Raw genomic sequence first — 144,179 nt, 5'->3', positions numbered from 1 at the left:
GTGGTGATTGCCATAATTAGTGCTGTTTTGTACCGTGATTTCGTCAGTGAATGGGGAGCATATGGGTCTGGCCGCTCAGCTATATAACCAAGAACCGCAGTAGCAGCTGTTTGTGTCCTGTTTGCTTGTGTTTTGTTCATGTTCCCAACAGTGTTTGCCAGCACAAAGCAGAAATGAAAGCGCTTTTCATAGCAACAGGGTCTGAATGGTGATGTAAGCTGGGCATTCACTGGGCCTGCTATAGTGCATGCTCTGATAGCACATCACAGCTGCCACAGTCAACTCTATTAAATCTGGATCAAACATGAGCCAAACTATGGGCCTAGTTACAATGAATCATAGCTTACCAGCAACACTAAACATGAATGAACATGGAATTATTGCATTTTACATTTTATCTTATTTTTCCATGAAAATGTTTGCACTTTTAAATCAGAAAAAATGTATTTAGTATTAATACCTGTTTCGTATGCATAATTATATTGATTGAATAGAATGTGCATTATTCTGACCTGGTAAAATATATAAATTAATTCAATGTGATAAATAATAAATCATTGTAAGTACATAGGGCAGTATAATTACCCAAATATAAGGCATCTACTGGTATTGATTTGAAGTGTCCAATAGCAAAACGGATATCTCCAGTTTGAAAAATGGTCAAAAAGACTTTTTTGTTACCATCTTCTAGTTATTAGCAATAATGACAAGAATGTACAGTGGATTTTATCCACTACCAATATTGAGCTGAACAATACCAAACTCTAGTAGGATTTGTGTAATGCTCATGTGTCTTTGCTTTTAGGTATGGTAAGATTCAGTCGGCAAAGGCGATCCTGGACAAGACAACCAACAAATGTAAAGGTCTGTGAATTACCATGTCAAATTCCCTGTTTCACTCCGTGATTATGTAGCTTACTGAGAAAATAGAGAATCTAATTACCAAATACACTCAAGACAAGAATATGCTCTAATATGATGGAGCAATCAGGAGTCTTGTTTCATTTTATACTTGAGGAACTTCCATTTCCTACTTGGAGTGATTACAATTTGTTTAATGGTTTTAATCGTACCTTCCTGTACACTATTAGACTTACTCATATTTAAGTTTTGTTTTACATGATATTGAGCCATGTGTACCTCTTTTTGTTGGTCCCCAGCTTGGAAAAATTATAAAGGGAATTGTATATCTGAGGACTGTCTTTTACTTATAGTGTTCCCCTTGTTTTTTAGGTTATGGTTTTGTGGACTTCGACAGCCCAGCCGCTGCTCTGAAGGCAGTGCACGCGCTCAAAACCAGTGGCATCCAGGCACAGATGGCAAAGGTGAGTTTGTATAAAAACATGTGCTTTTACATCTTAATGGTCTGTGTAGTGCTTTCTTTCTTTCAATAATCCATGCACATATGTATTCTGTGACATTAGGCTGGTCACATGACTTGACAAGCTGTTCTCCTCGTGACCCCATTTACGTTACTGTAGAAACAGATATCACTTCTCACTTTGCCAAATAACCAGTCGGCTTTGGACCAGCACCTCCTCACAGTTCCACAGATCAGCTCAGGAGGCTGCCATAATGCGTTATCACACCATTATTACAGGTTAACACTATGGCTACAGACACCTCCCACCTATAATCCATTCTTACAGCAGCACGCTGCTTTTACACTTTTCTTCATATTTTTAGATGCAGTTCCTCTCCCACAGCTGGCATTTGCCTCACAGTGGGAAGTGGAAATTGTGTAGATCATCAGATATCTCCAGCTCTGCCACTGTTCATATTCATAGGAGAGGGTTCATTTATGAGTGCTTGTTCTCTGGAGAAATGCATGAGGCTGCTTGTTGGGAACAGACAACACAGAGCGCAGGGCAAGTGTGGCGGTAGCTAGGCTACAGCACTCTCCTGCTGTTTCCAGGAGCATCTGTAGAGGCTCTGTACAGAGGGGCAGGGTGTTTGGCCTTCCTTTATACACATAAGAGGAACTGCGCCATAGTACTTACACATTAATACTTTCACTTACAAGACTAAAAATAAATACTGAAGTAACTCTAAGAAACCATGGAGTTTGTAATACAGATTTTTGGAAATGTATAAAACATCCTTAAATTCATATTCTTGAAACATGAATAAAGTTCTAAAACAACAAAAGAAATATAAGAAAACAGTCATATTTTAATATTTATATTTGTGCAGAAACTAAAAAATGCTTCACAATTTTGTACATTATTTATTCACTCAGAAAAACAATGGTAAGATGCTTGTCTAGTTTCTGTAGATGGCCTGGGGCTGCCTTTTTGCACCTGTGGCCTCAAACATCGCATAAACACATCCACACAGGCAGGGAAGGTGAAATATTTTGCCCAAGAGGAGATTTCACAACTGTACATTTCTGGCTTTATCACGCCCACTCAACTTCCTTAATCATCATCAAGCCTTTTATGACTCACTTTTCATTAGCATAGATATTGTATTTGGAGGGTGAATACAACACCCCCAAACTCTCCATTAAATCCAAGTTATATTTACTCACATTGTGTTAGTATTACAATTCTGCCTTATTGTGTTTCACATTTGTTACTTTTGTTTTCCAGCAACAGGAGCAGGACCCCACAAACCTGTACCTGTCTAATCTGCCTGTGTCAGTGGATGAGAAGGAGCTGGAGAACATACTGCAGCCATTTGGGGTCGTTGTCTCCACTCGCATCCTCCGGGACTATTGCGGGAACAGTCGGGGAGTGGGCTTCGCCAGGTCTGTAACACAAATTACATTTTACATTAAAAACATTTATAAGTTATAATATAGTTTACATTGACAGTAGCTTTGATGTAAATAAATAGTTGGCAGCAACGATATCCTTAGATTTAGATTACTGCGAATTTATTTTAAAGTACAATGCATTATAATACATACAGTGTAAATGTGCCAGAATTAGCCCACTGAGTCCTTCTTTTACTTGCGAGTGAGGGTTAACTTAAGTGTAGAGGTAACAGTACAAGTAAATGTGACTCTTGGTACACCTGTATATAGAAAAAGTGACAGTGACAGTAAAAGTAATTTTACACCTTGATTGTAGTTTTATTACTAAAACTAGCACAACAACAGTAATTGGGAGAACTGCAAAAACGCCATATATAGGGGACGGTGACACTGGTTTGGTTCCAGTTGTAGACTTTCTTTGGTCCTCCTGCACTCCTGATCCAGTGGTTTAGTCTGCGTCTAGTTACGGTTGAGTTCTAGGTCTTAGTCCCAATTTTTATGTGACGTGGGTACAAGTGTGAGTCGCCCTTAAATTATATTTTTTTATTTATTTACAGAAAATATTTAGCTTATAACTTTTGTTCTACTTTCTTTCTATTACTTAATTTACATAGAAGAGGAAAAAGTTAAACTCATTTGGAAATATGCAGTATCTACCATGTTAATTGGTGTTGTCTGTGAATCTGTGAAAAATATAAGGAAGTGATACAAATTGCTGTGGTTATTTTATCAGAACAAAATAAGAAAGAAGTCCAAATTACCCCCCATATGTCAAAAATCTTGACCATCTGATTATTGCTAAAAAGTTACATATTTTGAAGATATTATTTTTAGACCATGTACCTGCTTACAAACTCATTGTAACAGTATCTCTCCATGGCAATATTTACCCACTACACTGAATGTGAACTTAAACCCCAGACAGTCATCTTCGATTTGACCACGAAAAGTCAAAGGTCAGTTAGTGCTGTTTGCATGGAGCCTGTTACAAAGAGTTTTTGTGCTAAGTCAAGCTGTAGAGGGTATACAATGAGTCACGCCTCATCTCCTCTCTTTAGGATGGATACCACAGAGCAGTGCAATGCAGTCATCACCCACTTCAATGGCAAATTTATCAAGATTGGCTCCGGAGGGCTTGGTAAGAAAGACAGAGCTGTACCTTCTCAATCTAAATATAGTGTTACAGAATGAAGTGGTTGTCTTTAAATGATGCTTTAGTCACTGCTGTTACTCTTGTGTATTGCAGCTCCATCACAGCCACTGCTGTGTAAGTTCGCAGACAGCCAAAGAAAGAAACACGGGCACAGCGGGTTTGTTCCCAATGGACAGACAGGAGACTTGAGACTAGTAAGTGTATTGATACAGAACAACTAATTAGTCTACAGCAGGTGTAGCAACGTATTGTGAAAATAGTTTTAATAACTTCGGGACAGTGGTAGAAGGAGTACTCAATTTAAGTAAAAATATAGATACCAGAGAAAAAAATACTTTTGATAAAAGTAAAAGTATCACATGAAAAAAAAACGACTTATATTAAAGTACCCCTTTAAAAATGTATGCAGAGAGTAAAAAGTAAAGGTATTTCTCACAGATTTTGAGATCTTATGTGGCTTCAAATGTATTGATTTTCATAAAGATTTGTGCTGAATTTTGTTCAATAAAAACAATTAAATCAATCATTTTTTTCCTATCTGTTTTTATTTGTATATTTTTGTTTGTTCAAACCAAAAAAAAACAAAAAACAGACATTTCAGCAGGTCTCAAACAGTAATAATAAATATAAAACAATGTTCAGTCCTGTTCACAAATGTAGTGGAGTAAAAGTAAGAAGAAGCCATTTAAGATGTACTTAAGTGAAGGACAGATACCTAAAATTTAGACTTAGTACTTTATTTACATATAGTACTTTACTACTTTTACTTAATTACATTCCGCCCCTGCTTCAGGATACTATTCTAAACCAAGATATAAATACATAAAAGGGTAATTCTATCTTAATAGTGTTAATAATTATACAAGTTGATAATAAAAACTTCAGAGAACAATTCATGTTTTTTGTATTATTATTATTATTTTCCATTGGTTAAATAAATCACATTTTTAACTTAATATTTGTTATTGTGTATAACTCATAATGACAAATCACTGACCATAAATTCTGAGGACAAATTTAAAACAAATTCTTATTTACAATTTTGCCACAATTTTTAAAAGTCCTGCAACTTTTTTTTTTTTTTTTCAGTTCATAACAAATCAGTTTTAAATGCCTTTTTTTGTAGGGTACAATGACTCTGACCTATGACCCCTCAACGGCGGCTCTACAGAATGGGTAGAATTTACTAACAATAGAAACACATATACAGAAAATCACTACTGAGCTCCACTGATTTGTATTGTGTATTGTTCCCAGGTATTACTCCTCTCCGTATCCAGTCACCAACAGGATAATGACAGTGCAGCCAACCATGTCACCATATATGTCTCCAGTTTCTGCTTATCAGGTACAGAGTCCCCCATAGACAGACTATATATGAAACTGAAAAGCCCTGATACTGGGTCAGATATTGGTTCGTCAGTTATGCATTAGTTAATTAAGATATAAATTGACTATTTGATGTCAGCTGTGGATGCCACAGTGTTTAGTCTTTCCCAACCAGGGAGCACAAAGAGTATGATTTCATAGTTTAAAAGAGGAACAGGAAATTGGATTGCATGTGAATGTAACATTTGAGTTTTTAAGGATGATTTAGGACACAATATAACCAAAACAAGAAAATATATTGGCAATAATTGACTATATGCTAGTAAACATATATACTTACTAAAGAAGATGAGATAAAGCTTAAGGAGTACTCAAAAAATAATAATCTATGTACTGGCCACTGTTGATGGTAAATCTGTCGCAAAATTAAAATTTTGTTTATACAATTTTATTGCAGAGACTCTTCAAATACCTTATCGGATCAGATAGTATTTTCACATGTTTTGAATTATAGTCTCTACTCCACTCTACTCAAAAAACAAGTGTCATTTTGGAACTTGTTACCCTAAAAATCACTAATACACATACATAGTTGAGAAATAAAATGGCTGGTGGAGGAAGATAGCTGTAGCCAGTTAACTGTGTGTCTACAATTAATAAATAGAAGTGCTATGGCTAAAGCTTGCATAATCTTTAAATGCCCTTATTTGATTTTAGAGGATTAAATTATTGTCCTAAAGAGATAAACACTAGTGGCTACAATGGAGTCATGCTATACTTCCTGAACTTCCCTCCAAATATGGTTAGAAAGCTCCTGTATTTAAAGAGTCAGTGTATGTTTTTATATCTTTAATTCAGATGCAAAGAGGAGCAAATACATTTTAACTATGCTTATGCATGAATCCATATTGCTCATGGCTCTGTTCTTGAATGCAAACAGTCATTTGACAATACATGATACATCATGATAAGTGGTTTTCCTTTACACAAGGATGTGATTTTCTTGTTTAGTATTTTAGCAGTACAAAAAAACAATGTCAGTAGATGTTTCCAATATATGGGAAATGTATCTTCCAAAGAAACTATGATTCAAGGTTTCGTATTAAGTTCAGTGATTCCAGTTAGTGAGATTTATATAGGCCAATTCTGACAAAAATGGCAGTTTGTAGTTTCTCTGCCCCGTTCTTCTCATCTTTACTATAGTAGTTGTTGCCTATGTTATATTGTTCATAATATTTATCTATATATTTTAGAATGTAAGGCACCTTTCGAAAAACTCCAATATGACATACGGCTATCAGACTACCAGTACTTGCATTGTTGTACTTAAGTAGATTATTGGGTAACTGCACTTTTTATCTTTGAATTTTTAGACATATTTGTAATTAAGGAAAAGTCAATTTACTCAAAATTGTCACTGCACTGCTATCTCACCACTGTCTGTATTCCTTTCTCTCTCTAAAAATGAAATCACATGATTTTACACAACATAATTCAGCTTTAAATGGTTTATTTCTAAAATCTAAAATGATAGTAACACGCATTCTCCTCATGCACCTATGAATCTAATAACTACTTTCACAGCAGTTCTTCTTGTTGAGAAAAAAATTACCTACTTGCTGGGTTTTTAATAATCGAGAAATTGCAAAATTGTAAAATCAAGGATTATTATGAAACAAGTTTACTCCTGACTTTCTTCCTTAAGCAGGGTTATTATGCAATTACAATTAGATGTCTATACACATGTAATTTAAGACAATTTCTGAAATAATAGCATATGATAAGGATGAAAATGTAAAGAGCTACTGCTGTGGAAAAGATGAGCAGTCCCTGCTATGACTTTTATTAAAATTGATTAATTTTGTAATCGTCCAGTGTGTGCAAAAAAAAAAATTAGATTTTATTTTTTTGACCATATTGCCCAGTCCTTGTATCTATGGTAAGTTCAATTCCATCACTGCAAACAACATGTAATATATAACATAACTTGGTTGATACCAGTTTATAATGTTTAAAAATAGACACAAGATGGCTGCTGCTACTGTAACCATACCAGTAAAACCTGTAGTGTCGTTTTCTAACAAAAGAGTAATGGGACAAACTTTGTATTGGCTCTGTCCTCATCTCTCCAGAAGGCAGGATCAGCACTTTTACCAGCCACAGTCAAAAGCACAGCTCACACCAACTTGGGATGTCATTGAGTCAAAAAGAGGCACATTACAACCCCCAAAAATGAAAAAAGAGAGTGTGAGAGAGAACAGAGAGAGAGAGAGAGAAATATCCAGAGGACGGGCACTTCTCGGCAGATGAGGTCAGTGTTTAAAGCCCTGCTGCCATGGCAACACGGGTGGACCGATTTGGCCCCAAAGGAGTTGGATAATTTTGTCAGTGGCCAGACGGCATATGTCCCGAAATCTTTCATAGTGAATGGCAGGAGCAGAGGGGATAACAGGCAATTAGAAAAGTACTTTCAGATTATATAAAAATAAAATGACCGAAATAGCCTTATCTAATAATGTTGTACAAGTTTTAAAAAACTGAGCCATGCTATAAACAGCATGTCCTCAAGTGTACTGTTGTAAATAGAAGCATATATAGTCACATAATGGTTTGAATGAGGTTTGTCATTGGTCATGTAATGGTTAGTACGCTTACGGTCATGGGACTAAAGTTATTAAAATTATTTCAAAATGTGTCTTACCTAACATGGAGGCCTGGCATGATAACAAATTTTGAACCGCGATATAATGCTACAGATTGTAATAAACAATAAAACTGAAACTATTTTATGCCACTGATACAAAAGGATCAGGATAATCCCAGTAAACCATTTTAAGTAGACAGTATCGTTTAAAGGCAGAATGAATCAATAATTAGCCATTAAAGTCACTTATTCAACCTTTTACAGCTCAAATCGTATAGTATTACAACAAAAATACCCCAAATCTCCTCATAAATTGTGCATGCCATAATTACTGAGCCACAACTCATATAATGAGCTTTCCAGCATTGACCGATAAATCAATATAGTAATTATCATTACAAGCCTACCACCATGTGAAGATAAACATACTTAGTAAAGTTGTGAATTGTGATCTATGTTTTAGCTTTTAACAAATACATTTAAAATACTGAATACATTATGCATATAGGGCTGCCAGAGAAAACCATCTTCCCTCCTTTAATGCAGTGTTTACATATTGAATTATTATTGAACAGATGCCCTCCCAGACACAATCTTCCTTCCATTTATCAACAGATAAGAATACAATTATATATATGTTTATTAAATGAAATGTATTTTGCTTTGTTACAGGTACAGAGTCATTCCTGGATGGCACATCAGCCCTACATTGTGCAACATCCAGTGAGTTATTAATCATGTTATAACTCTATATATTGTTAAAAGGTAAATAGGTAAATTAAGGATACTGTAATTGAGCCAAAACAAATGTTGAAATAGTAAATAATCACCTATAACTCTTGGATTTAAAGAGGGTGTATTATGCAAAATCAAATTTATTTAGCTTTCTACCATGTTCCCTCATCAAAAACATGCCTGAAGAGGTTTTAGATATCATCCATGCATGTTTGAATAATTTAGTGATCTCTCCCAAGTCCCATTCGAACCCTGCTTACGGTTAGCTGTAAAATTTGTCCAATGCTTCACCCACAAGCCTACGTCACCCATGCTCCCACACGGAAATTCTCCATAAATATACAAAGGAGTATACAGGAGTGCCTTTTGAGTCAGTGAAAGTGAAACTTCTAAAACAAACAATTAATATGTTGTTTTTGGCTCATTTTTAAAAAGATAAAAAGACACCATGATGATCTAAATATGTTTTGCGTCATCCATGCTTGTCTCCACAAATATACAAAGGAGTAAAGAGGAGAGACTTCTGTAAAATGTAAAATACCCCCTATTTAAACAAACATTTTTATCACATTAAAAATACACATAATTTCCAATGCCTTTCTTTCTATAACCCCAGTAGGTACACTCCACTGTTCCCCCTTTAAACCAAATTGCAATATACGTTTTCTGTCATGTGTATTCAGTCTCTATATTTTAAAACATTATCCTTGACATGACCTGCTGACAGGGTGAACTTCCCCTTTATAAACACAGACCTAAAGAGCTTGTGTCTTTTGTGTGTGTGCGTTTGAGTGTGTCTGGAGAGAAAAAGGTCCCAAAGACCCAAAAGTGCAATTTCTGCCCCCCTCCTCCCACTCCCTCCTCTTCTCCCTCCTCCCCTCCTGTTCAGATCCAAGAGGAAATGCCTGCAGCAGAGACAGTCTTGTGACTCTTTGACTCGTCCAACAGATGGTTTCCAGTAGAACAAGTGTCTACGCTCATCTGCCCCCTCCCCCTTCGCATTTCACCCCAAGGCTTCCGATTTGAAAGACTCAAAGAAATTTATCATTAACTAAACATCACAACATAAGGGGCATAAATCAAGATAATGTGCTTTTAAGATTTACATTTTGTCCACCTGTAAATAATCCACCCACTAAAATAAGATGCATATTGATTTTGCATATGGTTTAATGCCACATGTCACTCTTAATTTATCGTAGTTTGGGACTGGAAGAAAAAGTACACTTATTTGTGATCTCTACATGGCTAAAAATATAGGGCTGTGCAATTAATTGAAATTTGAATCGTGGTTTTCATTATTACTAAATTTAAATAAAAACAAAAATGTTGTAAACTAATATAATAATTCAAATATAATCCTACATTTTTAAATAATTCACTTGTTAACCTGTGCAAAAATGATGTGTGCACCTTTTCTGCCGCTTAAAACCTGGAGCAAAGCCACTTTTCTAAAAAAGTGTCCCAAAACATAACTATATTAGCCACTTATATTTTGAAATTGACTATGAGACAATTTATCATGATAATGATTTTTGCCATAACTTAGCAGGCCTAGCTAAAAGTTGGTCTATGACTGGGAGACATTTTCTTCTTAATTGTGGAGCATCTCAACTTATCAAATGAAAAATTAAGCAATGTCTTTTGATAGGTAGTACTAAATACACTGAGATAGAGCTTACGTTTTGAACATGAAGGCAATTTAATTAATAAAGACATTTAAATGGGCAAGTTGTTTTCAATACATTTTGTATGTGTGGTATTGGGGACACAATGTACACTTCCGCACCCAATGCCACAAATAAATGCCATGACAAAGAAATCATTTGCTTTATTTATGTAACATGTATGAAATAATATTGCTATGTTAGATCAATGTATGCATTCAATTTGATCACCCACCTTACATTCTCCTGTTGTATTGCCTTTTCCACTGCAGACAGCTGTGATGTCACCCTCTGTAGACCCATCCATGTCACTGCACCCATCGTCCCTCCTCACTCAGCAGATGGGACAGCTGTCGTTGGGAAACCCAGGACCGGTCAGTTGATGCAAAGCCTGCACAAATCATTTACTATAATATAATCATCTAATCAGCCAAATCCCCATTATAATTAAGTCTTTTATAACCTCATTTTGGTTATAAACAGATGACAGCATAAATCCACTTTTTCCACTTACAAGCAAGATGTAGTTCTGTTAATAGATAATTTGACAGTTAAAACCTGAATATAATGAAATATATGTAGTTTATAGTAGTACATGTAAAGTAAAGTAGTTGACTTAGCAAACAATAAGTACATTGTAGCTGCAGTTTTATTTCAACAAACAATATCAGGCTTATCTCTACTTAAGCATCTCCAAATACATCAACACAATACACAACAGAAACAGAAAATCCCACTCAAATTTCAAAGTCATAAAACCGTTAGTATAATTTAAATTGAAAGATGGATTAAGATACTTTTGGCCATTGCAACACGAAAAATGTGTTGTTGTAAGCACTTTCATAATTGAAGAAATAGCAAAAGAAAAATGTAATTCTGTCAGCTTGGCAAAAGTTTTCTATCTGTCTGAAGGGAGGAGCTAACTACACTGAATTATTACCACTACTGAAACATATTACTAATTTTACCTTACCTACCTCAAGGCTGCTGTGGCTAGTAGTATAAATATAGTTGTAAGTATAGTAGCTTGTGGATCAAATAATGCCATGTAAAGATTTTTAGGTATCTTAAAGGCACTATATAAATGTAATCCATCATTATTATTATTTATGTTTTTAGTATTCCACGCTGTGAATTAGTTATCATTATTCATAACATTTTATTTTTGTCTTTAACAGTACATAGCTGCAAACCCCGCTGTACAAGGAGCCTACATGCCTCAGTATCCTTCCATACAACAAGTACCGGTGAGTCCCTTTATATCTCTCATACTTAAAGTAAGTTGCTATTGTTTTCGATAATACATTTTTAAAGTAATTACTGTTTTATAAATTCACACTGGCCTCCACTTAAGAGCCTTTGAATTCCCATTGTCCATTAAAAGCATCAATTAACTCACTGTCACTCACTCACTGTGCAAACACAGTGTAGGTGGTTATTACAGAGTTTAAAGCTCAATATGTGGTTTTTACTTTTCAGGAAAATGGGACGCCACAGCAAGTGGACTCCTCCAACAATTCTTCACCATACAGTCAACTCAGCAAGTAATCTGAAGTAAGTTAAATCCAGTCAAACTTTATTTCTATAGCACATTTAAAAATAGCTGTGGTACAAAAAAGTGCTGAACAAGCAATAGTAAAACCACACTGTTATATGACCATTTAAATACCACCAAGAAATGTTTGATATATATATATATATATATATATATATATATATATATATATATATATATATATATATATATATATATATATATAGTTCAAAACAACAATAAACAGCTAAAAACAACATTAAAAGGAGGTCAGTTGCCAGAGTGTTTGCCCACTTATCCAAAGGTTGGTGGTTCAAATCCCGCTCTCGACAGAGGTTGCACAGCTCCCAGAGATGAATGCTGTTGTTGTGTTCTTGACAAGACACGTAACCCACCTCACCCCTAGTGTCTGCATACACTGGTGTATGAATGTGTGTGTGAATCAGTGAGTGGTTCCTTGAAGATGGAAAAGAGCTAAATAAAAATGTGACCGTTTACAGTTTACCGTATATGTTGATCAATAATGAAGCGCTTCTCAGTAAATTTAAAGCAGGGTTTTTGCTACACTGATTCGTGGACCTATACATACATGTAGTCATTCTCCATGTAATAATTTCTATATGTATCATGCACAAAGCTTTAGTCACTATTAGCCTAGTGTAAACTAATGTTCTCCTGATATTATAAGAACAGCTTTTCTTTCAGCCAGTTGCACAAATGGCCCGTGTCCAAAATACAGCCCCAATTTACTGCTTGTGGAAACTCATGATATTATTAAATATGTCTTTGTATGTACTATCTTACTTAGAAATACTTAGATATACTAGTGTATGTTAAAGATTCTCTGTGTCATTTTCCTGGTATTGGGTCTCTTGCCTGTTTGTTGTTGCAGGCTATGCTGCCTTGTCAAAATATTCCGCAGTATGGCATTAAAGTTACCTATCTCCATGGGTAGAACCAGGCCAAGTTATAGGTCCGAAACATGGAGAGCATGCTTATTGCTAAAATGTATGGGTTTTTATTATTATTTTATTATTTAAGTATTTATGAGCAATCTATTCAAGTTACAGTAGATAGGCTTAATGCCACATTGTGGAACATTCCAGGGAAAGGAATAACATCTCCCTGAGGACTGTATGTGCATCATTGTTTGGGTTATATTAATGCTAAATTGATGTCTTTTTTCCAAGTAATTTCAGGCTCTCTATGATCCAATGAGCTGTTGGAAATCGACTGATGACATCACAGAGAAAACAGCCACGGCCTTCTCTGATTGGACCACACAACTTGAACATTTTGCACAGCCCTGACTTTTGAGAAAAAGAGGATGGAGTAAGCAGACTTAAGCAGTTGGCTATAATCACTACGGGAAAAAAAGAAAGAAAAAAAAGACAATTTATTTTGATACAAAAAACATTCTACGCTTTCCTCTTTGTCATCGACTCTCACCTGACACCAAAAGACATTCTGCATTGCCCCTAGATGTTATAAAAAATGCATGAAGTAATAATGTCCCATACTTTTTTATAAACTGCACTCAACTTACAGGTAATTACATTCATCAATCACTATTGGAAACGGTGCCTTCCTTACATCATGCTTTTCAATATATGTTCATCGAACTTGATCAGGTAACATAATATAATCTGAGTGACAATGTGAGTGGGTGAAACTTGTTAACATTTCCAGGGAGTGCATGTTTCTATGCTATCTCGTCTCTGGTAGCAATAAAGTCAATCTTCTATGAGGGCAATACTGATAAAAGTAAAAGCAATTCTGAACAATCTCAGAGAAAATCAAATCTTTCTTTTACTCTCCTTCATTTAAAAAAAACACCCAATAATGCTAAAACAGAAGCCGTAGTTTTTGTGAAATGGCATGTTTTACTAGGCATATTTTAGGAGGATTTTGTCTTTTTTTCATGGTCCATGGTGACTGAAAATCTACCTCATGGTTCTGTGGGTGCTGTTAGGGTTTGCAGGTAAAGCCCTCCATCACTGACAGAGGAGAACTGAAGCCATGCTCAGGAGCTGGTGGCTACTTATAGGACTTCTGCTATTTCTACTTCCATTGCGTTTTTCCTTCTGGTTTGAAAAATTGCTTGCTTTATTCGTCATTGCTTCTTTTTGGTTGTTGTTTTTTACCCAAGAGTTGTTCAGTGGTGATGCCTCACACTTTTCCTTAAAACTAGTTTCTTCACATTGTGCAAAGCAGTTGACATGCAATCACATTGTGTTTTTTTGTTTTGCATTTTGCCATTTTGGACTTTTTTGAAACTTTGCTGTTTCTTTTTCCATCTTTATTTCAAACAACACATTCTAGGATTTCACTTCTTGAATGATCTACAATGAATTTTAATGTTTGATGGTGATCTACCAAGCAAAATGTGTGAAAAGCTAATCAAATCCTGCCTTGTTTAGATGCATTACATGAATACTTTTAGGGCAATTGCATTTCATTTCAAGTGGTCTATTAGTCATACAAAGAGAGACTGAAAACACAAGATGAGTTTTTATTACAAAATGAGAATTTCTATTATAAACTGAATTGTGGACCTCACTGATAAAAGATACAGTGTTGGATGCACTGCCATTTTGCTAAGAAACAAAATAACTACAAAAAATTTTAAAAAAACATTTCCTCTGTCCACAGATTGAAAAAAAATATATATATCTTGTCCTTGATCTTTCCTTTGAAACATTGGAATAAAGCAGTGCTCAATAAAATGCTCTTTCTCATACAACATTCTGCTCTGGTGTCTATTACATTCCCCAACTTCAAAATTACATAACCAACAAGATACAGGGCCGTCAAAGTGTTCCCTATGTGTTTTATGAAGGCAGATGGATAGCGTTTACATTTTAACATTGTCATATCAAAAGTGCTTGAAACTCACTTTTATATCAGCCCTAAAGTTGGATGATGTTGATTTTAGCATTTTTCTGTCACAAATCTACTTCAACACAAAAATAGCTTAATACACATATTTCAGATTTTTACATAACCTTATTAATAATCTTAAGAATATACAGTGTTTATCTATACAGTTACGAAAAGTAGTACTGCATTCCACATATGGTTTTGCATGGTTCAATTTTCCATTGGCCCTACATTGGATATATCTCTAAGACATGAATCCTGGAGGGGCAAATTCTGTGTGTGTGTGTGTGTGTGTGTATAGGCTGGTCATTGTAACAAATTTTGAAGTTTGATATATTCCTGAAATAAATATAGATGATAAACGATAATACTGAAACGAATTTATGCCACTGACACAGAAACACAAGAGCCGACAAAACCACAAAAGATTATTCATCATCATACATCTAAAAAAGAGTTTTAGCCCTTAGTTTGCATCTGTAATGAGTCACAGAAGTTCTTAATTCAACCTTTTATGGCTTAAATCTTATCATACAGTTAAAAAATAGTAGTGCAGTAGTGCAAAGAAAATGTACACATAATAAATACTGAGCCCAAAAATATATTCCATTGATCAGATATTGAACAATAAGTGGATATAGTAATTATCATGAGAGGTCTATTATGCCATTAACTAACGTATAAATAGATAACTATAAGTAACATCACTGAAATACAATTTTAGGAACCTGATTTGAACAACTCTTCTTATGCCCCACACCTGGACTGGATGGGTTAGCTGTCCTTAAGGTAAATGTTTTGTACAGTTAGTGATAATTGTGCTGTAATGACTTCCTGTAACACTGGAGGGCACTGTGTGAAATGTGCCCCAACTATGTTTAGGATCCCAAACATGTCTCAAATTTGTTTAGTGTTCCGTATCTCTCTCCTGTATGTAGGTTATGACATATCAAATGGGTAACAAGTGCAACATGTGTTTGTCATGCCTGGTCGCTTTTCCAGCACTATTTCTGGCACATACCACACTCTTTGTAGTTTCACTCTTAAACCAGAGCTCCCCACTTAAGCCCCGACTTATCGCAGCTGTGGCAGAGACATAAGGGCACCGGGCCTGTATTTCTTTACCAATTGTAGGATCAAAAACAGAACAGGGAGCAAGATTAGACCATCACACTCTTTCTTCACCCCTTTAATATGGAGCATGTATCCGGTCAATAGGCTCCAGGAATACTCCCAGAGGTTTCATCATGGATACACACATGTCAATCATGAGTCTTGAGCACTGCAAAATGAAGAAAATTTTCACATTTTTAGGGCAGTAATTTCACTTTTATTTATATATTTTTTGTTATGTTTTATTTTCAAGTTTAATATTGATAACGCATTGTGTTTTGTGTATTTAAGCAATAACCCAACATTGTTAGAATCTAGGGCATAGTCAACATGCAAATCAGTGCACACTATAAGAAAAACAACAGATAATTTAAAAAAAAACAAAAAACAAACAAACAAACAATTATTACTTTTATTATTTCATTATAATTAATATAAGATCATTTCACTTTAAGGCTTTGACAATTTGGTGAATGTCTTTCCTCACTATTCAACCTCTTGTTATGGTGCTTACTATCTACTCCAATCAAAAATCTTCCAAATATTCCAAAAAATCAATTACAAACCCAGATAACTGTGAAAGACTAGATCTGGAAGGTCATCTGGCATGAAAAACAATGCAAAATTAATATTCAAATGTTTATCAAATAACTTTCTGTTAAATAATACAAAACTGATAAGCTTTGCAATTTGATTTCACACAAGCCAGCAGAGGACTGTTAAACTTGTTTTTCATTTTGAAAAATACATACACAAAATTTCTTTAATATGAAGTGGGGAGGGAGGGGGCAGGTAAAAAATGAAATTTTCTGCACACTCAAGACTCAGAGGCAGGCCAATACAGCAAACAAGTATGAATCAATCAAAATACAACTCTGAGTAAACTAATGATAAGGGAACACACCAAATTATATTAAAATAGGTAAGGGTAAACATTGTTCAAAGTTTTTCTGCCGTGTTTATTTAACTGAAATTTAATAAATTAAATATTAATTTAATTAATGCATTTGGAAAACAATTTGTACAATGAGCCTTTGCTACATGTTACAGGCCAAATCTCTAATGTAATGTATACATATACATATCCTGGCCCGGCCCCTTTGTTAAATTTTAGAACTCATTGTGGCCCATGTGTCAAAATGTTTGCCCACTCCTGCCATAGACTGTATATATATATATATATATATCCATATATATATATATATATATATATATATATATATATATATATATATAAATGGATATAGCTAACCCACTAGCTACTATGTTCCAAATAGGAAATGGCGTGCTTCTGTCTCCATCGATGTGAAGGGGCGTTACCTTCAACAGCCTGACTCTGGGTTGGCTTTGGTCGCTATGATACTCGCAGTCAGAATTCAAAATAAGGTTGTAAATTCGCCACTATAACTGCTTGCCTTGATGAGCTTCATTTGACTGAATGTGAATGCCATGGGTGATGTCACATTCGCTTAGTCCACTTCTTTTTACAGTCTATGATAAAAGCTCATAAAAGTAGATTTTGCACATAATGTCCCTTTTAAAATATTGCATAGACAGACATCAATCTAAAATCTTCACCTCTGTCTTTGAACACTGGGGCAGTCCCACTATAGCAATTGTCACCATCGGCCTCCCCATTCGCTGTCTCTGGTTTAATTCTCCACAGCTGAAGGGACACATGGCAGTAATCCCCAGAGGAGCCCAAGGTCAGGCCTGGGGCACAGACATTAGCAAAGGAAGTCCTGGCGCAGTATCCAGTGTCATTCATTTAGTGTGATTAACCTCAACTATTCAACATATGGTGACTATAGATACAGACTGATCCTTATAAAGTTCAGTGTACATGTCTGCAGTGGTGATTATGGCCTAAAGCCTACAGTTGTTTTGCTGTCCTCTTTGTTATAAATATCAAAACAACCAAATTAATGTTAATATCAAAATACCTATAACACCAAAATTACTGTTCTGGTGATAAACAAAAGTAGAATATAATAACATCTATAAAAACTGATCAAACTTAAAATGGCTTTTGGATAGGAGCCGAAACATCTTGAGTGCAAAAACAGATGAGCAGATGACCACTTCTCTACAACTATTAACTAAGATTCTTCCAAGAGAGTTGATTTAAATAAAAGAAACCTGCAGTGTAATCTTTCAAATATATTAATATAATAATAAAGTGACATTTCTGTTATTTTGTGGTTAATTTACAACCTATTTTCCCCATTTTGTGCAATACAGGCAAACCAAAGTGCTTCACGTAAAAGTCAACAAAAAACGAATATAAAGATAACATGATCAAAGCATCAAAACAAAGTGTGCTTTTTATTTTTTGTCAATTTCTCCCAAACCCTATTTACTTTTATGTCTAAAGAATGAGAAAAAAACAGGTCAATATTAGTATTGGTGACCATATGACATTTAAGAGAAAAATACAACAGTTAAAATTAAATCAATAAGTCTTGAGTTTTGTATTAATATGTGTTAGAGTAGCTCCAAAATGTACTCAAAAAACATACAAACAAAATACTGTAGTGTTCTGGTGTGAGGAAAAACACCAAATTTCTTCTAGTTGTTTATTTCCTGAACACAAGGGCTACTGTAGGCTGTAATCCACGCCAAAACAAGAGCAAAACAGCAGCAGTCTCAACTCACTAGAGCCAGTCTCCAAAACAGGCCAGTGACTGAACCTTCACATCAACTTGTTGGCATAGCAACAAACCAAGTGTCACATACAAAAGCAGTTACTTTAACAACAACACATAAACAGTTACAAGAACAAAAGGTGTCAACTCTGAGCTAAACACAAAATATCAGATCATTACAAAACTATTAAAACCTTATAACAACCTTATTTCCTATCATATTTTACCAAAGTGCTTAATATAGAACTTTTGGCAGTTACAATTGTACCGTTAGCAAAAGACATGTTCAAACAAAGCTATTATCAGTGATTTCCCATGAGGCTAATTCCTACTGTCAGCTTTAGATCCTTATCAGAAAAGAAAACATGCCTTATATACACTCCACAGACGTGTCAGTGTTATAATATTATCTCTACCACATCACTGCAACCATAAGCTGTTCCAGTGACACTTAGGGTAAAAGAAATAGGTTAAATATATAAACACGTAATGCAAATAAACAGAGAATGGTAGTAACGTCTGTATTTGTCTATAATTAGGACTATGCAGCGCTGGAACAAATCTGGAACAAAATCTGAAAATCTGAAGACGCGAGCCAGGCATCTATTCTACAATACTTAAATTTAGGCTCAAAAACGTTCTGTTTAGCTGTGTTTATGACTGAAATGTTTTTATTCTGCACTCTTCTCTTTAATTTTACAATGATTATTTATATTTTGCTTTGTTTGTATTGTGATTTTAATACCTTTCTTATTCTGTAAAGCAATTTGAATTACTTTCTGTACAAACTGTGCTATAGAAATACCTTGCCTTGCCTGTCACGACAATTGCTAGGCCTATATCAATTTCTTGTTCAAGAAATAGAGCATTCACTTTTGAGGGTCAATATTTATTGTGGGATCTTTTTCTTAGTACTAATGTGGAATGTTTTTTGTTATTTTTCTGTAATAAATAAAAATGTGAGCTGTACAAGGTTGAAGAAATAACATAGGGCTATATGACTCATTACAGAGCTATAGAAATACCTTGCCTTGCCTGTCACGACAATTGCTAGGCCTATATCAATTTCTTGTTCAAGAAATAGAGCATTCACTTTTGAGGGTCAATATTTATTGTGGGATCTTTTTCTTAGTACTAATGTGGAATGTTTTTTGTTATTTTTCTGTAATAAATAAAAATGTGAGCTGTACAAGGTCGAAGAAATAACATAGGGCTATATGAGTCATTACAGATGCAAACTAATTACTTAAGTGTTTCATGTTTTGTTTTGTTTTTGTTTTTTTATTGATATTTGGAATTTAGAATAGTTTTTTGGAATGATCTGTGCTCTGTGCACAGCAGCATGCTAGCTAGCTCACTGTGTCTCAAAGCTAAGTTAGTCACTTTTACAAAAATCATAAACCATAAAATAAACATGCTATTCAAATTTAAATCAATTAAAATAAGTCTATCCAATTATTTTTATACGTATAATACTAAGCTTGTGATGTTGTTTTAATATTCATTATGCCTCAAAATTAGCATTGGGACACAAAAATCTCTTTCTAAACACAGAAGTGTCCTCTGGTGAACTATTTATTTTATTTGTGTTGTGTTTAATATGTTGTCAGTGACATCCACCCACAGCTCCCTGTCCACTGCCTTATCTTAAAATATTTATTTATTTTAGGTTGACTCGGCAAAAACCTCATAGAGATAAAATTGGACAGGAAGTAGTCACTCTAACAGTGAGGCTGCCATGCGCTGTTGAGCGCAGAGCCTATTAGTTTAAATGTTACCATTTACTGCCAATTTTCTCTTCAACAATCTATCACATTTCAAAAACTGATATCCTAACAAGCCTAACTGTAATTTCATTGCAAGTTGTGGAGATCACTTCTGTGTGGTACTGATTAACACTGATGAACATAATCCCTCCTGTCACAGAGCCTAGTCTTTGTGGAGATATGACACATTCAGTTCATCTGCACCAGATCTGTTTCTCCTGTGTTTGTCATTTAGTTTATTGCCTACAATATTCCTTTGACCATTTTTACTTGTCCACATGATTTATGCGCAGGTAGTACTTTTATGAACTAAACAGAAACAAAAGTCAAATTAAATGACTTAATACTGCATACTTGTACTGCTTTTATATACGACATGTGAAATTGATTAAGATTACAAGTTTGAGTTATTACTGATATTGGTGGCATAAAGCCAAGCTGAGACACTCCCTGCACTAAAAGTGTTTCTCAGCTCCTGAAAGACCTCACTGGATGTTCAGATAAGCTTATATAATTATAGACTCATTCTAGAAATAAACACAAGAAATACTGGATAACAGTATTATTTTTTGGTCCACCTTTTTGGTGATATCTGCTGGTGAAAACCTATATTACAATACACATCACACAACTAACATTTATGAATTAGACCTGTTGTGTAAAAATCATAGCTTTTAGCTGCAACTCTAATAAAATATGTGTTCTAGTTTGAGCTACAAGTCCAATCCCAAGCCACTGGAGTCATTTGCCCCACGCAAAAATAACACTGGTCAACACTAAATTTATTGTCTAAGATTTTTTAGCTGATTTAGGATCATTTTGATGTGCTGAATCCAAAAATCACATTGGTTTTGCTCAATCAGGTCAACGTTCTGAACTAAGCTACATATTTGTTTTTGGACGATTTTGTTTACATGTATGAGTATTTTCACGTCATATGGTGCAAAACTCTGTTATATTTCTCGCTATAAACAAATTCTAAAGATTTTGCATGTGCCAACTTATGACTAATTGTTTTTTTTATATATATATTACAAGTGAATGAAATGGCTTTGACTAGAAGATCTTGCAAAAATAAGCCTGACATATTCTGCTACATCTGCGGTGAATACACCAATGTTCCTAACAGGAATCAAGTCAGCCTCAAGTATCCTGACCGTGAATCAGCACGTCGTCCTGTAGCTCACTGTGATGAAATTCCAGTACCTGTCTTTGTAGAAGTTCCTGACATCAGTGACAAAGATTCCTCCAGTGTGGTTTTAATGATGATGCTCCACATCCTTTTTCCCAAAAGGAGCTAAATGTTCAGGTTTCCTGAGAATCTGGGATGACTGAGTGATGAGCAGGTGGAGAGATTCCATCAGGACATAAAAGAGATGGAGACCACGTATCAGCCACGCTGGGATGCAGTCATGATGGCTGATTACTGTTGGACTCTGAAGAGAGACATCCCTGCTGCTGAGCATTCAAGGGGTTCATAGAAACAGAAGTTCATGTCCTGAATTTTGCACAATGATAACGTAACGTTCCAATTTACATGTACTTACCTTTATCAATTAACATTTAATTAATACATTCTGTTAGAAAACTATTTTTTATCTCCTAAAACATTTTTTGGATGAGAAACATTAAAGAAAATCAACTGATAATGTCACAAAATTGTAATCAATTTAGTCAGAAGATCGGATTTTTCAAAATCAAATTAGCATAAAAACCTGACCTGACTGAGAAAAATGGATATCATTTTTGGATTCAGCGGTGCAAAATGGTCCTAATTCAGTTGAAAAAACACAGACAACTTTCAAAAATGTTTTTTTTTTTTTTTTTTTTTTTTGTAACCCAGTGTTAAGAGCAGTGTATCAGGAAGGGCATCTGTTAAAAAAAACAAAAAAAAAAAATTAAAAAAAAAGCATGCAAATCATAATGCATGAAAAAATACACACAAGACATAACATATCTAATAGTACCAATAGTGTTCAGTTTGTCTTTAACAGAAATTACCACTACACTAGTTTTTTTGGGAAGCTGAACTTAAACCACTTCTTCCTATCTCACCAAAACTGACCAAATACTTAAAGCTTTAAAATGTACTGGTTACTCAAATACAGGATTTATACTACCACCCCAGTGAGGTGTTTAAAATCTATATCCTGCCCCGCCTTATTGAGTTTCTTATTTGTTTATCTGCATTCCTACCATACCATTATTCAAAGGAGGCTGGATTATTACAGTGACTCTCCTCTCCTTGGCCAGCGATTACTCCAGGAACGAATTGAATTTGGACAAACTATTTAATTTGGAGAGTCTTTAATGCAATCTTATTACACCCCCTGTCACCTGAAATGAAATATTGGTTGACTGGTTTGGCTTTTATTTATTCAACATATTACCTGTATTAAATGTATAATTAATGCCTGATTGTATTTTGGGGATTTTAGTAAAATATGGTATATTAAAGGGAAGAAAGACAATGGGAAAAAGTCAGATTTTCTAAAGAAAAATACTGTGTTTAGTCCGGCAATTTTTAAAAGTGCACTATGTAATTTTTCTGATGCAGAGTGTGCCACCAGCTTGTCTCGGTGTACATTATTACATTACTTTGCCTGGCATGTTTCAGAGTGTGGGATTAAACTTATCTATCTCCATGGAGACAAGCAGATGACACCACTGGGCCAGATTAAAGGTCAGATCCGTGGAGAATGTTTTTAACCATGTTACTACACCTTTAAACATATTATAATGTTTTTTTTTTGTTTTTTTTTTAATAAAGAGATTTTTTATTCACTTTATGGATAATTCTTTGAAAAGACAATCTGAACATTTATCAACAATAAATGTGACAAAATGAACTGCACTTTCATTTGTTATCACTGTGAATCAACTGTGATATACAACTATAAATGACTTGCCTTAATAAACCATAACCCCATAAATAAGTCAGTACAACTCAAATCAAGATTAATAAAAACTTAATAAGCTTAATTACTGTATATATACTATATAAATGTATATATATATGTATATGTGTATACATATTGTAGTGCGGTGCCTGCCAAAGTGGTGGAGGTCTTCAAACCTCACAGTTGGCAGTTGTTACTGTCAGTCAGTATCAGAGAGAGAGAAAGAGAGAGAGAGAGAGAGAGAGAGAGAGAGAGAGAGAGACAAAGAGAGAGAGAGAGAGAGAGACAAAGAGAGAGAGAGAGAGAGAGAGAGAGAGAGAGAGAGAGAGAGAGCGAAACGGAGCTTGTGCTAACACCCACTCATGACCCCAGCAGGCAGGCAGCATGGGTAGAGGGGTCACCCAGAAGAGCCATGCTTCATAAAGCGATAGCGCTACAATAGGTTTACTGTTACCCATCATCTGGAGGGGGGGGGGGGGGGGGGGGGGGGGGGGGCACAATCAGAACGAATGTACTGGACCAAAAAGCAGCTTCTCTCCTCTCGCTTCTAACCATTTTCACTCTATGATGGTGGAGTCGCTCTGACGGCATGGGACAGCATGTTTTCAGAGGATGCCCCTGAAGGTGAGAGCGATTACTGCAGCAATAAGTGTTACATCTGGTATTTAACTGTTACACCTGGTGTTGTACTGTATTTATAAGTTGTACACTTTAGAAAATGTAAAATTATAATATAGAGATGTTTTTTTTGTTTTTTTTAATTTTGTCAAGAGGTTTGTTTGTTGTGATGTTGGCATAATCTGTTAAAAATGTGTTAACGTCAGGTTTTGAATGAATGAATCAAAAGCCTGACAGCTCATGAAATCAAAAGTGACAACCAGTTTTTTGTTTCATTTATAAATAAATTATTGGACAATTAAGTCAATAACATACAATAATGGTATTATTATGTACAACAGTATACAGATCTACAAAGATACCAATACACTGATATGACTATTACATATGGTGAATAGGGCATTACTGTGTTTAAATTGAATAATCTTGTATGTGTAATGTGATTGCAATATGAATTATATAACTGGGGTGATGGAAATTATCTGACATAAGGCATCACTGGAGTCTGTATTGATTAATATAAGTTGATTAGATAACATCAAGGTAATAGGCTATAGCAGCAGGGCCGTGAAATGAGTGAAGCTACACCAAAGGAAATCTCAGGTAAACCGGGCCAGACAAAATGACAGGAGTGAAGGGTAGAAATGAAAGAGGGGGCTGATTCATAAAAAGATGCTGGATTATAAACACAGAGTCCAGAGACATGGCATTTATCTCAAACATAACATGTATAAGGAGAGTGGGATGGTATGGCATGGTATGGTATGGGATGGTATGGGATGGTAGCAGAATGGGGTGACATGATATGGGATGGTATGGTAGCGGTATGGTGTGGAATGGAAGTGGGATGGTATGAAATTGTATGGGATGGTCGCAGATGGCCCTGTGCAGTGGGGGAATTTTGGGGTGACAGATGTGACTTACTCAGATCCTCTGGGGTGTGGTGCTGAATTATGAAATTCCTTTGAGTTGGGATGAGCACCTGTCAATGTGCAACATCTATGCGGCTCCCTCCTCGTCCCCCTCGTCACAGTCACAGAGACACTCACCCCTCATGTCTCCAGGGAACGCTGAAGTGAAAATATATTCCTGTATGACAATAACAATGATTCATCTCAGGCTAAATTCAGTGTTAAAGATTAACTCACTTTTATGGTGTCTGGAGATGTTTGCTCTTGGTGTGGCCTGTCTGTACTTTATTACTTTTCAACATCCACAGTTTAACTTGTTGGGTTTTTTTGTTTGTTTGTTTTTTTTAATACTCAAAATGACAAATTTACAAAAATGCATTCTTTCTCATTTGGGCCAGAGTACGTTTAATGTCTCAGAATAATAGGCTTACATTATTTAGGCTCTTAGCTGAAATAGTAAAATAAAAATACTGTCAACTGGACAAAAAGTAGGAATGAATACGTTTCGCTGCTCATCCAAGCCACTTTTTCTTTTTCTATGGATCATACCTGGACGACTGAGAGAGTAACAGACATGAAATGCATTTTGCTAGACGTTAGTGATATCTTAAATTTGCTAGAGGCTAATTGGTAAGGTCTGATTGTTTCGCTAGCCCACAATTTCACACTTCTAATTGAGTTGAATTTCCGTCAAATCTGAGTTGTTGACGCACTGCCCTCGCGCTTTTCACCTGAGCGGAAATGACCTTAAAAGGTAGTTGCTCAGGTAGAAAAGTCTCCGCCCACACGTAGCGCAGGTAGGACGGCAGCACGGCTCATTCCTCTGCACTCTGCTCCCGGGACACATGACACGGGACAGGAGGGTCGGCTACTCTCTTTGTAAATATGAGACAACGTGGAAAATCTGTGCCAATGCTGTGTGGTGTTTTGCAGTAACCTTACGGACTAATGGGGTTTCTTCTGCTGGCCCTGACTCTGAGCTACTGGAGTTATGGCGTGGAGGGTAAGAAAAAGTTATGTTTTATTCAACAGAATAATGATATTTGGTTGGATTTGAGAGTCAATGTGATAAAAACACAGCTTGCTGAATGTGTGTGTAACGTTATTTTATTATCTGCTTTCAAGGCTATTCATGCCTGGTTGCCTTTCCATTCCTTAAAGGAACATTGACCCACATTTATTTTATCAGGGCAATAGGCTAACATGAGTGAGATGCAGGTAGTATCGTTTTAACAGTTTGGAGAAGCAGTTAGCAGGCTCATTGTCAATAGCCTATACATGCAAAAATAAACAAACATATTCAAATTATTAATAGCTCAGTTGTGGAAATAGGAACAAGTTGACTTCCCAGACTTAAATAATTTAGTGTAATGTGTTTTTGCTCTACTGCTGTGCTGCTAGCAACCTAAAACATGTATCTCCCAATGTGTTATGAATGTATTATTGACTATTAGTGACTACTATATAATTAATTACCATATATAATTTCAAATGTCCTCTGCCCCCTTCTTTAACAGAGATGTGGTTGCATTAAAGAATCTTAAAACTTAAAGACTCTTGAAAAATGTGTTCTTTAATTATAGTTATATGGCTTAGATCTTGGTGTGTAATAATGCATACAATAAAACTAAAATTTGTTGATGCAGGATCATGTTCAGACGGCAGCTCAGTGACTTGTGATCAGTGTTTGCAGCTCAGTCCCTACTGTGCCTGGTGCAAGCAGGAGGTGAGTATAGCTAGCAATGATATTATATATGTCTGTACAGTAAAACAAATCTTCCAAGTTAGCTCTGGTACTGGATGGCAAACTTTACTCTCTTGTACGAAAGGGAAATAAGAGGTTATTGGTTATTTTTTCTTTTTCTTTTGTGCACTATAAAAGCTTGATTAAGTTTATATATTACACTACGCTATGTTACACGAGGTACTGTTTTACACAGTTCATTACATTCATCATTCGTAGGTGAAATGTGCTTTATACCGTCTTTAATTTAGCAAGATATTAGAAACAATTACTTCAAAAAGTACAACTCGGTTGTGCAGTATTTGTATTTTTTTTGTCAAACCTGCAGAACTTCACAGACTGGTTTTCTATGGGTGAAAGATGTGACACAGTGGATAAGTTATTGGAAAAGGGATGTGCGGAGAACAAGATGGAGTTTCCAGTCTCCAGTGGACAAATCCTGCAGGACCGGTCCCTCGGCAAGAAGTCCAATAACACCAACAGCACCCAGATCTCCCCACAAAAGATGAGTCTCAACCTCCGCCCTGGTACGTATCCAAATATACTTTCACTTAGGGCAAATCATAAGACAATGTATTTAACTGAAATGGAAGAATATCCAAGCTACTGTAAGGTGTGGTAGGATTAAATGTGGCTTGTGGATATTTTTAAAAATATCTAATTACACTGAACTGAGAAATAAAATAGAATAGATAGAATGAGAGTTTTTTGTTGTTGTTTTTTTAAACAATATGGCCATATTTTATTTAAATTTTGCCTAAACAACATAAACAAATAGAATAACATTCACAATAGTAAAACATTGTAATGTATTTGTTTAATAAGATGAGTTTATTATCATGTAGGTAGCCAGGCCACTTTCCAAGTTAAAGTGCAGCACACAGAGGACTATCCTGTGGATGTCTATTATCTTATGGACCTGTCCGCCTCCATGATCGACGATTTGGAGATGATTAAAGAACTGGGGTCTTCTTTGTCCAAAGAAATGGCTAAACTCACCAGTAATTTCCGAATGGGCTTTGGCTCTTTTGTGGAGAAACCCGTCCTACCTTTTATCAAGATCACCGAAGAAGAACTGGCCAACCCTTGCAGGTATCAAGTTTCTCAAAAGTCTTTTCTAAAACTGGATCCAAAAGTTCAGCATCTCAACTTTCACTTCCTTGTGTTGATAGTAGCGCTAGTTCACATTGCCTGCCAACATTTGGATATAAACACGTCCTTTCTCTGACGAGTAGCACCGACAAGTTCAATGAGATTGTAGCACAGCAACATGTCTCTGCAAACATCGATGTTCCAGAGTGTGGCTTTGATGCAGTCATGCAGGCAGCAGTCTGTGGGGTAAATTACACTTGTTGTATTGTTATACAGTTATAACTATTACCACATTTATTTGAATTACATTATGACATATAATGACTTGAGAAGTATATAATATATTGTGCAAATGTTTAAGGTAACAGAAATAGGATCTAACTGGTCACTATGTTGATGTACTGTGCCTGGGTGCAGGGAACTGTACCAGTATTCATACAATAAGAAATACTAGAGGGTAATTTATAGTCAGAAAAATCCACTGTGTAACTTTTCTAGTGAAGGATCAGTTACCTGTTTTGTCTCCATGGAGATATTATTTCTTTGTCTTGAATGTTCCACAGTACTGCATACATTTTGTATTGTTTTATTGCTCCAAAATACCTTGAACACCATGCATCCTTACAAAAAGGTAATTTTGATACCATACTGTGGAACATTTGGTAAAACGTCTAAAGAGATTAATAGTAATAGAAATTTAGCACTGAACCAAATGTGGAAAAGGACTATGCTATGCTCCCTCAATTGATTATTTTTCTGTGGATTTGGGTACATCTGTAAAGATCATTAATTTCAAAACTTACAAACCAATATACTTCTTATTTGATAACATTTTCTTTATAAATGAAGTTAAATGCATGGTGACATCTGGTTGGTGAAGTTTTGTCATAAGGACTTAAAAACTGTATTAAACTGAGCTGTCTAACGTGTTTTATCAGGAGAAGATTGGCTGGAGAAATGATTCAATGCGTCTGCTGGTGTTTGTGAGTGATGCAGACTCACATTTTGGGATGGACAGTAAAATGGCCGGTATCGTGGTCCCCAATGATGGACAGTGTCACCTGAACTCTGATAATGAATACTACATGTCCACAAAGCAGGTAAACGAGACATCACTTTTTTGTTTTTCAAAGAGCAGGCAACCTATTCAACTCTGACATTGTGTCGGTTTCATAGGAGTATCCAACTCTGGGTCAGCTGATTGATAAGGTTGTGGAGAATAACATCTTGCTAATATTTGCAGTAACACAAGAGCAGATAAAGATCTATAAGGTAAGTGTTTTTAAGCATTTCGTAAACTGACTGAGACCATTAACTTAAACAACAAAAGCTCACTTGTACTTCTGGATTGTTTTACTGTTTGTAATGATTTTCTAAATGGCACACTGCAATCATGTCATTGCATGTCAGTCTGCAATAAACCTAATTTAATCTAATATCGATGGTGGAAGAGGTACTCAATTTTGTTAAGTAAAAGTACATATACCAGAGCAAAAAAAAAAACTCAATTAAAAGTATAACATGGAAAAATATAAAATGTATTTAAAGAATAAAAAGTAAAAGTATTTAGCAGATTTTGAGAGCTAGTAATGCTTCAAAGGTACTTTACTTTAGGTATCTTTACTTTACTTACTTACAGTAAGTAAAGTACAGATACCTAACATTTGCACTTAAGTACTTTATGTTCCACCAATGCCTGATATAGTCAAAGCATTTTCTGAATTTTCTGAACAGCCTAAGGGGACAAAAACACAACTATGTCTACAGTTTGTATTTAGAAACTAATGTAATTGCACTTTCAACTACAAAATAGAGGTTCCCAGCCAAAGTAGGTTTTGGTTCACCTTATCATCTCTGTCAGAAACCTCATCAGTGCTGATGGTTGGTGGATTGTGTTGGCATATTTGTTCAATGAGCCACAAGCAACCTGTTACAACTAGCCCTTGCTTCTCCGCACATTTCTCTTGGTCCTGTCTGCCCACAAAAGTTACACTGACCTTGTTATTTATGTGTTTTTTCATATCCACAGAACTATGCAAACCTCATACCTGGTGCTACAGTGGGAGTTCTGGCCGAAGACTCAAGGAACATCTTGGAACTGATTGTAACAGCGTACAAAGTATGACTTTGTCTCTATGGTTACTACACTACGGTTAAATACACGTATTCTCAAACTGTACAGTGGGTACCATGCCATTAGTGGTGTGTTGACGTCTTCTTGTCCTATAATGTATTTTAAACTTAAAGACATATTTATCTGTATCCAGTTTGGGATTGCATTTTATTGAGATTGAGTTTATTATTGCATATTATCTTGGTTTGGTCCTAGACTTGGTTGTGTCTTACTTTTCATTTGTTTAATCCTTTTTAATTCCTCATTTATATCCCCTTTTGCCCTGGTTTAGTCTAGAGCTAGTCCTGGTTTAGTTCGATTGTGTATCATAGAATACATATTTATTTGAACTAACCTTATGCTGTTTTTATTCAGAGTTTATTTTTAGACTGTTGAAGCTTAAATAGCTTTTCTTTTGATATTTTAGACTCCTTTGTTTAAAATACACTATACTATGACGTAATAGCAGTGTTATATTTGACCAAACTTGTTTAAACCTTAAAACATTACAGGAACATATAGCCTTTGTGTTTATATGTATCTGTTTTTCATTAAGCTCAATTTAACTGAAGTTTGTCATCATCTTTCCGCTTTCTTTCTTTCTTTCTTCTATCACATTTTTTCTTTGTCACTGGTCCTCTGCATCAGCATGTTGGCAGCAAGTCTCATCTTGTCCCACTGCGCTGTTTGATCACAGTCCTCCAACTCCTGTTCTTTCTTATAGTGCACTCACGCTTAAAATATTCTGGTCTCTTGTAGATTTAAAACATCTTTAAAGGTGCACCATGTAACCTTTCTTGTGGGTGAGTCCGTCAAACTTCTCGTCTCCATAGAGATGTTTTTTCTGTGTCTGGAATGTTCCACAGTACGTCATTCAACTTCTCGATCTTGTATTCAATCTGTTGGTTTTTTTTTCTTGATCAAAAATACCTTGAAATAAGCATTATTTGTGGGTGAGTGGGGTCTCTTCTCCACTGATGACACTGACATGTATCTCACCTACTGCATTGTCTCCATGGAGATAGATCAATTTAATGCCATACTGTGGGACATTCCAGGGAGAAGTTACATTGCAGTGCAGCTTTAAAGCAAACTCAAAGACTATAGTAACAGTTGTTCAGAAGATCAGAATCAGAGTAACAAAATTAGTTTTATTCATCCTCAGTTTGCTTGTCTGTAGAGCAGTGGCAAGGGAGGAAAAAACCATGTACTTTTATTGTTGATATTTATCTCTGCTTCTGTGGTTGCGTTCTTATTAAGCCTGTTTAACCCTGATGCGGTCTTCATTTGGTCCTGTTGGAGTTCTTGTGTAGTCTCGGTCTAGTCCAGGTTTAACTTCTGGTTTAGTCCTATAATCCCAATTTGTATATGGTGAATGTACGAATGTGTTTTGGTAATATGTATGTATGTTTATAATTATTACATACATTTTTAGGAGTTGTTGAGTCACATTATTTTGGTCATCTACAAAACAATAATGCACTAATGGCTCAAAAAAAAAAAAAGTTCAACTGATTATTACATTTTGCTGATTTGGATTTAGTTTGAACCATAGACGGTATATATAAACGGACATAGCTAATCTGCAAGCCATCATGTTCCAAATAGAAAGTGAGCATGGGCGCACTTCTGGCTCCATTGACTCTGGCTCCAATTCACTTTACATTGTAAAACTGACAGACAAATCAAGCACCTTCTTTTCCTGAGGTCAGTCCTGCTAGCGTTAGCAACAGGTTATCTTCAACAGCCTTGGTCCAGACTGGCTCTTTGGTTGCTATGATACTCACGGTTGGAATTAGTAAAATATGCAAATTCGCCCCTATAACTGCCTGCTTCAGTGAACTTTCTTTCACTGGAGCCAAACGCTATGGGTGACATCACATTCCCACTTCTTTATACTGTCTATGGTTTGAACCTTCCTTGTCTCTGAACTATTATTTATTTAAATGCCACTGGCTCCCATTACCTCACATAGACTTGTGTTCTGCCTTAACCACATCAAAGACCCACTCTAGAGAGTCATAGAACAACTGAGTATTTACATCACGTATTGACTAATCTCTTTTATAGGGTGTATCGCAACAAGCTCTGCCTTGGCAGCAGTAAGGATGTGGTCGAATTTAAGCCTGAACAAAAACACCCAATTAGGTTTCTTTTAGCACCCAGACAGTCTGTCACAGAGTTCATTAGTCAGTCAAACACAGTCTTTACTTTAGTTAAGGTGAGCTGTCACTCTTTCCACAGGTAAAGACTGCACCTGGCACGTGACTCAAACTAGAAGAGGGATAAAAGTTCTCAGATTAATTCAATGAGTTTGAGGTCAATGCAGTGTCAATGGGTAATTTCATTTGAAGTGTTGTTTTATACACCATTAATCACAACAGATAAGATCATTGTTGAGTTTGTTAAAAGACATGGAATAAAACATGTGCTGGTTTGGATGTTGGGATATTGGGTTGGGCTTTTATGTTTAAACTGCATTAGCTACGCTTTGGTTTCATCACATGTTTTTAGATTTTATGTCATAATTCATAATGCAGAAAGCAAATGGTCAACATAGACCTTGTCAAGATGTTAAAATTAGATCAAATTAAACAGTCTACCCTTTATGACAAGAGATAAATCAAGGCAAGCTACGTCGCTTGGACCGGCGTTACTGGGGCCCCACCCTGGAGCCAGGCCTGGGGTGGGTGCTCGACAGCTCGACGGGTCCCCACGGGGCCCGGCCGGGCTCAGCCCGAAGGAGTGACGTGGGGCCGTCCTCATGTGGACCCACCACCCGCAAGAGGATCAGTAAGGGGCCGGTGCATGAAGATCTGGGCAGCAGTCGAAGGCGGGGGCCTCGATGACCGGATCTCTGGACATGGAGACTGGCTCTGGGGACATGGAATGTCACCTCGCTGGGGGTAAAGGAGCCGGAGCTTGTGCGGGAGGTTGAGCATTACCGACTAGATATAGTCGGCCTCGCCTCCACGCACATTTTGGGCTCTGGAACCCAACTTCTTGAGAGGGGCTGGACTCTCCATTTATCTGGCGTTGCCCGCGGGGAGAGGCGGCAAGCTGGTGTGGGCTTGCTCATTGCCCCACAGCTCAGCCGCTTCGTGTTGGGGTTCACTCCGGTGAACGAGAGGGTCGCGTCCTTGCGCCTTTGGGTCAGGGACACTGTTGTGCTGGCCTACGGGCCAAACAGCAGTGCAGAGTACCTGGCCTTCTTAGAGTCCCTGGGAGGGGTACTAGACAGTGCACCGACTGGGGACTCCGTTGTTCTCCTGGGGGACTTCAACGCCCATGTGGGTAACGACAGTGACACCTGGAGGGGCGTGATTAGGAAGAACGGCCTTCCTGATCTGAACTTGAGTGGTGTCTTGTTATTGGATTTCTGTGCTAGTCACAGTTTGTCCATAACGAACACCATGTTCGAGCACAAGGGTGTCCATCGGTGCACGTGGCACCAGGACACTCTAGGTCGGAGGTCGATGATCGACTTTGTTGTTGTGTCATCTGATCTCCGACCGACGTGTCTTGGACACTCGGGTGAAGAGAGGGGCTGAGCTGTCAACCAATCACCACCTGGTGGTGAGTTGGATCCACTGGCGGAGGAGGAAGCCGGACAGACCTGGCAGATCCAAGCGTATTGTAAGGGTCTGTTGGGAACGCCTGGCAGAGCCTTCTGTCAGAGGGGTCTTCAACTCACACCTCCGGGAGAATTTTTCCCTGATCCCGGGGGAGGTTGGAGACATGGACTCCGAGTGGGCCATGTTCTCCACCTCTATTGTCGATGCGGGCGCTCGTAGCTGTGGTCGTAAGGTCTGCGGTGCTTGTCGCGGCGGCAATCCCCGAACCCGGTGGTGGACACCGGAAGTAAGGGATGCCGTCAAGCTGAAGAAGGAGTCCTATCGAGCCTTGCTGGCTCGTGGGACTCCTGAGGCAGCCGATGAGTACAGGCGGGCCAAGCGTGCCGGTTGCAGAGGCAAAACCTCGGGGTTGGGAGGAGTTCGGGGAAGCCATGGAGGAGGACTATCGGACGGCCTCAAAGAAATTCTGGCAAACCGTCAGACGCCTCAGGAGGGGGAAGCAGTGCTTCACCAACACTGTTTACAGCGCGGGTAGAGAGCTGCTGACCTCGACTGGGGATGTTGTCAGGCGGTGGAAGGAATACTTTGAGGATCTCCTCAATCTCCCCGTCATGTCTTCCGAGGAGGAAGCAGAGACTGGGGACCCAGAGGCGGACTCGTCCATCACCCTGGCTGAAGTCACTGAGGTGGTTGGCAAGCTCCTCGGTGGCAAGGCTCCGGGGGTGGACGAGATCCGTCCTGAGTACCTCAAGTCTCTGGATGTTGTGGGACTGTCTTGGCTGACACATCTCTGCAACATCGGCGGTCGGGGACAGTACCACTGGAATGGCAGACCGGGGTGGTGGTCCCTCTGTATAAGAAGGGGAACCGGAGGATGTGTTCCAATTACAGGGGAATCACACTCCTCAGCCTTCCCGGTAAGGTCTACTCCAGGGTACTGGAGAGGAGAATCCGACCGATAGTCGAACCTCGGATTCAGGAGGAGCAGTGTGGTTTTCGTCCTGGTCGCGGAACACTGGACCAGCTTTATACTCTCCATCGGGTCCTCGAGGGTTCATGGGAGTATGCCCAACCAGTCCACATGTGTTTTGTGGATTTGGAGAAGGCATTCGACCGTGTGCCTTGTGGTGTCCTTTGGGGGGTGTTTCGGGAGTATGGGGTCCGGGGCCCTTTGCTAAGGGCTGTCCGGTCCCTGTATGACCGGAGCAGGAGCTGCGTTCGCATTGCCGGCAGTAAGTCAGACCTGTTCCTGGTGCATGTTGGACTCCGCCAGGGCTGCCCTTTGTCACCGGTTCTGTTCATTATATTTATGGACAGAATGTCTAGGCGCAGCCAGGGGCCGGAGGGGGTCTGGTTCGGGAGCCACAGGATTTCATCTCTGCTGTTTGTAGATGATGTTGTCCTGATGGCTTCTTCGAGCCAGGACCTGCAGCAGGCACTGGGGCGGTTTGCAGCCGAGTGTGAAGTGGCTGGGATGAAAATCAGCTCCTCCAAATCCGAGGCCATGGTTCTCGACCGGAAAAAGGTGGTTTGCCCTCCCCGGGTGGGTGGTGAGTCTCTGCCCCAAGTGGAGGAGTTCAAGTATCTCGGGGTCTTGTTCACGAGTGAGGGAAGGATGGAGCGTGAGATTGACAGGCGGATCGGTGCAGCGTCTGCAGTAATGTGGTTGCTGGATCGGTCCGTTGTGGTGAAGAAGGAGCTGAGCCGGAAGGCAAAGCTCTCGATTTACCGGTCAATCTACGTTCCTACCCTCACCTATGGTCATGAGCTCTGGGTAATGACCGAAAGGACAAGGTCGCGGATACAAGCGGCCAAGAGTGGCTGGGCACACCCTTAGGGATAGGGTGAGGAGCTCAGTCACATGGGAGGAGCTCGGAGTAGAGCGGCTGGTCCTACACGTTGAGAGGAGCCAGCTGAGGTGGCTCGGGCATCTGCTCAGGATGCCTCCTGGACGCCTCCCTAGGGAGGTGTTCTGGGCATGTCCCACCAGGAGGAGGCCCCGGGGAAGACCCAGGACATGCTGGAGGAACTATGTCTCTCGGCTGGCCTGGGAACGCCTTGGGATCCCACCGGAGGAGCTGGAGGACGTGTCTGGGGTGAGGGAAGTTTGGGAGTCCCTGCTTAGACTGCTGCTCCCGCGACTCGGCTCCGGATAAGCGGAAGAAAATGGATGGATGGATGGATGGATAAACAGTCTACTTTGATACATTTGAAGAATAATAAAATTTACTTTCAACCTAAACAGTGAAGTATTTTACATTTCCAATGTGAGTTTACATTATTTAAAAATCATCCTTAAATACGCACAATCCATAACTTTTGTGGTAGGGGTTTACCACCTGCTTGTCTCCATAGAAATGTTTTGCCCTGAATGTTCCTCAGTATGGTTTTAAACATATCTATCTCCATGAGAACAAGCAGGTGACACCACAATGTAACTGTTCAGGTGACCCTGTTCACAGGAGAATTCATGTTTTTACTGTATTTTCTTAGCAATAAAACAAAAAATTGAAATTGAATAAAATCAAGATAAATAAGTTTAAACTTCACATCACTGTGACACATTTCAGGTACTGCAGTAATATCTCCATGGAGGCAAGCAGGTGTCTGACCCTCAGCCAGAAAAGTTACATAGTGCCACTTTGCTGTGTGGTTTTCTATTGTCAATCATGGCTTTACTGTTGCCTATTTGAAAGCATAACTAGCCAGTATACTAACATACTGCTGATGTAAAACTGTTTTTTCCAGGAGCTGCGTTCAGAGATTGAGTTGGAAGTGCTCGGAGACACAGAGGATCTGCAGATGTCCTTCACAGCCATTTGCCCAAATGGAACAGTTACCACGGACATGAAAAAATGCTCCAATGTTAAGCCTGGAGAAACGGTTAGTTAAAGTGCATATGACAGACTCCTCATAACTAAAATGCAATTAAAATATTCATATTTAAGATGTTACTAAAAATATTGCGTAGTTTTTTTTCTTCATTATTTTAGTAAAGTTTATCATTTTACTTCCTGTTTGAGTTTTGCAGCACAGAATATAAGTAAAGGTAATTAAATAACTGTTACCTAACAACCATAATGTTAATAAGAGCCAAACTTGCCCGTGATTAGACTAATAAAATAAAATGACAGAGCCTCTATTTTGTTGAATGAATGTTTAATCAAGAAAAATACCTTCCTTGAGCAGAAACTCAGTTGGTAGCATGGTTGTCTTCTGATCCAAAGGTTTGGCAGGTCGATTCTCTCTTTCAATATAAACATTGATGGTAGAGCAGTCAGATCCACTGGTCCACAAATTGGAGGTGGGATTCTAGCTCCAACAGATGAATACTGTCGTTGTGTCCTTTGACAAGACATTTTACCCCAACTTGCCCCAATGTTTGCCTACCCTAGTGTGTGAATGGGTGAATAGTTAGTGGATGTGCTGTGATCATTTTGTGTATTGATGATATATATGGACTGATGCCTTTTTCTATCTCAGTGCTACTTTTAATTTTGAACTTTTCCTCCCAACTTTTCTTCACAAACTGCAGCTAGACTTGTGCAAAAAACATATATAATAAACAATACTTACTGAGTACTGGTATACCTATAAATGAACGAAGAAGCAAGTGATATGCTGATTACATTGATCGTGTTCCATGTTCCATCCATCCATCCATTTTCTTCCGCTTATCCGGGGCCGGGTCGCGGGGGCAGCAGTCTAAGCAGGGACTCCCAGACTTCCCTCACCCCGGACACGTCCTCCAGCTCCTCCGGTGGGACCCCAAGGCGTTCCCAGGCCAGCCGAGAGACATAGTCCCTCCAGCGTGTCCTGGGTCTTCCCCGGGGCCTCCTCCCGGTGGGACATGCCCAGAACACCTCCCTAGGGAGGCGTCCAGGAGGCATCCTGAGCAGATGCCCGAGCCACCTCAGCTGGTTCCTCTCAACGTGTAGGAGCAGCGGCTCTACTCCGAGCTCCTCCCGTGTGACCGAGCTCCTCACCCTATCCCTAAGGGTGCGCCCGGCCACTCTGCGGAGGAAGCCCATTTCAGCCGCTTGTATCCGCGATCTTGTCCTTTCGGTCATTACCCAAAGCTCATGACCATCGTGTTCCATGTTTTTGAGATAAAAGGAGAAAGCTGGTTCACTGAAGATGCATTTCCACACTTTGGTTTAATTAAAAGGACTTGCAGTGTGCTGCATGTCTCAAAAGCATCAGAAGGATTTCTGAGAAGTCACCACTTTCAAAACTCAACCACACCTTTATTAGTCAGCAAAAGCCATATCAGAATTAGCTGCACCTATGCAATGTTTTGATTGCATAAATAAACAACAAAACTAAAGACTTTATATTTCCCTTATAAGCTGTCAGGCTGTGGATACATTCAGTTTATTATTATTTCATCATTACATCACATTTTGGTCAGTCTTTTAGTTTGTTTATATTGTAGACCTGACATTTACTTCTCAAACTGCCTAACTCTATAAGCGAGTGTTATATGGATATTACTGCCTTATTTTGTCATTACAGTTCTATCCAGACTCAGATTCCTGCATCAATTTCCAGTCATTCCATCACAGACACGATACACATCAAAATTACAAGAAATTATCACACATTTGTTTACATAAGCCATATAGATTATTCACAATTACCAGTGGTGGAAGTACTGTACTTAAGTAGAATTTTTATATAAGCCTATCTATACTTTAGTTATGGGCCACCCTGCTGGTGTCCTCTGCAGGGTGACTGGGCGCTCACTTAGTGATAGGGTGAGGAGCTCGGTGACACCAGAGGAGCTTGGAGTAGAGCCGCTGCTCCTACACATCGAGAGGAGCCAGCTGAGGTGGCTCGAGCATCTGCTCAGGATGCCTCCTGGACGCCTCCCTAGGGAGCCCCTGCTTAGACTGCTGCCCCCACAACCCGGCCTCGGATAAGGAGAAGAAAATGGATGGATGGATGAAAAGTAAAAAGTACTTTTCATATGATTTGAGGGGTTATTTTTACCATGTTCGTGGTAACATCTTGACTAAAGTTCAAGATTTCAAGCTTTGGTTTTGAGCAAACAGAATAAATACACAAAATTCATGAGAAAAAATAAGAAATTGATTCATATTGCTACTGTTGAGCAAAATCTGTATAATTTTTAATCTGAGTACCTCAAGTCTCTGGATGTTGTGGGGCTGTCTTGGCTGACACGTCTCTGCAACATCGCGTGGCGGTCGGGGACAGTCCCTGTGGAATGGCAGACCGGGGTGGTGGTCCCTCTGTATAAGAAGGGGGACGGGAGGGTGTGTTTCAATTACAGGGGAATCACACTCCTCAGCCTTCCCGGTAAGGTCTATTCCAGGGTACTGGAGAGGAGAATCCGACCGATAGTCAAACTTCGGATTCAGGAGGAGCAGTGTGGTTTTCGTCCCGGTCGCGGAACACTGGACCAGCTTTATACTCTCCATCGGGTCCTCGAGGGTTCATGGGAGTTTGCCCAACCAGTCCACATGTGTTTTGTGGATCTGGAGAAGGCATTCGACCGTGTCCCTCGTGGTGTCCTTTGGGGGGTGCTCTGGGAGTATGGGGTCCGGGGCTCTTTGCTAAGGGCTGTTCGGTCCCTGTATGACCGGAGCAGGAGCTGTGTTCGCATTGCCGGCAGTAAGTCAGACCTGTTCCTGGTGCATGTTGGGCTGCCCTTTGTCACCGGTTCTGTTCATTATATTTATGGACAGAATTTCTAGGCGCAGCCAGGGGCCAGAGGGGGTATGGTTTGGGAACCACAGGATTTCATCTCTGCTGTTTGCAGATGATGTTGTCCTGATGGCTTCTTCGAGCCAGGACCTGCAGCAGGCATTGGGGCAGTTTGCAGCCGAGTATGAAGTGGCTGGGATGAAAATCAGCTCCTCCAAATCCGAGGTCATGGTTCTTGACCGGAAAAAGGTGGTTTGCCCTCTCCGGGTGGGTGGTGAGTCTCTGCCTCAAGTGGAGGAGTTCAAGTATCTCAGGGTCTTGTTCACGAGTGAGGGAAGGATGGAGCGTGAGATTGACAGGCGGATCGGTGCAGTGTCTGCAGTGATGCGGTCGCTGTATCGGTCTGTTGTGGTAAAGAAGGAGCTGAGCTGGAAGGCAAAGCTCTCGATTTACCGGTCAATCTACGTTCCTACCCTCACCTATGGTCATGAGCTCTGGGTAATGACCATAAGGACAAGGTCGCGGATACAAGCGGCTGAAATGGGTTTCCTCCGCAGGGTGGCCGGGCGCACCCTTAGGGATAGGGTGAGGAGCTCAGTCACATGGGAGGAGCTCGGAGTAGAGCCGCTGCTCCTACACGTTGAGAGGAGCCAGCTGAGGTGGCTCGGGTATCTGCTCAGGATGCCTCCTGGACGCCTCCCTAGGGAGGTGTTCTGGGCATGTCCCACCGGTAGGAGGCCCCGGGGAAGACCCAGGACACGCTGGAGGGACTATGTCTCTTGGCTGTCCTGGGAACGCCTTGGGGTCCCACCGTAGGAGCTGGAGGACGTGTCCGGGGTGAGGGAAGTCTGGGAGTCCCTGCTTAGACTGCTGCCCCCGCGACCCGGCCCCGGATAAGCGGAAGAAAATGGATGGATGGATGCTTAAATGCTTTTACTTAAGCAGATTTTTTCATGTGATACTTTTACTTGAGTAACTTTTTACCTCTGTATTTGTACTTTTACTTAAGTAACAAAATTGAATACTTCATCCACCAATGCCATTTACTGACATGATGAATTTAGCATGTTACCAGCTTCATGAAATCAAACTTTCTGGATTAAAGTTAACGTGACAAAAACAGAAGACAGCACTTTATATTCTAGCTTTGCCTTTTGACTTAGATTAAACTGAAATGACTTATTTTTGCTTCTAAATTTCTTTAAAACAAGGATTCTTTTCTCTTTCCTATGATTATATTTTGAATATAATAATCACAATTATTGATTAACTGAACAATTTTTGCATCCCTAATCCTGATTTAAACCAGCACATAGAAGTACAGCTGTAGTCGATTACAAAATTTCTTGGTAAACTAAAGACACTTCCATCGATCGATTAGCCAACTAAAAAGGGGGTGTGGCAAAATTTGTGTGTATCTGACCCAAAACTACACCCACTACAACTGCACAAGAGTGCAAAAATAACAATTTATGCAAAAAGTACCAGGAATGCATGTAAAATGTATTTGTATAAATGTAGATTAAACCTGTGAATCATAAATTTAATCTGTCTTTTTACATATAAATACCAAAACATACCAACTTTCACTCACTCGCTAACTTCTTATGTTATTTTCCCCATAAAAATCAATCTAAATGAAAATATTCCTCAACAAATCAAAATTTTGGTAATCATCAACTGATTAATCAATTTAATGACTAAACGACTAACAGCCCTAGAAAGAAGATATTTTTTTTGTTATTTTTCTAATCAAATACATGTAATTGTGTTGCTTTTCAGGTTGTATTGAATGTCACTGTGGAGCTGCCTGGCTGCCTCTCCTCTCCTCGTCACTTCTATCTCAAGCCAGTTGGACTTCAAGACACGCTGGACATCAAACTGGACTCCCTCTGCTCATGTAACTGTAGTCCACCCCCAGAGGGTAACAGCAGCCTGTGCACAGCAGGACATGGGGCTTTCCAGTGTGGCATTTGTGTATGTCAGCCCGGCTTCATGGGAGTCAACTGTGAATGCAATGAGGAAAGGGCTTTGTTGGGGGACTGTGTGGCCAGCGATGATGCAGAGATATGCAGCGGACAGGGCCAGTGCTACTGTGGAAAATGTGTGTGTCATACTTCCAACTTCGGACGCATCTACGGGCCCTTCTGCCAGTGTGACAATTACTCCTGTGTTCGATTCCGAGGAGAGCTGTGTGGAGGTAATGGGACTGGATGATATCTGATTCGTTAATGTCGGTGTGAAAGAGGCCAAACCACAGGAAATCTGATCTTATTGTGTCATATTTGCAGCACTTTGTCACAGTCCTGTCTGAATGTGGTTAGTAACACAGGCACAGACAAATCCCGGTTATGTCAGTTATGGCCATAGGCTGTTCTTTAGTTCTTTAGTTCAGGATACTATAGCATTAATAATACCATACTTACCTGTGGAAAATGTTGGTAAAGTCCACTGTTTTGAAGGTTGGCGGTTTGAATCCTGTCAATGATCATCTGGGGTCTTTTATCAAGAGGTCTACAGCTAATCCTCTGTCAGTAAAAGCATTTGGTTGGAGAAGTTTTTATATTTTTTGCAAACATTCTGTCTTGTTTATGTTTGTGAAATCAATTGTGAAACCCATTTACATTTGGTGTTCACCAAGCCCTAGGTCTGCATCTGACTTTTCATATTAAAAGGGATTTAGTTGGATATAGAATTAATACATCCAATCACATAGTTGAATGACCATAATGTGAATACTAAGTGTGATTCCCTGTCCATGGGCAAGACACTTCCTTGAAAGAGAACAATTGCCATATTTTCCATTGCAACTGTTGCTTCAAATGTTGCTCAAGAGCATCACTTCAATCAGATTTTAAACTTCCCAAAGAACACACTGGATATTAACCACGTTGTGCCTCTTTATTATTATTATTATTCTATGGGTATGTACGTATATATTCTAATGCTGATTTATGAAACATATCTCTCCAGGTCATGGCGTATGTGACTGTGGGGAGTGCCATTGTGACGCAGGTTGGACTGGGGAGTACTGTAACTGCAGCACCAGCACTGAGGCCTGTTTATCCAAGGACGGGACGATCTGCAGCGGACGGGGTAGCTGTGAGTGTGGCCAGTGTGTCTGCTCTGTCCCAGAAGCATCCGGGGACATGTGTGAGAAGTGTCCCACATGCGGAGACGCCTGTAGCTCTGCGAGGTGAGAACAGTTTCATTCCAAAATGACTTCAATAGTGGCGTAATGTAGATGTTTTTATCAGCTTGTTTCTTTACCTGCAATGTACAAAGACATTGGCCTTTTATGCTACTTGATCCGGCTGTTCTTTTCAGCACAAGAGTATCGCATTATGGTCCCCTTGTTCACAATTGTCTACACCTATAGAAGTGACATCAAAAGACAACTAATGTCTCCAACACTGGACTAAGAGATTTTCTTTCTATCCTTTAAAAGCAGCTGTCAGGGCAAGTGCTATTCGAAACCACTGTTCCGAAGTGGACGGTGGAGGAGAGTGAGGGAAGCCTTGGGAAAAGTCAGATAAGACCAGGATTTGTCTGGGGAAAGGATCAAAGCATCATTAAAAGGAACTGTTTCTGTTTTGTGCTTGTTTTACACCAGGGGCTGTGTAGAGTGCCACTTCCAAGCAGAAGAGGATGTGCAGCTGTGTGCCCAAAAGTGTAGCTTTCCCAAGATTTCTATAAACACTTCAACAGGTTGGGGATATTCTTGGCACTTTTTTAGAAAAAATCAAGATATGTTCCATCCATCCATTTTCTTCTGCTTATCCGGGGCCGGGTCACGGGGGCAGCAGTCTAAGCGGGGACTCCCAGACTTCCCTCACGCCAGACACGTCCTCCAGCTCCTCCCGTGGGACCCCAAGGCGTTCCCAGGCCAGCCGAGAGACATAGTCATAGAACACCTCCCGATGGAGGCTTATGTAAGCCTATCTATACTGAGCAGATGCCCAAGCACGGTTGACTCCTCTAGACATGTAGGAGCAGCGGCGCTAGTCCAAGCTCCTCCCATGTGACCTAGCTCATCACCCTATCTCTAAGGGAGCACCCAGCCACTCTGTGGAGGAAGCCCATTTTGGCTGCTTGTATCCGCAATCTTGTCCTTTCGGTCATTACCCAGAGTTCATGACCATAGGTGAGGATAGGAACGTAGATTGACTGGTAAATTGAGAGCTTTGTCTTTCGACTCAGTTCTTTCTTTACGACAACAGGCCAGTACAGTGCACTGCAGATGCTGCACCAATCCACCTGTCAATCTCATGCTCCATCCTTCCCTCACTCGTGAACAAGACCCCGAGATACTTGAACTCCTCCACTTGAGGCAAAGACTCACCACCCGGAGAGGGTGGTGAGTAAGCAGCCATGGCCTCGGATTTGGAGGAATTCATTCTCATCCCAGCCGCTTCACACTCAGCTGCAAACCTCCCCAGTGCCTGCTGCAGGTCCTGGCTCGATGAAGCCATCAGGACAACATCATCTGCAAACAGCAGAGATGAGATCCTGTGGTTCCCAAAACAGACCCCCTCTGGCCCCTGGCTGTGCCTAAAAATTACGTCCATAATATAAATAACAGAACCGGTGACAAAGGGCAGCCCTGGCAGAGTCCAATATGTACTGGGAACAGGTCTGACTTACTGCTGGCAATGCAAACACAGCTCCTGCTCCGGTCATACAGGGACCGGACAGTCCTTACCAAAGGGCCCCAGACCCCGTACTCCCGGAGCATCCCCCAAAGGACACCACAAGGGACATGGTCGAATGCCTTCTCCAGATCCACAAAACACATGTGGACTGGTTGGGCAAACTCCCATGAACCCTCGAGGACCCAATGGAGAGTATAGAGCTGCTCCAGAGTTCCACAACCAGGACGAAAAACGCACTGGTCCTCCTGAATCTGAGGTTCGACCATCGGTCGGATTCTTTTCTCTAGTACCCTGGAATAGACCTTACCGGGAAGGCTGAGGATTGTGATTCCCCTATAATTGGAACACACCCTCCAGTCCCTCTTCTTATACAGATGGACCCCCACCCCGGTCTGCCAGTCCAGCAGTACTGTCCCCAACCGCAACGTGATGTTGTAGAGACATGTCAACCACGACAGCCCCACAACATCCAGAGACTTGAGGTACTCAGGATGTATCTCATCCACCCCTGGAGCCTTGCCACCGAGGAGCTTGCGAACCACCTCAGTGACTTCAGCCAGGGTGATGGACGAGTCCACCCCTGGGTCCCCAGTCTTAGCTTCCTCCACGGAAGACGTGACAGTGGAATTGAGGAGATCCTCAAAGTATTTCTTCCACCGCCCGACAACATACCCAGTCGAGGTCAGCAGCTCTCCACCCACACTGCAAACAGTGTTGGTGAAGCACTGCTTCCCCCTCCTGAGGCATCGGATGGTTTGCCAGAATTTCTTTGAGGCCATTAGATAATAATCCTCCATGGCCTCCCCGAACTCCTCCCCCCCATCAAGGTATGTTTTTGTTTTCAAATCAACTACAACAGAAAAATAATAGAACAAAAATAATACAAAAATAAATAAAAAGAACAAAGTGTAAAACAAAACCAACGAAAAATAAATAAGAAACCCACCCACCCTGTCACCACATGGGTAGAATATTTACACCAGGTGCTGTATTTATTCACATGTAAATACCCTATAGCCTATTCTTTTTAAAGAGCTGGGTACAACTGTAGGAAACGGTCCCATGTCTTCTCAAATGCAATGATATTTTGTCTGAATGAAAGTCTAATTTTTTCTAGCTTTAGACAGGACATGACTACTTGTAACGACTGTCAATGTGAAGGAGGGTTAGCGTCCCTCCACCTGAATAAAATAGCTCGGTGTGCCATAAGTAATACAAGAGCCTAAGAATATTGTCTAGCATGACATTATAATATTTAGAGATAAGGCCTTTGAACATCTGAAAAGAGAATATTTCATCCACGGTACCTGCTTGTGTAGCAGTTTGCATATTGGACAGTTGTGTAATAAGAAAGTGTTGTGTCTCAAGCTGACAAAAAAGTCTGAATTTAAAAGGTGAAACTTCTTTTTCAACTGTGCAAATGATGCTATAGTGCCATCTGTTAAAAGATCTTTAAAAAATGTTCTCCCTCTCTACGCCTTTTCCCAAATCTTGCATCTATGATTGATGGCTTAAATAAATTGTTAAAAAGAATAGGGCTCCAGAGTGACAAACTGGCCAGGCAAAAGTGCTTCCTAAATTGCCCCAACCCTTCAAAGAGTGTTTGACAACTGATTTACCAAATAATGTAATGCAGGCTAAAGGAAGGACAGAGCCCACTGAGGCCAAGGGGGACAGATTCTGTGAAAAAAGTTCCAACGCAACCCAGTCAGGACAATCGGGCTGACCAACGCACCAAACATCTCAGGTGGGCCGCCCAATAATAAAAACAAAAATTAAAACTGCAAGCAGTGATAAAGGCTCTCGCCACCCCTTGTGACCGCGGGGTACAGGCCACAGTGAAGATCCTGCCTTTCGTTCCCGCTTACATCGCCCCTCCCCCCAAAATCAGCGTCTCAGTAATACTACTCCATTCATTCCAATTAGACCATTTATGACATTGTCATGCCTGCACGGTTGGAAATAGAGGTATGTCTTCATTGGCTTTTTTGTTCAGTATGATGAGAGGAATATGTGTACCAAATTTCAATGGTCTATGACAAAGTAATTATTTTTCATCCCAGTTAACCCAAACCCATGTATTTCAATGAGAAATGTCAGACGTTGCCATGGCAACACCTTTGAAAATAGAGGTATATTGTCATTGGCTTTTTTGTTCAGTATGTCAATAGGGATGTCCATGCCAAATTTCAAATGTTTGTGACAAAGTAATTTTTTGCATACCATTAAAAGGTTCAAGGGGGCGCTGTGGAGCAATATAATGTCTGACCTGTGTAAATTGTATATCTATGCGTTCAGATCAACATTTTGAAAAAAAAGTATATTCATGCCGGGAAATAGGACACTAACTGTGTGAGTTAGACGCAATTAAAAACTTTTAAAAATGGCTTTTTTCTTTGCAGACTGGCCACACCCACATTTTATAACTTTCCATAATTCCAAAAGAGTTGCTTATAATCTGACATGGGTCTAGTTCATTTTGACCAATTTGCAAGTTTCTTGAAAGAAAATCCGAGGCGTAAAAAAAATTCAAATGTGAGAGGTAAAATTTTGAAAAAATGGGGTTCCGCCCACAATGGCCGACTTCCTGTAAGGTTTAGGGTGGGGTCAAAATATAATTTTTTACTTGTCTTGGCATTTTCTATGTTTGTACCAAATTTCATTTGTCTACGATGAAAAAGGTCTCTATTTCAAATTTTGAGGTGGCGCTATTGAGTCATTTTGAAACATTAATTTTTTTGAACATTAAAATAATAAATTTTTCACCAACCTTGAATGTTGGGTCCAATAAAATTGACTTTTTGTTAACGTTCAGGGGGTCAAAAATGGCTTTTAAAAAATGTCCTAATAATAATGGAAACGCATTTTCCACCCATTATTTTTCTTCTAAACCATAACAGCTACAGTCATGTGACTTTCTCACATTGTGCCCCATCACAAATAAGGCCCCTGTGAATTTTTTCTGAAGTCCACAACAAATCGATTGTCTTCTATGAATCTTTGAAAATGAAATTTGAAGAGGGCGCTAGAGAGCCATTTTGTGAGAGCGTGCCTTGATTTGCATATCATTGTGTTCAGCTCACAAATGTGCATAAATGCTGTATTAGCGTTTTCCCAACAAAAAAATGTGTGAAAGAGAAATATTTTATTGAAATTTTCCAAAAATTGCAATTTTTTTTGAAAATTCACCCTGACCACATCCAAAGTCATATTCAAAATGTAATTGATAATCTTTAATCACACATGGGTTTAGTGGGATTTCGCCAAATTTGAAGTGATGAAAACTGTGCGAGAAAATGTCCTGAATGCGAGGGTGTGCACTTTTGTCATTCCCAGGTTTGATCCAATATGGCCGACTTCCTGTACATTTTAGGGTGGGGCCATAATGTAATTTTTGTCATGTCCTGACATGTTCTATTTTTTGATGTGAGTTTCAGATTTTTAGGTTGACTTTTTTTCCGAGTCGGGCTCCCATTGGCCCCATGAAAATCAAAGTTTGAGGTGGCGCTACCGAGTCGTCTTTCGTTATTTTTTCTTTTCTTTTGTGACAATTAGAGCTCATCGAGTTCTAATTTTTGACATCACTCACTGCCATGTCGGGGCGTGTTTACTACTTGATTTTTGCCATTTTCCATGCTCCGCACGCGGTCTTAATGAGTCCCTCGCCGGGACGTTATCCCAGGCTCGGGCCTAATTAGACAAAGCAAGCCCCCATGGAGTTTAGATTTTTGGAGATGGATCTTGCTTAACCGTGGACACCCTGCCAAATATAGGAAGTTATGAATGACTGCAACTGTTGGAAAAAGCATGAGGAATGAAAATGGGCAATGTTTGGAAAAAATATAAGAATTTCGGGAAAATTACAATTTTAACAGAGTTTACACGCCCCACTAGGTACATTAACAAGGGTGACCATTGAGACATCAATGGTCACCTGGCCTGACCTAGTTGAGTAGATCAGCAACATTTCTTTAAACAGGTCCCTGTGCCTTGTGACAATAACCCTAACAAACGAAAACTTGTCATATCCGACCTTAAAGTTTAAATGGGAAAGATCCAATATCCGTGCATTGTTATTGATCGGAAATAGCTCACTTTTGTTGATATTTAATTTGTAACCTGAAAGAGTGCCCAAATGATTGAGCAACACTAGAGCATTAGGAATAGATTCATTCAGATTGAACAAATTGCAGAAGTTTGTCGGTGTAAAGAGAGACCCTGTGCTCCACAGCCCCCCTCCAAATTTCAGATAATTCATTGCAGTTATGAAGTGCGATAGCAAGTAGTTCTATGGCCAAGTCAAAAAGCATGAGGCTTAAAGGACACCCTTGATAGGTGCCACGGTACAATCTGAAGGAGTACAAGATATTAAAAAGACATGTAATGTTAAAGTAGGACTGCTTGTTCCTAACAAAGCCAGTTTGGTCTTTGGATATAATGGTCGGGAGGATATTTTAACACTTAGTTAACACTTTTTCCAGGACCTTGGCGTCCGTATTAAGAAGAGATAGGGGTCTGTATGATGAACAGTTTGTCACGTGTTTTCCTTTCGTAGCTATGAGTGTAGTACACACCTCTGAAAAGGACTGGGGTAGATGACCCAGTTTGCAGGATTCTGAGAAAACAGAGCACAAAAAAGGTGAAAGTATTTTTTTTTTTTTTTTTTACAGAAACCTGTCTGGGCCAGGGCATTTTTTTGACTGCATTGTATTTATGGCTTTGATTATTTTCAGTTCAGAAATTGGCTTTTCTGGTGTTCTCGTAAAATTTGTTGAGAGTGTGTGAATATAAAATTTGTCAAGAAAAGTATGAATTAGAAAAGTATTGAGTATGAACTGAATTGTGAAGTATACAGTTGAGTATAGAACTCTTTAAAGACTGTCTTGATTTTTCTGAGGGATCTGTGGTGACCTGACCAGTACCCATTTGGATTTTTAAAATGTCCTGTTTGGATCTGAAACCCCTAAGTTGATTAGCTTACAATTTGTCTGACTTGTCTCTGTACGTATAAAACCTGGTTTTATTTTTCAGAAGCAGTTGTTCAACCCGGTAGGTAGTGAGCAGGTAAGCTTTCAAAGTATCCCATAAAGTAAGTTAGGAAATATCTAGATTAGTATTGCTGTCTATGAAAAAGGTTATTTTCTTCTTAATAGTCTTTACAAACTTGGCATCTGATAATAAGGTTGAATTAAAGTGCTATTGCCTTCATACAGGAAGAAGGCCAGGTAGCATTACCGAAAGACTAACAGGTATATGATCAGATATAACAATTGGTTGGTACTCACAGGAATGAAAGGTACAAGTTGATTATCTAAAGGAAATCTTATAGTATGAATGGTGCACTTGAGAGAAAAAAAGAAAATTCTTCATTTGGGTGCAAAAATTGCCAAACATCACAAACACTAAAATCCATAAGAAAATCATTAATTATTCACTGTGCCGGGATTCCCCGAGGACCTGTTCAGAATCGAGTCCAACCAACAGTTAAGGTTGCTGCCAAGGATGAGATGATATGTATTCAAATCTGGCAGTAGCAAAAACAAACGTTTGAAAAAGTCAGTGTCATCCACGCTCGAGGCATACACCTGAAATGTTGGCCTGAAATGTGGAATGAAAGGATTGCCCAGACAGTGCAGCAAAACGACTCAGGTCTGAGGTCTCACATGGATTTCTTGTAAAAAGATTAGCTTCGACTTGAAATGTTTCATATGAGAGAAAACCTTCTTCCGCTTCACAGGGTGTTTTAAACCCTTAATGTTCCAGCTCACTATGTTAAGAACATATACCACAGTGCATGTTTAGAAAGGTATAGAATTGTTCACAACAACCTAGTGACCAGCAGTAGGCAAAGTGACCAGCACTTCCTTCCAAAGATTTTAAGATTGCAGCATAGTTTGCGGTGACAGGTGCCAACCCCCTACCCCTCCCCAAGAAGACAGCTGCTATTAAAAAATGCAGCAAGCTCCATAAACTAAAAATCTTCAAACAGCCCATCCTCTGGATGATGCTTAACAACTGAACTACAAGAGCTCCATCATTTGACATCAAATTAAAATAACAGCCCCATAAGTAAATAAAATCAAATAGTAAACACATATTTTGATTAAGCATATTTTGACGGTACCCCAACAGAAGACAAAAGTACTATTTACAATGGCTACTACATTGTAATATAATAAACGTGTACCAAGTAGTAATATAGTTATCAAAATAAAATGGTAAGCAGGTTAGCTTAGACAGTCACCAAAGGCAAAATAGCAACAAATGATGGCTATTTGTATTGCCTATTGATTAAAAAGAACACTGGCAAGTAAACAGAGCACAGGTGCTTTTCTAGTAAGGCTGAAATAGCTTCTATGGACAAGTTAGTGCTAGCATTTGCTTCACACTTGGCAGTTCTTTGGCTCTTAGGCGGCATTATGAGAGAGATGTTCATGGTTTGGTCGATCGCATAGTAAGAATCTTCCCAAAAAGGCAAAAAATTCAAATTAAGATTATAGATATATTATAAATGAAAAAAGAAGAATTCTACAGGAGCACACTTGCACTGCGACTACTCTATCTAAGTTACCAACCAGAAGTCCTTGGCACTATTTTATCCACAAATGTTGAACTTGATTATCTAGATTCCTATTTTGAGCCTTTTATTTTTCCTCCAAAAGTATTTAGTAACAAAACAAAATAAAAATAAAAACTATTTGAAGGTTTTAGAACAACCTAAATGAGTACAAATAATAACATGTTGTCCCTGTTTACTGTGGGTTCTTTACGGCTAGCACCCTGTAAGGCCCATGCATTTTGGGATAGGTACTATGCAAACATCAATAGTTAAAATCTCTGTTAGATTAAATGATCTTTCACACATTATGATTGAAGGTTGTTGTATTCATAATAACATTCAATTTTCCCACATTGTACTGTTTGGAACATGCCCATATCGATGGCATTCACTTAACTGCTAGTGCTTTGATCAATTTATTATTAAATAACCTAAGAAAATAATGAGACTTTTTTGAAAGGTAAGACAGCAAGTCCGTGCAAGTGTTGTTCCTTACACCACTGCCATAAACAAAAGTCAGTTATAGCTCCAGGTGAAAACCTCATACATCATGTTTATTATTGCTAATAACTGACAGTTATTAGTAGTATTATTATAGACAGTTAGTATTGCTAAGAACTGAGAGTTGACTAAAACTACAGTTTTTGTAATATTTTCTGTACTACAATTAAGAAGACACAATTCTGTCTGCAATGAACGTGCATGAACCTGACCTCTTTCTGCAGCTAAGCTCAAAAACAGAAATACTCTCCACAATTAGGGGGTAGACTTGACCTTGCACTAGAGAATAGAGTATGTACAGTATATAGTTATGTGATACAAAATAATATCCATTACCAGTGGTGGAACATAACAAAGTAAAAGTAGTAAGGTATTATATATTATATACAAATTTTAGGCATCTGTACTTTACTTAAATACATTTTAAAGTGGATACTTTTAACTTTTACTTCAAAATATTTGAGAGAAGGTATCTATAATTTCTACTCTACTACATTTTTTAACTGAACTGAAAAGTATTTTTTTTAATTATTGTCTGATATTTTATTATTGTCTGTGATCTACTGAAAAGTCTGATTAGTTCATTGTTTTTATTGAACAAAATTCAGCACAAATCTTTTTCATAATCACTACATTTAAAGCTTTACAAGACCTCAAATTCTATGTGAAATACTTTTACTTCATAATTTTTAAGGACATGTTTAAATGGGTTCTTTAGTACTTTTTACTTAATTCTTTTTTGCTCCGGTATTTTTTCTTAAGTAACAGAATTGAGTACTTCTTCCACCACCATTGTCCATTACAATTACTTGTATAGAAATTAGACTAGGACACAGTTAAGTCATGCACAAGAGGACAATTCCCCAGTTCAGAATCAGAATCAGTTTTATTGTCATTCTCAGTGAACAAAATTCACAAACTATGAACTTGTGTCACCGTTTTGGTGCAACATTAAACAAAGAATAATAATAACATAAACTATGATAAAATAAAAATATTTTATCAACTTTTATCAAAGTCTAAAAAATAGACTTTGATATACAATACAAAATATACAATATGGGCAGAACTGTGCAGTAGGTTGATGACAGTGTAAAAACATAATTTTAATAGCAAATAAAATAAATAGTAAATTGTCACAATATTTTCAACCTTCCCAAAATATTAGGGCACCCTCTACACTACAATTTCATAATTTTATATTTGGAGCAGTATTAGAATTAGGGATGGGACAATAAGCAATAATATTGTTTATTGTGATAAAAAGTCCATCCATCCAATTTCTTCCACTTATCCGGAATCGGGTCGCGAAGGCAGCAGTCTAAGCACGGACTCCCACACATCCTTGACCACAGACACATCCTCCAGCTCCTCCGGTGAGACCCAAAGACATTCCCAGGCCAGCTGAGAAACATAGTCCCTCCAGCGTGTCCTGGTTCTCCCCCAGGACCTCCTTCCAGTGGAACACCTCCCCAGGGAGGCTTCCAGGGGGTATCCGGAACAGATGCATGAGCCACCTCAGCTGACCTCACATGAACGCCCTTCGAGACAACTGTTGTTGTGATTTTGGGCGTTACAAAAATTAAATGAATTGAATTGAGCTGACTCCTTTCGATGTAGAGGAGCAGCAGCTCTACTCTGAGCTCCTTCCGTGTAACCAAGCTCCTCACCCTATCTCTAAGGGGGAGCCCAGCCACCCTGAGGAGGAAACTCATTTCGGCCGCTTGTATCCGCAATCTTGTCCTTTCGGTCATTACCCAAAGCTCATGCCCATAGATGAGGGTAGGAATGCAGAATAACCGGTAAATCGAGAGCTTTACCTTTCATGGGACTTTTTATATAATCATGATAATCGCCAACAAAGATAACCAGAATGTGCAGAAAAACCTACTTATACATGGTGATCTCTTCTAGATCACGTTTTTCACTGATAACAAAGTAGGCAAGACAAGGCAAGTTTATTTAAAATTAATTCAAAGTGTGTTACAAATGCCAAATTTATTCACTCCAGACTGTACTGTACCAGTATCTGTATGTGTATCCTGTGCCCCTTTAGTGCACTAAGGCTGGATAATGGTGAACATATTATTTTCCATGTCGTACAGGGAGAGCTTTCATAGCACTTCTGAATAGCTAATAGGCCTCAACTTCCCTGTTTTATTTTAAACCTTCTCTCGATGTGCAAGCTGAGAGGTGTAGCTAATTATCTCAGAGGATTGTCAGGCTTCAGATGTAAAATACAATAGTGTGGGTAGATTCTTGGCTTTGATATGGAAATCAAACTAACGGGCCGGCACAGGCCTCCATATCCCTTTACATTCACAAGGCAAACAAGAAAGACAATCAAAGGATTCACGTTTTGTCCTATGTTCACTTCTCTTTCAGATTATGACCAGAACCACTCCATGAAATGCACATTGATGACAGACTCCGAGTGCTGGATCTCCTTTTATGTGATAGGAAGTGAGATAGGGACCAATGCCTTTGACCTTCAGATGTATGGTAAGATGTGCAACCATAAATGACCATATCAGCTTAAGAATGCACAATCCAATCTGATTTCTGAAGTTGAACAGGGTTGGACCTGAGTAGTATTGAGTTGGGATATTACTGGTAATACCAAGTGCCACAGTGGGGCGGCACTTTCCCTTACTGTTGTTGTGTCCTTGGGCAAGACACTTAACTTAGCTTCGGTATCAGTGTACGCTGTTGTATCAATGAGAGCAGATTCATAGGGGCAACTGCAGGGCAATGTATGGAAATTAGTCCATGGCAACAATCCGGCATTTTTACAGCATGTATATCATATATGTTAACGCATTAATATGTACTAACAAATAAACCAAATAATGATACTTTTTGATCATTTATGAACAGTAATAGAGGCAATTGCAAACCTGTTTAGATTCCCAGTTGTAGTTTGATTTAATCAGATTGCAAGCCACCAGTTTGTACTGCCGTGTTCAGAGTACGGTGTCAAAATAACATCACACGCCTCTAGTTGTGGCGCCTGTCCAGGGCAGATGCTTGAAACATGTTTACGTGGCACACATTTAGCTAGAAGTTCAGTCTTTTCAATTCTGGTATTTTAATCCTGGGGCTCAAGACATACTGCATCAAATACATGAAACGTTATGGAAATGTAGGACTAGCCTAAACGTGTGTCCCCCACAGACTGCATCTTAAGCCTGACATCAGCCCCAGGGCAGCTGCGGCTACAGCAGTAGCTTATTACCCTTGATTCTGTGTGAATGAATGATGGCCAACTGAAAAGATTAAAGAAGCTTCAAATTATGGCATTGCACTTTCAAGTAACCTGGTCTGCATCTGTCTAGTACACTACTGTAGTCTTTCTGTGTGACAGCTGTCAGTCATAGGTATTAACCCCATCCCACTCTCCCACCCTCTGATCCTATTCATCTTTCCAACCTTTTGAATGTTGGCAGAAAACAGACCTTAGCTAACAGGTTGAGTGACTCTTTAAACACTGGTATGAACTAAATATACAGTAAAGCTGCACTGTATTGGCCAGTAATGTTTGTCTCAATTTGTCTCTGAGGAGTACATACTATGGAGCCAAATAGCTGCATTAAGACAAAACAAGTCTTATGTTTCTGTATGATATATTTAGGTTAGTGGTTCTATTCTAGCTCGGCTGTATAAAGTATAAATATGGTGGTTGGTGTGGTGTTTGGAGTGGTAGTTGGCGAAGTTTGGCAGCGATATTTCTCTAAGTCAGTCCCAGGGCAGGTGTGACTACAGTAGTAGTCATTGAGTTTGGGAAGGTAATAGCTCAATGTAAAGAGTAAGAGCAAACAACAAAGTTAAATCTGTCAACTGAACAAATCTTGTAGGAGTGAAGATGTTTCGCTGCTCATCCAGTTCAGCTTCAGTTCTGGTCAGATTGCTGGGGGCCACTACCTTTAAATCTATCTGAGGGGAGGGGCTAACCACACTGAAACTGTAAACAGCTATTGTCTCCAGCTTCAGATGAGACTACCCTATTCAGCCCTTAACGACCCTGCTATTGTTCTCATTGTTATGGGTTTGAGGATTGTGTTATAGATGGGGGAGAGATTATGTCTCAGGCTCCCATTTCTGTTTAAGGAAGGATACTCTTTCCTAACAAAAATAGCTTCTTTAACTCCTCTCTCAAACCATTTCTTTTCTCTGGCTAAGATCTGAACTTCACTATCTTCAAAGGAGTGGTTAGTGGCTTTGAGATGGAGTTGCACAGCGGACTGGGGTCCAGAGGAACTCTCCTGCCGGTGTTGGTACATCCTCTTATGGAGTAGATGTTTAGTTTCTCCAATGCTCACTGCACTCTTCACTACACTGAATTTAGTAGACTACATTACTTTGTTTATGGCTCGGGGTTTTGTCCTTAGGGTGAACCAATTTTTGCCTTAAAGAGTTTGTGGGTTTGAAAAAGACAGGAATCTCATATTGTCTGAAGATTCTCTGAAGTTTTTCAGACACACCTGCAGTGTAAGGAATGGTAACACCTCTCCTTCTAGGTTCAGATTCCCTGTTGTCCTGTTTTTTAGCTCTCTTTGATCTATTGAAGGCCTATTTTGGATATCCACAAGCAGAGAGGGCTTTCACCACATGTTGCTCCTCCTTTACTTTTCCCTCTGTGTTTATAGGCACCACTTGAGCCACTTGTATTAGGCATATTACTAATAGTTCATTTTTGTGTGTTGCAGGCTGCCCAAATCCTCCTAAGATACCCATGATTATCCTAGGAGTGTCTTTGTCTGTAGTGTGCATTGGCCTGATCCTGCTGGCCGTGTGGAAGGTTCTGGTGTCTGTCCATGACCGGAAGGAAGTGGCAAAGTTTGAAGCTGAAAGAGCAAAAGCAAAATGGCAGACAGTGAGTTTTCCATGGCATAAACCTAGAAAAATGTATGTTTGTGTTTCTAGTCTTAAGCTGTAATGTTGGAGGGGGAGTTTGATGTAGAATCTTAATTCAGTTATTATCAATGTACCAAAATAGCATTTGATTTACTGCAGCAGACATTTATTTGCATTATCTACAATAGAATTGTATTTTATTTGCATTTTGACTAATAGTACAATATCTCCTCAAAATCACAATTTGGATTTGCCCAGTTTTAAATTGCAAGGGCTTCAGTTATGTAGTTATGTCTTTATCGACAAAAAAAATCCCTTTTTATGCTAAAAAAGTTAACCCTATTATTTAGAACTCTACAAACAAGTTCTGTAGTGCATAGAATAGTTTGGCAGTTTACTTGTCTGTTATCATGCTAAGTTTAAAATGAGAGTGTGTATTTTAGCAAAATGCTTCTGGGTGGGTTTAAAATGTGCACTGTGAACCTGTAATTACATAGCAAAATGGTAAATATGAGAAAACTGTATAACTTAAGTTGTATTTTATCTTTTTACAGGGGACCAATCCTCTATTTAAAAGCTCAACGTCTACCTTCCAAAATGTGACATACAAGAGCACAGCCAGAGAAAAGATGGAAAACTGCTAACAAAGATAATAAAAACCATATTTTGAATGCACTTAAAATGTGCGCGTGTGTGCGCGCATGTGTGTGCGTGTGAATGACAAAGACATGGTTTACATAGAAGTCTGTTTTAGCCTATACCTTGGGGATGTTTTAAACAGTTGACACACTGTGATTCACAGGCATTACATGGAGGTGCAATGCTTCTGCACTCTATCGCTGCACTTTCTGATTATTCATCTACTGTAAAACATGCAGCTGCATAAAGGGGGTGCCACTGAGTGATCTACTACTGAGCATACCTGTTTTATTAAATTACTGTTTATAAAAGCTGATTCTGATTTGTAAAATTCTGTGTTGTTTTTGTTTCAAAACTAGGCTAGGTCTTGGTGGGTTAATTTTATTGGCACTTAACTGAATAAAGTTAAACATTGTTGGTACTATAGTCCAAATTACATTCAGTATTTATTGAGTTGTTTTAAACTGAAGGCAGCATCTAAATACACGTCATTAAATCTGGGGTATATGGTGTTTACCTAGCAAACCAACTGACATTACAGCAAGAAAATCATTTTGGCTGGCTAGACAAGACAACCACAGACCTGGTGGTCGATATCGAAAATGCTTAATTTTATGTGACGTTTTTAAGTACCACCACCTAAATTCAGTAAATTATCAGGTCTACTCATTCTATGTTATATATGTAGAACAGGGGTGTTCATTACGTCGATCGCGATCTACCAGTCGAAGACATTTTGGGTAGATCACGTCCCCGTCATCCATCCAGTCACATGACTAATATACAGGACAACCAGTCAGATTACACCTGACCCTAGGTCACATCATGGGCGCTGCACACGCATAAACAAGCGCGAGTTAGTTTAACCCTATAGCGTCGGATCCTATCGTCGCCGATAGAGCGGGTTGCGGACTTTCCAGCAGCGTAACTCCGCGCCCAGTCGTGCTCTCATGCAAATTCAAACGGCGTCTCAAAGCGGAGACATGGGGCTATCTAAATATTTTACCGTCATTACGGTAATCTGCCTCTGTTGTCCCTCGAAGGTGACGAATGAGAGCGCGGGTGCTGCGGGGATTTTCCCAGTCATTTATTCGATGCGTAAAAGAAAAAAATACGGATGGATGTGTAAAATAGAAGTAGTTGTGTGGAAAAAATGCAGTAAATTCTGATACGTCGTTTAACATGATTTTTATGGCTATAAAAAAATGACAAAACCGTAATCAACATGATTAGCTCTGTTATCGCTTTCAAACGAAAAATGCAATTTTACTCCTGGCTGGCTGTCAGAAGCTACTGCCCGAACTATGTGTGACCGGTGGACTTCTGCGTTGTGTTGTAAGGGTGCTATGGAACCACAAGACACCGCGGGAACTTTTGAATCGCCTTTAATCTGTTCAATAAAAAGCATAAAACTTTATGAACACGTGCCGCTACACATCGGTCCAGCCCACACTCTTCCCAATACGGGTTTGCAAAGGGCTAACAACAACATACCTGTTCAATAAAAAGCATAAAACTTTATGAACACGTGCCGCTACACATCGGTCCAGCCCACACTATACAACAAAAGACAATAGAGAAAATCAACATCTTCCCGCACTTGCTCACATGAACAAACAAAAACAACGAAACGACACAGGAGATCAATATTAACTTAAATACAAATAAAATATAACCACAGATGTATACAAAGATAAAGACAATTAAAAGAGGACACTTGGGATTACAATGAATGACTGACCTCTTCCCAATACGGGTTTGCAAAGGGAAGAGGCGGGAGTCAAACCCCGAATTTATACCAGGAGCAAGGCGAGGGACACACGAAGAAGAAAGAAAAACAAAGAAGAAGCGGCTGGAGGACCAAGGCTGCACATAAAATCAAAACACCAGGTATGGACAAAACTGTGACAAACAAAAGCAGCATTTTGTGTAATTATACATTAATTATACATATATATGAACCGGTTACATTCACCCCCCTAGAATTACACAAAATACTAACAGCACATAACACGGGTTGCCAAAAAAAAGAAGACCAGTCACAGAAATCATAGGCCCAGTAGGCAAGAAAACCATCTATCCAAAGGTCAAGAGACAAAAAGTGGTGCCCTTTACACCACATAGAAACAACCATTCACAATGTGCATAAAATAGGAGGAACATAGACATAGGGTAGTGTAGCGACCATATGCCTGTGTCGCTTCGAGAGGAGTCCGGGTCCAGTACCTCGTTCTGACGCGCTATTATTTGGAAGAACTGAATGACTCACGAAGTGCGTTTTATGGTGTTTTAATCAGTTGGTTCCAGTGTCTAAGCAGGTTACACATACAAAGATGGTAAGTTGTAGGCCTACAGAAACTGGTATGGTAACAAGCAGAAAAATAAAGCGGTCAACGAAAAATACGGCTACCCGGCGTCTCCCCTCTCCACCTGTCAGACAGCAGGAAACCCGGTGCCTTTGTACCTCCCAGTACGTCACCCTTGCCCACGTGAACCCCGCCCCTTACGCATTGCCACGGCAACTAACATATCATATGGCTCCTACACAACCAGCCCCTTAATTATTACATAATAATTACCACAATTACAATCAATAATACAAATAGGAGACATAAACATGTAGAAACAACATTGATGATGCTCACACTTAAGTGTCCACTCTGAACAATGTTCATGTGAAAGTGTCCAAACCCATATGGCAAGTTCAGTCAAACTGATTTAAGTCCAAAGTCTTGAGTCCAAAGGCACAAAAAAGTAATCCACAAAAACCGAGCCATTTAAAAAGGGGGTCCAAAAAGGCAAGATCAAAGGATAAAAGAATACTACTGAAGCCAGCACGTCCTTAGCCAGCCTCAGCCTCCTGCAGCAAACAGAGTTTTGTGATGGGCCGGTCCAGACAGCTAGTCCTTGTTTTTATCTGCACCCGACGAACAAATCCTCGTTTGTCTGGAAAGGTCTGTATCACACGTCCTATGGGCCATGAAATTCGGGGGGCTGTGCTGTCCATAATGAGAACGAGATCTCCCACCGCCAAGTTTCTTTTTACGCCTATCCATCGTTGACGTTCTTGCAGCTGAGGCAAGTATTCCTTCACCCATCTTTTCCAGAATAAATCGGACATATATTGGACTTGCTTCCACCTTCTGTTAACATACATGTCCGTGGGCTCAAACACACCTGGTGGCAAGGATGGTGATGTCTTTAATAACAACAGGTGGTTAGGAGTCAACGCTTCTAGGTCGTTCACATCCAAGGAAGCCTTTGTGAGTGGTCTGCTGTTGATAATAGCCTCAGCCTCGCAAAGCACTGTGTGCAAGCCTTCTTCGTCCAGACTTTGCACTTTCAAGGTGGAATTAAGGACTTTGCGGACAGATCTTATGAGGCGCTCCCATGCTCCCCCATGATGTGAACCAGCTGGAGGATTGAAGCTCCATTTTATTCCTCGTTGCAGCATGACATCACTAATCTGCACCTGGTTCCACCGATCAATAGCAGTTCTCAACTCTCGTTCTGCTCCTGTGAAGTTGGTTCCATTGTCAGAACGAATCTCTTTGACTTGTCCTCTTCTGGCAATGAATCTTCTCAGTGCATTGATGAACGAGTCAGTTTCCAATGACTGTGCAACTTCAATATGAACTGCTCTGATAGCCAAACATGTGAAAATTACACCATATCTTTTCACCATACTCCTCCTGCTCTTAACTTCAAAAGGGCCGAAATAGTCAACACCCACACGAGTGAATGGCGGTTCATCAGGCACAATTCTATCATATGGCAAGTCTGCCATCTGTTGTTGAATTGGCATCGCATTCAGGCGGCGACAGACAACGCACTTGGACAGCACCTTTCTTATGGCAGTACTCACACCAGTTATCCAGTACCGTTCCCTCAGTCTGGACAACATATGGTTGCGACCACCATGCCCCACCTCCTGGTGAACATGTCGAAGAAGCAGCTCTGAAATGTGCAGATCTTTAGGCAGTATTATGGGATGTTTTACCTCTACAGGCATAGACGAATTACTGAGTCTACCTCCAACCCTCAGGACTCCATCTTGCAACTGTGGGCAAAGCTTGCGGAGATGACTGGACTTTTTTACTGCCTGCCCCTTTTCAAGACTAACCAGCTCCTCAGCGTAAGTCTTCAGCTGGCAGTATTTTACTATGGCAAGCTCAGCTTTGAGCAAATCCTCAACATCAAGACTGAAAGCCATCTTTGTCCTCTTGTATCCTTGCATTTCCACTTCCACTGTACATTCCTGCTGCTCCTTCGTGAGATTAGAATGTTCTAAGCTCAACTTTAACTCTCTCCTTTCCTTCATACAGGACCGAAGCCACTCTTTAAACTTTAGAATCCAGGCAACTGACTTCTTAAGGCGCGTCCAAGTAGAAAAATACTGAACCAGGCGGGACACTGGTTCCTCCTTTGTCTGTACAGCATTTACTGTGACAATCTTCTTCACCTCAGGATCTTCAGGGGAAAGCTGACCGATGTTCTGTGGACTGACAGGCCACTGACTCTCCGGCTGTAACAAGAAGTGAGGGCCTGACTGCCACGTAGGATGCTTAAGTAGTGTTTCAGCTTTCAAACCCCTAGAGGCTATGTCTGCAGGATTACTGTCAGTGACCACATATCTCCACTGTGCAGGACTGGATGCCTTAAGGATTTGTGAGACCCGGTTTGCCACAAATACTTTGTATCGTGAGGTTTCATTTCGAATGTATTTCAGCACTGACTCACTGTCTGTCCAGAATACTGAGTCCAGAAGATCCATCTGCAGCTCCCTTTTACAAAGCATATCCATACGGCTAGCCATAGTTGCGGCTATAAGCTCCATCCTTGGTATGGTCAAAGATTTGAGGGGAGCAACTCGTGACTTTCCCATCACAAATGCAGTGTGTTGCTCAGCATTCTTATTCTTTAACAGCAGGTAAGTTACGGTTCCATATCCACTCTCGCTGGCGTCACAGAAATGATGTAGCTGAGCTGTGGAGACTTCTCCAAAGTGTGGCGGCTTCAGACACCTACTCACTTTGTAATTTTCCAGCAGGTGGAGCTGTTCCATGAATTCTGACCACTGCTTCGAGATTGAATCGGGAATAGTGTCGTCCCATCCCACCTTTATTCTGCACAGGTCTCTCAGGATTTTCTTTGCCGTCAAAATCACAGGGCTCAGCATTCCCAGAGGATCGTAAATGGAGGCGATGATGGAAAGTATACCTCGTCTGGTACTTGGTCTATCCTTGAGCCTGACATTGAACTTGAATGAGTCCGATTTGATAGACCATTCCACTCCCAGCACTCTCTCCACAAACACAGAATCCAACTCCATGTTAAACAGTTCCATGCATTTTGCTTGGTGTTGCAAAGGAATGGCATCCATCACGGCAGGTCTGTTACTTCTCCACTTAGTAAGACAAAACCCTCCTTTAGAGCACAAGTCGACTAGTTCCTTGTATAACGAGAGTGCTTGTTCCTCTGTAGCCACCGAGACAAGGCAATCATCCACATAAAAACAGTCATACAGCGCGCTTACTGTATCCTGACTGTAGAGGTGCCCATAGTCCTCTGCACATTTCCTGAGGGCATAGTTTGCGCAGCTAGGTGACGATGTAGCCCCAAACAAGTGCACTTTCATCCGGTACACATCAGGTACTAGCTCCAGATCACCGTCCCGCCACCAGAGGAACCTCAGCAGGTCCAAATCGTCGGGAGTGACTCGCACTTGGTGGAACATAGACTCAATGTCAGCCATTATCACCACTGACTCCTTTCTGAAGCGGGTCACCACCCCGATCAAAGAGCTGGTCAGATCTGGACCTTGCAAGAGTTGAGCATTCAATGATTTTCCTTGGTAAGAAGCTCCACAATCAAACACGACTCTTAACTTTCCTTTGGTGGGATGGTAAACACCATGATGTGGGATGTACCACACTTTTCCATCTCCACGAATCAGCTCCTCTTCGGGTACCTTCTCAGCGTAACGTCTGTGCAGCAGCTCCTCCATAAACATTTTGTATTCACAGAAAAATGTTGGGTCTTTCTGCAGCTTTAGTTTGAGATGTTTTAAACGCTGCTCAACCATTTTCCTGTTATTTGGCATGCAAGTGGTGCTGCGCCGCAGTGGCAAACTGATCTGATAATGGCCATCCAGGTGTTTTACAGAAGTGGTGACGGATTCCATGAACTTTAAATCTTCTCTTGACATGGCAGGCTGCTCATCCAGACTGTTCTCTGGAAAGTCATTTATAAACTGCTGCTGCCATAACTCATCCAGCTGAACAACAGAAACACGATTAACAGTTATGTTTGGCTGCTCACTGTCCATCTCTTCACTGCCTCCGCCCAGTGGTTTATTTACTGTCCATCCCAGCATCGTTCTAGTGGCAAACGGTCCTCCATCCACACTACAAACCACCTCCAATGGCTCCAGAGCTCTTGGCACGTTGGTTCCTATCAAGAGCTCGATTCCTGCATTGATGTGTGGCAAATGAATATGTCTCAAGTGAGGCCATTGCTTAATATCCCTTTTTGTTGGGATATTTCCTTTACATACTGGCATGGACTCCTGCGTGTAGGCTTTGGGCAACCCGAGGAACTCTTCTCCATCTAATGCCGCAACCTCCAGTCCAGACACCATGTTGCTATTTACAACCTTCTCGTGGCCCATCGTCCGTAGAAGAATATGCCCTTTTCTTCCTGTTATGTTAAGTTTATGTAGCAGGCTCTCAGTGCAAAACACTGCAGTACTTCCTTGGTCCAAGAACGCATACGTGGTAATTATTCTGCTTCCCATTTTGGACTTAACTTGAACTGGAACGATAGGTAGTTTGCAGTCTTGGTCTCCAGCCCCTGTAAGGCCACTCGACACCAGAATGTTGCAAGCCTCCGTGCTGCGTTCACTCATTGCACCAGGCATTCTCTCTTTGTGGAGGACAGTGGGATGTCTCAGGCTGCACTTTGAACAGGACAACCTTTTACGGCAATGCTTGCTTATGTGCCCTGTGCACAAACAACTAAAGCAAATACCGTTCTCCTTCAGGAAGTCCATCCTTTTCTCATGTGCCATTTTTCCCAACTGTGCACAATTAGCCAATGTATGTCCTGCTCCACAACAGATGCAAGCATTACCTTCCGGTGTCTTTATTTCCTTTTCATTTCTTGAAGACCAAGGCTTGTTCCCTGCTGGACCGACGGTGGTAGCAAAGCTGGTACCTTTCGATCGAAGTTGTGGCTTAGGTTTGTTTAATTTATTTAATATGGGAGGATCTTGAATGTTTCCAAAGACTGGATCGGTGAGTATGCGCACTTGTTTTCCAATGAAATCAGCAATATCTCGAAATTGAGCTCTTCGTTTCTGCCGTTCCTGGAGCTCGCAGGCGTGGCTCCGCCACCTGTCTCTGAGCTTATAAGGCAGCTTCTTTATTATGCTTAACATGTTAGAAGGCATGTCCAAATCATGGAGATACTGTACATCCTCCATAGCATTACAGCATCCTCTAAGAAACAGGCTGTAGTCCTGCAGCATCTTTACATCTTCAGTTTTAATCGGAGGCCACGACAGAGCTTTGTCCATGTAACAAGACGCCACCTTTTGCTCATCACCGAACTGTTGCATTAATAAACTCTTAGCTTTTGTGTAGCCTTGTTCTGGATTCATGTATTGGCAACTCCTGACTAGTTCTTTTGCATGGCCTCTTGTATGCTGTTCCAGGAAGTACAAACGATCAGAATCATTTGACGTGTTCCTCTCAACTCCATTTTCAAATGCCTTTATAAATGTGTGGTATTTCAGAGGATTACCATCAAATACGGGGATCTCTCTTTTTGGCAGAGCTGCAAGGCATTGCTGTTGTATTAGCAAAGTTGTTATTTCATTTTGTCTTTCCATAATACCAAAAACATAGTTTTTATTGTCCATATTCAGTGCATTTGTGTCGATATCTGAGGTAAGTTGTCCGTGCTGTGAAATAACTGGCTCTGCACCGTACATTAAACATTGGGAGCCTTGTCTGTTAGTTGTAATTGTAGCATTTGCTATACCAGTCTGTTTTATTGAAGGCACTTTGTGCTTGTTTATTGTTGTACTTTGTTTTGCAGATGCTGGTGTGAAAATAGGTGCATTCACATTTAATGGCGGTTTCAGATAGGAATTCATTCCATCTGATACTCTTGAAGTTCCTTTTCCACTTGTTATGCTTTGAGTTCTGAGAATTTCCAGTTTTGCCATTTTTTCTGCCATTTCAGTTTCAAGTTGTAATTTTTCCTTCCTTTTTCGCAGCCGCTCTTCCTCTTCCTCTAGTGCATGTCTCTCATTGAGTAGCTGTTGTCTTGCAGCTAATGCAGCTAGCTCAGCTTCGGCCTTTAGGCGTGTAGAAGAGGCTGTAGAGAGCAGGGACTGTGAGGTTTTATTATTTCCAGCATTTGAAGCGCTGTCTCCTGGTTCTACGTCATCTTCTGTTAAAAACTTGTCAGACATTTTTACCACATTTGATTCAAAACATATAAATTCTTCATTTTCAGTAAAAACTTGTTCATGTGTACTTCGTTGTGGATTTTCCCTTGGTTCAGTGCATGTAATTTCATCCATTTCATTTAAACCTTGTTCATTTGAGTTTTGTTCAGTGTTCTCAATCCATTGTTTTGCATCATTTTGAAATGTTTCTGTATATTTCATTATGCTTGCAAACCATTCATTTTGTTTGACAACTTCATCTTGAGGCATTAAAGGCAAAAGTTCACTCTGAACAGTATTGGCACAGTCACACCATTTATTCAATGTCACCAGAGAATCCTTTACTTGATACACATTTTCCTTTTGTTTCATGAGAGCTTTTATGGCAGGTATCAAGCCTTTTATTTTATTCACGTGACCTTTGCGTTCATTTTGTAGTTTTTCCACCTTATACGTTAGTGCCTTTTCAGAGAGTTTGCGTTCACGCTTTCCAGGCTTCATTTCGGGCCGAGAGGCCGCACCATTAGTTTCGCTCATTTTATTGTTATTTTTCTTTCAATTTTATTTATTCATTTCTTTTCAGTGAAACGTTGCAATATACTCATAAAATATAAACACACAGTGTATGATTAATAACTTTCAATTTCAACAAATTGGCACAATCATCATTTCCATTGAAACTCCAGGGCATCGTATTATTTGATCCACGGCAACGTGACGTCACTCAGAGCGCGCGCCTTAACCACCAAAGCGCACAAACTTTCTTATCCAAGCATTTTCCTTTTCAAAGTCCATAAACAAACAAAGACACTTAGGTCTAGTATTTGATGGACGGATTCTCTGTCCACAGACAACGCAGCAGGTGAGCTTACCTGCTCTCCACAGAATGGCGTTTGGTTGCCCCGTTGCTGATTGGCACAGCTGTACTCACTTAGCGTCCTCCTGGCGCGTGTTCAATATTGCGAGCGCTGGCTTCCCTTTAGTTAAATGCCTTTTTCGTTGACAAAAGTGTGGCGACCATATGCCTGTGTCGCTTCGAGAGGAGTCCGGGTCCAGTACCTCGTTCTGACGCGCTATTATTTGGAAGAACTGAATGACTCACGAAGTGCGTTTTATGGTGTTTTAATCAGTTGGTTCCAGTGTCTAAGCAGGTTACACATACAAAGATGGTAAGTTGTAGGCCTACAGAAACTGGTATGGTAACAAGCAGAAAAATAAAGCGGTCAACGAAAAATACGGCTACCCGGCGTCTCCCCTCTCCACCTGTCAGACAGCAGGAAACCCGGTGCCTTTGTACCTCCCAGTACGTCACCCTTGCCCACGTGAACCCCGCCCCTTACGCATTGCCACGGCAACTAACATATCATATGGCTCCTACAGGTAGTAAGTGACCCAATAATCACAATTCGCCCCAGGTATGGACAAAACTGTGACAAACAAAAGCAGCATTTTGTGTAATTATACATTAATTATACATATATATGAACCGGTTACATATGCATCCCTCACTTATTCCATTCAGTGCAAGTCATCAGAGCAGCAATCATCATTCAAGTAATTATGAACATGTAGGAAGTTCAATTGTGTTGTGCAGTATTATCTCATGACGTTGTGCAAGGTCCATCAAAATGCACTGTACATGTAAGAATTCATAATACATTTACAAATAAATATATGTTTAAAACATTTTTATTAGGTGGTAGATCTTTCAGACACGATCATTTTAAAAGTAGCTCACATACTGAAAACGTCTGAGCACCCCTGATGTAGAAGATTTAAAACTTGCAGTAAAAAGTACTTCATGATAACCAAATTAGCTTCCATAGTTTGGGCAACAGTTTGCATGACACTGTAAAGGTCCCTGACTTTTGGTGTTTTTACACGAGATGCTCTCTCAATTCATTTTAAACTAATCAGCACACTAAGAGAACCCTGCTTTGAAATTGTGACCCCTTATGGCTGTATGTTAAAGAGGAAATTCATCTAGGCTATCCTAAAATGTTAAACTATTGATAATATTTGATTGCCTGCAAAATGTGCACGTAATATGCTAGAGAGGCGCTTCAGTTGTACAGTTGTAAATGATCTTCTGTATAATTTATTTTGACCCTGCGCTCCTGCAGGCTAATGTCTGTTGAACACACTGTAGCACAGCCCCTTCGATGTGATGCCCACAGCGCAGGACAGCTCCTCCTCTGGTCTCCCGCTGAAAAGACGCACAACTCGACCAAAGTTTGCCTGAGAGGAAAATATCGAGCTCAGTGTAATAAGCAAGACTCGGAATGTGCGAATCTTTTGCTTTACAGCTCCACAAACGGTAAAATGATGTTGAGACAGCCTCGGTGCACGGATTACGCGGGGTTTGTTTGCGTTGTTATGTTGTTGGCGAAAGGCTGCGTCTGTGGCACCGAAGTTCTGGACAAGAAGGAACTTGAGGAGTATTACAGTAAGTATGCAACCTCTGGATACTGTTTACATGGCTACAAGGCTAATGCAAACTTTTTAACATGGCCGTGTTGAAAAGATGCTCAAGTTGAACGATTGCTAAACAGCTTGATTTTTGGAATAGACAGGCAGAGAGCACATTCCACGTATTCCTGTCATGATGTTTACTAGCAGGAAAAGTGAAAGAAATGCCCAATTTAAACTTGGAAGCGGAGCGATTCTAGGCCTCCAAGTTTAGGGATGCTTAGTACCAAGGGGATAATATGCGTGGGTAGTGCTTACGCCAAATCTACCATATTATGTACCCTAACACTCTTTCTTACCCATCTCTCTCCATGCCGTTATATTAGTCCTTCTCTTTAGAGTTCAGTGGTTCCCAAACTATGGCATAGGTGTTTGAGTCAAGTCCTGCTTTGTAGCCTATGGCCTACTTTAATTTTGTCTTCCTCAGTCCTTCCTACAGGTTAACTGTACTAATACTACTGTATTAAACAATATACTATACTCTCTCTCTCTCTGTCTATCTGTGTCACCCTTCTGTCTCTCCCTCTATGTTTTCTTCTCTGTCCCTCTTCTGTCTCTCTATGTCTCTCTCAGTGTCTTTCTCTGTCCCTGTTTTCTCTCTCATTTCTCTGTCCCTCTTCTGTCTCTCTCTCTGTCCTTCTCTGTCTCTCTTCTCTCCCTTTGTGTTTCCTTCTCTATCCCTCTTCTGTCACTCTATCTCTCTCTCTGTGTCCTCTGGCTCTCTTCTGTCGCTCTCTCTCTGTCCCTCTTTACTCTCTCTCTCCTCTGTCCCTCTTCTGTCTCTTTTTCTCTCTTTCTCTCCTTCTCTGGCCCTCCTCCCACAGAGAGCTCTCTCTCTCTCTCTCTCTCTCTGTGTTTCCTGTCCTTCTTCTGTCTCTCTCTGTGTCCTTCTCTACCCCCTTCTGTCACTCTCTCACTGTCATTTTCTGTCCCTCTTCTCTCTCTCTCCTTCTCTTCCCCTCTTTTGTCTTCCTCTCTGTCTTTCTCTGTCTCTCTCCCTCTCTGTCCTTCTCTGCCCCTCTTTTGTCTCCTTCTCTGTCTTTCTCTGTCCCTCTTCTGTCTCTCTCCCTCTCTGTCCTTGTCTGCCCCTCTTCTCTCTCTCTCGCTGTCCTTCTCTGCCCCTCTTATCTCTCTCTCTCGGTCCTTCTCTGTCCCTCTTTTGTCTCTCTCTGTCCTAAGAGTGCACTGTTGTGCCTGCTCCACAGACCAGTGAAAGATGTTTCGAAAGAAAGAGAATGAGAGAGAGCGAGAGAGGAATTAACTCATTTAAATGTTTAAGCTGCTGATATGGCTGTAAAACAATATCTGCATTAAAATGTCCCGTGAAGTTTTTCATCCTACTCAGACTAACAAAACAGTTAGCTCGATAAGATTTTGGGTTCTAAAATTTGACACAGGGGCAGGGCCAGGACATATATATATATATATATATATATATATATATATATATATATATATATATATATATATATATATATATATATATATATATATATATATATATATACATACATACATACATACATACATACATACATACATACATACATACATACATACATACATACATACATACATAAAAAATCTCTTCCTCACCCTCCGTGGGTGGTCTCATCCCCTCTTTTCCACGCTCGGGACCTCTACCAAATGCCTCTTGAGAGCATGAGGGTTCTGCGCAGCATCTTTGCTGTTCCTAGTACTGCACTTTTCTGGACTGAGATGTCTGATGTTTTTCCTGGGATCTGCTGTAGCCATTCCTCCAGTTTGGGGGCACTGCCCCGAGTGCTTCGATGACCAGGGGCACCACTGATACCTTCACCTTCCAAGCCTTCTCCAGCTCTTCTTTAAGCTCCTGGTATTTCTCTAGTTTCTCATGTTCCTTTTTCCTGATGTTTCCATCACTTGGTACTGCAATGTCCACCACAACGGCTTTGCTCTGTTGTTTATCCACCACCACAATGTCCGGTTGGTTCGCCATCACCATTCTGTCAGTCTGTATTTAGAAGTCCCACAGGATCTTGGCTCAATCATTCTCCACTACCTTTGGAGGTGTTTCCCACCTTGATCTTGGGGTTTCCAGTCTGTACTTTGCACAGATGTTTCTGTACACTATACCCGCCACTTGGTTATGCTGCTTGATGTATGCTTTCCCTGCCAGCATCTTACACCCTGCAGTTATGTGCTGGATTGTCTCAGGGACCTCTTTGCACAGCCTACACCCTGGGTCTTGTCTGGTGTTGTACATCTGGGGCTCTGTCGCTCTGGTGCTCAAGGCCTGCTCCTGTGCAGCCAGGATGAGTGCCTCTCCTTCAGTCCAGCTTTCTCAAGCCATTGGTAGGATTTCTTGATATCAGCCACTTCAGTTATGTTCCGGTGGTACATCCCGTGCAGGGGCTTGTCCTTCCATGATGGTTTCTTCAGCACCTCTTCCTCTGCGCTCCACTGTCTGAGACATTTGCTGAGCACATCATCTGTTGTGGCCTTGTCCTTGATGTACTTATGGATGTTGGATGTTTCGGCTCTCACACTCACTAGTCCTTGGCCTCCTCCCTTACGGCTTGCCTACGGCCTCAGGGTGCTGGATTTGGGATGGAACCCGCCATGCATGGTCAGGAGCTTTCGGGTCTTAACATCTGTGGTTTGTATCTCCTCCTTTGGCCAGCTTATGATTCCGGCTTTGTATCTGATTACTGGCAGGGCGTAGCTGTTTATTGCCTGGGTTTTGTTCTTGCCACTGAGCTGACTCCTTAGGACTTGCCTTACTCGTCTGAGGTATTTGGCCATGGCTGCTTTCCTGGTTTCCTCTTCAAGGTTGCCATTTGCTTGTGGGATACCAAGGTACTTGTAACTGTCCTCAGTGTCTACTATTGTCCCTTCTGGGAGGGAGGCCCCTTCTGTGTAGACTGCCTTCCCTCTCCTTGTCACCATTCAGCTACACTTCTCAAGTGTAGATGTCTGTGGATCAGTGAGTCGATGGCTCGCTCATTCTTAATGTACAGCTTGATGTCATCCATGTAGAGGAGGTGACTGATGGTAGCCCCATTCCTGAGTTGGTATCCATAGCCAGTATTGCTGATGATTTGGCTAAGGGGATTCAGACCTATGCAGAACAGTAGTGGGGACAGTGCGTCTCCTTGGTATATGCCACATTTGATGGTCACTTGTGCAAGTGGCTTGCCATTGGCTTCAAGGGTGGTTTTCCACAACCTCATCAAGTTTGTAATGAAGGCTCTTAGAGTCTGTTGTACAGCTCCAGACATTCAGTGATCCATGTGTGTGGCATTGAGTCGTAATCAGTCCAGGCAGTGCACAGGTCTACCAGGAGCTGGTGTTTGGCTGGTTTGGTTGGATGGGGTCTGGATCAGGATCGTACGGCCTTCAGTTAGCCATTCAGGGTGAATCCCATCCATTAGCAGCTGGTTCATTTGTGCTGCCAGATGCTCATGGAGACCAGTGAGCTTCTTTAGCCAGTAGGCGTGGATCATCACGCAGACCTTGTGTGTCCGGGCGACATCTGAGCCAGCATCTTGTAAGTTTCGTTCGCACTCATCATTGTATGAGGTAGGCAGTAGCTTGAAGGGTCTTGTCCACTTACCCACACTGGTTGTTGGTAATTGCTCATTGCACCCTTGGGGGAGATTCGAACCCAGGTCCCCCATGTGAAAGTCAGGTGACATGGCTGCCAACCTCTGAGCCGTAGTTGCCCGTTCCTGGGTTAACTGCTTGCTAGCGTAGTTGGCATGCTTTGTAGCAAAGTGATGGCTGACATTGTACTCTTTGAAAACCGTGAGTTTTTTCGCATATTAGGCCAAAATAATTAAAGAAAATATTTTGTTGTCCGCTCCGTATTAAACAATATGCACTCACTATCCACTTTTTCTTTTCTTTGATAAGCGAATTTTTGCAGAAGGGCTGATAAGAGAATAAGAGTAATACACATGAACAAGGTTGCTGTAGCTGAAGGGCGCCATCTTTTGGGGAATCGTTGGCATTACAGGGGAACGGTAAATTGAACAAGGTTTACCCTTACCTATTTTAATATAATTTGGTCACGTTCGGTGGGTCGGATTAATAAGACCAAAGGGCCATGTGTGGCCCCCGGGCCATAGTTTGGAAACTGGAGAGCAAGATTGTCTTACTACCTCTGTGTTGCCCATTAGATTCACGATGCAAAATATGGTTTAACATCAGAAAAAAAATAGAGGATGCAAAAAGAAGCTACAGCTAGATAGGAAATAGTCACTGTGTGTCTGTGTGTATATATGTGATGTGTGTGTGTGGGTGTGGATGGTGCAGAGGCTAGAGCAGACATAATAATAACATATTATTTACGCCCTGCTTTAGTAGTCAATGCTGAGTAACTACAGGCAAAGCAAAGGTTTGAGCAAATCCCTCCAATGTTCTCCTAGGTCATTTGTGCAGAGGAATGCATTCCTTCAAACACATAAATAAACACACCTCCTTCTGGTAATGTGATACATCATACAAGAGGTCCAGATTACTAAAGACTGAGGGAGAATTCAGTTTTCCACAGTGGAAATGCTCTCTTATGAGATATTATTATCCAACTGTTTGGAAGCTCTTTTATGTGGCTAAATATGGATAGAAAGACTTCAAGGAGACTTTTGCTTTAGTTGGTTAGTATGGTTTTACACTTATTTATTGCAGGTGCATTTATTTAATTACAGGTGTATTTATTGCTCAAAAATACCTGCATTCCTACTGTGGGTGATCTCACCTCTCTACAGGTCAAACCATCTCATCTCCATGGACATAGATAAGTTTAACACTATATTGTAGAACATTCAAGGCAGTAATACCTTCTCCATGGAGACAAGCAAGTACAGGGCCACGCCAGAAATGTTACATAGCACATCTTTAATACCAAAATATTTATCTTACACTTGTTGTGCATTTATCTTCCCAGAAACAAGTTATTTTATGCTGGAGAGTAGTGATCAGCATAAGTGCATCACGGTGGGAGAGAGCATACTAAGACTGGAGGACTGTGAGCATCCAACCCGGTACATGTTGTGGAAATGGGTCTCCAGACAACAACTGTTCAACCTTGGGACCGGCCAGTGCCTTGGACTAAAAGTGAATACATCTTACCCGTTGGGCATGTTTGAGTGTGACACGTCCTACTTGCTCATGTGGTGGCGCTGTCAGGACAATGGCATTTTTGGGCCTTTTATCTGGAGGCTGACAGTGTCTGGAGATCTAGTGACAGCCAAGAAAAGCTCCTACTACAATTGGAAGAAGCATGGAAGTCACAATGAAGGGCCATGTTCAGTTCCCTATGAAGGTAAGTGAAGTAATACAACAGACCATTTTGTTTTAAAGGGCCCATGTTATGCAATTTTCTGATCTATGTTATAATGTTTTAACCTCATCAAACTGGACTTGTGCTTTGTTTCATTCACACGTTAAACACACAAATCTTGCATATTTAGGCGTTTCTTCTCTCAAACAGAAAACACTCTGTTCCACCTTGTGATGTCATGTGGCAATACAGGCAATACTCCACTGTGTTTTTAAACCATGCACTTTCAGCCTGGACTTTCCTGTCTACTAAATGAAAGGTATTAGGTAGCTGTTAACAATTTTGCGTAAAATGGGACCTTTAAACTTAACGTTTTGTTATTGTGTTATGTTATTGTTGTTGTTGTTATTATATTATCCTCAGCATCTTTAAGTGGCTGGGTCAGATTGTTACACATCAAGTTAACAGTTTGTTAATCAAAAGAAAAAAGCAATTTTCCATTTTTCACAACCTTCAGTGCCTGACAATTGGGTCCAGCTGGGTCTATGGCAATAGTTCTCTGTTAGACGTAGTAGAAGGAAAATTGCATTGAATCCTGTCAAAATATACACTTCACATTAAATTATTAGAAAATATAAATTATCCAGAAATATTTACAGCTTTATTCTATTTTTTACAGAAATTTACACTCTTCTGGGTAATGCACATGGGAATGCCTGCACTTTTCCATTTAAATACAACAATAAATGGTACACAGAATGCACGACAGAGGGGCGCGAGGACCACCTGCCCTGGTGTGCCACCTCCACCCATTACGACCAGGACGAGCGCTGGGGCTTTTGCCCTGTGGATGGTGAGCTTCAAAGACTCAACTCAAGATGTTTATGTTGAAAAGAATGATGTGCAAGAACTGGTGAACTATGCTAAGAGTCCATGTTTTCAATGGCTTTTTAAAACACCAATTTTCTTTCAGCCACTCCCTTCTGGCATCACCACAATAACGATTACAGTGTTTGCCTTCATAATTAGGCTGGTGAAGATTTCTCCTTCCTTCCCATTGCTTCTATATTTATTTGGGTTTAGGACTACCACTACAGGAATGTTGTGGTTCAAGTGTTTCATCATTGGGGGCATTGTTCTTTGTCGGTTTCTTTTTTACTTCTTATTTTTTCAACAAAAAGTCTCACATGGGAGTATAGGATCGGTCCAGCGAAAAATTTCCTAAAATTGGCATCGCCACAATGTTCTATACCCACTGACTCGGCGGTGCCACCTAGAAGTTAACCCCTATGGGAGAGGAGCCTGGTAAACTTTGGAATACACATGCAAAAGTCGACCATATTGGATCAGAAATTTGCCACAATTTTCGCCACGCTTTCAAAATGTATCAACTCCCAGTTTTTGCTACAAATGAGCTCAGGTTTCACATACTACATCCAGAAACAATGGTTTTCATAACATATCCATGTTTTCGCCAAATTCCACACTTTTCGCCCGTACCACGCCACCAAAATATTGAAAAATATGCACGGGTTTTGCCCTTACGTCCCAAATTCAAATCACAGGTGTTGAATGAATGGAATGCACTATAAAGTCAAATTAAATTGAACACTATAGTGCCCCATACCATAGATGTCAAATGTCAACATTATTGGATTCCTACGAAATTTATGGTCATCCAAAAAAACCTTTTCCACATTTTTCCCCACCTGTTTTCAAAACGTATCTAGTCCCAGGTGGGGACTCGACTGCCCTCACGCGAGGGCGGTCACGCAGGGGGCGGTCGCGCAGGGGCGGGGGTCATCATTGCTGCTTGCAGCTTTAATTAACTACTATTTTTCCAACTGACCACCTCTAATGATCTTTAGATTCTACCTGTGACACATATTGGGAGTCGAATGCTGAGCTGCAGGCATGTTACCAGTTTAACCTGCACACCATACTGACGTGGAGCCAGGCACACTCATCCTGCCAGGCCCAAGGGGGCAACCTGCTCAGCATCATCAGCCTGTCCGAACTCAGATACATTAGAGGTAGGGCCGAACGATTTTGAAATAAATTTGATTATAATAACTAATAGAATTTTCGTGTTTGTTAGGATTATGGATGCTCAGATCCAGCTTTTTCAGTTCTGATACCGATTTTGATACTATAGCTTTAAATATCTGCCGATACCCAATATCAACTGATACCAGTGCAGAGACTGAAAGCAGCATATATAATAAAAATAAAATAAGACAAAACTAAACCTAATGTGTTATATGTAGCTGTTATTTACCCCAAAAATAACTACAGAACAATTTTGTATATGTAAAAGTTCAAACATTTCTGGGCCAACTACAGCCAGGAGTCTTATTACATCAGTTTGTATGTCCATCTGGTATATTAGCTGAATTTAAGCCAATATCTGATCCCGAAAATTGCAGCATGTTTATTTTAAAATGTACATTACAGCTGATTTTTAAAAAAAATTTTTTAAGATCGTTTGGCCAGCGTTGGGGTCAGAGTGTGGATTGGCTTAAATCACATCAAAGACAGTCAAGGATGGCACTGGTCTGATGGGTCACCTCTCACCTTCGTTAACTTTACATCAGGTACGGTATACTGTGTTTGTGACTGGTATTCATATTTCTGTGTGCTATCTACCAAAGTAACTTAATGCAACCATTATTACCCTATAATGTAACAACAATATGCATTTATTTATACATATACATTTATGTTAAATAATTTTTTGTCTTCCATCCTCTCATCAGCTTTACCTGCAAAGCCACTGCAAGTAATGAGTGAGTGTGGAGTGTATAACCCAGGCAATGCAGAGCAGTGGCAAGGGATGGCGTGTTTGTCTGCTCTGCCGTACATCTGTAAGAAAACGCCCAATAACACCCACACTATAGAGCCACTGGGTAAGACATTTTATATAGAACTATATACAGTTTACCAAATTATTAACTTTATCAACTTAATTCTCCTAAAGTTTGACTGAGCAGTTACTGTTTATGGCATTAGTTAGGATAACCTTTTTGGAATAATGTAATGTAAACACAACTTAATTACACAGTCTGGTGCATAGCCAGAAAAGACATGAAATTAATTAAAATGTTTGCATTACTGTAATAATGAGGTGAATATGTTATGGTGTTAAATTTCAGATACAGATCGTCAACGTCGCAGAAAAATAAATACAAATCCATATACTATTTATTGCATGGAGCAGATATATATATTTTTAATTTTACCTAAAGTAAGGAAATACATTGATAACACTTGAGTTTACGCTAGACCACATTACTAACTAAGTAGTAATTGGTATTCTAGATCAGTAACTGAATAGAACCTTCACATCAACTTGTCGGCATTGCAACGAGCCAAATGTCACATACAAAAACAGGTACATTAACAACAACACATAAAAAGTTAGATTAACGAAAGGTGTCAACTCTGAGCTAAACACAAAGTATCCGATCATTACAATACTAAAAGTGCTTATTATGTCTTTTCCTATTAGTTGAAGGACTGCATATTGATGGCTAACTAAGTGTTACCAATACATTGTAGGCCTACATAATTTTACCGGTCCTAGAAGCTAGTTTCCTGTGAAATTCAATAAACATTTCTGCAATGAATGAACAAAGAGGTCAAAGGTTCGTGGTTTTCTGTTCAGCCATTGGTCTGAACAGCTGTTGTACACCTGGAGACTGCCCTCACGACCTCCCTTTCCTCTGCACTCTCAGCTATTTCACCAAAATGCTATGCTGTTGTATTAACTAAGTAAACTGTCTCTAATCCTTTCTTTCTCTTGTTTTTTCTTCTGATTTTTCTAAAAGAAAACTGGCAGCACATACCCACTGACTGTGATGATGGCTGGTTGGCGCATAATGGTTACTGCTACAGAGTGACGGCGAAAGCACAAAACTGGCATGAGTCCAAACAGACCTGCGTAGACGAGGGGGCAAACCTCTCCAGCCTTCACTTTTTATCAGAAGTGGAGTTCCTTGTCAATGTCTTGCAAAACTGTAAGTTCAAATTTAGCCTAGTAACTTCTGTTTTGACTATTACTATTGAAAGGACAGATGTAAGAGAAGAGACACACATTACATTGTCAGAACCCAGCATAAACCCCTATTCACCTTATTCCAGGTTCCGTCATCATTGGGGTTGTATTATTTTGTATGTTTTTGCATATGGGCCACAAAGCTGTTTCAAAGCCTCCCAAAGAATTGGAGCATTGTTGACTTGTTCATGCATATGAACACTGAAGAACACAAAGCAACCTACTTTATATCATACTTTTTTATATCATACTTTTGAGGTGTAGCTTTTCCCAAATTCTCCATTGAAATGAGTTGGATTCCTGCTTAACCGGGAGAGCCACCACAAAGACAGTGTGGTTTAAAGCATTTAGATGAAAATGTGGCAGGGGTGGAATAAGGGAAATTAATGCTAAACACATGCTATTAATGTGTTTTGGCTTCCTTTTCATTCCGACGATAAATGTTTTTCATCACTCTGAAAAACCATGAATATAATTGGTCCCTGACGTAGATTAACTTAATAAAATAATGAGATAAAATAAAACTTCCTTTTAATGCACAATACCATCATATCAGCTTGACTTTGATACTTCTTGTCACAAATGAGGCTGCAAAAAAAAAATACTGCCCAACAATTTGACTAGTATTTCATTCATGAATCTAGTAACGGGAACCAGTAGTGAGGTGTGGATTGGTCTTTGGAAAGTGGACTCATCTCCAGCTGTTCAATGGTTTGATGGTTCTCCAGTAACTCTGGCCCCTTGGCACCAAAACCAGCCCCCACACATTCCCCCAACAGACGGTACTCTCTGTGGCACAGCAGATGTAAAGGTAGATGTACAAAATGTGCTTTAATTCTGAAAGTTTAAGTTTAATTCTGAAAGTTTAACAATGCTCTCACTACAGGAGGGCGACTGGTTTTTGAGATCATGTTATTTGCAATATCCAGCTATTTGTCGCAAAAAGGGTCACACACCCATCTCTTCCTCGGATTCATGGGACGAAGGTTGTCCTGAGGTGAGATCAGCAGAATACACTGTGTTTTTGGGTCTTTTCCTTTTTCACCTGCTTTCTTCTAACCATATTAGGGATGTCAAAAAACAGATACTAATTGATACTAAAACTAATATTGAAACTGATTTGAGCAGGTATCGATACTAAAAAAGTTACATTCACAGGATATAAGTGAACCTTTCCTGAATAGCTTTAGAATGATTTTGATCTGGATCAGAACAAGTATAAAACCACATAAACTAGCATACTTCAATGGATCACAATGGACCATACCTGGACAACTGAGGGATTACACAGATGTAAGGCCACAAGGTAACACAAAAGAAAGTACTATGTTTTAATGTCGAAAATTATGTTGTCAGTATCAGTGTGGTATTGGAATTGGTATTGAGTTTTGAATCTATTCTTTTATATCAAAATAGAGTTTGAAATTTTAGTATTGTGACAACACTAAACCATATATTCTGCATTTTGTTCCATAACAACTAATTTAATTTTCTCCTTCACTGCATCCATACATCTCCCTCCTAGTCCCCACCAACCAAAAAAGTAATACAACCTTTTTTACATCATATTGACATTATAACAATGGGTGAGCTTGTACTAAATTGGTTAAGTTTTATTCCATAGTTACTGGCTAATTGTAGCTACAAAGAAGTCAAAGAGATGTCCCAGATTTCGAGGTTACTTGTGAGTGTGCTGGTCACTATGTCACACAATGAACAGATTCACATACTGTGGCTGATGACGAATGGCCTGGCATTCATACACTCTGTTTACAGGAATAATCATCTGAGTCATTCAGACACTTTCTACCCAGGAACACAGGGCCCAAAAAAGCTGGAAACATAGCGGTGCACATCCCAGTAACTTGCGAAAAATAAATCAGGAAACAAAAAATATGAAAAATGAAGGGTGACTAGGGGTGGTTGATAGCCAAAAATGTATGTGACCATTAAATTTTTTTTCTGCAATTAATTTACGCTTAGTATCGATCTCCTTAATGCTTAGGAAATAATTAAAGACATCTTCTGAGTAGGTATGGAATTATGACAATCACTGACTGACAACATGACAGTATTATTAAAATAGCAGATCATCTCAAGAATCCAATAACAACTTCTTTTATTTCCCAATTCAAAGTTATTCAAAGACGCAATAGAAGGCATGGCCCGTGTGGTGTGATCTAAAAACCATGTTAGTGTAGCACAACTTTCTAATTTAGTAAAGGGAAAGGTCTGAAAATAAAACTCACTGTGGTAACAGGTATGACAGCAAGTGGCCATAATGTTGTTTCTAATTGTCTATACTTCTGCTCCTTTACAGTTGGCGGACAAAATGTACTTAACTACTTAAATATGTTTTGATTTTTAGGGTTGGAAAAGACATGGCCACCATTGCTATACTGTGACAAGCTATGAACATAACTTTGATGATGCAATCAGTGACTATTACTGCAAAGGCTCGCTCCTCACAGTGAAAAACAAGTACTTAACAAATTCGAATTCAAATTGTTTTGTGTTAAAAAAATAATAAACTTGGACTTTCTGTTAGGTTTGAACAGGCGTTTGTCAACAGTTTGCTCAGACAGAAGGGAGCCAACAGCAGCTTGTTTTACTGGATAGGCCTCAGAGACCAAGAGGACCGGAGAGAGTACCGGTGGATAGCTCATAATAACACAGAAATGCCTCTAACCTTCACCAACTGGAACAAGCACCAACCTGGTAATCAATATATTTAATGGAAGAGGCCACATACCAGTAATCATTATCTTAGAATGATTATGTTAGCATGTTAGCATTATTGAGAGGCAGAAACTTTTTGATACAAATTTTTTATTGCAATGTACTAATCAATACAAAAACTTCAAAACTAGATACTTAAGTATAAACCATATAAATGACTACACAAGTAAAATTGAACTCAGTATCGAGCCTTTTCCTGAGCATTGATATCAACATTGTCATTTTTTGTATTGTGACAAGACTTTTACAATTTTAAAGTACACTCCTGGGATCCAGACTCTGTAGTGAAAAAAAAAAACAAAAAAAAAAATAATATATATATATACACACACACACATCAACAAACTTAGATTCTATTTCACTTCATACTTTCATACTTCATACATATTTATCTCACGTCTCTTTTCCTTTTTAGTGAGTATTGGTGGTTGTGTTGCCATCTCCGGGGGTCCAGCTCTGGGGCACTGGGAGGTCAAACACTGTCAGTCCTTCAAGGCTTTGTCTGTGTGTAAACGAAACATCGAGAACTACCCAAAAGCCCCACTATCAGAGGACCACAAGGTCGCCTACGCCCCCTGTCCCCCCGGCTGGGACTCACAACCAGGGATGCTGCATTGTTTCAAGGTAATATTAGTTTAGAAAAACTCATTCTCTCTTCTGTTTTGTTTTTATTGTGAGCTATTTTGTATATGATACCAGTTATTCACCACTTGCATAATTTTTGTATTAATGACATTCTAATATTTGATGTCATAATTTCAAATGGATATATTTTTATTATAAACAGCAACACATTTTTTTCTACTTTTCCCAAGTCAAAGTCTACATGTTAGCACTAATGCTAAATTACTAGACTCTACTGTACTTATCTTAGCCTTCTGTTTGCTTATTGACTTGCATGTAGACTGCATTTCTATTCTCTGGAAAAAAAATTAATAGAAATTTAATATGAGTGATCTCGGAATACTCAAAGAAGTAAAGTTGTAAATTATAGTTGTTTGTTGTGAAGGTCTTCCATGATGAAAAGGTCCTGATGAAGCGCTCCTGGATGGAGGCAGATTTCTTCTGTCAAGCTCTTGGGGCTAAACTGGCCAGTTTCCAATTCTACGATGAGCAGCTGTTTGTCAAGCACCACCTCAACACCATGTTTGAAGAGTTGGTACATCTTTCTTTTTTAAACCCAAAGATGTAATTATTTTGTGCTCTGGCTTTTGTGGTTGGAGGTTTGGGGTTTATCTTCTATGCCTGGCAATGTGGGGTAGAAGCTTGGTTGGTTCAGTCTAAATGGCTTCTTGGGCCAGTATTTCAAAATTTTGAATCCAGATGAAAATGATCCGGATTTTCGTGTTTAGATTTTAATCCTTGGAAGTCAGATTTCTATCCCGGTATTTCAAAACTTTGCTGGATTGGATACATTTTATCCTGATCTTCTGTCATACTGTCTGGTGAATCAAAGATTCAGATTCGGGCTAAAAAATTGAACAGAGTTTATTTACAAACACAGAAATGTAAATGTAGATTGATGGAGCAGAGATCAGAGTCGTGGGCTGATGTCTTTGATCTGGTCAAAGGTAGCAGGGTCAGAGGCTGGGGTGTTCATACCGGTCGAGGTGAGCTGGGTTGTGGGCTGGTGTCTTTGAGCTGGTCAAAGGTAGTGGGGTCAGAGGCTGGGTTTTTCGTACCGGTCAAGGTGAGCTGGGTTGGAGGTGGAGGTGCAGGGTAGTTCCAAGGAGCAGTGTCTGGCAAAAAATGAGAATAACCAACTGAATACAGAGATCATATGCATATATGCCAAGTGGAACAGTACCACGGGGGATACACGGACGATCTGGAAACCTCTGTTGGATCCTCAATCCCTTTGTGCTCCACAGGTGCATGCCTGAAGGAGGGTTTTGACAGGAAGGCATAGGTCACTGGAAAGAACAGGTTTGAGCTGTGACACATGGAACGTGGGGTGAATGCGGAGGGAAGGAGGAATTGAAGGCATACCGCAGATGGACTGATGATCTTGGTGATCTTAAAGGGCCCCAAGAAGCGAGGAGAGAGTTGGGAATCAGTCTTGAGTGGGATGTTTTTTGCAGAAAGCCAAACTGCCTGACCTGACTGATATTAAGGACCGGCACTTGTCTGCTGCAGCCTTTGTCTTGGTCCCAGATTGAAGAAGAGTTGCCCTAGTCTTCTTCCAGATCCTGTGGAAGCGTTGGAGGTGGTGCTGGACAGATCGCCAGGTCCTTTTTCCAGGCGTTTCGGAACAGGAAATGGTTGGAGTAGGCCGGAGGGCAGGGAGTAGGTGGCAGGCCAAAACATAGGTTTTGGTGTCCCTGTTGACGGTTGGCCATCAGAAGTAGTGTTTCAACAATGAGAGACTTCGGTTAACCCTAGGATGGCTATTTTAGAGCGGGCGGCATCTGGACTATAAGGCACCCGGAGGGGCCATTACCTGGGTTGGGCTGAGTACGTTGAGCCTCCCGGACCAGATTTTCAATCTCTCAGTTTACAGCCACAACTACATGTGTAGGCGATATGATGGTCTCGGAGGGAGAAGGACTGTCTTCCAGGGAGAACTGGTGTGAGAGAGCATCTGGCTTGATATTATGGGACCCTGGACGATAAGTGAGAATAAAGTCAAATCTACTGAAAAAGAGAGGCCAGCGGGATCAGACGTAAACAGGTCCTCCAGCTTGCGAAGGCAGACTGGGCTTCTGGGGACCCATTAAACTGTTAAGAGGGAGAAGTAAGTTCAGTCAGAGGTGCAACAACACAACTAAAGTCTCTGAGGAATCATCAGTAAAAGTTTGCGAATCCAATAAAACCCTGTAACTGCTCTCTGCTGCTGGGCGTCGACCACTCAGTCACTGCCTTTACCTTCTCCGGATCAACCTTGACCTGCCCCCTCCCCACAATAAAGCCCAAAAAACTGACCTTGTCGCAGTGGAATTCAGATTTCTCTGCTTTCACATAGAGCTTGTTCTCAAGGAGTCTCTGAAGGACCTGACGCACATGTTGCTGGTGTTCCCGTGGGTTCTTAGAAAAAATCTGAATATTGTCCAGATACACAAAGACAAAGCGGTTAAGAAAGTCCCGTAACACATCATTAATAAGAGCTTGGAAAATGGCCGGATCGTTGGTTAACCCGAAAGGGATGATGTCGTGATCCCTGTTTTGCTGTCCTCCCGTGCTGTGTTTCCCCCTCCCTCACCTGCCTGTCTCCGGAGCTGGGCGGAGTCCTGCTCCTCCTGCGCGCACCTGCAGCCCATCTACGCAATCAACACCACCTGCTGTGGATAAGAGGAGTGAGGACCAGACACTCGGTGCTGGAACGTCCGCGTGTCACACGTGAATACTACTGCCTGGCCTTGTATATTGGTATCTTTGTGAACTTTTGACTTATTGGAATTTTTGCTCTTCCCCAGACCCCCGCCCAAGTACCAGCTCCGGAACCCCCGCTCCTGCACCTGCTCGTCTACCTTGGTATGGTCTCACGTCGTCCTCGTCTAACCTGGTCACGCACCCGCTCCCACGCTCCCCAGCACCTCTGGATCCACGAACCACATAAACCTGGTGCACTGTCCTGTGAAGCATCCTCGTTCCCCGGCCTTGTGGATTTATGAACTGTGCACATTTTCTGAATAAAACTTTGTTAAACCTTCGTGAGTCGCGCAATTTTGGTCCCTCCATCTTGCTGGTTACGACAGAACGTTCCGGCCAGAAATGGACCAAGCGGACTCTAGACCTGACTCTATGCTTCAACAAGCGTTTACTCACCACGGCAACGTGCTCGGACAGCACGAGCAGAGTATCCAGACCCTGTTGGAGCACAATCAGTCCGTCGCGCAGCAGGTGTCGCAGCTCGGGAACCAGGTCGCTACGCTGCTCACGCACCTGCCCCCCGCCGCCGCCACCGCTGGATCTGCTCCGCTGCCCTGTCCTCCGGAATCTAGGAGCACCGATCCAGATCCATTTGCAGGTCAGGCCTCTGCCGGGGCTTCCTCTTCCAATGCCTCTCCGTGTTCCAGCAGCGCCCAGCCCGCTTCCCATCTGACGCGGCCAGGATACGCTACGTCTGTGGCTTGCTCAGGGGAAAGGTGCGCCAGTGGGCGAAGGCTAAGTTTTCTAACTCTGCTTTGGACAATACAGACTTTGAGACTTTTCTTAATGAATTTAAGTTGGTTTTCAGCCATCCCCACTACCGAGCCGACGCTGCTTCCCGCCTGCTAGGCATAACCCAGGGATCCAGGTCAGTGGCGGATTTTACTATTGAATTTTGGACACTAGCTGCCAAAGTGGATTGGTCAGCGTGCTTAGGGCTGTGTTCTCCAGGGGACTAAATGACATTTTAAAAGATGAGTTAGAATCACGGGACGAGCCCTCCGACCTTAGGGCTTTGATCACGCTGGCCAATCGCATAGACAATCGGCCACGGGAGCGTTGGCGGGAGGCTCGTCATTCCCCTGTTCGGACCGCAGTCCGCCCCCCGTCACCGGCTGCGGAGAAGCCTGTGCAAATCGGGAGGGCGCACCTTACAGCCGAGGAGCGGATGCGACGCCGCGTGGCAGGGGAGTGCTTCTACTGTGGAGTGAGGGGGCATTTTGTCGCCTCCTGTCCAGCCCGGCCAAAAGGAAGGGCCCACCAGTAGCCCTGGGAGTACTGGTGGGTCAGTCGCATATCCCAGCTCAAGACAATAAACTTCAGCTCCCGGCAACTCTCTGCCTCCGCTCGAACACATTATCTGTCCAGGCCCTTGTTGATTCTGGGGCTGAAGAGGATTTTATTGACTGGCAGTTGGCAGAGCAGTGGGGAATCCGCCTGGAGCCCCTGGAGCGCCCACTCACTGCCCGTGCCCTCAATGGACTGCTTTTAGCCCTCGTCACCCATGTTACGGAACCTATTACTGTACTTTTATCTGGGAATCACCGTGAGATCCGTAGGTTCTACGTCATCACCACCCCTTCCTCGCCGTTGGTTCTGGGCTATCCCTGGCTTAGGGCCCACAACCCGGTCATTGACTGGGCCCGGGGAGAGATAGCAGGGTGGAGTTCCGCCTGTCATGCGGGGTGCTTGCGGTCAGCCCTATCTCCTGTGGGGGAAGCTTCTCCGTCTAGCGACTCTGTCCCGAAGGCACCTGACCTAGCCTTGGTTCCGGAGTAGTACCACGATCTTCGGGACGTCTTCAGCAAGGATCGGGCCCTCTCTCTGCCTCCTCATCATCCTTATGATTGCGCCATTGACCTTCTGCCCGGGGCTCCCTTACCCACAAGCCGCCTCTACAACCTGTCTCAGCCTGAGAGAGAGACTATGGAGCGGTATATTCGGGACTCGTTGGCTGCAGGTATTATCCGTCCTTCTTCCTCCCCCGTGGGGGCGGGGTTTTTCTTTGTGGCGAAAAAAGACAAGACTGCGCCCGTGCATAGACTATAGAGGCCTTAACCCTATAGCGTCGGATTCTATCGTCGGCGATAGCGCGCGGATGCGGACTTTCCAGCAGCGTAACTCGCATTGGTACCAGTCATGTTCTCATGTAAATTCAAACAGCGTCTCAAAGCGGAGGCACGGGGCTATTTAAATATGTTTCCGTCAGTTACGGTAATCTGCCTCTGTTGCTCCGCGAAGGTGACGAATGAGAGCGCAGGTGCTGCGGGGATTTTCGCAGTCATTTATTCGATGCGTAAAAGAAAAAAATACGAATGAAAGTGTAAAATAGAAGTAGATGTGTAAAAAAATGCAGTAAATTCTGATACTTCCTTTAATATGATTTTTATGGCTAACAAAAATATAAAAGTCTAGGTGACCTATACTGGCCCATAGTGTGCTCAGTCCTTAAAGGGTTAATGATATTACCGTTAAGAATAAGTACCCGCTTCCTCTTATTGACTCTGCTTTTACCCCTCTCCATGGCGCCACCATATTTTCTAAGTTGGACTTACGCAATGCTTATCACTTGGTGCGGGTGAGGGATGAGTGGAAAACGACCTTTGAGACTCCCATTGGTCACTTTGAATACCTAGTCATGCCCTTTGGACTTACTAATGCCCCCGCAGTGTTCCAAGCCCTCATTAATGATGTCCTTCTGGATTTTTTGAATCAATTTGTTTTCGTGTATCTAGACGATATACAAATTTTTTCCAGATCCTTACAGGAACACAGACAGCATGTTCGCCAGGTATTGCAGCAACTGTTGGAAAACAAACTGTTTGTAAAGGCTGAAAAATGTGAGTTTCACACCGACCAGGTTAGTTTCATGGGGTTCATAGTGGGATGGGGCCAGGTAAAAGCTGACCCAGAAAGATTAAAGCCGTGCGGGACTGGCCAACCCCTACCAACCGTAAACAACTTCAGAGATTCATAGGCTTTGCTAATTTTTATAGGAGATTTATTAGAGACTTTAGTCGAGTTATTTCCCCTCTCACTAGACTCACATCTCCTGCCCAACCGTTCACCTGGTCCCCTGAGACTCAATCGGCTTTTGAAAAATTAAAGGATTTGTTTACCTCTGCCCCTATCCTGCACCAGCCTGACCCCTCTCGGCAGTTCATCGTGGAAGTCAACGCCTCCGACGCCGGCGTAGGGGCGGTGCTCTCCCAGAGGTTTGACCCGTTTAATCGTTTGTTTCCTTGTGCCTTCTTCTCTCGACGCCTGTCCCCAACTGAGGCCAACTACAATGTGGGGGATCGCGAGCTGCTCGCTGTCAAGCTGGCCCTAGAGGAGTGGCGTCACTGGCTGCAGGGGGCGGAGCTACCTTTTCTGGTATGGACTAATCACAAGAACCTTTCGTACATTCAATCTGCTAAACGTCTTAACTCTCGCCAAGCTTGTTGGTCTCTATTTTTAGCCGCTTTAACTTTACCCTTACTTACCGCCCGGGGTCCCGCAATGTGAAGCCAGACGCCCTCTCCCGCCAGTTCACTCAAGAAGAAGCGAACTCCGTCCCGGAAACCATCATTTCCGCATCCCGTGTGGTTGCTGCCCTCCACTGGGATATTGAGGACCTGGTGCGGGAGGCCCAGCGTGACAACCCCGACCCAGGTAACACTCCTCCCAGCACATTATTTGTCCCCGACTCTGTTCGCTCACAGGTTCTGCAATGGACTCATGGCTCCCGCTTTGCCTGCCATCCCGGAGCCTCCCGCACCCTTTCCCTGCTGAGGCGACATTTTTGGTGGCCCACCATGGACAAAGACACTAGAGCTTACGTCTCCGCCTGTCAGGTGTGTGCCCGGGGAAAGTCCTCCCTCTCGCCCCCTTCTGGTTTGCTGCACCCGCTTCCTGTCCCGAGTTGACCTTGGTCCCACGTGGCGGTGGACTTGTCACCGATCTCCCCCCATCTCTGGGTAACACCGTAATTCTAACGATAGTGGATCGTTTTTGTAAAGCAGCTCATTTCATTGCCTCGCCCAAACTTCCGACTGCTAAAGAGACGGCTGATCACCTTACTAACCACGTTTTCCGTTTACATGGTATTCCCATGGACATTGTGTCTGATAGGGGGACCCAATTCACCTCCCAGGTATGGCGCTCCTTTTGTGAAGGACTGGGACATTCGGTTAGCCTTACCTCTGGGTTTCACCCCGAATCCAATGGACAGACCGAGCGCACGAACCAGGACCTGGAGAGGGCTCTACACTGCGTGGTCTCCGCCAATCCGTCTGCCTGGAGCACCTTCCTTCCTTGGATCGAATACTCTCATAACTCACTGGTGAGTTCCGCCACGAGAATTTCTGCTTTCCAGGCCTCTCTGGGTTATCAACCACCACTCTTCCCGTCCGAGGAGAGAGACCTGGCAGTGCCATCGGTCCAGCACCACCTCCAGCGCTGTCGTTGGGTCTGGAGGAAGACTCGGGCCACTCTCCTCCAGTCTGGGGCCCGCACCAAGAGGGTGGCCGACCGTCGTCGCGTCCCAGCCCCTAAGTATGCGCTTGGCCAGTCGGTGTGGCTGTCCGCCAAAAATATTCCACTGAAAACTGATTCACGTAAACTCTCTCCATGTTTCCTCGGCCCGTTTAAGATCAATAAGCTTGTTAATGACTCCGCAGTGCAACTCCAGCTTCCGCCATCTCTTCGTATTCACCCCACATTCCACGTGTCCCAGATCAAGCCTGTCCAAACCAGTGACCTATGCCCTCCTTCCGATCCCCCTCCTCCCGCCCGACTCATTGATGGCCACCCAGCCTTCTCCCTCCGGCGGCTCATTGATGTCCGCCGGAGGGGTAGGGGGCTTCAGTACTTGGTCAGTTGGGAGGGATATGGACCCGAGGAGCGCTCGTGGGTGCCCAGGGCACGTATTCTGGACCCTGACCTGGTCAGGGATTTTCACCGTGCTCACCTGGATAAGTCTGGGGGTCCACATGGAGGTGTCCCTTAGAGGGGGGGTACTGTCGTGATCCCTGTTTTGCTGTCCTCCCGTGCTGTGTTTCCCCCTCCCTCACCTGCCTATCTCCGGAGCTGGGCGGAGTCCTGCTCCTCCTGCACGCACCTGCAGCCCATCTACGCAATCAACACCACCTGCTGTAGATAAGAGGACTGAGGACCAGACACTCGGCGCCGGAACGTCCGCGTGTCACACGTGAATACTACTGCCTGGCCTTGTATATTGGTATCTTTGTGAACTTTTGACTTATTGGAATTTTTGCTCTTCCCCAGACCTCCGCCCTGCTCCTGCACCTGCTCGTCTACCTTGGTATGGTCTCACGTCGTGAGAGCTGATTCTGAGCGGGAAGGGATACTTATTTTTAATGGTTATATTGTTAAGACCCCTAAAGTCGATGCGTGGTCTTAAGATTTTGTCTTTCTTGGCTACAAAAAAGAACCCAGCTCCTAAAGGCGAAGAGGACAGATGAATGATCCCAGCGGCTAGAGAGTCTTGGATATACTGTTCCATTGTCTCCCGTTCAGGTTTGGAGAGGTTGTAGAGATGGTTGGAAGGCAAAGGGGCACTGGGTAGGAGGTCAATGGCACAATCATAAAGACGTTCTCCAGGTCATGATTCACACTAGGTACCAAGGAGAGGTCAGGTTTATCCGGAGGATGTCTATGGTGCGAGGTGGCGTTCCCTGCTGGAGAGAGAGCAGACTGCAGACAGTTAGCATGGCGAAAGGAGCGCATTCAGATACCTTCACGCTGACCCAGTCGATCATGGGGTTATGTTTCACCAGCCAGGGATGGCCCAGAATGAGTGGCGTAGAGGGAGCAGAGATCACCACTTTGTTTCCTGATGATTACCTGACAAAACTATGGAAATGGGTTTTGTGATATGTGTGCAAGTGTGTTGTGGGTGGTGCCAGAGTCCCTGCCCAGCTCCAGGGAAAGACAACACAGAAACACAGGGACAGTATGGGATCTTGACATCTTCTTAGATAGGGATTTCCAAATCCATCCCACAGGATCAAGGTTAGGAAAGAGGAAGTGATGCGAAGCATTTCACTGAAATAAGGAGGAGCTTTCAGGTTTTTTTTAAGAAAGGAAGAAATATAGCAGTAAATATAAATGTTATGTGTAGCTGGTTAAAATCAATTGTTATATTATGTTAAAATAATAATAATTACCACAAAGCAGTGACAAAAAGTGCAATAAAATAAAGGACACGCAACATGTTTTTCAGACAGGGAATGTTTTATCCAGGTGAGATAAGAATTTTGCTCCATGCCACTCTTTTTTTTTTGTAGCATCGTGAGATGACATTTTCAGAATACATCCGAGAATTTAAATTTCTAAGATAAAACCTGTCTAAATGTACTGTACTAAAGGCAAAAAATCAGAATCAAAGACAGGATTGGATTTACAAATCTGTATTTGAATCTTGTGGATCAAATCTGGTTTGAAATACCCAATTGAAATCATATCCATCTGGATTATGTTTGAATGGCATTGAACATATTTTTATAGCATTGACTACATTGCAGGTGGTTTTAATGTTCAAAAATATTTAGAAATTCATCCATTCTTTTTGTGAGGAGGGTCGTCTCTCCACCGAGCAGATCCACAGAAAACATTTTACATTTTCTGTCTTTTTCAGAACAGAAAGTCGCTGGTTTTGGATGGGATTGAACAAGAGAGATCCTGAAAATCCTTCAACGTGGCAATGGTCTGATGACAGCCCAGTAAGTATAAGGATAATCACCACATTTTAATCCTCCAAAGACCACAGTACTAACACATTTGCGATGGATAGGTTGTGACATCATTTATAGAAGACAAAAACAGTGAATCTATTGGAGACTGTGCCGTGTTTAGTCACGTGACCAACAGCTTTGCGCCAAAACCCTGCGATAGAAAATATGAGTGGATCTGTAAAATGCACAAAGGTACAAGCAACAATAGAACTGTAGCTAGATATCAAAAACACAAGCTGTGTAAACATTTTTTATCGGTTTGTTTTCAGGTGATCAGCTCTTAAAGCCATATTGGTACACCGAGCGTAAGTCCATCTCGTCATTTCATCTGCTATACACTTTATTTTTTGTAGGTGATTTTAACTGTGATAAAATGTATATGCTACATTCCTGCTCTTCCAAACTCTTAAAAGACAAATCTTTCTTAATGATCACATGTTGAAATGGCAAAATATACTTTAATTCCAGTGTCGGTGTAGGCTTTCTTCTGTGTACTCCGGTTTTGCCTAAAAACAAATACAATAGCTAATCTTCCAACTTGGTAGTCACTTGGTAGGTAAAATAAGCAAGAAACCATTGGTAGGCAAAATAGGCAAGAAATCATAGACTATATATATAAATAGACATGGCTAATAAAAGTAGGAAGTGATCATGGGCGCATTCTGGCTCCAATTCACTTTACATTGAAAAATTGTCACTCCTTTTTCTGTAACTGCTGAAGTGAGCCTCGTTATTTTGGTCTTAAAATGTTCATATTAACGTGCTGTACATGATCCTCATATTTTTATTTCACTATGTCCATAAATCAAGATATGAACATTAATAAGAGAATGTGTTTGGTTGTATTTTAGAATAATAAAGTATCTTCTACAGAAAGTGAGCCCTGGGTGTTTTACCGGGGTGCTGAATATCTTTTGGCCAAGCAGCCGTTCAGTTGGGACGCAGTGTCTCTGGCCTGTCAAATGATGGGGGCCTACCTTGTGTCCATTCACTCCAAAGAAGAGCTGCACTTCATCAAAGAGCGTCTGCGAAGGGTCTGTACATTTATTTTAGGATGGGTTCGTGTATTTGTTGGGTACTGGTTGGATTTGGTGAACATACCTTTACATTCTGGATCATACAGTCTAAAAAAGTGTGCTATATTTTTCATGACGATTCTATGGCGCTTTAGCGGAATAGACCAGACACTACAAGTATCCTGCATGTATAAATATAAATAAATATGTATGATGTACAAACATCAAATCAGAGCACATAGAGAGAACCCAAAAATACAAAATATTGCAATGATACATTTGTGCCTGTACTATGTAACTTTTCTAGTGGAGATGTTATTGTTTTGCGCGGGATGTTCCACAATATAGCAATTAAAGTTTTCCATCAGAAAATTACATAGTGCACCTTTAACTTCATTATACTGAAACCATTAACACCATAACCCTATGTTAAAACATGAAAATAATGGTCACGTGACAATAATGTTTATTTTTTTCTCTTCACAGTATTCTCTGGGTCCAACTGAGTGGTGGATTGGTCTTTCCATTGGCCTACCAGGAACAGAGGCTAGGTATCATTTTTAATGTAACATAGTAATTAAGATACTTAAATAGGCTCTGTGCACAACATAATAAATATTAAAACAACACCACAAACTCAAACTAAAGTATACCACATATAAAAATAATTATGTAGTATTTATTTTAATTATTTTGTATTTTAGTTGTTTTTTTAGTAAAAGTGACTGTTAGCTTTGAGACACAGTGTGCTAGCTAGTGTGCTTCTGTGCACAGAGCCTATTGTGTTTAAATTACAGTATCCATCTTGCTACTTTATCATAGATGGGCTGATGCGACTGAATTAGAGTTTCAGAACTGGTCAGAAGGCTTCCAACATGTTGGCAAAAAGATCACTGGGATGTGTGTGACCATGTCCTCTTCTACAGGTAAACCTAATCAAGAGTAGTACTATGTATCAAGTAATTTCCATTTGCGTTTTGCAGTCAGTCAGTATCTTAGTTTAAGGGAGACATATTATGTTTTAGTTTGCTATATAGTTATAATCTATGACACCTGTAGATCATTATTTTATATTTTGGACATTTTAAATTGAAATAGGCCTGTTGATCTAAAAACGCCATCACAGCCTCTCTTCCAGAACAAGTGGAGAGTAGCACCTGGGGATAGCTTCAGTTGACAATAGCAAGTACCAGATTTTTTATGTGTGTCAAAACGGCTCTGTGACACTGCTGAATCCTACATGTATCACCAATTAAAGAGAAAAATGAGAGCACAAAGTATCTATGGGGAGTTGGTAAAAACGGGAATTTTCAGAGCAATAGCATATTATTGCAGAATAAAGATGACTCAAACATGCATGAATCACTCTAGATACAGCTTTGCATAAATGATGAGGGAAAATAATTCGAAAAAGAAAGATTAAAGATTGAAAGTTGATTTTGTGTAGTATGTCTCCCTTAATAGAATGCTAAAACAGGCCTGGCTCACCTCTGCTCATTTGTTGTAGGAAAGTGGTCGGTCAGTCAGTGTAGTGATCTCCATGGTTACTTGTGTAAGAGGAGGACTGTGTCGGTGCTGGAAACCCCTAGAGAGCCTCACTATATTGGGGCATGTCCAGAGAAATGGCTGTATTTTGGACACAAGGTTTTCTAATAATTACACCAATAAATAATCATATGACTTCAGTCTTGTCAACATTTTCAAAGTGATATTTTTGGTATTTGCAGTGCCTCCTCCTTCACCTCCCGGAGGTTCCTGAGGATGGAAAGACTTGGACTGATGCCGAGTCCATCTGTTCATCTTTTGGGGGGACCCTGGTGGCAATAGAAAATGAAATTGAACAAGGTAGAAAACATAAAAAAGTGCTGACATGATCTCACAAGGATAGGTTTTAGTCGCACAATTAGCTGCACAATTTTGGAAAAAATATCTTATTGAGATTTTTCTGAAAAGCATTACAATTATGATTCAATTTGCAATCGATGTAGATCGATTCTAAGTTCACATTTTAAAGATGTCAAGGAGCATTAACATCTGAGAGACTGAAATCTGAACAAGAATCCTTTCAAGCAGCATAAAGCATTTCATGTTAACGTGTTAGTTGTTTTTTTGCATAACAAGAGAAGATAATTTTTTGTTTGCAGAAGAAATTATGTTCCTTAAATAATTGCAGTCTTTCTGAGTTGCTAATTGCCATAATTCAAATTTGCTATTTCAATTTGATTGTGATTAGTCCTGTGGCAGGTTTGCCATTTACAACGTGCATTCTAAGTTCTTGCCCTAGACTAATTACTGCTCAGATGTTGATTGTGAATGTAATGTTCTTTTGTCCTGGCAGCCTACATCACAATGCTCATGCAGGGCAGCTCTGTGGGAGTGTGGATCGGGCTGCAGAACGATGACACAGCCTGGACCAGCGGGAAAACAATCACCTACACAAACTGGTCCCCTGTGGAACCCAAGAGCCATCTCACTATCAATGTGATCCTATCTATTCATTTATTTAGTTAGTTATTTAGTTATTAGTAAGTAAACCCCAAATATTGTGTTTTATTACTTCAAAGGAATATGAGTGGCTTCATGGATTTGAACCTGAACTTGAACCACTGTGCGTTGTCATGTCAAATAATCACAACTTTCACCTGACTGGAAAATGGTATGATGAGAAGTGCAGCACCTCAGGGTATGGATTTGTTTGTCAAAAACCACAAGGTAAGACAAGAATGACATTGCCTAGTTATTATAGCACTGTGATACAGCACAGGGTGGAATTAGTGTGGTAACTAAATGTATTTATGGTGATTACATGATAATTACTCATGGGAATAGGACACTTCTGTCATTCTTTTATATTCTATGCTATATTTCATTATTCATTATTCCTGCTCTCCACACCTGGTGATGGTGAGCTTCTTTACTGTAGCCATAGCTGCCTCAGTGCTGACTGACAAAAATCTGACTGCCAATCTTCATTAGCGGCCCCTCTGACAATCACCATACACTCACAACCCCACAGTCATACATAGTAGGCAGTGTGGATACGTGTTTTGCCAAAGGAACAACAGAATGCATTTGTCTTGCACGAACAGCTTACCTTTGAATTGGTGAATAACCCCTTTTACCACTCAGCCACTGCTGCCATTTCATGATAATATGATTAATCCTCTGAACATGCCTGGTTTTGTTTTACTTTCACAGATACATCTAAACCTCCCACTCACTCGTACAGACCACCCTCTGCGCATGAGAAGATTGAGTACCGCGATCACAACTATCGCGTGGTGTCTGGAAACATGAGCTGGTACAAGGCCATGCAGTTGTGTTCAGAAAGACACTCTGAGCTGGTGAGCGTGACAGACCCATACCACCAGGCTTTCCTCACTGTGCTGGTCAACAGACTTGCAGCTCCACACTGGATTGGACTCTACAGCCGAGATGTACGTAAATATCCTATTTAAATATTTGGGCCTTTTGTTGAAGTTTAAAATCAGAAACCAAAATGAAAATCCAAATGCCAAATGAAAATCTGTTCTTTGTACTTTATGTATATGGATGATTTAAGCAGTGGTGGAAGAAATACTCCATTTTGTTATTGTATTAAGTAAAAGTACAGATACCAGAGCAAAAAAAAAAAAATACTCTAATACTTTTACCTAAATAGTTTTTTCATGTGATACTTTTATTTAAGTATCCCTTTAAAAATTTGGTTTACTTTTACACAGAGTTTGAGATCTAGTACAGCTTCAAATGTACTGATTTTGTGTTGAATTTTGTTCAACAGACACAATTAAATTTTTAATTTTTTTTCTAGCTAGTTTTATTTGTATATTTTTATTTGCTAAAAGTACGAACGTGTTAAAAATAAGTCCCTTTCAGCAGGTTTCAAAAATGTAGTGGAGTAGAAAGTACAGATAGCTTCTCTCAAATCTAGTGAAGTAAAAGCAAAAAGTATCTATTTTAAAATGTACTTAATTAAAGTAAAACAATTTTTTTAAACCATTTTTATCCAAGTACAGTACTTTACTACTTTCACTTTATAACTTTCCACCACTGGCTTTAAGCTTAGGTTCAAATTTGGTGACTAGTTTTCGTATTTTGTTAAAAGCATGTTTGGTTGGTGAAATGGTTGGAATAAGCTTATTACAAGGAGAGCAGTTATTTATGTAATGTAATATAGTGTTAGAAAAGTGCGCTATGAACTGAACGCTGACAGAGATCAAAACATGAATTTCCTAGGAAGTCCTAGGTGTCACTGTTGTATGAAAATAACATAATTAAACTAGGTACTAAGATAAGATAAGATATGCCTTTATTAGTCCCACAGTGGGGAAACACTTTTATCTTAACAATATGAAGGCATAATGTTGTATGTAGTGTAGTATTGTAGTAATATTTTTCCAAATCCATTGACTTTTCAACCATAAAAATTAATGTATGTATTTATTTAACCTGAAAGGTTTAATTAATGGCAAAGCTATCCATGAAGTCATATATTTATATGTCTTGAATGTTTCAACAGTTAAACTGATCTTTTGTGTTAGCTATGTGTAAATTACATAAATTCACATGTTTGCTAGCTATGTGAACTTTAATATTTTGCAAATTGTTTTGATTTTAATGTGTGTTAAGCACTTTGAGTGTCTATGAGCATGAAAAGTGCTCTACAAATAAAATTGATTTGATTTTAACCTTGACTTGTGTCTTTCTTGCAGAGTGGTATCAACTATCAGTGGTCTGATGGCAGTGATATGGCGTACACTCACTGGGACAGCACAGACGATGAAGATGACTTTCTAACAGGAGATTGTGTTTACATAGATGTGAACGGAGGCTGGAGGAGAGCGGACTGTGAATCCTCACTACCTGGAGCCCTGTGCCATGTCCCAGAGCTAAGTTAGTGCCACATCAATGCTTTTTAGATAGAGTTGTAAGTAAATGCAATAATATGGATGTACAAAATGATAGTAAAATGGATCTTTTTTTATTTTAGTTGTCTTATAACTTTAAGTATTCATTTCCTGAACATAAACATTTGAATTACTGCCATTAGGAAAATATTTAGGGTGTTTGGTGATGCATTGCAGGTTTTGGCTAAGACCTCCAAAAAGTAATTGTAAAATGTGAAGTGTGGTTGTTCTTAAATGGGTTAGCATAGTTTCCTAAACCAACAAATTAATGTTACTGTGGGTCATTAATTATGCTATTATGCTATATGCTATTTTTCATTGCCTGCTCATGTGTTTAACGTACCACTATGGGGCAAAAACATTAAAATTATTGTATTGTATTGTAATTACATTTTTTGTATTTTTATGCAGTAACTAAGGCTATGAGCACAACTGAAGTCTTATGTCCCTCGACGTGGTTGAAATTTAGAAGTGTTTGCTACAACTTTGAGCCTATGGTGCAACGACTCCCTCTGGAAGAAGCACGGGACCACTGCAGACAAAAATGTAAACTAAATATGCATTAATAAGCATTAATTACAAAAATATAAAAAATATATACTTTTTACATAATTAACCCAAATACCAATATTTATAAGGTGTGAGCAATAGATCCAAAGATAATTTTTTTAATTTGATATAAGGATTGACCAAGGTCATTGCTGCTGAATTCTCTCTGAATTACGTTCTGTGCCAAACAAAAGGCTGTGTTGACACTCCCCCTGCTGGCTGCCTGAGGGACTATTTGTACAATCTGCAATTTTGAAATATGTGTAACATGGAATATGCTATGTATGTATTTATTTAGTGAATACTTCAGATGTGCTGACCATTGAAACAGAGACTGAAAACCTGTTCATCTTAGAGCAGCTGTGGTCTCTAGGGTTTGTTCATCAGGCTGTGTGGTTGGGTATGTTCTTCAATCTTAATGGTAAGATTTAGCATTTGGAATCACTTACAAATGATTATATTGGTTTCGAGTAATAAAATATCTCCCATTACTTACAGCTGAAAGTTTGAACTGGATCGATGGTACTCCAGTAGACTACACAAACTGGCCTAGCAAACCCCCGGACCGAAGTCAACTCTCCACCGATACATGTGTTTCAACCAAAGCAACCGATGGGGTCTGGTACCTCACTCAGTGCCAAGAAAAACTTGGCTTTGTGTGTAAAACTACCACATGTAAGTACACAACATCTGTATATGCCAGAAATTCTTTAAAAATATGCACAAAATATGATCAATTCATTCAAAAGATGATAATGTTATTTGTCAAAGCTGTGTGAGTTGTTGTTTAGAATAATTTTGTATTATATATCCACAAGAGGTTACGAGTGTATGTTTTGTTTTTTCAAATCATTATATGTTACAAGGCAAGGGACACTACAGGGATGTGTGAAAATATTGCAACAAATAAACAACAAAACAACAAAGTCAAAAAGGAAAATTAAGAAAATGTGGCTTTTAATCAATATCTCAACTTTTAATACTTTTACTACTTAACAACGCTTGTGTGAAATATTTTACTTTTTACTCTTAAAGTGCATTTTTCACCATTTGTCACCACTGTAAATGTAAAAAAGTACATTTTTAAATGGGTACTTAAATACTTTTAGTTTTAGATTTGATTTTTTTCAAGTGATACTTTTACTTTTTACTTCTGTATGTGTACTTTTACTTGTGTAACAAAATGGAGTTCTTCATCCACCACTGATTGTGATATCTTGACCTTTTTTATTATGAAATGTCATATTATCTCATCAGCAGCTACAATTATCTGTCATCAATAGATACAGATAACTTTTCAAAATATATCTTGTGATGAAAAGCTTCAAAAGATATACCAGATAATTTGTGTTTTTTTTTCAGATAAAGATGTTGAAGTGGAGGCCGAACCAATAAATGGTAAAGTGACATTTTTATCTCACAATGTCTTTGTTTAGAGTTAGATTTTCACTGCTGATATAAACAGGATCTACAATGTATACTTGTATATACGTGTAATAAATAATTGGTGAATTATAGATTTACCCATTGCAAGTTGTATATGTAGTATATTCTCCTGAAAACAGTTTTATAGCATCCAACAAATGCATTAAAAAAAGTGGTTACAAGAATTATAATATATAACTGTCTATATTTTTGATAAGTGAGATTGCAAATGTCCTCTAGGTAAATGTTTTAATTCTTTTAGGTTTACATCATGGTGTTATAGCTGCTGCAGTCCTAGTGGCCATGGTGGTTTTTGCTCTTTTGGCTGGAGTGTTCTGCATTATTTACAAGAGGAACCAGGGACATTTCCGTGGAATTGGAAGTACTTATTATAGACAAACAAGTTCCCAGTCAGATGGAAACGTCTTAATCACAGACTTAGAAACACGCTTGGGGGAATAGCACTAAATTTCTCCAAACTTTTGAGGTCTTCTGCAGGTACAATGTAAAAAGACACTGAAAACTACTACTGCTCTGGATAGTGGTGAGACTGTCAATTTTCTATTACATTACTGAAAATAATGTTTTTAAAGTTGCACAGTGTAACTTTTCTTGTGGAAGGTACCTGCTTGTCTCTATGGAGATATTGTTGCTGTGGAATGTTTCTCGTAATATGGTATTAAAAGTAACTCTCCCTGGAGACAGTCAGATTACGTCAGTAGGCCAAGTTACAGGTCAGATCTATGCAAACACAGTGAATAAAATGAATAAATCACATGTGGAATAATAACTGGCATACGGAACATTCCAGGCAAAGCAGAAATACACTGGTAGATCTTTGGCCCAGTCCAACTTCTATCCCTTATTATGTCAGTCAAACTTTTCACACCAAGTACCACCTAAGAAAATATTTTGGTAACACCGGATCTGTACCAGATCTATTCCAAGTTTAAACTAGGGCTAAACCATATCTCGTGTAAGCATTACAATTACAATACTATTTCTAATCATGATGAAAGGACGAAAGGATGAAGAAAGTGCTTTAAATTCAGCAAAAAATGTAACTGCTGAGGAATCTGTCAAACTACAAAAAATCATAACAACTACTGTAAATGAGCATTCAGTTTTAAAATACTGTCCCCAATTTTGAGTTGTCAATGCCAGTAAGGTTTTTTTTCATGGGGGGATAAAATGACGTATATAATGTTGGTTGTTACTCTAAATAATTAATCTTATCAAATTAAATTAGGAAGGGGGAAGGGAAAAATAATCTATACATCAGGTACTATTTATAAGATATGCAACATGTTTTCTGTTGTCAATGCAATCATTTTCAGAGGCAATAAGAGATGAGCATTCTGAAGCTGTAACTAATACAGCAAAAGTTAGAATATTTAAAAACAATGGTTGAGGTAGGAGTGTGAGTGTTTTATCAGTATTATTTTGTTTTAAATGGCACGTTTTCTGTATGTTTTTCTGTGATGCAAAACAAGATGTTGTACTTTGCACAGCTATTTTTAAGTAAAATGAATGCCCTACAGTCTGTTTTGTGAATTTGATGAAACACCCTGCATTCTTATTTCAAAGATGTGATTCTCCTGGCTTTGCACTATGAGAAAGGCTATAAAATGGAAGAAAGATATGTCATTAATAATTCAACTTCTTCCATAACTGTAGAGATCAATTGATTTTATTTTCTTCCATAAAAACAGTTAAAAAATAATCCAATAAACTTGAGACAGCACGGTATGTAGCAAACGTCAACTTGTTTAATAACTAATATTTACAATAGTGAAATTATGACGATGTATATAATCTGAAGTTAAGTTAATAAAAATATACCAAACTGAAATATCCTTTAGGTAACAAACTTACACAATAAAATAAAACAATACATTAATACCATCTAGAAAAGATTTAAATTCCGAAATTTGCTTTTTATCAAATTGCCTGGCATTAAATTACAATTAACATTTTATTATTTACGTGTTTGTTTACTAGGAGTCTGATTGCTTTGGCTTCTCAAGTTTCAAAAGCACACTTATTTTGAAATGGTAATACGGAAGTGCAGTGTTTTTCACTTGGCTTTACGAACTTGTTATCAACTCACGGCGCACACAGTAGGAGGGTTGACAGCTGTGTGAGCTCTGGTTGGCTTTAGGTTTGCTATCCGATCACTTTCGCCTCGGAGTTCAGTCATCGATCGACCTATATTTAAAGCTCCACGCCCCGAGACTGCGGACCACCGTGTATATGAATCCAAGGCTGGGACGGGGGTCGTGAAAGACGGCTTTGAAAATGTCCAAAGCTACACACTTTTGTCTTTGTTTGTTGATTGTGTGGGAGACAACAGTGTTTTGGGGGTTTGGCTCAAACGCACTTTCAATTTTCGGTGAGTAATCTCCACTTTTATATCTCCTTTTTATTTTGTGAAATGCCATATTTGAATCCTAACACTTTCAGAGCACTGTTTATGGTCGTATTTTAATCTTTGATGATTGGTACTTTCGAAATCTCCCAAATGACAATAGGTTGACTCGTGCTACTTCACATTCGTCACATAGTCAATCGTAGACATGTGGACTTTGTTCTTTGTTATTGTTACCATCCCCTACACCTTAATTATATTATCTTATTTACAAGAAGCCGAGAGAAAATGCACACTCATCCATCCCCCCTAGAGTGGCTTTGTCATGTGTCAAAATATGTTAAATGCTCAACCGTAACACGTTATTATTGCAGAAAGGCTAGACTGTAACGCTCGTTTTTATTTACGTGGAAAGCCCGATTTGATAACCTAGTCAGTTTCACTTTTGATTATTTGCTTTTGTTTTGTATTTAGCCTATGATTTCCTTCTTTTCACCTTCTTGGAATTAAACTGATCGGTGATTCGTGGATCATTTAATATTGTATATATAAAATATCCAAAGACTGTTGGGTGGGTCTGGGCATTATGGCAGTATAATTCTTTACGATATATTTCCTAATTTTTATCAATCACAATATTTAATTTTATTTTATTTTGCCCTTTTCAAAACAAATCAGAATGTTTTTCAATAGGCTTTAAATTTCCTGAACAAGACAGACGTTTTTAGAAGTTGCCAAATAAAACAGAAAAATAGCAGATTTCTTCGCCCAATATTTGAACTCTGAAAAAGTATTGGCTGCAGACTTCTAGATTAAAAGACCCAAGCAAATAGTTGAGAATCAGAGATGAGTGAAATCTGATCTCTATTAAAATGTGAATGCACAGCCCTAATTGTCCAGTCCACTAATGTTTTACAGTGCACTGTATTTCTTCTTACTGCTAAACCCAAAGCAACTCGCCATGTCACAGATAAGACCTTATTTGTCTTCTGTCAGTTTAAAGCAACAATGTTTTGCTTGTTTTGTTATAATTCACTGTCCACACTGGACAGCCATTTCAGAGAATACACAGAAGGCCATTACGCAAGCATTGTAATCTTCAATATATGCTACTTTGAGGATTTTTTTTTTAATTGATCAGTCACAGTTCTTTTTTTTTCCTTTCAAACTTAAATTCATGAACATAAGTAAGACAGACCTCCCATCAGTGTCATTTAACAGATGAAATTCTCAAATTTATTCCTATGTCTGAACAGCATTACAATGTTCGACGTTTAAAAGGTCTAACACACTTGACCATATATTGTGCTTCTTTATATTTGTAAAGTAAACCAGAATGTGTATTTATTTGTTTATTTGGATAAGGGCAGATACAACGTACGTCGACCAACATAGCAAGTATTAGTGTTAGTTTAATTTACAACACCAGTCCAACGAAGGGCTTTTAAAAGTGTTCAAAATATCACATACTTACAAACTCACACACTCACATTTCAGTCTGTCTCAGCCCCCTCTCTCCCCCTGTCACCCCAATACACTCACTTCCACACACACAAATTACACATGGTGACATTGCTGTTGTTGCAGAAGCCAGGACTTTGTTTTTTAAAGGCATACTGTAACCTTGTGCTGTGTCTTTTCCAGATGATGACATCTTCACCATCCAGCTCTCCAGGACAGAGCAGTGCATCAGTGCAAAGACCCCAGAAGAGATATCCCTTGCCCCCTGTGACCCTCATGAGACGTCCCAGTTATGGAAAAGGGGTTCAGGGGAGCGCCTCTTTCATGTGGCCACAACCCAGTGTTTAGCCTTAAAGCTTCCCTCCAAGACACTGATGCTGTTTAACTGTACTATTGGGCCCATCTTTGGGTGGAAATGCAGAAATAACTTGGTGTACACTATCTATCAAATTGGACTTTCTGCCACGACTGATGGAAAGGTTATTGCCAAAAAGGAGTTTAATGACACCTGGGTTTTGGGAGGATCCCAGGACAGCATCTGCCAGAAGCCCTACCACAGTAAGTGTAATTTGATTTTTGTTTTATGTGAACTCGTGATCCAGTGCCATGGAAAGTACCTTTCATTTGATTGCATTTACCCACCAGAGCTAACTGCATTTTCACTTTGGTCTGAACTCACTTCCTGTATTGGGTGTGAGGTTTTATATAGCCTGGTTGTCAACTGCCTGGGTTACAAAACAAACTGGTTTATTCACATTTCCTGTCAGTCATTCGAGCATTACTTACTTTTGCTTGTTGTAGATTTCTTAATGCTGTCCTTAAACATAGTTATCTGCATAAGTTATTATACTACTTTTTTTTGGTTTTTTTTGTTTAACGTCGTATATTACGCAAAATTGTGTCTTGTGAGCTTTGAGCCATATTAAAATGTAGTTACATCATCAAAAACATATCTGGAGTTGTGGTTTGTTTCAGTCACACATCTTTGAGTTATCCTTTATTTTTAGTCTGTCTATATTTCCAAAGCTCAAAATGCTTTGTTCCGCCATGTGATCTCATAAAGCAGTATTTTGCAAGTTAACAGCTACCTTTTAAGTAGAGATGGGCAATTTCAGTAAAGGTGTATGTAATTTAAAAATGCAGGGGGGCACTTCCTGTATTAACACATGACATCACTATGTGTTCAGTTTAAATTTGCAGCATTTGTGTGTGTAAACATGTGTGAATGAAACAAAACACAACTTCAGGTATGTTTTTGATAAAGAAACATTATAAGATAGATCAGAAATAGCGCAATATGGACTCTTTAACCTCACAGGAATTGTTTTGATACTTCTCGTTTATTTTAATTTTTCAAAATATTGTTGATATTGTTATACTAAAAAATACTAAATTTGAGTTCTAACATGACTATATCACAGCCCGTGTGATACGGACACATATGGACGATTATTGTCAACTTTATTATGTAAATATGAAATTGTATCTTTCAGTGAACAACCAGTACCTCTACTATCATAACCCACTCTTTAATAGGCACAAGTCACTAAGATACAAAATTACAGAAAATAATAAAATGTAATAAAAAAAAAAAACTTTGTTTAGTGTACAATATTTGTTTAGTGTACAATATATGTAACATTTTGACTTGCCCCAGGGAATGTTCTGTACTTTTTGCTTTTCTTTCTCTGTTTAGTCATCTATACCACCGATGGAAACTCGGCTGGTGCTCCCTGTGAGTTTCCCTTCAAATACAAGGACAAGTGGTATCATGAGTGCCTCCCAGATTCTTCTAACTCAGGCCTCTCTTGGTGCGCCACAACCTCCAATTACGACCAGGATTTGAGGAGTGGAACCTGTCTAATACCTGGTATGACTCTAAACCATTATTGCAATTTTGGATTGGATTGGATTGTATCTGTATTGTCATTTGTCAATATCATGTTATAACATCATTATACAGTTTATTATGTTTTAGAATAATTGTAATTGTAAGTTCTGTCCCTCAAATGCATAGTTTTGTTGCTGCAATATGATAAAGTGTTACTATTTTTGTTATGGTTAAAGTGAACGTTAATACTACTAAGGACATTTAAAGGGCCTATATTACGCTAAAAACATACGTACATGTTTAACACACATCCTGCATATTTAGGCTGAGTTCTTTTCTCAGACACCTTGTAATGTCATGTAGTAATACAGGAAGTGCTCCACTTTGTTTTTAAACTCCATACAAAATATAACATAAAAATAAAATAAAAAATAAATAAAAATGCAAAGCTAAAAAGAATCACACGAGTAAAGTATGGAAAAAAACACATTTAATAATATAATTTTTTACCACAGAGGAAGGTTGCCAGACATTATTGGAGGGTCCAGAAGAGAACTCTTGCTATGAATTTGTCCCATCCGCTGCTGTCACCTGGCAACAAGCTCTGGACTCGTGTCGCAGTCAAGGAGGAGACCTGCTCAGCATTACCGCACCAGAGGATCTACACTCCAAAACCAGTGAGAGCCTTATATGCCCATGCATTTTGGTTTTTAGTGCACCAATTTGTTACTTTAGTTTGATGTATATTTGTCTTAAAATTGATTACATTACATTTATTGCAGTTTATTAAAATTAATGAGTCATTAAATTTGTATGGTTAAATGATAGTAATTCTGATTCTGAACTTTTAAATCTTAAATCTTTTAACATGGTACAGTAGTACTTTTGGCTGTCATTTTTCCATTTTTGACTGACATAGGTGGGGAACATTTTTGTGGGTCAAATATGGTTTGAAACTAATGTTAAGATATTATGATATTGTAAATAAAAGGGAAATTCTAAAAGCATTTTTAAGGTCATGGTATGGCTCTTTGGCCATGATGAGGCATTGTGTTCTTCTCAAGAAATTTTTCTGACATTTTAGGAAAGTTCAAAGTAAAAGTAAAATGTGCTTGAACAATGTACCTTATATTAATATTAAAGATCTGTCTTAAGCCCATATTCATCATTCTCTGTTATGGTGCAGTGTTGGACGGCCTTGGCAGAATGCCCGAGCGCATGTGGATTGGCCTCCATCAGCTGGACCCGTCTCAGGGCTGGCAGTGGTCGGACGGCTCCCCTCTGTCCCTCATCCGCTGGGAAACAGGTGAGCCCTCTGATTATTTTAAACACATAATTAATTATCTCGGAGCAAAAGATCTCCTTGAAAATAATGGTTGTTATTGTTTGTTAGCTTAAGTTATTAAACAGGTATTGGATATTAGTAACTAAAATTAGTTTTGAGTATCACATGTGTAGTAGTGGTAGCAGCAGTAGCTTGTGCTGTTTTATGTGTAGAGATTGTGCTGTCTCCACAATTAGCATTATCTCTACAGACTGTCAAAGCTTCAAGACATTTTGCACAACTATACATTGTACCAGCTGATTACCGCTAAACTCCCATCCTGTTTTGATGTATTGCTGCTGCAACAGTTTTTCTAAAAATGTAGACTTGAGTAGTGCAAATGTTTCAGACACAGAGAATGCAGTGTAAAGACGCTGCTGGTGCCTTTGTGCCTATTTGCCACAGTGAGGCTTTGTTGGCATTGCTGAATAAGGCTAAAAGGAAAGTGACATCCTTGTATGTAATGATGAATTTCATAATTTATGCAAAGCGGAAATGTTTACTGTTTAGCACTATGGTTATTAAAACATTTTAGTGACAGTTTTAGTTTTGTTTTAGCTATCATTAGCTACTCGGATATTTTTACTTTTATTTTTCTTTTACTGTATACTTTACACTTAAAGCTAGTTTTGAAACCATGTAAACACAAAATAATCACATGTGTAAAGCAAAATTTTATTTTTCCTGAATAGTCTTACAATGTGCAGCTCTATGTCAGAATTATAATCACATGGTAAGACAAAGCTACCATTGTTTTGTGTTGGACATTATGTAATATTGTCTAAAAAATTATTTTACTTTGAAAATCTGTATTGAGTAGTGAGCCTTTTCCTTTTGAAATTTGAGTATCGTGACAGCACTGGTCCAGACTAGACTAACCCAGACTATATCAAATCTTAATGAATGACGCATCTATATTTAAGCCTTTGTTCATTCCTGATAAAGAACTGAAACTGATTTGAACCTGATTGAGACATGGTTTTATTTCTGTTTAGTGGTGCATTTACCATATAACAGTGCAGTAAGTGACTTTTTAGTTTGAGTAACACGTATGTTCTTTTCCTTGAATGTATGCAATTAAAGCAATCTATTTTTTCTGCAATCATTTAATGAAAAAATTAAAGATTCTTATGGCAAGCCTCTCATATCTGACCTTTAACTTGGCCTTGGGCCATAATGGTGGCTTGGTTAATACAGTGGCACCATACTGTAGAGTATTCCTCTAACACAAAAGTTACATTGTGCAGCCATTTTTGTTCAGGAGTTTTTGAATCTTGTTTGTGTTTGGTTTGGTTGAACAGCGTTTTCTGATATGGCATTTTATGTGAAGAAGTTACTGTCTGTGGTTTAGCAGCTTGAATATCAATATTTAAAATCAGGTCTCATCAATAAACTTTGTAAACCTGCATATTGGGTAACTGAGAAGGATCTGGAAGTGTTTCATAAATGCCCGGATGATAAATTTTTGTGTTGTTGTTTTTGCATGTGTGATTTTGACAGAGATGCCGCCCGCCTCCACAATCCTCGACTCAGACTGTGGCATTCTTAACACCAATCAGAGCTACGAGGTTGAATCATGTGACACTAAACTGCCTTATATCTGCAAAAAGCCCCTCAATGCCTCTAAAACTGCACCAGAGGGTTAGTTTATGTTTATCTGTTTATTATACTGGTCCAGTGGATATAGAGGGTGGAGTCTGATATGTACAATAGGTTATATAGTCAAGTGCTCAAATAAAAAAATTATGAATTGGAAATTAGCCAGCACAATGCATGTCCTATTCATACTGATGTCAATATGTAACAAAATGAAAAATATGTATTTATTTAAAGGAGAAAAAGAATAGATCTGTCTCAGAATATTAGCGTGTTGGGGTTTACAATATGGTAATGTGCAGACAGTACATCTTTATTATTTTATTCTTAAATCAGTTTTTATTTGGATTAGATTAAATATTATGTAGACATTTTATGTACATATATAAAGTATATTGTATTTTTTAGGAACTTAAATTTTGGCAAAATTGATTGCAGTGTGTTAGTTTGCAATGCCATTTGGAGATTAAATATCTCCTCTCCTTTTGCAGAGTCCCTGGTCTATAAAGAAACATTGTGCTCAGAAGGGTGGGTTGCCTGGAACGGCTGGTGTTACAAACTGATAAAGGACAATCCCCTAAACTTCACTGAAGCCGCAATGTATTGTAACAAAACAGAGGAAGGAGCCTCTCTGGCCAGTTTCCAGTCCATCGACAGCAAAGAGATGATCAGCACAAGCTTTCATAGTGGTTAGCGTTCAACAATGTTTTCTTCTTTGAGGGGGCGCCACAGTTAATGATCCACGCCCTTCTCTCATTTGATCTACCATCAGGTCCTATTCTCACTACATCCATAAATCTGCTTTGTCTTCCTCTGGTACTCCTGTCTGACTGACCTTTGTAGAAGTCCAGACCATTTTCCCAATCCTCTTTTGTTTCTCTCTGCTTCTTTTCTTTCCATACTGATTGCATGCTCTTCTATCAATGTGACATCAGTGTCAATTTCTCAATTTGCTTTGTTAACCCCCAACTCTCAGAAGCATACAATAAAATTGTGTACACTGTGTCTGTGAAAAATTTTAGTTTAACTTTTTGAATTTGATTCCCATATGTTAGACATTTTGTTGAGTGTTTTCCAAAGTTTTTGTAAAGAATAATTACAATATAATAACAATAATGGCATGGATTTATACTGCACTAGATTGACAAGTAAAGTGCTACAGTGGCAATAAATTTTATTATTCAGTCCCCACACTCTGTGGTGCTAAGCTACTTGCATATGTGACTACAGTTGCCCTGGGCCAGACTGACCATGGCTGTCAATATGCGCCAGTGGTTTCTGAATTCCACCAATCGCTCACTCAGTAACACATTATTCACAGCAGCAATGTAGATGAAAAGTGGGAATTGAACTGCTAACCTGCTTATCTTTTTTTTTTCCTTAATTAGATCAATCTCGAATGAACGTATGGATTGGCCTTATTAGCGCTGGCACAAACCCTGCTTTTTTTAGGTGGTTGAGCCAGGAACCAATCACCTTCACTTATTGGGACACAAACCAGCCCACCAACCCTACTCAGGACTTCAAGTGTGTCTACTATTCTGGAGAAGTATGTTTCTGTATAAGTTTGCTCCCATATGTGGACTCAAGGTCACAGTAATTTCCTGTAAATATGAGATTTTATTGAGTGCAATAATTCAAGTGTCTTCCCATTTTCCTCAGACTCTTAAATGGAGGGTTGGTGACTGCATGGAGAGGCTACCGTTTATGTGTCAGAAGAAAGGGCGAGTTAAGGACTTGGCTGAACAAGACGAGTGCCCATTCAAAGACGTGAGTATTAAGTTATGTGAATACCCTACTATGGTCAATTGACCTGAGAATTTTTTTTAATTTTTTATTTAAATACATTATAGGATCACTTTAAATAATGCTTGAATGCATCATGGAATTGGTGTAATGTATCATTTAAACATTGCATTTAGTAATCACAATATTTTATGTTTGGATTACCATTATACAGTAGGTTGTATTAAAGCAGATTCTTGTATCAAAGTTAATCTTAACTGAAGCCAGTTCTATTTAATCTCTCCTGACCACCAGAGGGCTTTGCTGAAAGCACTGAATCTTCCCTTTGCACTTGCCTAGTTCTAAGAATAATACCAAATGAGTCACCCCTGTGACCCTGGATGATGCCCCGCAGGTAGTATAGTTCCTTGTTATTCGTGACTCTGTTCCTCAATTCTTCTCATGTGCGGTTTGATGTATATGGCATTAGTCATAGCCAAGAAGTTGTGTTACTTGTCTGTTGCTGGATACCCTTTTGCCGTATAGCACAGCATTTGTTCCCCCCTCCGAGGGATGTAACAGCATTAACAGCATACACTTTGTTGGAGGACTATTGAAGGTATTATTTTCAATTATTATTTTCAATAGAGGGAGGCAAGAATGGCATAGTTAGCCTCTGCAGATAGCAGTAACCTCCTACCTTTGGAGTAGGTTCCATTACCCCCTCCTAGGTGCTCCAAGGGCCTTTCTGAGTCTGCAGTTACAAGAGATCCTCTCAAAAGGAAGAAGGCCAGCTCCGATCGAAGTCTTATGTCTAAAGTGGAGCAGTTGTCTGCAGAATTGTAAGCAATGAGGTCATTATTGCGTGCACATGGACACACCTGCTTCTGAGGCTGGGATGTCTTTCTAATCCATGCCTGTCCTGGCCCCATAGGTCCTCTCTCTGTGGCAGCACAGGATGGCCCAAGGGATTTGGTCTACCACATACATGTTTTGGAGTTGCTTGTAGTCCAATTGACTTTCAGGAGCTTTCTGCCACACCTAAGAGGGGAAACAAGTTCTTATTCAGTTGGACAACACTTCGGTCGTCTCCCACATCAACCGTCAACTGGGGAAATAGATCAACACAACCTCTTAGGGTGTCCCAAAATCTGTTAACATAGGCTGCACCTTGTCTTTCCACACTGCGAGCAGTGTATCCGTCAAGAGACTGCAATCAAGTGATTAGTGATAGTGAAAGATTTTCTTTCCTGAAGGAAGCCCACTCCAGGGGAATTGTCTCTCCACCGCATGGTGGTGCGCACAATCTTGAGCCATTTTGGGCAGGCAGACATGGATCTGTTCACCTCAGAAGAGTCAACTCACTGTTCTCTATGGTTCTCCCTTGTGAGAACGCCAGGCTATGTAGGCCAGTATGCACTCTCACACACTTCTATATGCTTGACTCCTTCTTACTCTGATTTGGCCAACCCTACAGAGGGTTCTCCAAGAGGGCCACAGACTATTACTAGTCGCCCCATACTGGCCAGCACAACTGAGGTTTCTGTCTGCATTGCGGTCTCCTGTGGTGTCTCCCGGTCAGGAAAGATCTGCTGTTTCAGTTGGGGGGGTTGAATATGGCATCCCATTCTTCAACGCTTCCAGCTATTGGTGTGGCCATTTGTGTATGTAATTACTGTTTTATGAATTCCAAATGTCCACTAGAGACACATAGATGATGAGGGACTATATTACTTTCAGGGCATTATCCCGGGTCATAGGTATGACTCATTTGGTATTACTACTCAAACTGCACATGTGTGAAGGGCACATTCAGTGTTTTCAGCACTGCCATCCAGCGGTCATCCGGGATTCATAGAACCTTAGTTACATATGTAACTTTAGTTTTTTAATTGTGTCTCGTGTGGTCTTATTTTTGGTGTTCCTTGGTAAACAACAGTGTTGCCAACACAGAACAAATGTCTTGACGTCCGGGATGAAAATAAGTGCTTCAAAAGAAAATAGAGGTCATAGGAAGTTTTTATAACGTCTGTGCAATTCCTTAGCCATCCAGGTAGGGTCCATTGCAATGTAGAAGAAGTTAATATGTTTGACATTCATCTAGTAGCTTCTTCAGTTCTGCAATTTTGGGTCCTACAATTCCATCTATACTTGCACTGTGAACCTGGCCTTGAGAAAATATTATTTATGGACAGTAATAATGTTCATTTAGTTTTGAAGCAATTATTTTAATGCCTTAATACCATGACCAATCATTTCTACCTTACTACTGTTAATTAGACCCAACAGCTGTGAAGATAATATGCTAAGATATAACTACTGAGTAGGGCATGTCCATCTAAGATAACCTCTTTGTGTTAAAGTTTTATTGAAAATGTCCTCCATTGCAGGGATGGAGGAGACATGGCAATTCTTGTTATCGGCTAAACACCAAACAAGTGCCCTTTGAAGATCACTGCAACTTTACCATAAGAAACCGGTATAAGTGAATTTAAATATAGATTTGTATCTGGAATGTTGAGCTATATCGCAGTCAACGTGATATTTTTGGCTGTTTGGCCTACTGCTTTTATTGCATTTAAATTACAGCAGAATGATTTTTCCTCATGACACAACTATTTAATAAACAAATATTATTAAAACATACAGCACTTTGGACAGTGATGGCTGTTTGTAAGTTATAAATAATAAACTTGACCTCGACTTCTTGTCTGTTTCAGTTTCGAACAGGCTTTTGTCAACCGTTTATTAGCAGATCAGATTAGCTCAGAGAAACAGTTTATCTGGATTGCTCTAAAAGACTATAACAACACTGGAGAGTATCAGTGGATGACCCCTGACAACCCTGAGGTCACATACACCAACTGGGAGCCAACTGAACCAGGTACAAATGGGAGTATTTTTCTGTAGATTCAAACATGATTGTGTGGGTGGTATATTTCCTTTATTTGTTGTTTTAGGCCAAGATGGAGGCTGTGTGGTGATGTCAACAGGCAAACCACTGGGTAGTTGGAGGGTGAAGAATTGCAACTTTTTCAAAGCAGGCACCATTTGCAGAAGAGACCTGGGTCCTGCTCCTGTCCCTGAGCCAGAGTCGGACATCAACGCCCCCTGCCCCGACGGGTGGACATCAACACCAAATATCAAAAACTGTTACAAGGTGTGGGAGTGCTGCTACTACATCTGCTATTTTACTTTATATTCTACCCATCAGTCACTCAGAGCCTTACAGAGGTTGACCAAATGGAGAGAAAGGAAGTGTGAAACAAAGTGCCTGTGTTTGAGCATAGCATTAAACAGAGATTTGGTACAATAAATTAGTTCACCAAAATAACATATTGTAACAGGTATCAGATCACTCTTGGCCAGGCTTTGCAAGTAAATATAATTCTATAGTATAAATAATACCTTAGAATTAGAGTTCAGATCTTTTAAATCTAAAAGGTTTTTCCATAGTCTGAATAAAGCCAATATATCTATACCTCAATTTTCCATCGTCTTCTTCCCAGGTGTTTCATGAGGAAAGATTGAGCCAGAAGCGCTCGTGGGCTGAGGCGGAGAACTTCTGTCACGCACTGGGGGCAAACCTGGCCAGCTTCTCTCATTTGGCCGAGATGAGAGCCCTGCACAGCATCATGAGGGGAACCATCAGGTAAGTTCAGTGTGAAAGGGAAATTATTCTCAATGGACTACTGTGACGTAGGCTTTTAGAAAACGATGATATGATATTTTTTGGTTATATTGCCTCCAGACTGTACTTGCTTCTATACAGACATTAAAGGGCCCATATTGCGCTGGAGTTGTGTTTCTTTCACACATGTTTAACGCACAAACCCTGCATAATTAGACTGAGTTCTTCTCTTAAACAGCACTCTGTTCCACCTCGTGATGTCATGTGGTAATACAGGAAGTTCTCCACCGTGTTTTACAACTCCATACACCTTTACTAGAATAATTTGGATTATTTCAGACCTTATGTTTAGTAGTGACAAGAACATCTCTACTAAACCAAAGGTAAAAGTTAGCTGTTAGCTTGAAAACCAATGCTTCATGACATCATAAGGTGGAACAGAGGTTTTTGAGCTTTGGAGATGTAGACAGACTAATAATAAAGGATTACACAAACTTGTGTGAATGAAACAAAACAGGTATGTTCTTGAGGAAATAACATTATAATATGGCTTAAAGCTCCCAAGAGTGAATTTTGTGTAATATAGGACCTTTTTAAGATAGATAAGATATAGTATGTTTTTTTGTTTTTTTTTATTTCAGTGACAACAGATTCTTCTGGGTTGGGCTGAACAGGAGAAATCCAGCTAGTCGGTCATGGCAGTGGAGCAATGGTCATCCAGTGAGTAATCTGCATCTGTAAGCTGCAGATAGGTATGTCCTAATCACTGTGTAAATGCAAATGTGTTTTCAGGTGTCACTGGACATTTTACATCAAGACTTCCATGTGGATGATCCTTACGGTCGTGACTGCACTGCATTTAAGGTCAGTATAAGAAATGTATTAGTATGTATTTGTTTTATGTTTTATTTGTAGCTTTTCAAGTCTGTGGATATTTACAAATACTAGTGCTATTGTTCAGGACATAATGTGGTACATTATGTGTTATAGAATGTGATGATTAAAATCACAAATGGAGGACAATTTTTTACACATTTACTGAATTCACACGAATATTAAATTGTTATGTTTTAATTTTGTTTGGCTTGCATCCTTGCTCTTGCTATTATCATTGACTTAGGTAGTTGGTAGGTTTGTTTTGACTGTTGAAAATGAAGAAGCTGTTTGAATCTGGCCACTGCGTAGTCATGAGTCAAGCAGAAAGACACATTTGGTGTAGTGAGTCAGCTATTTCATGTTTTTGACGAAAGACCTGTAGTACTTTTGCATCTAATAGTTAGTTTGATATTGATACATATTCAAACTTCATACTTGATTTTTCTTATTGTATTTTGCTGGAAAAGTATCCATCTGTATGACAACTAGGACAAATACTAATTTTATGCATTCCTTGTGTTTACTAAATATTTTCTCTTTCTCTTTAGACAATGAAAAGCAACTTGAAACACTTGTTTGTATTTTTGCTTCATGAGGTCAACCCCATACCTTTCTATGTGACCCCATTTCACTGTGATGCCAAGCTGGAGTGGGTCTGCCAAATACCCCGTGGTAAGATAAGAAAATATAGGACACTGTTTTGGCATAGACACAATTTCACATTATAAGGGTCACAACATGCTGGTAATAGTGCAAAAAACATTTATTCAGTTTACTGATTTAGTGATATTTTTTTCTTACAGGAAGAACGCCAAAAACTCCAGAGTGGTACAATTCAGGTATTAAATGTATAAATACAGGTGCATTATGCACCTTTTCTAATGGGGTGTTGTGCTTGTCTCCATGGAGATGTCCAGATTTGCCTGGAATTTTCCATAGTATATTAAGCTTATCCTTCTTGCATTTGGCAGTTATTGGAATTTTATTATTGAAATTACTTGAAAAGCTGTAACTTGGCTAATGGCATAATTTGCTGGTCTTCATGGAGATGGATAAGTTTAATACCACACTAAGGAAAAGGCAGGCTGTCCACCTAAAAAGATTAATATTGCATCTTTAAATTTTGCAAAGCCCAAACTATGTCATTTATTTATTATTTTAACTACAGATTTAAATTTGAACTACTACTGACATGATACTATTATGATTCTGATTTGTAGAAGGCCATCATGAGACGTCCATCTTCATTGATAAAGATGAGTTCTGGTTTGTGACAGAGCCTCGACTGACTTTTGAAGAGGCAAAGCTTTACTGCAAAGAGAAAGGCAGTACTCTGGCCTCACCCCCGAGTTTCACTGCTGCTCGGCAAATTCACCAAAAACTGAACGATGTGAGTAATCTCTCTGGCTATTCAAATGTTAAGTTGCAGTAATAATCCAAATTATACAGTCTCTTGTAGGTTTGTTTTTACTTCTACTTGCTTAATATTTTAGTATTTTGATGTAACAAAATAAGAGTTGTAAAAATGGATGGAACTGCAGGAAAATTTTACGGCGGTGAAAACATCTAGTAATTTAACTTCAGTTTCAATATTATCTGTAGGATGCAGTGACAAAATTTACTTTTAAAATGAGTTACTTGTTTTTTCAAATGAACTCTTGTTATTCAGTGATACAGTATTTTTGCAACAGTTAATTTTGTAATTTATTTTGTATTTGGGGTTTGCATGTTTGACACAGCCTGAACTTAAACAAAGCACACGGCAAAAGTGGTGGCTTGACATGAAAGATCCACATCATCTTTACCCTATGACGTAAGTGTTTGCACTAGTAATTTGAATATATACTACATTTACATATTTAAAATCCTACTAAAATTTTATGTACACATTACAGATACTCCCGGATGTTCTTCTATAATTCTCGTTTCCTGGGGAGATGTTCAACTATCAATGGTGAAAATGTATTCCCAGGTGAAACAATACATTTCTAGACTTATCTGCTTTATAACTGGACCAGCTCTGGAACTCACTCCCCCCTGACCTCCACAACATCGATTCCCTTCTTCTCTTCAAATCACAACTTAAAACGTATCTGTTTAGACAATCCTACACCACATAGTTTTTGCACCTGTTTTTATGTTTTTAACTTGTTCTGTATAGTATCCTTGGATGTTTTGAAAGGCACTCATAGATAAAAATGTATTATTATTATTATTATTATTATTAACCTATGATAGTGGGATGACACAGATCATCATGGGGAAGCAGTATACACTTTAACCACTGGTTAAAGTGTATACTGTTATTGTGTCTGGGCAAGACACGTCACCCACCATAATTCCTATATTAATGTGTGATTAGAGGTGATCATTGAGATCACTGGTGCAGATTATCAGCCACTTCTCTTTCAGTCAGCATCAGGCAGCTGTGACTACAACGTAATGCCACATAATACATCTGAGTATCCAAAATGGCACTAACTAAATAAATAAATTAAAATGACTGAAAAATTGGCAAGGCAAGTTTATTTGTATAGCACAATTCGTACAAAAAGTAATTCAAAGTACTATAAACAACATAATCATCATAAAATCAACATTAAAAGAGAAGAGTGTAGAATAAAAACCGTTCAGTCATATGCACAGGTAAACAGAACCACAGCGAGCCTGGATTTAAACATTATTAAAGTAGAGGCCTGTCTCACATCATATTGTATTTTTACATATTATAGCTAAATATTGCCTCTTGTATGGCAAAATCGTAATCGTTGTTATGACTGTTTTTAAATGCTATTCACCAGTTGCTCTTGAACCTCTTCAGAGTACGACATGACTTGCAGAGCGCGGCTGCCTTTCGTGTGTCAGAAAGTGAACGTAACATCGGTGGAAAAAAACCCATATGAGCCGCAGCCTTCGGGACAGTCCTGTGAACTGTCTCTGGCCTTCAGAAACAAGGTCTGACCCTGGACAACACATTTTTAACACTAAACTCCTAGCTGTTAAAATGTTGAAACTATTTGGTGTTATTTTTATTGTTTTAGTGTTATATAGAGATGAAGAACCCCAGACCGATATCATTTAAGGCTGCTGTTGAGGAGTGTGAATCTGTGAGAGGAACTATGCTTACTATAACAGACCAAGTTGAACAAGGTAACTTTTGGAGGCATATTTGAGAGCATTTTCTTGATAACAGGATTACAAAATATTGAAAATAAATAAAATATGATAATAAAAACATCACAGTTATTTATTATTATTATTTGTTTAAGTTGTTTGAATATATAATATAACTAATTAATACATATTATTCACACTTAAAATATTTCAAGATTCTTTCCATTGAAACAAAAAGGTTAGTTAGTTATCACCCCTTTGTCACATGCATATACCAAATTGCTCTGGTCATAACACTGATAAATGTTGTTGTATAACTGGACACAAAATAAATAATATAAACTTTACAAACCAGACTTCATCACGAGCATCTTGGCCACAAGAACAGACTTGAACTACACGTGGCTCGGTCTGAAACTTCGACCAAATCAACAGAAATGGGTGGATGATTCTTCAGTGACATTTGTCAACTTTAACCCTTTGCTTCACGGCATGGTCAAGCCCATAACAATCAATGTAAGTGTTTGGGGTTTTTTTTAAACCTGAATGAATCCACTCAGAAACTCAAGACTAATCTGAAAATTTGTTGTAGCAATTTGATGTCGAAAGCATGGATCTATGTGCCTTTATGTACAATAATCCTCACTCTGACCTGATGGGATCCTGGGACTTCACTTCCTGTGGAGATTATCAACCACTGGCCTACTGCCAACACTATGCAGGTAACATAGCACCACCACACCTAAGATTTTGGGCTAGCTTCCTCCCTCATTAGTATTCAGTCTAAAATAAGAATGGTGAGCTAGGACGACATTGCGCTACATTTAGTCGTCTAGTACGTCTGTTTCACATCCTTTGTAATTTAACAAAGCTATGGCTTTGTATATAAAAACAAAAAAAATGTTTGTGCCATAATAAAATTTAAGACTTGAAGATCAGTAGCGCTCGTCCAACATAAATTACATGGAAACAGTAGCTAAAATTTTTTTTTTAAATAATCTTAATAACAAAGAGCAAATAGATACTTTTTGTAGCTTATAGGTTGATACAAATCTGACTGCAAGTAGCGACAGAATGTGTAAAGTAAGTTCAAATGTACCCATTTACCAATATAAAGACTGAAAGTAATAAAACGAATTATTTTATTTTCCAATCAGACAAAATGGAAGAGCCTCAGATCCCATTAAAATCCTTTAACATCGGGAACCACACAGTTCTGCTGTTGCTCCAAAATCTGACCTGGTTTGAAGCTCTGGAAAAGTGCAATGAAAATGACATGGAGTTTGCAAGTATTTCCGACACCACTCTTCATTCCAGCCTCGTGGTGCATGTGAACAGGGCACGTACACCAATGTGGATCGGCCTGTTCAGTGAAGATGTAAGTGCAAGTCAAATTAGCTCTTTATTTATTATTTAAAGATACAATATTATCGTTTTTTTATCCCTGTAGTGTGTGTTTAAGACAGTGCAATATTTTTTTTTAATTGTTGATTTAGGATTTGCATGTTTAATACAGGTCCAGAGTTAGCTATGTAAAAACTCAATATTGATAGCTAGATCTTGATAAGTTTATACTGTGATTATGTAGTCCTACTTAAATGGTTCTTAGTTTTCCTTTTTATGGTGATGTTACTTTGATGGTGTGGCTTTGAATGTCAAATACATTTTAACAATTATATATCATATAGATATGAGTGATCACGAATTAATACTTTGGGCATTTGTCCACTGATCTGAAGGTTGGTGATTTGAATCCTGGTCTCGACATAAAAAATATCATTGGTAGAGTGGTTAGATCCACTGGCTCACAGGTTGGAGATGCATTTCATCTAGAGCGATAGCATCTGCTCCCACAGATGAATACTGTTGTTGTGTCCTTGGGCAAGACACTTAACCCACCTTGCCCCCAGTCTCTGCATACATTAGTGTATGTTTGTTTTTTGAATGGATGAGTGGTTCCGTGATGTAAAGCTCTTTTAGTGCCTTGAAGGTGGAAAAGCGCTATATAGAAATGTGATTGCTGACCATGGACCATTGATCATAAAATTATGTCATTATGTAGTCATGCTTAACTTGGTTTGAGCTCTCCTTTTTATGAAGATGGTACTTTGATGGTGGGGCTTTGGATATTAAATACAATTTTAACAATTATATATCATATAGTTTTATTTAATGCATTTGCATTTATTTGACTCATATAGACGTGAGTGATCAGTCATTAACTATCATTTTAATTGCAGGAGGGCGTCCACTACCGCTGGACAGACCACAGTCACACAGTGTACAGCCGCTGGGCCCCTGATGCTGCGGGGGGCTCCTGCGTTTACATTGACACTGATGGATTATGGAAAACCATGGAGTGTGAGGAGGAGCTGGGAGGAGCAGTGTGCCACAAGCCACACGGTAAGGGCAGAATTATACTTTAACAGGTATCAATTCAGGATATTGGTTAGTGGTTTGGCATAACACAATATTGCTGGGTTTTCTATTAGGTATACTATTGGTCTTATATGTTCAGGTGGGGGTTGCAAAATGAATATAGTTATATTGTGGTTAGATATTTGAAATTAAACCTCATCATTGAGAAGGTTCAACATTTGTGCAACAGATATGATGATTGTAACCACAATCCAAAATTACATAGTCTGAAAAATAGTGGGGAAAAAATATCATATTCAGGTCAGGTCAACAAATTTAGACTTGTCTTGGGTCTTGAACTATACAATACAAAGTCTGAGACAAGCAAGTTGCAAACTGTTTTTATGTTAATATTTACAATGTTCTACCTACATACTATTTATTAAAAATACTTTACAGAAGACACCATCTCCACACCAGACGTTGTTGCAGTGAAGTGTCCTCATAAAATCAATGGTGCCAACTGGATCCCCTTCAGAAACAACTGCTACTCACTGCAGATGGTGTCCTCCAGATGGGAGCAATTTGATAAAGGACATGCTCGAGAGACCTGCAAAAACCTGTGTAAGCCTCTGCCTCTGTTTAGCAAAGGGTCCACTCTGGTTCATGGCGCTCAAGATTTTGTTATCAAACAAAAACTTTAGTAAATTGGTTTTCTAACTCTTTCTATATTGAGTTTTATTTATTCATTTTTTAAATGGCACATGAATAATACTACTGGTGTATGTGTCAAAGAGGACCAAGAGTTTGAAACATAATGTCAGAAGGGTTTAATGAGTTTCACACAGGTAAAGTGAACAATGAAGCAACGGACTCTACGAAAAGGATGAGAGTCCTGAAAGTTGCATGTTTATAGTTTTTATAGTGTCTGTCGTGTCTATGTGTGTGTGTATGTAAAGGAGGATCCTCTTCTGGTCAGCATAGCGTTATCTTTGTGAGCTCCCATGCAGGGCCACTGTAACTCAGAGCTCTGTACTTGACTCTGAGCATCAATATCTCCTATTGTATTTTATGTATCTGCATTTTACTGGTATTCACGTGTTATTGTCTTTAGCATTAGAACATTGAGATACAAGTTTAAAGTAGTGTGCACTGCTAAATGTAGATACTTTACACTACATTATGATGTAGTATAATGTACGATCCCCCTTCAGCTAGCCAACGCAGAAAATAGTTTTGCAAGGCTTAAGTAAAATTGGTGTTAACATTTAGGAAATTAATATTATTTTGACATGACAAACAACATTGATTCAAAAAAATGATGTAACCATGACAAATCATATAAGTTTTAATCCTTCAAGCCATATGTCATTTTCAAACCAAGCCTTAGTTCCTCTGATTACAACACAACCTTCATGCTTATCAAGTACAGTGTGTTTTTACCAGAGCGATACAACAGATTTTGTGATATTTTGTAAGTGATTGATAAAGTGTTGGTCTTTTTGTTGCATTTTTTTGATAAGATGTACTTTGTGTTTTCAGATGACGATGCCACAGTCCTGACGATCAGAGACGCAGAGGAGAATGAGTTTATTAAGCAGCAGCTTGCACCTTTCCAAAGCTTGGTGCAGTTTATTTGGCTGGGCATGTTCAAAGATGACAATGGTTGGTCTTGAAACATTTATTTTTTTTTATTATTGCATGTAGAATGTCACTGAAATAGCTCTGATAATGCACACTCAGTTGTTTTCCAGGCTACAGTTGGTGCATGATGCATATAAAGGATCTACAGCAGTCACTTCTTGCAGTGTCACTGAAAAAAGATTATTTTATAAAGATAATTACTATATCAACTTATCATTTAATATATGTAATATATGAAACAAAAGTGGGGAGAGTTTGGGTATGTTTGTTAATATGATAAGATTTGACCTGTAGAGGGGTGCAATAAGCCAATTTATGGCCAAATATTGGTATATTCAATTCAATTAATTTATTTTTGTAACGCCCAAAATCACAACAACAGTTGTCTCGAAGGGCGTTCATGTTTTGGTTGATGGGGGAAACCGGAGTACCCGGAGGAAACCCATCCAGATACGGGGAGAAACATGCAAAACTCCACACAGAAAGGCCTGGGCGACCCGGGGATCAAACCAAACCCTCTTGCTGTGAGGCATGAGTGTTGCCACTCAGCCACCGTGCTGCCTACACACAAAAACAAAACAACAGGAAAAATCAGACAAAACAAGAAAAATCGGCCAGGCGAGGAGGATGAGAGCCAGGCGAGGAGGAGGGCCAGGCGGGGAGGGGGAGAGGGTCCAGCTGTCATCGGGGCATCTGAAAGAGTTACACTCTGCTGTGTGTTTCATTAAAAGACATGAGCTGCAACAAATAGTCTATTTAAAATGGTTTACAGGGGTTATCTTGCATTATTTAAATCTTAATTAGTGGCATAAAGTAGTTTCAGTATTATCATTTATCACAATATTTCTTTGTAGCAATATAACATACTTCAAAATGTGTTATCGTAGCGAACATGTCTTGCTTCAATTGGATTTATCTTGTAAATATAATATATTATTGGTATGTCCATTTTATACACTACTTACATCTTTATTATTTACGTTTACAACCACACACTGACAAAAAACAATTTTAAATATTTTGATTATTTTGCGTGACACTAGATACCAGAACTTGCATAAATGTATCTTTTTCACCCGGCAGATGACCAGATGAAGTGGTTTGACGGCACCAATGTTCAATATAATAACTGGAAATATGGCAGAGTGGCCATCGACAAGCCTTTCTTAGCAGGACTTAACACTTTTGGCGTTTGGTTCTTCATCACCAACAAGAACTACTTCCAAGATTTAAAACAAAAGATGATTGTGGCCTGCAAACTGGACAAAGGTGCATGACTGTAAATAAAATATATCATGTTAAACTCATTAATGATGGTAATTGGAAAAAGAAAGTGTTAAAAAGAATCTATACTTTCTCTTTTGTATTGATGTTGCATTAACATAATATTTTCTTCTGTTGATTTCTCAGATGAAAAGCAAAAGTACAACTCTTCAGTCACTGACTTCCAGCATTACGGTAACCTGACATACCAGGTGTTAGCCCAGAAGCTCACATGGTTCCAGGCATTGGAGGAGTGCGGGCGGCGCGGGAGTCACTTGGCCAGTGTCCATGACCTCCAACATGACGCTCACATCAGCCTCATATCAAAGACAGACGGCTTCCCACTGTGGATTGGACTGTCCAGCCAAGATGTAAGAATAGCAGAAAATGCATTACATTTTCCACTTAAAATAGCTTAAACTTTAAAAACCTTGGATGTTTTTTGTTTACATTATTGTCGTATAAAGTATCTGCTTTCAGGACCAAAATAGACTGGCAGTAGGACATGAAAAATATATAACCATGCTAGAAATGGCAAAAGAAAAATTCAATTCTATCAATTGGACTAACTGACTAATTGGAGCTAACTACACTGACACTAACACACCTATTTGTGTACAGTTTCTGTTTGTTAGCTAGGTCTGACAGAACAGAATTTTTCTTTTGCTATGGATCATACCTGAATGACTGAGGGATTACATACATCTATGCTAGAAATATCTACTTGAACCTACTTGAACCTACATGCAGTTTACTTTTACTCAGAGCAACGATTACTCCAAATGTAGTTCAACTTACTAAAAGTATAAAATAATAATACAATTAAAAAAAAAGAGATTGCAATGCCATTTCTGACTCTGGTATAAGACATAATGTTTCTCAAGAAAATATACCTTCGGTCACTGAATGATCACTGGATTGCAATGATGAGAATTTGGTCAGGAGTAATAGCTAATAAATCAACATCAGATACATATAACACATCTATCATTCATGTTGTAGCATTCTGTTGTAAGTAAACAGACCACATTTGTTCTGGTTGTTTATTTTCTGAACTCAAGGGCTGTAACCCATGTCACGCCACTTGTCAGCCAAGCAACCAAATGTCACAACCAAGTGTCATACACGAAAGCAACACATAAATAGTTACAAGAATAACAAAAGGTGTCAACTCTGAGCTAAACACAAAATATCAGATCATTACACTATTGCAGCTATCCCGGAAGATTCAAAATGAAAAAGCAACCAATTTACCAATTAATAATCCTCTACCTTTATAAAGTAGTAGGGCTGCAATCTTGATCGAAATAGCAATATTTAGACAACAGAAAAGAGCAAAATATCTTTTTTTAATAGGAAAATATTGCTCTACCAGTAATGTAGACCTCTGATATGTTCTGAAATGCATGGGATTCTTGTAGTAGTTGTTTATATTTCAGTCTTCTCAAATATTGATGTTGTTTACAATGTGCAGAACAGAATCCTATTTTTTAAACATATTGCAAATTAAATTGGAATTTCCCTAGGAAGTACTGCCACTTCCACCTCACATCTGCCTGATTTGACTATTGTTGTTTTTGTTGTAGACTAGTGGATCTGACTTTGAGTGGTCTGATGGTACTTTCCTGGACTACAAACCCACCATCTCCGAGCCTCAGCCCAGCTTGAGCTTGCCCGATCCAGAGGCGCACTGTGTTTACGTGACTCCAGATGGAAAATGGGTGAAGAGCAGCTGCCAAACTGTGACCGAGGGTGCCATCTGCTACACCAGCAACACCACCACACCTTCTCAGAGTAAGAGCATTTTGGGTTTAAGAATTATAAAGACCATAATTATAGTATATTTTAAGTACTCATTGATATAAGCTGATGGACATGTGCCAGTGTAAATGTTTATAATTTTCAAAAGGCATACCACCAGTCCAGTTTTTATTAGTTCTGCTGTCAATGCCAAGATTCTTTCCTCAAAATATATAAATGAATTAACTTTATCGGGATTTCAATGTATGATCATGCACTCAAATTAACAAAATTACTTTTCTAATCAGATGAAAAGAGTACATCTCATCCATCTTTGCAAATAATTTCCAGTAGCCTTTACAATTGCTTAGCCAAACCATTAACCAATGTCCTGAATTGATACCTGATTTAACAAAAAAAAAATCCTTCTGAATTCTATGCCAATATCGGTACAAGTTTTCAATCCCATAATAAATATACCAGTGTACGCAGACACTGGAGGTGATGCGGGTGAAGTATCTTGCCCAAGGACATAATAATAGCATTCATTTGTGGGAGCTGGAATTGTGGATCTGACCACTCTACCAATGATGTTTATGTCAAGAGTGGGATTTGAATGCCAACCTGGACAAACACTCTACCAACTGAACTAGTGTCACCCCATTTCGATTTTTGGAATAGTAGAGACAAATGCATTCTTTTAAATATATCTCCTTTTCTGCTTATGTCTTATGTGATCCAGGAGCCAAGTTGCAGGCGGCTCTAGTGTCCAACAGGTGTCCTCAGAAAGATGGAGGGTCGCTGTGGGTGCAGCACGAGGAGCACTGCTACGCCTTTGATATGAGCTTCTACAACTACAGTGTGTTCAGCATGGAGCAGGCCAAGAGCGTCTGTGACAATCTGGGTCAGTGCACTTTTAATATCAGTTTGTCTATTTGTTTTATCTTAAAACAGAAAGAATTATGACCTTCTATCTGTTAACAGTGTTAATCTTTGTTATGACCATGAGTTACATTATGTTTACTCAAGTACTTTTGGTAGTATTGTTTCTCAAAGTCAACCTCATGGATTAGTTTGACGTAACAGCAGTCTTATTTTTGTACAGTTGTTGCCCATACTCTGCCCATAGAGCCAAATTCTGTATCAATAAAAGGAGCAATGTATGTTATAGCTGTCGCAAGGACTGCAAGATTAAATGCAATCAACTTGATATTCTAATGCTAATGCTAATTTTGTTACAATTTAAATGGCAATATCACAAAGATAGCAATTGTTTAAAGCAGATGTATTCTGCAAAATTGAATTTTCAGAGCTTAGTTGTTTCCCCTCACTTTTTATACTCTCAAAGTTGTATTTGGGGTGACTTTTTTCATACATATTTTTTTCATACTTTTCATACTTTCATACTTTTTTCATACTGTAATTGCTTATACTCAAGATATAGCCATATTGCAGATCAACTCCCATTTTCATCACCATCGGCATATGCCGACTGCTCTCTACTTAAGAAACCTTTTAGTCAGTCTTATGTGAATGCCCCCTAGGTTTTACATTTTGGAGTCTGCACTGAATTTTGTTCAGCCTCTCTTGTCCCACGTGTCTCTATAATGATCGACATTAAATTCAACATTGCAAAAATATTCAACCCCACAACAGCTGCAGTTTTGGAGATACAAAGGCCGAGTCCTCTAGCCAGTGTGGTTCACCAAGAAAAGCTTTTACACTTGCCATTTCCTTATTCAACATAACCACTTTTAGGACATGAAAATTATTTTATTCACTGTATCTGTGTCGTATTCTTTTCCTATGTATCTTATTATCTGTATATTTGTGTTTTTTTTGTTGACTTTTATGTGAAGCACTTTGGGCAGTTTGAAGGTGTATGCTATATGAATAAACTTGAAAGTAACTGTATCAGTGTTAATTCTATGGCATATTGCTGTACTCTTCCTCCAGATGCTGACTTGTTGACCATAAAGACCAAAGAGGAGAATGACTTTGTTACCAAACACATTTCTGATGACCCTCTAGTGACCAGTAGAACTTGGCTTGGCATCAGCCTTAATACTGAAGGTATGTAGCCTGCCCTATTTGAACCAGCTATTTAAAATATACCTGGATTTGTGTTTTGTTTCATTCACATGTTTGAGTAACCCTTTCCCCTCCCTGAACCGCCACCTTAAAGTGGTGGAGGGGTTTGAGCACCCGAATGATCCTGTGAGCTATGTTGTCGGGAGCTCCATGGAAAACAGGTCCAGGGGGACGGGTCAGACTAAGAGCTGTTCAGAAGCCCTTTATGATGAGTGCACGATCAAGGTTCGCTACGTCGCCCGGACCGGCGTCACCGAGGCCTCACCCTGGAGCCAGGCCTGGGGTGGGTGCTCGAGAGCAAGCGCCTGATGGCCAGGTCTTTCACCACGGGACTCGGCCGGGCTCAGTCGGCCTCACCTCCATGCACAGCTAGGGCTCTGGAACCCATCTCCTTGAGAGGGGCTGGACTCTACATTTCTCTGGCGTTGCCCGCGGGGAGCGGCAGTGGGCTGGTGTGGGGTCCCACCTGAGGAGCTGGAGGACGTGTCTGGGGTGAGGGAAGTCTGAGAGTCCCTGCTTAGACTGCTACCCCCACCACCCAGCCTGTATCTCCTAAGCACAAAATTCTCTGTTCCATCTTGTGATGCCATGTAATGGTAGTTTTCAAGTTAACATTCAGTGAAGACTGGAAATTCCAGGGCTGAAATCATCCAAATAATTCTAGTAAAGGTGTATGGAGTTTAAAAACACAGTGAAGTACTTTTTGTATTACAACATGACCTCACAAGGTGTAATGTTGGTGGTGGAGTTTCTGTTTGAGAGAAGAACTCAGCCTAATTTGCAGGGTTTGTATGTTAAACATGTGTAAACAAAAACAAAACAAAACTCCAGGTATGTTTGTGATGAGAAAATGACATTATAACATATATCAGAAAACAGCATAATATGGGCCCTTTAAATTCTGGTCAGAAACTCTCTAACAGAATGATTAAATGTCTTAGGTAAACCTGTATCCTGGCATGATGGTACATCTCTGGAGTACTCCAACTGGAAGCCTAATGCATTGAGCGCTGCGGTGGGAAAAAACCAGTGCGCTGTCCTGAACTCAAACGACGGAGGGACCTGGAAACTGGCCCACTGTGACACGGCACGCAGTCGAGTTGTGTGCCAAACTAAAGCAAGTAAGTACAAGGACACAAGAAACTCTTTAATGATAGTTCCTTATTTTATATTAGTGGCAATATGGAAGGCTACATCTACAGAGCACTCACCTGTTAGCTGACACTTGACAACTGAATGGTAAATGGTCCACCTTCAAAGCTCTATACATCAAGAAACCACTCATCCACGCAGTGTACACAGACAATGGGGGCAAGGTGGGATATGTGTCAAGTGTCTTACCCAAGGACACAATGACAGCATTCATCTGTGGGAGCTAGAATTGCACCACCAACCTGTGAGTCCATGGATCTGACCTCTCAACCAATGATGTTTATGTCGAGAGTGGTATTCGAACCATGAACCTGGATCGGTGAACAAACACTCTGCAAATAATTATAATATACAAGTGACAGTAGTTCAATTGGCACTTATGTCCTCGGGCAAAACATTTTACCCACCTTATCTCTGTATACAAGTATACAAGAATCTAATTGTGATTGCAAATAGATTTGTGATATGTTTAAAAAGTAGTGCATATTGATAAATGACTCCATCAGTTCATATTGCAGTCTTCTCTCAAATGTGAATGGTCCTGAACTAATACAAGCTGGCAGTACTATAGTATTATTAAATAAATACATCTTGTAAATGTCATCCATTCGTATCTACATGATCGTGCATTCTACTGTCTGTGTGGCCTTTTTTGTATCGTCTCTGTAAACATGAAGATCCACTACTTTCTCTTTTTTTTCCTGTCCTGATTCTTGGTTGGTTTTACAAATTAAAGCACTGAGTTGTCACTGTGTGACTAATGAGCAGTGGTGGAAAGTAATAAATTAAAAGTAGTGAAGTACTGTACTTTAGAATTTTTAGGTATCTGTACTAAGCACATTTTAACGTGGCTATTTTTTACTTTTATGTCACTACATTTGAGAGCAGGTATCTGTACTTTCTACTCCACTACATTTTTGAACAGAACTGAAAAGTAAAAGGTACTTTTCATATGATTTGAGGGATTATTTTTACCATATTGGTATCAACATCTTGACTAAAGTTTTTGAGTTTAAGCTTCGGCTTTGACCAAACAAAATAAATACACAAAATTCATAAGAAAAAATTAAGAAATATATCTTGTTACTGTTGAAGAAAATATATATATTATATATATTTTTTCATCAATATCACTACATTTAACACTTTAACAAATTAACAACATTTGCGTGAAATACTTTTACTTCAGTAGATTTTTTCATGTGATATTGTTACATTTACTTGACTAAATTTTTACCTCCATATCTGTACTTTTACTTAATTAACAAAATTGAGTACTTCATCCACCACTGCTAATAAGGTATTTACATAAACCCACGCACCTATGTCTTAAATGTATTAAACTTCCCTATATAGACATTTTATTGCTATAATTTTGCACGCTTGCTTTTGGCTTTGCTGCCAGAGAAGGAGCCGTGTAAAGCTGTGAATTGAGCCAGTGAAAATCTGATTTCAAACACATCCAGCCACTGAACTACTTTCATGTTGATTTAAATGTATGGTCTGTAGAGGAATATGGTGTGCGCCACTGTGAATTGGCCTAGTTTTTCTTTGAGATAGCTGCTTTGACGCTTGTGCTTAGGGAGTGTGTTTGTGCCTGATTGATTGTGGAATCGATTTTTAGCCATAATCATTTTGTTGTGAGACACTTTTATAGAAATGTTGTTATTTTTATGTTTATGGCACTTATAACATGAACATTTGATGTAATTACTACATTTAAATAAACATATAACGCTCCTTTACCTACCAGTTAAACATGCATGGTAATGGAGCCATATAACCTTGACAATGCTTTATCTTGTATGGTCTTCTGAGGCCTGGATGGTAAGAGAACTTTCCCAGTCGTTGAGTCTTTGAGCAAGACACTTCACACATGTTGTGTTGGAGAGAGTGAATTGGAGAAAAAAGAAAACATTTAATAACATGTTTTGACACATTTCATATGGATTGCCATAATATCGTTATTGGGATCAAAAAAGTATTAAGATGTACATTTTTGTCTATATGACTACCTATTAGGAGGTAGTTTTGTAGTTGCAAAATATATATATATATATATATATATATATATATATATATATAAAAATATATAATTACTCACACCACTGTCACTGGCTTTTCTCTCTGTTCAGGTAAAGGCGCACCTCTGGCTGTGGCCTTCCTCATCATCATCCTTGTGTTGCTCCTTCTCACCATTGGTTTTATCGTTTATAAGAAAAAGCGGCACCACTTCACCACCACTGTGCGCTACAAACGGACTTTTGACGAGTCAGACTCCACCAGCATAGTCGCCGACCCGGAATAAGCCACACAAAGATATACTTAAAACAAGAGCGCAAATGCAGCCTTTCGATTTTAAATTATTTATTTTTGACCCAGCTGAAAAAGTTGTGTGTTTAACTGTAAATATTGAGCTGTGAGTTTGTTTTTATTTAGTGGGGTTCCTTAACAATATACTATAAAAGTCCCAGGGTTTTTGATGCACTAACTAAAGTGACTAACTGTCAGGGATAATTGACCATAATAATTGCAATGGCAAAAACAGCAGTATTGAAAAGGGGGAATTTATTTTAACATTTTCTTATTACTACTGACACTCCCCTGTATTCTTCACTGAATAAGCCAAGGAGCACACACTGTTTTGTCCATCAACTTTGTATTGTCACTGTACTGGCTAAAGTTGTTTTACACATTGCACTCCAAAAATGTTTTCTTATTTTCTAGTTGAACATCCATCGGTGAGGAAAAATCCCACTGATTGTGCCTTTCTATTTGTACTCTTAAAGGTTTCTATGATTCAGCACTGATTTGTTTTGGGACACTGTCTTAAAATTGATTGTTTATAACAAGCTGGTGTATTGTATGTACAGTGAATATGACTATTTGCTATGCACTACTGGGAAAGAGCACTTTATTGTGTTAAGCTGCAGATTTCTCATGTTGAAGCACAATGAGCTTTTTAGAGATTTTGTAAAATGTGGAAAAATTGCACTGGTGTTTACTGTAAATTGTAAACTGCCTTGTAAATATGAAATATTATAACTGAACAAACCAAAGATGTCTGTCAGGATTATGCTTGCTGCTTGTTAACAAGGTCATATCAACTACTTTATCCACCCTCACAGATCAGGTACCTTGCAATAAAAGTCATTTTCTTTCAAACTACTTGTCTATTGTGTATGTGTTGTATTTTTGTGTTAAAGGGCCTATATTACGCAAAATTGATTCTTGTGAGCTTTAAGCCATATTATAAAAAATATCTCATCAAAATATACCTGGAGATGTGCTTTGTTTCATTCGTTCATGTTTGCGTAATCCTTTATCTATTTATCTGTCTACATCTCCAAAGTTCAAAATGTCCTGTCCCATTTTGTGATGCAATCCATACTCATTTGATTATAAATGAAACAGGAATGGCAGAACTGTTTGTTTTTCAACAGTGGTAGCAGTGGTAAGGTTAACCTCATTGTAAATACTTATAACCAATACACACTTCCCAGTTTTAGTTTTTTTTATTTCTGTACAAGTAACATTTTGCATATTTAAAGGGCCCGTATTAGGCTATTCTCTGATTTGTTTCCTCATCAAAAACATACCTGGAGTTGTGGTTTGTTCATTCACACATGTTTAATACAAGCCCTGCATATTTGAAAACACTCCTTAATCTTGTGATGCCATGGGATAAGATAGGAAATCCTCCACTGTGTTTTTAAACTCCATACACCTTCACTAGACTCATTTGGATAATTTCAGCCCTGGATTTGCCAGTCTCAACTGAACTATAAGTAAAAGGTAGTTGTTAACTTGAAAACTACCACTATATGACATTACAAGGTGGAACAGAGCATTTTAAGCTTTGAAGATGTAGATATAGTCTAATAATGCATGTGTGAATCTAACAAAACACAACCCCAGGTATGTTTTTGAGGAGGTAACAATATTCTAATATGGCTTAAAGCTCACAAGAGTCAGTTTCGCATAAATGAATACATGAAGGGGACATCAGTGACAATAGCGACGTATAGTGATTGTCAAATCTTTATTCACAAAATATTGCATGAAACGAGATTTGTACATAGGATACAGCGTTGTAAATAAGTTCACAGAAAGTTAAGCAAGTGTCGATTGTAAATGTATGAGAGAATGAAAGACAAGAAAATAATAGAATTCTGAACCAATTAAAAGTCTGTCACATAACATAATTTATTAGCTTAAAGCACTTGTGGTTTAACAATTAAAAGTTTGCATTTATACTTAATTAGAACTGAATAAAGTGCACTCAAATAATACAGCAGTTTCAATCAACCACACCCATGTTTTATAGTTTGCATATAAAGCAAAAGCCAGCAGCAGCAAAGGCATGTTGTGTGCACCTGGCGTCATCTTCGGCCACTGCATATCAGGTCAAAGTGTGTGCCAAAACACTCTGTACCCAACTGTATCCAACTTCCCGTTTCCATTTTCTCAGTATTCCTCCAAATCGTCATCCAGGTCAGAAAACTCAATAGATGGCCGAGTTTCCTGTCTCCCACCTTCCCTGTCTGCAAGTAGAAAAACAAATGATAATTTCATACAATTTTAAAATGCAATGCAAGTACTATGTATAGCAACTACAAACAGCAGAAATTTAATGAAACAATATTTGGAAGACATACTTTCAAGAGTGTCCATGTGTTCATGAAGGATTCTCACCAGGTTGAATAACTAGGTGAAAAAGGGGAGAATTGTGGATTGTAGATTTTAAATGGTGAAAGACACATTTCTGACTACTATGTAATTTTAATAGCAATAAAAATATTTAATCTCAAAATTTCACCCTGGCATTTTGTCACACTATCAGCTGTTGGATCTAGATCCCATTGAAGCGGAGGCATGATAAAGAGGTTTTTAAATTTTAAATATATAAATATAAATAAATGATGTGTATGCTTAATTTTGCATGGGATAAATTATTTGGAATGCCAAGAAAAATCCAGGTGTATTGGATTTATTTGGCATTCCAAAGATTTGCTCACTGCCAGCCAATTAATCCTTTGCTTTGATATTTGTGGCAAGACCCTTGAACAGAAGGAAGTCTTAGATTGATAAAAAATTAAACATAGTTTAGTTTATACCATAATACTAAATGATCACATGTAATCATAATGGCCTTTGAAACACACGTTAAGATAAAATATAATGATAAAAAGTAAAGTGAAAAAACTACATAGCCTTAACTCTGAAACAGTTTTGTTGGGCATTTTCTTACCCCGGCAGCATCCACAGCTCCCAGAACATCAGAGAACCTCTGCTCACAGAAATGCAACAGCACCACGAGGTACAGACCACTGCTGATGAAGTCATCATACTCAGACTGGAGGGAAATATTCAAAATAAAGATTAGGAATCAGAAATTGGAGTAATGAAGGCTTTTGACAATGTGCTTAAATCACACTGTATGCATTATCTTTGCAAAGTGAACAGAACACCAGGCTAAAAGAAAGGTTCAGTTGTGTGTGAGACACATGCATGGTGAAGGAGTGTTGCATTACTTTACACCAAGTTATAATGTAAGAAACATTAAACAGATGGACACAGTATCTAAAATTTAAAAGGTTAACTGAAATCTTGACTTACTTGAACATGAGACCTGTACAGCTCCTGAATGTCAAAATTGTCCAGGTTCAAACGCAGCTTGTCTTTGCACAGTTCACATGTGGTGATGCCCTCCAAGTTGGTACCTATGGATCAAATTACACTCAACATAAATTATACAGAAGTTAACCCGTAATTGCTGATTTTCAAATAACACTGACAACATTGTATACGCTTTTAATGTTAAATTGAGAGGGTAGCACCTAAAATTACTATTGTTATGAGGAGTTGTTAGAATATACTGTTGGGCAAAAAAGTATTTATTCAGCCACCAATTGTGCAAGTTCTCACTTAAAAAGAAGAAGTGTACGTATGATAAAAATTTCAGGTCTCTCTCAACTATGAGAGACAGAATGGGGGAACAGTCAGACTCCAAACTCCAATATGGCCAAGACCAAAGAGCTGTCAAAGGAAACCAGAAACAAAAGTGTAGACCTGCACCAGGCTAGGAAGACTGAATCTGCAGTTAAGCAGGTTGGTATGAAGAAATAAACTGTGGGAGCAATTATTAGAAAATGGAAAACATACAAGACCACTGATAATCTCCCTCAATCCAGAGCTCCACGCACAATCTCACCCCGTGGGGTCAAAATGATCACAAGAACTGTGAGAAAAAAATCCCAGAACCACATGGGGAGACCTGGTGAATGCCCTGCAAAGACCTGGGACCAAAGTAACAAAGGCTACCATCAGTAAGACTCAACACTGCCATGGACTCAAATGCTGCAGTGCCAGACGTGTCCCCCTGCTTAAGTCTGTACATGTCCAGGCCCGTCTGAAGTTTGCTAGAGAGCATTTGGATGATCCAGAAGAGGATTGGGAGAATGTCATATGGTCAGATGGTCAGATGAAACCAAAATAGAAATCGGAGTTGCATCCAAACACGACAAGTTGAGGTTTTACCAAAAAGTTTTTTTCCTCCAAAGAACAGCATACTTACTGTGAAGCATGAGGGTGGAAACATCATGCTTTGAGGCTGGGGGTGGAAACATCATGCTTTGAGGCTGGGGGTGGAAACATCATGCTTTGGGGCTGTTTTTCTTCAAAGGGACCAGGACGACTGATCCATGTAAAGGAAAGAATGAATGGGGCCATGTATCATGAGATTTTTTGTGAAAACCTCCTTCCATCAGCAAGGCCATTGAAGATGAAACCTGGCTGGGTCTTTCAGCATGACAATGATCCCAAACACACCATCCAGGAAATGAAGGAATTGCTTCGTAAGAAATATTTCAAGATCCTGGAGTGGGCTAGCCAGTCTCCAGATCTCAACCCCATAGAAAATCTTTGGAGGGAGTTGAAAGTCCGTGTTGCCCAGCGACAGCCCCAAAACATCACTGCTCTAGAGGAGATCTGCATGGAGGAATGGGCCAAAGTACCAGAACCAGTGTGTGAAAACCTTGTGGAGGCTTACAGAAAACGTTTGACCCGTTATATACCCTTTGTTGGCAATGACAAACTATTGAGATGAACTTTTGTTATTGACCAAATACTTATTTTCCACCATAATTTGTAAATACATTCTTTAAAAATCAGTTATGTTATTTTTCTGGATTTTTTTCCCCCCTCATTTTGTCTCTCCTAGTTGAAATGTACCCTTGATGAAAATTACAGGCCTCTCATCTTTTTAAGTGGGAGAACTTGTACAATTGGTGGCTGACTAAATACTTTTTTGCCCCACTGTAGCCTTGTCAAGGGCCAGCCATTATTATATGTAAATTATCTGGCTCATTCAATTGTTTTCCTTCAGTAATAATAATACTTGTATGAAGCATCTTGGAGTGTCATGAAAAGCGCTATACAATTGTTTTTAATTTTTTTTAATGAACAGGTTTAAAGCAGGAAATTTGCTATTGTTTACCCCATTTGGCAGTATGACATCATACATCATGCCAAAAAATATATAATGTGTAATTGCTACACGAGGGCAGGAAACTTTTGGCAGACATTTTTGGTGTGCTATTGAAAGATTCTGAAAACAAATGCTACTCTAAACATGGTAAAGTAGTATTCCCCCCCTTGGACATTTCATAAATTCAGTGTAGTCAACAGACTCCTTAATGCCCTCCAGCTGAAAGTTTGACATCATCCCTTTTAACAATCTGATTTTCACATGATGAAAAATTAACAGTTGTCATAGCAATTAATATATACATATATATATATATATATATATATATATATTTATTTTTTTTAATCCTATATTTTGAATGGCAAAAAGGCCTCAAAATGTTGCTTATAATAGGAAGCTGAAACCTATGACTACAGTAATAGGTGTGATGGTACCTGAGGTGATTTTAGAGCGGAGCCACCTCTTGATGCAGTCCTGGTGCACATACTGTAGACTCCCAGTGCAGCGACACGGCTGGATCAGAGGGTTAGACACTGACTCCTCTCCCATCTGACAGATCCTACACAGGTCTCCCTCCTCTTCATCAGAGTCCTCCATCAGCAGTCTGAAGCAGAGAAATTAGAAAGGGTTGTGATTCATTTTGGAATCTTTAAAATATAAATTAAAATAAATGTATTCAGTCAGATTAGGTTCATTGGGTCTTTTGTATTGATAAGATTCTCATGTAATCCATTTGTTTCATACCTTTGATAGTTCAGAAATGTCACGTGATGTAAATTTACATTTTACTTTCTTATTACATTACTGATTACAAAATAAGCTTGGATAGATAATATTGTTTGTGTACTATTAACTTTATTTCGTCAAAGACAAATTTTACATGTGGTGGTACAATGTAACTTTTCTGGTGGGAGTCTGCCGCATGCTAGTTTACATGGACATGTTTTTGCTTTGCCTGGAATGTTCCAGAGTCTCATTTATTCAATTACAAATGTTTTTATTACTACAAAAACATACACACTTACACCTCTCTGCAGATCTGATCTTTAACTTGCCCTGGTTGTCCCCAAAGCAATAACGTCTCCATAGAGACAAGCAGGTGGCTGATCCGCCATCAGAAAATGTACATAGTGCCTTTAAACTCAAATATATAGTTTCCTTTTTATTCAATCAAGTTCCTGAAAATTTGGGTTGGGATTTCCAGGTGAGTTTAAAACACTGCATAAAACTAAATATTACCTCTCCATGATCTTGCGCAGCTTCTCTTGATTCTTGGGGGAGATGGGCTTCTCTTTTTGGTCCTCAAGCTGCTCCTCTCCTCCCAGTGGTCCCATGGAAAAGTTCTGGTACAGTCCAAGTCTTCTACGGGTCACATGGGATACCTCTTCCAAATCAGGAAGCACCTCCTCCTCTTCAGCCTCATTTGAACATTCAAAACTGCTCACACCCACTGCTCCTTCTTTCTCCTCCTCCTCCTCCTCCTCCTCCTCCTCATCGTCTTGGTCGTCTCTCCTTCTCAGATATGGCGGACGGCTGTATGTATACTCCGGGCTGGTAGCGGAGCCAGTATTCTCCTCTCTAGCATATCTCCTTAGACGGGCAAGCAAAGGAGGACAACGACTTCTGATAGACGAAGAAAGCCAGGATGGTCCACTACCTTCTGCTGAATTTGTGTTGCTATTACCATTAACAGCAGGCTCCCTCCTTGGCGCCACACCGCTACGAAGATTGTTGCCCTCACATAAGGGGTTATACATAACTCTATGCTGTCTGCGTGTAACTGATTCAGATAGTAGAGGGTCAACAATGGGAGGAGTTTCATCGCTATCGGCAGACTCCGTGGATGGGCCGTCTTCTTCCACAGATCTAACACTAGATGATCCACTTGAGTCCTGGCTGGAACGCCTAGAAAACAAGCGGGAAAATAGTCTCCGTGTTGAGCTACGACCCTCAATTTCAGGAGCTTCGGTGGCAGGTCTAGGGGGCAGTGAGTTTTCGGATCTAGTAGAGCTGTACCATCTCTGAGAAGAAGACATCATTGTGGCATCTGAAGTGGGCTTTGTGGGCTCAGGGCGAGGTGTGGGTTTGTGGGAAGATTGGACCCCAGAGAAACGACTTGTATATCTGCTACTCAGGTCCTTTTCCATGGAGGGGTGATGGGAGGAGGAAGAGGTAGAGGGGACATGGCGACTGTTCCGGGACGTGAAGGCGGTAGAGGTGTAGGAGGTCTCTTTGGGCCGTGCTCCTTGTGCATATGTGGACGTCACTCTGTCTGTTTGATCTGGAAGGGTGAAGATATTTTAGAAGCTTTGGTTAGGATAAATCAAATTAATGAATGAGTTAAAATAAACTGGTTAGTAATGTTTTACCAATTTAAAAAAGTTGGTAAAGAGTAATGTTTTTTAAAGTGTGTGTGTTTTCTCAGTGCCAGGCAAAATTATATGCTTCCTGCCATAAAGGGATTTATATATTAACCATTATCAATTATAGATGTTAGTTTCCAGTCATAAACCTCTTCATTCATCCAGTTTTAATAAAAGGAGTACATAGGACTTTCAGCACTGTAAGATTATCAAATCTAATCAGTGGGGTCTGTCTGATTCTTGTGTAGGTTTAAATCACATTCAAGTTGGCTCCGTTTTTGGTCTTGTTCATATTTAAAATGTAAATTGTGAACTGAATTGTGAATTTAATTGTCTCTGCTGTTTCCAGTTTTAAATATGTCCTTCGAATTCTCACCAGCTTTGGCAGATTAAGGAAAAGTATTATTCAGTTATGTGGCGTTTGAGGAAATGAGAGAACAAACCAGAGTAAGGCTGCCATCTCAGTAGCCATTATGAATACTTTGCTCAGTCATGTTTGTATTTGTAATTTTTTCTAAAAGAAAATGCTTACACAATGAGGGGGGAAGTCCTGTCGTCCTGGTTCTCCTTTCTCCTAAACCTGAGTAACTGGGTTCAGTCTTGGTCTCTAGCTCTCTTTTGGAGAAGAGTTTTGAGGAGGAAGAGGATGAAGAGGAGGACGATGATGATTGTCGAGGGAGAAAATGAGAAGACCTCCAGTCATTTTCTTTGTCGGAAGAAACTGGAAAGAAAATATAAAAAATATATCCAAATATTCATAAGGGTATTCAATCTAGTTCTTAATTACTATTAAATGTGGAGTTTATTTAGTTAAGCTTGATGCCTAGTTGGCTTCCTACTTCATACAGTCTTACTACAGTAGTTGCATTGCTATATAAACAAACAGCTGAAATTAGGACTTTTTTAACATGTATTTTTATATCTACTGAGTCCAAGTATCATAATAAAGGAATGTTCTAGAATAAGACTTTTGCATTCAGATTTCAATCTCTCAAATGTAGTCCAAAAAGTAATTTTTATACTAAAATGTAGTGTACCTCTACTGCTACTACTGCTGCTGCTGGGAAGGGATGAGCCCCTGAATGAAGTGCTGGCAGTTTGTGAATACAGTCCCCTGGTGCTGTAGACAGATGCAAGTTTGGCCCTTTTAGAGTCTCCATCGTCTACAATATTGTTGAGCAGGGACGATCGTGTACTGAATCTGCCCTCTGGTTCACTCTGCAAAATAAGACTCTATTTTAAAAATCGTTGTCAGTTGTTATCATCAGGCCATTACAGTGAGTAGATCAAAGACTGTACCACTTTGTTTCTGCTGGTGAGTGAGGAGTCAGCCCAGGGTCGATCATAAGCTCTGGTGGAAATAGTTAGGGAAGAGGGCAGCCTCCAGCTTGAACTGCGGCTGTCTGAACTACCATAATCTCTGAGACGAGAACTCTGGGGGAAAAAAGATTTATTCCGAAATTTATGTTTTGTTTTGATAATAATGCATTTCACATATATAGCAATTTTTGGATGCTTAGAACATTTATATGAAAATCTTTTTACTTGTATTCATAGATTTATTTTCTAGTGTATGCTGTGAGTTTTTATTTTTTTGGGGACTGGCACAAATTTTTTATTTAAATTACAGATGGTTTTAAATTACAATCAACTTGCATTCTAATTTCTGTGACAATATGTTATTTTGGTAAGGTCACAGTATTGTGAAGCAGATGACTTTAGTTACCTTGTCAAGGTAATATACCAGTAAAAATAAAAAAGATAAGTTTATATGAATCATGACAGATAAAAATCATGACTTGGCTCCAAGAAAATTGTGTTTTTTGGTTTATTTTGTTGTGGATCTCACATCCCTAACTGGATTACGTTATATTGAGGAAGGCTTCCTTTTTATGCCAATGTACACTAGGCATTGAATAATAATAATAAAAAAAACATTTGTTAACAATTTTTTACTTTCTTATAGTAGGTTAGATTCTTTGAATTTGTCCATGTAGCATAAAAGGCAATCAGTTATGCTTGTGCAGCAGAAAGCTTCCAGAAAGAGCTGGAACAGCCCAGTGGGGGCTAAACAACAGTAACGCTATCTACTGAGATGAGCTTTGACGAGCAGTAGGCCTGAAATACACACAACGGGTGCCAAAGAATCTAGGCTGCCCTATAAAAAGCTGCTCAAAGTGACTGCTCATGCACCACTCATACCACTGGTTAGCTCTGCACCATGTCATGCCCTCAGGACTTTAAGAAGAAATACTCAGCGACACACGACCAAGCCTGTAGGTCTCAATAAAACTCAGATGGGGGTAAAATAAACAACAACAGCTACTGGCTTCCAGTATTCTTATATAGACTGACTTCTTTATTATTTAATTATTACAATTTATCCAACTCAAATAAAAAAACAACAGAAGAATGTTTCCTTTTAAAAAGCCCTGATGACTTAACTGAGAAAACAACATTATTTTGATTTCATGGGCAAAGCAATCACGACTTATTCTGTTGAGTAGACAGTTAAACTAATATTAAGAAATAAGCTCGTGTCCTGCACTATAAGCTCAAGGATTAATCGCAGAACTTGTGTTGTGTGTGCCTCTCTCAGCATCTGGAGTTTAATTCACAGCTGAATGTCCTCAACTCTTCACCTCCCTGTTTCAAGCTATACTGTCCAGTCAAATATAGCCTGTGGGCCTTTCTGCTTTCTGGTCACATTTTTACATAGTGCTTTTTCACCTTAAAGGCAATCAAAGAGCTTTACATCAAGGAACCACTCTCCCGTTCACACACACATTGATACACCAGTGTATGCAGACATGGAGTTAAGTGTCTTGCCCAAGAACACAATATTCATTTTTGAGAGCTGGCCAAACTGTGGGTCAGTGGATCTGCTTACTATACCAATGAGCTTCCAGGCTGCTTTATAATCTCCTTATTATAATTGTGAGCATTTTTAAATACAGAAACAGACCATGTAATTGTACTACTTCTGTGAACAAGTGCTGATACTCTTGAACCGTTTCAGGAGTATCCATTTACCATAGTCATTTTAGTGTTGGTTAATATCTGGAAATGGATTTATTTTGACAAATCTATTTGACAGTAGTAATTGATACTTGAACCCCTTACAGGCCTGTGGTAGATCTCCACACGTGATTTAAGACATTATATAGAAATGCAAGTTGTACCTGTGGTTCTGGGTCTGTCTTGTAGCTGGAGGAGGTCCTAGAGAAGCGGTCGCTGTTCAGGGCGGAGTCTGTGCTGTAGAGTCGACTGGAGCTGGAGGAGTACGATGGTCTGGAGCTTGACAAACAGAAGGGCAGTCTACTGGACCGGGAATCCATCACACACACCTGCAACAGAGAAAGGAAAATGTATGTTCTAATCATGACTTACTTTAAATGCTTTAAGCCTCTACATTTGAAATTACAAACACATAAACGTTAATATACACTTTATGGTTAATTTAATTTCTTCTGCAGTTGGCCCTTGGTTCAATGCCTTTCGGCCAACCTGTCAGGAGCATACGGCATCAACAGAGCAGTACTTGGGGCCCCATTTCCAGATCTTGAACGGGTTTTGGTCAGGACAACCTAACTGGTAGTTTATCAGTCATACTTGCACATACATTATGTCAAAATTGGGACTAGACCGGGACTAGAACAGGACCAAGATCCAAGTCTACTTTAGGAATTATCTGGGTTTGATTCTGGTTTGAGCTCAGTTAAGTGTGAACACACCATAGGTCTATTCTACTGTTAAGGATTTAGTCTGCTGTTTGTTATTGAATTGAGCCTGTCTAAACTGTACTGTGTTTGTATCAGCTTCCCTGACTCCATTAGGCTTTTTACTAGAATTACCAAGCCACTTAGACCACAACACAATTCCAATGGACCTAAACAACAGGTGGCAAGTTGTAGTCAACTCAAAAATCAGATTTAAGCTCATCTTATTTAAATCTAAAAATCATATTCACAGCTAGCCAAAAGAAAATGAGCAGGGTAATCTCGCCATATATTTGTTCAAAAAGTCACACAGAATGAAACAGGCCAGATGATCAAAGTGTTAGTTCATCCGGAATCATCATTGGTGTGGCTAATGTTTTACTCAATAGAAGGAAACCACAGCATCAATGGAACCTGGTGTTAGGAAATTCACTGGAAAATACATTATGACAGGTCAAACTGCAGAAGCACACAGAACAGTTTTTCCCTTTTGGCAGTTCCCAAGTCACAACAAGTACGTACTGATTCATTCTATTCATTCATCTACTTGTCTAGAGTACTTTATTCCTTTTTTCTATGAAATGTTGTCAGTAATTAGCATAAGGAACACACACTTACTAGAACTGCTGCAGTCATTTTTTCTGTTTTGCAGTTGACTGAGTGGATTTTTTATAACAAACCCCTAGGGACTCCCTACGATTCCTGACCTAAGATTTTATTGAATATTTTGTGCTATTGTAACTATAGCTGGGTTGACAAGATTTAGCAGAAGCTGACTTACAACCATACTAGTGGCAGAGAAGCAGACGGCCTTTCAGATATGGTTTAATAGAGAGGTGTGGGAAAGTACAGAGCAGTAATATGCCAATGACACACCCTTGAGACGGTGTCAGTAAACAGTCAAACCTACCACTGCTCTCCTCCTCCAGGTCTTTCTTTAGGACTATGAACTATCACACACAAGTGGTAAGTCATTTATAGTGAGGGAGTGGGTATTAATTTTAAACTTTGATTTGTCTACAGTGGTGAGTAACACAGGGGAGGTTTCAATCAATGTCTAACAGTAATAATATAAGTAAGCTACGCCCAGCTTCCAAATGAAAACATGCTGAACATGTGACTTTGTTTACAGAATGCACACACTGAATAGACCATTGTATATAGTTGAAGTAAATAAGCAAGGTAAAGGTTACAACTGATGCCAAAATGATCCTGCATAATCTAACTGATGATGCAAACAGAAATTACAATACCAAACGATAAGAAACTAAAAATATAAATTTATATATTGAAGATTTGATGACGCTATTTTTAGAGCAGATGTTACTATGTACTAGTATTTAATAATTAAGGATTAAGGTGTGGCGTTTAAGGCGTAATTACGTGTGGTAATTGTGTACTTAAGGTATCAGGTACATTGTAAGCATAGTGACAAATATAGGCTACTTTTACAGAAGACTGGATTGGTGACAGTATTACATTATTATAAACATTTTCATAGTAAAACTCTCCAGAAATATAGCCTAATAACATCAAGATAAACAAAATTATACTTTATAGGCAATGTATTTTCTACTTAACCAGTCTCGAAATGTAGAATATTGTACAATGATTTACTGATTTGTTGTATTGTGATTTTAATGTATTTTTTTAGTCTGTAAAACGCTTTGCATTTCTATTTGTATGAATGAAGTTATACAAATAAGCTTGCCTTGCCTTACAATAAGTGATGCAAGGATGCAACAGTTTTAACAGATCCATTGGCTGCACTAAAATGTTAAGCTATGTTATGTATGTTTTGGCTACTCTCAATAGTGGAAATTATATAACATTAGTTACTAAAAAATAAGAATACTTATCAGTGAGCAAAGTTATATAGTACGTGTTTTTAAAGTTCACTGTCATTTTAGATTTACTCACATGCTTCTAGTTGTGTAAGCTACTCAGAAAAGGTTATGGATCGGCTTCTGGAGTTGGGTGGTTTGGGTTACCCTTTGAACTCTATGCCCCAGAGAGCCAGTTAATCTTGATAAAAACATGCAGATAAATATAGTTTATGAATCCACCAGCTTACCTGGTTTACACACGGATAACATGGCCAAAACACCAGCCAAATTCACACAGATCACCCATGACTCGAATATGATTTTGTATTATTGGAGCCCACAGACTATAGTTGTTAATAGGGGTTGTGATATGTAAATAATACATTTTTGTTAAATGATAAGCTTCTAGTCAATGTCAATAGCTTGATTTAAAAATGTAAGCGAAGATGGTGCTGTATTTTCCACTAGAGCTATCTTTACTGCTTCTCGTATTACTGAGAGGTGTCGTCGCCAACAAACTGTGGTTTATCACGATAACGCCCCAGTGTCAAACGATATTCTTCCCCACAGGAAAATTGTACAGTCAATTTGGCAAGTTCATAGCCTTAAACGATTAAACTTCCCGTGAGCTAAATGCTACTTCCTTAACAAAGCGTTGTTGTTTTGCACGAAGCGTGACAGCTGCTTTCACAAGAGGGGGAAAGCTAACGCGAGCAAACTGACACGGCGTTTTAACTCAGTCCATGCTCGCTTTTACATGTCATATAAATACATTTTATCAGAGAAAGACGAGCAATTTTGACTGCATTATACTGCTGTTAAATCATCCCGTGATACGCCAAAATGCAATTGTTCTGTAGCAATTGGTGAAGGTTAGCTCGTCGGCGGTAGACTCAATACCAGTTCAAATCGGGTTTAAAGGTCGCGGAAGACATGAACAAACAACTATTTGAGTCGATCACTTCCTGAAATGTCCTTGGATAAAATATATTACACGTGCATTGCAGATTAACGGCGTATTTCTCACCTTTAAGTCAAATCTTCCTGTTTTTTGGGCGAGCAGAGGTAAATATGTCTTCTATTTGAGTGCACTGCTGTTGACAGAACGGGGATCACGTGATTTACAAAGACACGGGGCGTGGTTTCGTGATTGGCTTCAGGTGGGGTATACATGTGCTTTTTTTTGTCCTGCTTTTTATTTTTAGCTAACTCCTTAAAGGTAGGTCTGAGGGTGAAAAAAAACTCAAACATGGTTATATTGTGTTTTAATATTATTTCCTATGTCATAAATAGTCCACATCGAGTCTGGTGTTTACTTCCATGAGTGTACAGTGTAAGCAATATTAGATTTTACACAGCATACTAATTAGCTTATGAGGACAAAAGGTTACTCCATAATTTTTTTTTTTTTTTTTTTTTTTTAAACAAAAAACTAAAGCTCAATTATTTCTCAGCAGTTCATAAAGATGGACTAAGTAACTTTTCTGTTGGTAGTGGGAGGAGGCATGGAAGGCCTATTTTGCATTTATTCAGTTAAAGATGTTTTTGTTTTTCTCTCCTCTCCAGAGGTCTGACCTGTAGGTTTTTCTGCTAAGGTCACTTTCTTGTCTCCATAAAGACAGTTTAATGTGGAACATACCAGGCAAAGCAATAACATCTCCATGGAGACATGCAAGGGACAGTCCCTCCACCAGAAAAGTTGCATCGTGCCTTTAACAGTTCTGGCTTCAAATTCATATGTTATAGCTTCCTGATGAATGCCTTCCCTTTGATTTTAGTGTTACAGCCCTAGACCTTAAGTTCTTTTGTTGTTTGTATTTATACATTATGTTTATTGTGTGTATCCCTGAGTCTTCTTTTTTCTTTTTTTTTTTCCATAAACATGGCTGCTGGATCCCTAGGCTGTGATTGGAGGACAGTGTTCCAGCCTGGCCCACCTTCAGTCACCTCCCACTCTATTTAAGAAGACTGGGGACACCTGCTCCGGGCTGCTGGCCTGGAGTTGCCAGTATGCCATTGTGTGTGTCTCTTTTGGTCTAGTCACTACAGGGTAGTGATGGTAAAACCGAAACCTCATGAAACATTGAAACACTTTGAGACAACTGCACTGAAAATGGCACACTGCTTCGAATCATTTGACACAGTCAGAAGAGCGACATCTGCTGGATTTTTCTGTAATGCCTTTGTGCGGATGTGACGTAAAGCTTTTGTGAACCTCGCCCCTTCCACTAACCCCCACTCCCCTTGACTTTTATCTGAATGTATTTTATCACTTCCATTTTATTTTTATTCTCTTATAACTTATTCTCCTGTTTATGATATTGTTTTACATTATTTTGTGTCAACTTGTGTTTAAATTAAGTTGCTTTTCCCTCTTTGGCGCAACTCACGTTTTTAAATGCGCTATACAAATAAAATGGCTACTCTCTAATAAAAAAAATGTACTTTTCAAACTGGTGTCTTTGTGTCCTATACTTACTGTATGCATTAGTTTTACTTTGACTTACTAAAGAGTTTGGAGCTACAGAGGCATTTTAAACTGGAGAATAAAATGATGTGGTTAAGCAACTGGGATAGTGATTGCAACTGTAGTTTTTCTGAAATTGGAACATTTTTGGAAAAGGTGTCGGGGGTGTGAGTGGGGAAATGTAAGATATGGTATTTATACATTTTTAGAGATTTTCTCTTGAGCACAAATCAAACACTTGACTTTATTGGGGCTTATTAAGTCTAAGTGCTCCTGTGCATATGACTGTGCTCTTTTTGGTGGCAATAGCTGTCCCTCCATATCTCTTCCTTACTGTCTCACTCACACTCTCTTTCAACCACTCAAACTCACTCTCAACACTTACCTACCTATATCACCGACCTAAAGCTATGACTGTGTATTATATAGGCCTAGGTGTATGTTGATGTGAATCTGTGTATGTGGTGGAGTGTATCTTGTGTTATGTAATATGTCACCAAGTGTATATAAATGTATCTGTACTAGGTGTAATCTGTTCTTACCTGTTGTTTCTTACCTGCTTTAATATAAACTTTCCCTTATTGAATAACTAGTATAGTGTTAGAAATGCTGTCAACAAAATCTCCTCTCAAAACCCACAATTCTCTTTTAAAGCTCTGACATAATTACAAGCCACCCCCATGAAAATTCCCGCAAAGCAGCTTAAAAACGTAGCTCAACACATATCTCTGACACTTCTGACGTAACGAGGCCTCGGTTTGACTGGTCACGTGATTTTTGGTGTGGTGAAGCGCGTATCAAAACAACGCTCGGCAACACTTCCGCTTCATAGGGTCGGTACAGTGTCGAGCTGAGAGGCTCGAGCGTAACATCTCTACTACAGGGGTAGTGGCTTTTTGTTATGAGACACTTGTCAGTACTGACTCTGTTTGTAAGATTTTGTTACCTATTGTGAAGTTTGTTTTGTAGTTAACTTTACCTTTTTTGTTTTTGTGTAAACCCTTACAAGAAACCTTTTTATTTATCTATGTTTCATCCCTTTTTGTTTAGTTTACCCTTACATTCCTGTTAATTAAATTCTTTTTTTTTCCATTTTTCCATCTTGGTTT

At 39.5% G+C, this 144,179-nt stretch overlaps 5 protein-coding genes across 8 annotated transcripts in view; 4 read left to right on the top strand and 1 right to left on the bottom strand.

Annotated features, from left to right (window-relative positions):
- rbms1a (RNA binding motif, single stranded interacting protein 1a) overlaps nucleotides 1–13,130 on the top strand; it is a 16,741-nt gene extending 3,611 nt beyond the window's left edge. Inside the window, exons 3-14 of the mRNA XM_055230129.1 lie at nucleotides 806–864; nucleotides 1,234–1,325; nucleotides 2,592–2,749; nucleotides 3,817–3,896; nucleotides 4,005–4,105; nucleotides 5,038–5,087; nucleotides 5,169–5,259; nucleotides 8,557–8,607; nucleotides 10,559–10,660; nucleotides 11,465–11,533; nucleotides 11,766–11,840; nucleotides 13,011–13,130. Of these exons, the coding sequence (XP_055086104.1) occupies nucleotides 806–864; nucleotides 1,234–1,325; nucleotides 2,592–2,749; nucleotides 3,817–3,896; nucleotides 4,005–4,105; nucleotides 5,038–5,087; nucleotides 5,169–5,259; nucleotides 8,557–8,607; nucleotides 10,559–10,660; nucleotides 11,465–11,533; nucleotides 11,766–11,834 (922 nt within the window). The 3' untranslated portion in view covers nucleotides 11,835–11,840; nucleotides 13,011–13,130. The remainder of the gene's footprint in view (nucleotides 1–805; nucleotides 865–1,233; nucleotides 1,326–2,591; nucleotides 2,750–3,816; nucleotides 3,897–4,004; nucleotides 4,106–5,037; nucleotides 5,088–5,168; nucleotides 5,260–8,556; nucleotides 8,608–10,558; nucleotides 10,661–11,464; nucleotides 11,534–11,765; nucleotides 11,841–13,010) is intronic.
- Nucleotides 13,131–23,619: 10,489 nt separating this feature from the next.
- Nucleotides 23,620–56,562, top strand: itgb6 (integrin, beta 6). 2 transcript variants are annotated; one of them, XM_033988714.2, is made up of 16 exons: nucleotides 23,620–23,748; nucleotides 25,587–25,656; nucleotides 26,300–26,379; nucleotides 26,726–26,924; nucleotides 27,243–27,489; nucleotides 27,570–27,735; nucleotides 28,428–28,589; nucleotides 28,666–28,761; nucleotides 29,519–29,608; nucleotides 35,926–36,060; nucleotides 40,627–41,044; nucleotides 41,818–42,040; nucleotides 42,458–42,552; nucleotides 52,942–53,058; nucleotides 55,263–55,429; nucleotides 55,965–56,562. In XM_033988714.2, the coding sequence occupies exons 2-16, from the start codon at nucleotides 25,602–25,604 to the stop codon at nucleotides 56,052–56,054; spliced, it is 2,340 nt and encodes a 779-aa protein (XP_033844605.1). In that variant the 5' UTR covers nucleotides 23,620–23,748; nucleotides 25,587–25,601; the 3' UTR covers nucleotides 56,055–56,562. The 2 variants fall into 2 exon arrangements, with proteins under 2 accessions (XP_033844605.1, XP_055086058.1); XM_055230083.1 differs by lacking the exon at nucleotides 23,620–23,748 and having other exon boundaries at nucleotides 25,469–25,656; nucleotides 26,726–26,928; nucleotides 27,247–27,489.
- A 10,093-nt stretch (nucleotides 56,563–66,655) lies between these two features.
- Nucleotides 66,656–98,571, top strand: pla2r1 (phospholipase A2 receptor 1). 2 transcript variants are annotated; one of them, XM_033990572.2, is made up of 30 exons: nucleotides 66,656–66,950; nucleotides 71,901–72,278; nucleotides 72,916–73,089; nucleotides 74,105–74,269; nucleotides 74,717–74,830; nucleotides 74,993–75,142; nucleotides 76,064–76,252; nucleotides 76,935–77,101; nucleotides 77,177–77,287; nucleotides 78,659–78,771; nucleotides 78,839–79,008; nucleotides 79,445–79,653; nucleotides 80,039–80,184; nucleotides 89,039–89,123; nucleotides 89,195–89,327; nucleotides 89,405–89,440; nucleotides 90,009–90,169; nucleotides 90,638–90,702; nucleotides 90,974–91,077; nucleotides 91,659–91,795; nucleotides 91,879–91,996; nucleotides 92,490–92,632; nucleotides 92,716–92,863; nucleotides 93,350–93,588; nucleotides 94,864–95,044; nucleotides 95,470–95,604; nucleotides 95,906–96,028; nucleotides 96,106–96,282; nucleotides 96,970–97,005; nucleotides 97,295–98,571. In XM_033990572.2, exons 1-30 carry the CDS (start codon nucleotides 66,827–66,829, stop codon nucleotides 97,492–97,494), a joined length of 4,431 nt encoding a protein of 1,476 aa, XP_033846463.1. In that variant the 5' UTR covers nucleotides 66,656–66,826; the 3' UTR covers nucleotides 97,495–98,571. The 2 variants fall into 2 exon arrangements, with proteins under 2 accessions (XP_033846463.1, XP_055086053.1); XM_055230078.1 differs by lacking the exon at nucleotides 71,901–72,278 and having other exon boundaries at nucleotides 97,295–98,563.
- Nucleotides 98,572–99,137: 566 nt separating this feature from the next.
- On the top strand, nucleotides 99,138–128,374 carry ly75 (lymphocyte antigen 75). 2 transcript variants are annotated; one of them, XM_033990562.2, is made up of 35 exons: nucleotides 99,138–99,424; nucleotides 101,045–101,419; nucleotides 102,558–102,731; nucleotides 103,208–103,369; nucleotides 103,879–103,998; nucleotides 105,517–105,657; nucleotides 106,104–106,301; nucleotides 107,001–107,161; nucleotides 107,275–107,382; nucleotides 109,728–109,816; nucleotides 110,058–110,221; nucleotides 110,298–110,497; nucleotides 110,847–110,989; nucleotides 111,610–111,688; nucleotides 111,761–111,832; nucleotides 112,393–112,516; nucleotides 112,648–112,683; nucleotides 113,065–113,234; nucleotides 113,584–113,657; nucleotides 113,740–113,816; nucleotides 114,666–114,799; nucleotides 114,886–114,994; nucleotides 115,314–115,474; nucleotides 115,551–115,680; nucleotides 116,116–116,336; nucleotides 117,199–117,361; nucleotides 117,776–117,940; nucleotides 118,859–118,981; nucleotides 120,044–120,229; nucleotides 120,371–120,594; nucleotides 121,810–122,017; nucleotides 122,706–122,867; nucleotides 123,920–124,036; nucleotides 124,996–125,175; nucleotides 127,342–128,374. In XM_033990562.2, exons 1-35 carry the CDS (start codon nucleotides 99,331–99,333, stop codon nucleotides 127,512–127,514), a joined length of 5,217 nt encoding a protein of 1,738 aa, XP_033846453.1. In that variant the 5' UTR covers nucleotides 99,138–99,330; the 3' UTR covers nucleotides 127,515–128,374. The 2 variants fall into 2 exon arrangements, with proteins under 2 accessions (XP_033846453.1, XP_055086047.1); XM_055230072.1 differs by having other exon boundaries at nucleotides 99,144–99,424; nucleotides 117,779–117,940.
- Nucleotides 128,375–129,387: 1,013 nt separating this feature from the next.
- marchf7 (membrane-associated ring finger (C3HC4) 7) lies at nucleotides 129,388–141,730 on the bottom strand. Its single transcript, XM_033990584.2, has 11 exons — nucleotides 141,631–141,730; nucleotides 138,241–138,405; nucleotides 136,358–136,492; nucleotides 136,096–136,276; nucleotides 135,591–135,779; nucleotides 133,935–134,976; nucleotides 133,130–133,299; nucleotides 130,826–130,929; nucleotides 130,458–130,562; nucleotides 129,865–129,913; nucleotides 129,388–129,750 (listed from the first exon to the last, which is right to left on the bottom strand). Exons 2-11 carry the CDS (start codon nucleotides 138,394–138,396, stop codon nucleotides 129,674–129,676), a joined length of 2,208 nt encoding a protein of 735 aa, XP_033846475.1. The 5' UTR covers nucleotides 138,397–138,405; nucleotides 141,631–141,730; the 3' UTR covers nucleotides 129,388–129,673.
- Between the last annotated feature and the right edge of the window lie 2,449 nt (nucleotides 141,731–144,179).

This window comes from Periophthalmus magnuspinnatus, chromosome 3, assembly GCF_009829125.3.
Source record: "Periophthalmus magnuspinnatus isolate fPerMag1 chromosome 3, fPerMag1.2.pri, whole genome shotgun sequence".
NCBI lineage: Eukaryota > Metazoa > Chordata > Actinopteri > Gobiiformes > Gobiidae > Periophthalmus > Periophthalmus magnuspinnatus.
Note: the sequence above shows the minus strand (reverse complement) of the source record. Positions and strands in the feature narration are given on the sequence as shown.

Bases quoted from the DNA above. Each gene is read 5' to 3' on its own strand.
- marchf7 (XM_033990584.2), bottom strand. From the start codon at position 138,396: ATGGATTCCCGGTCCAGTAGACTGCCCTTCTGTTTGTCAAGCTCCAGA. The intron at 134,977-135,590 runs GTAAGCATTTTC...TCACCCTTCCAG, and splicing joins AGGACTTCCCCCCTCATTGT to ATCAAACAGACAGAGTGACG. The intron at 130,930-133,129 runs GTACCATCACAC...TTTGATCCATAG, and splicing joins CCGCTCTAAAATCACCTCAG to GTACCAACTTGGAGGGCATC.
- itgb6 (XM_033988714.2), top strand. From the start codon at position 25,602: ATGGGGTTTCTTCTGCTGGCCCTGACTCTGAGCTACTGGAGTTATGGC. The intron at 25,657-26,299 runs GTAAGAAAAAGT...TTGTTGATGCAG, and splicing joins CTGGAGTTATGGCGTGGAGG to GATCATGTTCAGACGGCAGC. The intron at 55,430-55,964 runs GTGAGTTTTCCA...ATCTTTTTACAG, and splicing joins CAAAAGCAAAATGGCAGACA to GGGACCAATCCTCTATTTAA.
- ly75 (XM_033990562.2), top strand. From the start codon at position 99,331: ATGTCCAAAGCTACACACTTTTGTCTTTGTTTGTTGATTGTGTGGGAG. The intron at 110,498-110,846 runs GTGTGGGAGTGC...TCTTCTTCCCAG, and splicing joins ATATCAAAAACTGTTACAAG to GTGTTTCATGAGGAAAGATT. The intron at 118,982-120,043 runs GTTGGTCTTGAA...TTCACCCGGCAG, and splicing joins CATGTTCAAAGATGACAATG to ATGACCAGATGAAGTGGTTT.
- pla2r1 (XM_033990572.2), top strand. From the start codon at position 66,827: ATGATGTTGAGACAGCCTCGGTGCACGGATTACGCGGGGTTTGTTTGC. The intron at 76,253-76,934 runs GTAAGTTCAAAT...TCATGAATCTAG, and splicing joins TGTCAATGTCTTGCAAAACT to TAACGGGAACCAGTAGTGAG. The intron at 77,102-77,176 runs GTAGATGTACAA...CTCTCACTACAG, and splicing joins GTGGCACAGCAGATGTAAAG to GAGGGCGACTGGTTTTTGAG.